General features: G+C 47.8%; 3 protein-coding genes across 3 annotated transcripts; 2 read left to right on the top strand and 1 right to left on the bottom strand.

The window, feature by feature from the left end:
• Nucleotides 1–11,511: 11,511 nt before the first annotated feature.
• Nucleotides 11,512–16,400, top strand: LOC128727721 (rab GDP dissociation inhibitor alpha). The gene is made up of 3 exons (XM_053821659.1): nucleotides 11,512–12,175; nucleotides 13,218–13,693; nucleotides 13,785–16,400. The coding sequence occupies exons 1-3, from the start codon at nucleotides 11,782–11,784 to the stop codon at nucleotides 14,244–14,246; spliced, it is 1,332 nt and encodes a 443-aa protein (XP_053677634.1). The 5' UTR covers nucleotides 11,512–11,781; the 3' UTR covers nucleotides 14,247–16,400.
• A 3,608-nt stretch (nucleotides 16,401–20,008) lies between these two features.
• On the top strand, nucleotides 20,009–23,283 carry LOC128724126 (beta-alanine-activating enzyme). Its single transcript, XM_053817891.1, has 5 exons — nucleotides 20,009–20,223; nucleotides 20,292–20,861; nucleotides 20,927–22,377; nucleotides 22,438–22,721; nucleotides 22,888–23,283. The coding sequence occupies exons 1-5, from the start codon at nucleotides 20,009–20,011 to the stop codon at nucleotides 23,281–23,283; spliced, it is 2,916 nt and encodes a 971-aa protein (XP_053673866.1).
• A 446-nt stretch (nucleotides 23,284–23,729) lies between these two features.
• LOC128723345 (uncharacterized) lies at nucleotides 23,730–119,550 on the bottom strand. The gene is given in 83 exon segments (XM_053817074.1): nucleotides 23,730–25,934; nucleotides 26,023–26,505; nucleotides 26,602–27,114; nucleotides 27,216–27,653; nucleotides 27,740–30,007; nucleotides 30,076–31,044; nucleotides 31,110–31,505; nucleotides 31,798–32,010; nucleotides 32,091–33,233; nucleotides 33,323–33,655; nucleotides 33,784–34,113; nucleotides 34,182–34,793; nucleotides 34,860–35,192; nucleotides 35,294–35,605; nucleotides 35,831–36,481; nucleotides 36,570–37,181; nucleotides 37,248–37,580; nucleotides 37,682–37,993; nucleotides 38,219–38,869; nucleotides 38,958–39,569; nucleotides 39,627–39,968; nucleotides 40,070–40,381; nucleotides 40,607–41,257; nucleotides 41,346–41,957; nucleotides 42,024–42,356; nucleotides 42,458–42,769; nucleotides 42,995–43,645; nucleotides 43,734–44,345; nucleotides 44,412–44,744; nucleotides 44,795–45,157; nucleotides 45,383–46,033; nucleotides 46,122–46,733; nucleotides 46,800–47,132; nucleotides 47,234–47,545; nucleotides 47,771–48,421; nucleotides 48,510–49,520; nucleotides 49,622–49,933; nucleotides 50,159–50,797; nucleotides 50,898–51,509; nucleotides 51,576–51,908; nucleotides 52,010–52,321; nucleotides 52,547–53,197; nucleotides 53,286–53,915; nucleotides 53,964–54,296; nucleotides 54,398–54,727; nucleotides 54,944–55,585; nucleotides 55,674–56,273; nucleotides 56,352–56,684; nucleotides 56,786–57,097; nucleotides 57,323–57,643; nucleotides 58,258–59,223; nucleotides 59,303–60,259; nucleotides 60,392–60,718; nucleotides 60,924–61,235; nucleotides 61,346–61,675; nucleotides 62,068–62,388; nucleotides 62,493–62,807; nucleotides 62,900–63,199; nucleotides 63,285–63,638; nucleotides 63,717–64,023; nucleotides 64,124–64,458; nucleotides 65,165–65,488; nucleotides 65,666–65,983; nucleotides 66,133–66,459; nucleotides 66,669–69,983; nucleotides 70,070–70,552; nucleotides 70,642–70,842; nucleotides 85,189–85,267; nucleotides 85,424–85,560; nucleotides 93,613–93,697; nucleotides 93,760–95,600; nucleotides 95,687–95,818; nucleotides 95,907–96,089; nucleotides 96,773–101,380; nucleotides 101,458–101,751; nucleotides 101,825–104,191; nucleotides 104,408–104,650; nucleotides 104,960–105,331; nucleotides 105,415–105,546; nucleotides 105,625–105,741; nucleotides 105,823–105,924; nucleotides 106,017–106,230; nucleotides 119,500–119,550. Coding segments are annotated over 83 exon segments (46,956 nt in total). The 3' UTR covers nucleotides 23,730–25,692.
• Between the last annotated feature and the right edge of the window lie 16,607 nt (nucleotides 119,551–136,157).

Raw genomic sequence — 136,157 nt, 5'->3', positions numbered from 1 at the left:
CATAGCATAAATATACTTATTTGGTTTTTAATACGAAACCCCTATCACCGGAATTTCCAATACATGATGGCAGATTATAAAATAACATAAAATGAACAGAAAACATACTACCATTAGACAAGCTGAGAAACGTGGAACCTTTAATTAATGAGGTTGAGAAGACGTTTGTGATCAAAGTATAGACTTATTCAACGCGTTTGCTTGCCCCGAAGCTTAAAAGAGTTGGTTTAAAACAAATCCATAACCTATAATCCCCTACGTTGGCCTTAGTAAACCCGCTTCAACATCGCAGCTTTAATCTTTCTTCCACGCTCTTTTCCACTGTTGTTTCACGCTTCTTTTTCGCTTACGAGCTCTTTGGCTGAGCATTGATTTAAACCGTGTTTCTCATTCTTTCCCAGCACCTACAGCGCGTACAGGCTGTCGTCATTCCAGCGTTTCTGTTTTCACCCAGGTCCAGAAAAAGTGGAACACCGACAACCACCGACTTACGACCGCCCAACACTAGTTTGGACAACTTACGGAAGGTGAAGGAAACAAACATTACAGTTTCGAAGCGAAAAAAAAATCCAAACTCCGGCATAAGCCGACCAGCAGTCGAAAATGCGATGGATTTAGTACAACCGATCCCCAGCTGCGCTAGGCTAGCGAACATCCAAAGCGAACACATCTCACCTTCAGACATTTGTCATGGGGTTGATTCGCAACACGATCTACGAGCAATATGTTTAACTCAAAGCGAAAGCTGCCACTGGGAGGAGGGCGTGAAAAAGACTGCCGCCCTTTTTTTTTTTTGTAGAACGTGAAACCAATTTATTCCGATCATCGTATTACTCATCCATCAATGATGATGCAGAGAGGGCCACAAATGCGGTGGGACCATTTTCCAATCCATTGCACTATTGACTCAAGCCAAGGCCACCCCCTTTCGGGCGGCTTTACTCGCGGTTGAGGAATGAAAACCGGTTCCGCTACCAATCGACGGTTCCACGGTTGCAATGCAGAAACACACACACACTCACACGCTGTTGGTGTGCCACAAATACACGACACAAATTCCTTTGGTCCGGCTGGCCAGTAGACGACGAAAAGGGGACAGTTTACAAATCCCTTAAGAAAACAAAAGCCTTCAACCCGGAGATTGTGTTGAGCGAGCTTTCGAGAGGTTTAGAGGGGGGTTTGAAAATCGAAAGATCGTTGAAGTAGATCGATTTTGGTCATTTGTGTTCGCTTCTGTAAATTAAATCCTATTGCAGCTGTTAAACGCCGTGTTTCAAGCAATGAAGCGTAAAGGAAGTGTCCAAATTCTGGAATGTCGTCTACGATATTTTCCAAGGTTTACTAGCCTTCGGTAACTGCATGCATCGACTTATTGTGGACAACCGTGGCAAAACCGCGAAAAAGAGTGAAAAAATGCCTCCTACTAGCCTACCTTCGGCACATAATTGTCATGAGTTAATTTTTAACGCGAAAAACTTCTGCCCTACGTGGCCCACTCGAAATGCCACATACCTCCAACGCACTGATACTAACGCAACAATGCCACACCACCGCGCACGACGACGAGACTATAGTTTACACCCGACGGAAAAATCAACCGCGGTCCATGCAAATTGCTCGTTCACCGTTTGGCTGTTGCGGTTGCGGTGGCGTTTTTATTGTTGTGGCCAACCCGCACTTTCGGGGCTGGGAAAGCGATGACGTTTTTCCTTCCATTTTATTTTTTTTTATTTTTATTTTGCTTCTTCACCCGTCCCATTCCGGCACAGGCCGCCGAAGCTTTCTTCCTGCTTTTTCGGGCTTCTTGTGGTGCGGATTTTTTCGACCAGGGTCACTGTACACTTGGGCCACTCCTCCCCTCCCACACACCTTCCCTCCCTCCCTCAACCGACGGTCGCTGCGGGTGCGACACCGTAAATATGTTTGCGTCATTGTAAACGCGAATTTAACGAACCCGGTGACGGCGTTGGCGGAATGGCATTGAGGAGTGTGCCGAACCAAAAACCCTGGGCCACAACCGGGTGTAAGCATGTTTTGCTTGCTTCCTATGGCCACGAAAGGGCGCTAAGGCAGTACACGAGGTCGGAGGGGATTTAACTAGGATAACAACATGGTTGATTACAATGGGCATTTCAATGAACTGAAAATAAGTCACTTAAACGCCGAGTGCATGGAGTCGATGGATTGAAGTTCGTTGATATTTATGATTTTATTATATTAAAAATTAGTACATGTTTTGCGGATTAACGTAATTAGTAATGGATCATAGGTAATGGATCGTTTTATGCACAGAAAAGTAGCTAAAATATCTCTGAAAACGTGTATTGATAATAATGCTATCTCGGCACATTGTGGTAGTAATATTTTACGCCACATTGTTGGTTTTAAAAAGCACTAAAGTGTTTGAAATGTTCTATGGAAAAATAAGCCTTTTAGCTCGCAAATACCCAGCTGCTTCCTCAGTGTCAATGAGCAACAAAATTCTAAAAGACCAAAAGCAAAAAGGTTGCCAACTCAGTCAGCAAACAGAAAAAAAGCAAGTAAACCGTCCAACTCGCACTACAGAAAGCCCCCTCACAGCCAGTTGGCGTCCATAAAACGCACACCACAAAAACGCAAACGTCACGCCGACTCCCAACGGGGCAACAGTATTGTGTTTTGCCAGTGGCCAACCGCCAACAACACCAAGAGGAGTTCTCCTTCCTTCACAACGTTTGCTCCATTGAAACACCCAACTCCTCCAAAGAGGTCTGCTGCTGTTTTGCTTCCTTCGACCACCGAAAGATAACTTCTGCCGCTCCCTTCTACTCTGATCTCGACGGCCCTCTCGTCGTTCCTGTCGTGTCCATTAGCGGCGGTCGGCCTAGTAGCGCTACAGCCCCAACATAACTCAGGCTCAGTCCCGCTGCAGCAGTGAGTGCGATTTGACCCAGTTTCTAACGGCCGGTGAAGTCAGCCGTCTGGGTCGGGCAGCAGCAGCAGCATACGTCGAGCATCGAATTGGGGCGCCCGTTTTTCTTTTGATTCCCTTCCCTTTTTCGCTTGCTGTGGATTTCCCAGCCTCGAGACCCTCTGTTGTGTCGTTGCTTACGTAGAAGGGATGGTGTGTTGGTGCGACAACATTGCACACATTCGAAACACCGAAGGTGGTCAGTTCTTTAACAACTGATCCATCCATCGACCGTGGTTTCCGAAAACGTGCAGGAAGTAGAAAAATAAAGGATCACTGCGGGGGTGTGGGACATATTTATGGGCAAAAAATCATACATATTGCGTTACGAGACGGTGCATTCCAAGACAAATAAACGTCGCCACAGCAACGCCAGCACGTTCTGGCAGTAAGATTAAAATTAATCTACGTTTTGATTTGTGAAAGTAACTGCTTGATGGCTTCATGGTCTCACCAACAGACACAGCCGTCAAAAAATAACTCCACCTTCACGTGGAAGGGAAAAATGATCCTCCCTAGAAAGAGGAAACATTTCACACGTCATTCGCGGAAGTAGACTGCTCGAAGAGTCGTCGTATCAACGTTCGCTCGGCGACAATCTTTACTGTGGCTTTAAGATACAGGCCTCTGTGCAATCACGAGGGTGTTCACTTTCTTCAGCTTGACGTTCACAATCGCTGCCGCTCGTTTAAGAAGCTCGTGGCCAAGAAAAAACAGCAGCCAGGTTCGATGAATGAAGCAATGAAGCCACCCTCGATGGACGCCACACACAGTGGTGTGTGCCACCGAACCGGACCCCTCTGTGTGTGAGTACAGGTCGACGCGGCGAGCAAACAGCATCATGCCAAAAGAAAAGCGTAGTCATCTTTGGCACAACACTGACGGGAAACGCTTCAAAACCGCCAACCAAAGACTCGCTAGATGTCTTAAAAAAAAAACAGTGAGAGGTTCCGCTTCGCGCTTATCCAAACACGGAGCGTGACGTAGTGTTGGTACGATCGTACGAAGGAGGGCGAAAAACATATGATTTCACCCCAAAACCAGCTTGGGCACTAAACGAAGCGCAGCAAGGGGGAGGCGGGGGGCTAGGGCGCAAAAAAAAATATTACGCTTGAGACATACACACACGCACACCATCCACTACGCCAAATAAATGTCATGTTGTGCGCTTTACGATGGCCTTTTCTGGGGGAGATGGATGTCAGGAAATAAGGACGCCAAACGTCATTTCATTCGCTAACCCCCACCCCCCTCAACCCACTCCCTCCCTCGATCGTCGCCGCCAAAACCCAGATCGGCCAGATGGTAGGGGGGGTGGGGGAGTGAGATGAAAATGAATTAACCAAAGCCACTAACGCGCAAGAAAGCGAATCCACCGATGTTGCTGAGGCGTGTTTTCCCTTCCCAGCTGGCGCACCTTCACCTTTCACAAATTCTACACACAACGACATCAGCACCAACACTACCGATCGCTGGTGATCGTGGATGATCACAGTGTAAGGCTTTGTCATACTGTAGAGGGAAGTACTTTTGCACCTCACCCAGATACAGAGTTAAATGCAAAAGACCGTAAATGTTTGTAATGTAATTCCTGAACAAACTGAAGGTTAAATACGAGGTTCGTTGTTTGTGAATTTTGGTGCTAAAAAACAAAGATGCTCAATCGTAGAGAAGTACACGAAACAAATTTCAATTATGGACACAAATAAGTTGATTTGTTCACGCTTAAAACGTTCCATCATTGGTTTGGTGGTTCTGGCTCGTTGGTTTCGTGTATTCACCGACACAAAGAAACCAAAACCGAAGGCAGCCAAAATGTCAATTGTTGTCTTAAACACCACACAGTGCCCATAAGGCGCCAGCTGATTTTCGATTACAAATGCCAACATCATGGCCTCTCGGTCGTGCCAATAGTCGAAACTTTTCTCGTCAAAAAGCACCCCGCTGGAGAGTGGGGAAAATCATGCGCGGTTTTTTAATTAAATTTCAACACAGCCAATATGTGGGGTTGGATCTTTCGTTTACTTTTAACCGGAATTGTTCGCACGGCAGCCAGCACCGTACGAGGCAATGCGGAAAGGAGCGTACAAATTATCTAAATTTAATCGGATACAGTCGTACCTCGGCGTGCGTCGTCAGCTTGACGACGGACGACAAAACCCAACCCATGTTCGCCCATTAGCTTTCTATTTTTGATTGATCCAAAGTGCGTTAGCCAACAACTTCACGCACTGCCGTAGGAACGGCACGGCAATTCTGTCCTTTTCCTGTCGATTCCGAACCATCGATCGGAGGCAAAGCATCTCTGGAATTTTGTGGGAAAATGCTGTTGTTTCAGAGGTGTTTTTCTGGCCCCTTTTTTTTACTGAGTACTCACTAACGTGTCACGTGTGCGTACAAATGTTTTCTGTGCATTCTAAGCTACTCATCACCGTTTTTATTGGATTTCCTTTCTCCCAGACGCCAAAGCGTTGTGAAAAACAGACGACAATCTCAAAAATTCTTAAGCATTTGTTGGCTCTTGTAGTTAAAACTTATCATGTGTTGTTATCGTGGTTTTAAAAAGCATTATTTGTAACAAAAATGAAAAATTCTATTAGTACTTTTTGACCTCATTTTGATCGCATTGGGGTACATTATCGCATTGGGGTACATTATTATGACCAACTTGTAGCAAAATTAAGTTACCAATAATTATCCCTTAATGTTTGGAGAGCATGACACCGTGCAATGAGAAAAAGGGAACAAAATCGGAACGAAAACACACAACAATCCAAGAAAAAGATAACTAATGAGAATGACTCAGCTTTGCAATCCAATTAAAGTATGCGTTTTGTATGTTTTATCGACTATTGAAAACAATTATTTATCTGCTTTACAATTTGCAGAAGCATGTTCATTAACACATGAAAATGTTCTGCTTTTGAAACTTTCTGCTAAGAAGTGCTTACAATTTACAGAGCTTTCCATCAAGTAGAAGGAATAAAAAAACCTTCAAACCATTAACGCCGGGTGTTGCTTCTTTAACCGTTAATATCCTGCACGATCGGATTGGTTTCCAATTCGTGGCTCATTCTTTCTCGTTTGCCCGTTTCTAGCCGATCTACGAGCAGCCTGGTTACGCTTAACCATCCGATTATATTCCCGATATGCGTACAGCCAGAAGCTCATCAACCAAATCTCCGTACCGGAACATCAGAATAACGGAAGTTTGGTTTTTTTTTCATCATCGCCCATCATACTCTAGCCCACCGAGCCCTGCTTTTAGTCGCTGCAAATCGACATACCCTATAAGATTGCTCATTTTTTACGTCAGTCGTCTCTTTTCTAGTGCTACGAAGGCAATGAAATGGGCAAAAAAAAATCAGCAGAAGCAAGTTTATACCTCAAACCACAGCTTATTAGCGTCTGATTAGCTTGGCTTCTCGGCTTAAAAATCAATTATTACCATCGCCCGTTCGTCAAAGGTAACATAAACATGGGTCGTGCAATTTACAATACAAAAATGTGATTAAAATTACAGCAAATCTGAACGCTCACGTTTAACACCCGTGAAGGTATTGGAAACAAACCTACGGACGATAAGCGTAATTGAAACTCGAATCTGAGAGTGCAAACAAAGATCCGGTAGTCTGGGGCCATACGGAAGTGTGTTGCGACACTGGCCAGAAGCGTTTTGTGATAAGCATCATAAGGCAAACCGAAACTCCAATCAATCATGCGCACATGCACATGCGTGTGCACACGTTGCAAAGAGCTAACATTTGAGTTTGCGCGATGAAACACGCAGCTGGGTTAATTCATGATGAGGTGGCATGCGTCAAATGCAAACGCACAAGACACAATGGGCAAGACAATTGAATAAAGCAAGAAATCGCACAGCAATTTCCAGCACACCGCAAGACAAAACCACCGACAACCACCCAGGAACAATGGCAATATAAGGGCGCGAACCCTAAGCACCACTAAAAGCACACCTTTTCTATATTGTCAGCTCCCGTGCGAGAGCAAACTTGCCGATGAATGGGTGCTGCTGGCTTTGGAACACATATTTTACTTTCCGTTCGCACACGAGGTACGTTTTTCACGCATTTGATTCGCGGGCTCAAACCCCCTTTCCAAGCAAATGAGCACCTCCCACCACCCCCCGCCTCAGTAGCTCCACAGGTGAAACTGAAACTGCATTTGAACTTTCCAACGGCGTTTTTCCACCTTCACGCCAGACGACGGCCAGCTTCTTCCACGCGTACAATCCCGGGCCCAAGTTTTCTTCCATTTTCCTCTGCATACAAGAAGAATGGGCAAAAGAAAGCAAGAGTGGGGCGTTTGGCCACGGCACAAATGAACGCGGTATCGAAATCAATCAAACCGATTCCAATCACCGGGGTGTATCGAATTGCAATCTCTTCGAGCAAGCCTTCCTTCCAGCGGTGGAGCGAGTGAAAAAGCGAAGAGATACACGACGGAACTAATTGAAAAGCGAGTGTTTCTAAAGTATACAACGCATCCGCATCTCGATTGGGCCACTTGATGTCGCCTGATTTCAAACGGACTTTGCTGGACCGTGCTCCGTCCGATAGTGATTTTTGCCTCCATATGGTTCTGATCAACAGGGCCTCCAAGGTTCCGGCGGCATACATTCCTGCAAGTCATTGGTTGATGAATTCCGACCCTTGTGCCGGTTTGAAGATCAATTCGCATCGTAAATGCAGTTCAGCAGCTGGGCAGGATAAAACACGTTGCCTCCAACACGGGTATCGCTCGTGTGAGCCTTGAAAGGGTCCGGTTTGGTGCCTCCTTTGGCCACGAGATCGATCGTGTGTGCCAGTAGTGTCCAGATTTCCAGTTTTGCACTGAATAATAATTACATGCCTGAAAGTTGTCCACCTTGGGAGCTTTGGCATAGCTCCAAACGGCCACATGTTTGACCTCTCGAAGCTGGGCGAGGGTTTCAGAGGGAGTTTAGTACAGCGAGGAGTTGGTGGTAGCATAACTGGAGGTGCATATTTAAAACAAAATTCCCGATAAATCTAGAATTCAATTCGCAGCCTTTTGCCACGATCTACATTTACATACCGGCTAGAAACGACCCAGTTGCCATTTTTTTTCTCTATCTCATGCCGTTTGAAGTCAGGCAACTAAATCAAACCTGGCCAGAATTAGTGGCCGCGAAACCGGACCTGGCGTGCCCAATCTGTGGGCAAACTTGTGTCGTGTCGAACGTTAGTCCTTCAAACCGATAGAGGGTAGATACACTGGGGGTGCGAGGTTTTTGCTGGTAAAATGAAAAAAAACCCGGAAAAACCTTCGACAAATGCATGCGAAATAGGAGCGACCATTTTGCCGCAGGCAATCAACCTAGAACGGAGGGCAGCGGGTGTATACATCGCTCTTGCTTTAAAGGCGATACTCTCAGGAAATTCCTTCGCAGCAACTTCGGACAATGTCTGAGACGATCGACGTCTGAGACATGTTTGGTCGTATGGATCGTGCAAAAAAAAAGATGAAACAAGATACCATGTGCGTTCCTAAACTTAAAACTGGTCTCCATTGCTGGTTTGTTACAATGGAACAGAGAGTACGACAACAACGACACTGTTGCGACGATCATGAGCGTGTGGGTTCGCTTGGTTACTCATGAATCGGAGATGACCTAAAGGTCACGGCAAATTGATGCTTTTCAGTACAGAGGATAAGAATGCAGCAAGATACCTTACACCGAGTAACGCTAGATCACATACAACATTTCTCTGATGTAAGTTATACCGACTAGAATAAGTACTCTAACAAATTCTGACATGAAATGAGGGATATTTTGTGAAGAGTTAGGAAAGGTTTCAAAAACAAGATACAAGGAATCTCACCAACTATGGAATACAGATTACTTACAAAATAAAATTCTTGTCATATTCAATCTCAAATAAAATGGTTTGATACGGTACATGAGTTCGAAAAGTACTGTCCACAAACTATGTAATATCCAGGTCGATATAGCAGGTTATGGTAAGCCGTGTGAGATTAGAAAAGAGGGTTGTAAAAACAATATTTATTACGCCCTGCCATTCCCCTTCCGTTGTCGGCCCTTTTCCGATGCCTCAGCAACAATCGTGAGCCGTATTGCCAAGAAAGATAACGGTTATCTGATAAAACCAGTTCACCTCAACTGGCGATGAAACATAAACCAGCGCTATGGAGGTGTGCTGTGCTGGATTGCAACACTGGAAGAATACATGAAAACCCTTCAATAGCTTGTCAGCGAGATGATAAATAGGTGATCTTCGAGCGTATTCTAAGTGATCGTACGTAGTTGCCTGTAAAGAGCCTGGAAAGGGGGATTTTCCACAACGCAATGGTTGTTTGTTTGCTTGCGTTTAATGTTGCTGAGTACAGTTAGTTGCATTTTTGCTGTCTTTGGGTTGTGCGCTTATTACTCGTGTAGTCGTGGCGGCAACGATTGTTCTACCGTCCTAAGTCTCGCTCGCTTTGACCGGTGGAGTTTGTGGACGGGGCTTTTCTCATTTGTTGTTGGCTCGTTCTCCGTTCTGTTTCGAAACACCGGAGATAGTTTCGGGCGAACCAGCGAATGAGCCAAGCTGTGATGACTCCGGAGATGAGCAACCGGAGAAAATAAACCGTGGGCAGTCAACAGGAAGAAACTGACAGAGACGGCCAACTCAGCACAACTGTGTGGGTGAGCGAGACAAGAGAACCGTTCAGCATCCCAGCCTCACCATGTTCGTGCCGCTGTGAATCACACGTATGGCAAAATTGCGAGCACACATACAGACGCACACACATACAGGTACACTCACAATTTATTTTTTTATGCTCGTTTGCTCTTGTAAACTTTTCAATGGAAAAACCGGGAGCGCTGTGACGGGTTTTTTGTTACTTTTTAAGATATAATTTTTCACCACAATTGATTTAGAACTTTGTGCAGTGGAAGTGACCAGTGGGTGGCCATCGGGGCTTCAAGTATGTTGCACTAGCGTAACGAAGGATCAACAAATGTATGCACTTTACACACAATCATAATAAAATAATTCACTCTCCTCGTGTGCTTACGGTAATTAAAATAACAGAGAGCAACAGGCTGCTATCCGTGGAATTGCTTACTTTCTTCGGCACTATTATATGCTAGCTTTGCTCTGCAGACATAACGGTTAAAATGACCACCACACTCGCGCTCGACGAATCCGAAGCAGTCACAAAGGAATTTACGCTGCGAACTTATAGGAAATGGGAACTTATACACGGGTAAAATGTGTCGTCTAAAAACACGGCAAATTCGCAAAAACTAGCACTGTAACTTAGTCAAATTCACAGAAAACGTGAAAACTCAACTCTTCGGCACGACAAAACTAAACTTCACCCGTGCGTCTCGAAAGTGTAAATACATATGAAGAGTACGCAGCACACCAAGCACGAGCAAGTGGGCAATCTCACTCTAAACACACCGGAAGAAAGAGTAAGGAGAGCACTGACGCTATTGCTGTTTCCTTTTCGCTCGAGCCTGCTCGCCATTCTTGCACTCTTTCAGAGCAATCAACCAAAAAGATCAACGACCAAATAATACTCACAAGAAGCGACTATAGTCTGCCCGCTCGCCGAACGATGCTACTTCTGAATAGCTCGTTTGGAACATTCAAACAAAAGCATTCGCGTATGAAATAGTTAGGATGTTTATTGTTCTGAAACAACACAAAAAGTCAATCATAAAAAGTGCGATTCTTCAATACCTCTTAATATGCAAAAAACGATTATTTGGACAGATATATCTAATTTTATGTCTGTGGTTTGCTAAACCGACGTTGTTGTTCGTCAAAAATTCGAGCTGACGATACGAGCAGTTTTGACAATTGATTATTTCTTCGTTAAGTATACTTCTAATCGATGGGCAATCTACTTTGTTGTAAAAGGTGGAAAAACTGTGTAATTTAAAATTATTTCGAATCTACCTACTGTTTGTGTGATCTAAAAACAAAAAAGCAATTCTATCAAAGATTGTAAGTATCTACTTTTGAGAAGAGCCAGAACGCAATTCGCCAAAACCAGGATGAGAAGTTCTTGTTTCGTTTCGTTCAAAATTGTTCGAATACATGCAATTGATTGATTAACAAAGTTTTACAATAAAGCTATTGTTATATACTTGAACAGTGAAAATCATTGACATTTTTAAGTCCCGATTAGTGGGAATAACGGGCAATTTCGCAAACGTAACGGCATAGGTGCCTTAAACACCAAAACCCTTGCATCTAGCTTTCACTACAATTTAACATGATAAACTGCTACGTTATCAATGCGATATGTTCGATATAGTTTTAATGAACTATTTAAAAATTCATCGAAGGTTACAAACTTGAAACGACACTAAAGATTACTGTGATGCATGTGAGTGTAGTTCTATTTCTTGAAAACGATGCTATGCCAAAACTGTCACAGTCTACTCAACATGGTTGACAGACGTTCGTACTGGAGCAACCTTCCACGAGGTTGGCGATAAGGTTTTTGACTTCCTCTTCATCTTGGTGCTCTTGTCACCGTGTTTTTTTCCACCGTAGCGTAGTGGTCGATTTTTGCAGCCTCTATTTTCTTTGCCCGGAACAGCCGAATTTTTCGCTGCAAGAGCTGTGCATACTGGAAAGATTGTGCATCTGGTGCAGGTGTAACCGCTAAAGTAGTCGCATCATCGCAAGTTTATCGAGAACTTTCCAGTAACGCGACTCGACACTCCCCCATCGCGACGGAATCGGTGTGTGCGCTGCCGCAGCCTCTCGTGAGAAGTTGAATTTTGATATACAGGCAGAACTATCGCATAACGCATCGTCATCATGGATGAGGAATACGACGCGATCGTGCTCGGCACGGGTCTGAAGGAGTGCATCCTGAGTGGAATGTTGTCCGTGTCTGGCAAGAAAGTGCTGCATATCGACCGCAATAAGTATTACGGCGGCGAGTCCGCCTCGATTACGCCCCTCGAGGATCTGTTCTCGCGATTTGCCGTCGAGCTGCCGGAAGGAAAGTATGGCCGCGGTCGAGATTGGAACGTGGATCTGATCCCCAAATTCCTTATGGCCAACGGGTTGCTAGTGAAACTGCTCATACACACGGGTGTGACCCGCTACTTGGAATTCAAGTCGGTCGAAGGTAGCTACGTATACAAGGGTGGAAAAATCTCCAAAGTTCCGGTCGACCAAAAGGAAGCTCTGGCGTCGGATTTGATGGGTAGGTATCATTCATTACAATGCAATGTAATAAGTTCGGAGAATGGTTGCACGGTTCATCACTTGCCCTCGGCCACGGTAAGGTTCATAAAATAGGAGGCTTCAGCGAATTTCGGTACTTTCCAATTGCTTCTCGGTTGTGTCGGTGACGGATGGCTCATTCTTTTTCTTCCACTCCTTCTCACTCTCTCTCGCACTCGCTCTCTCTCTCTCTCTCTCTCTTTCTCGTGCGAGGGATGGCTTTGTTCTCTCTCTCGCTTTTAAACAAATCGCTATTTCTCTCTCGCTTCATCTTTCTCTCTTTCTCTATGACCATATAACTCGATTGCAATGTTTCGCTCCTTTGCTCTTTCGGAATTATATTATCCATTTTCCAATTGCACGGTAATGATGAACAAGAAACACGGGCGAATGAGAAATGTGCGAAAGCAAACGCATGAAAACACGTAATGGAGTGTGGCGTGGAAACGCTGCTGGTAGAAGAGAACCAAAAAGCAAACTAAAAAGATTGGAAGGAAAATGACACGTTGGCCATCGTCGTCGTACATACGGATTTCCTGCTAGAATCGAATTGCAGCAGGCAGTCACTCTCACTCTCTTGTTTTTAGCTACTATGGTGCATGGACGTTGACGAGGTGATGATGAATAGGGCAAAAAGGGGGCATGCCTCCTCGTCAGAGCTAGGCGATATTTTGCGTCTACAAAACATCAATCTATGGTTGCGTTTGTATGGCGTACAACGATTGACGTGCGTTTGGAGAAACCCAACAGAGAGGCACATATAGCGAAATTACTCCCTTCGCCAAAATGTAACGGATATCGATAGAAAGGCTCCAATTGTTCGAACATCCCAATATGGGTCTCTGTTTTTGCAACAGCCCAAATGTTTTTGCAAAAGAGTTGCTTGCATGGCAGGAAAAGTATTCGCACTAAGTGACTAATGTACTTATGCCACTAAATGTTTCCGTGTACCGTCCATTATTGGTAGACTTGTTTCGCATTGCAGTGATTTTGATATGCTGACGTTTGCTCACTTCTTGCAGGACTGTTCGAGAAGCGGCGCTTCCGCAACTTCCTCATCTATGTGCAGGACTTTGTCGCCGACGATCCGAAGACGTGGAAAGATTTCGATCCGGCGAGCAAGGACATGCAGGCACTGTACGAGAAGTTTGGGCTAGAGAAGAGCACCCAAGATTTCACCGGTCACGCTCTCGCGTTGTACCGGGATGATTCGTATCTGACCGAACCAGCCATCAAAACGATCAATCGCATCAAGCTGTACTCGGATTCGTTGGCCCGTTACGGCAAGTCGCCGTATCTCTACCCAATGTATGGACTGGGAGAGCTGCCGCAGGGCTTTGCCCGGCTTTCGGCTATATACGGCGGCACGTACATGCTGGACAAGCCGATCGATGAGATCGTATACGACGCCAACGGTAAGGTCGTCGGGGTTCGTTCCGGCGAGGAGGTCGCCAAATGCAAACAGGTCTACTGTGACCCCACCTATGTACCGAGCAAGGTTGGTATCCGGCTCACGAGCTAATGATGTCGTAGGTCGTCGAAATTGGTTGCAGGATCCTTTGCTAATGTTCCTTTCCTTCCTCCGGTAGGTACGCATCACGGGAAAAGTAATCCGGTGCATTTGCTTGCTGGATCATCCGATCCCGAACACGAAGGATGCGCTTTCGACGCAGATCATCATTCCACAGATGCAGGTCGACCGCAAGTCGGACATTTACGTATCGCTCATCAGCTCGACGCACCAGGTGTCGGCCAAGGGCTGGTTCATCGCCATGGTGTCCACCACGGTCGAGACCGCTAATCCGGAGGCGGAGATCAAGCCCGGTCTCGATCTGCTGGGATCGATCGCACAAAAGTTCACGTCCATCACGGACTACTACGAACCGACCGACGATGGTCTGCAATCGCAGGTGTTCATCTCGCAGTCGTACGACGCTACAACACACTTCGAGACGACCTGCTTGGATGTGTTGGACATCTTCAAGCGTGGCACTGGAGAGGACTTTGACTTTTCCAAAATCAAGCAGGAGCTTGGCGATGAGGAGCAGTAAAGCTGCCTTTGCAAAATGCAGTCTGCAATGCATCAGTGAGAAGCAGTGTGAACAGAAATAGGAAGGGAGAGTAAAGGAAAAGGGCAGATAGAAATTGCGACTACTCTGGAGATAATTCGGTTCCAATCCGAAGTTAAATAATGAAAGAAGGGCGCACGCTGATGGAGCAAACATCGTGTCATCAGTTATCAATCATTATTCCATTAGAGCTTTTTATAATCTTTTTTTTTTGTTAAACTATGCTTCGAACCATCATGAACTATTCGCTGAAGCTGCTTGCAGCAGCGCGGGAGAGCGCAGCGCGACAATTCCGTGTTGGATGTATGCGGAGACGCGGAAAATCATTTACCTTAACTCGTTTGCGTTCCTCAAAATGACTCTAAATGTGTTTCCCTGTATCCCCCCTCTCCCTCCAAAAAATTTCTACGTGAACCGTGTTCGCATATGGCAATTTGTATGGTATATGGGATTCGCAATGAAATGATTTATCCTTGCGAGAGATCGCGTCTGCGTGTCGACATTCGTGGAGATGGCCACATTCTAGTAGACTTGTTCGGAAGCATGAATAATACGCTATTATACAATATCTCTTATAATGAATGAAGAATAATCAATAACAAATCAGCCAAAAAGTATGAAAAACAAACAAATCTTGTCATTCGCGGGTTTCCGCCAACGCACTCGTTTGCTTTTGGGTACAGAAACACAGGCTAGAAAGAAAAGAAATACACGTAACGAGCACATCGAATCCACATGAACAATAGTATGCCAGGGTGCGGAGGAGTAATTGAGAACAAATATTGACTTGCGGATGCGCGCCCGCCTTTCCGTCTAATCTTTATTTCTTAGTTCCATCTCTATCGTGTAAAACAGTAAGATTGTATGGATCGTCTCCACCTTTACGATGGTTTAAGCGTTTGAAGAGATTGTCTATTAGTCATAAATGCTGCTTTGAGCAATCCTTAGGATGTGTGGATGTCTGAAACGAAAAACTCACACGCTTTTGTTTTTCCATCGAAAGCTTCTCGAAAAAAAAAAACGGTATAAAGAAAGGAAACTTGTACTCAGCGCTATATAGTTGATCAAAGTCGTAAGATAGTTGCTTAAGAGTCAATCACGAAGACAAAAATGCATTGCAAATGAATGGAAACCCCAAAATCGTTTTCATTGTGTTGATCAGATTTGAGATTGAGATGAACAAATATTCCAAACTGTTGCTAAACGTATTAAGGTGCGGATGTGTGTAACAACGAGTAGCAAACAATAGATGTTATTAGGACGAAGCTGTATGGCCACATCAATCTTACGCGTCACTCATGCAAACACCTGTGCGCTCAAACCACAATGTGAACAATGAAAGCTTTTATAAGAAGGTGTTATCTAGCGTTTTGCAAACAATATCTAGTTTTGGCGTCTTGGATCGTCCGGGTGGTCGTAACTGTTTAGGCAGCAAGCAGGAGAGCTCGGATATAGTTGTAGCGGACAAACATCGTTGGACTTAACCAGGATCGGTCCACCCGTCGTAACAAAGATCCCGAAAGCTGCACACAACCTTAACGGTGAAGACAAATTTTTGGCTAAATAAACCGACCGGTCATACCTATAGAGTGAATACAGAATTTCCGTAATGCTTATACTGCACGGCAAGGTGAACATTTGGCGGTATAGAAATAAATTACGTATCATTGATGGATTGAATTCTTTCCCTCTTTAACTGCCATTTTATCTCTTTGTTTGTTATATCGTGTGATAGTTCGCGAATATGCTCATTATGAATTGTCCGCTCCTAACTGCTGTGCTGGTGCTGTAAGGAAATTATCTCTATCTCGCTCTTAAATTATCTATACACTCGAAATTCCCAAGGACTTATAGTAGAGTCGGAAGTTCTATAATTCCAATATAGTATTTTTTTCTTGCTATAAGGCCACCATTAATATATCGTTTGCATAGTAACGTGTAAATCGTTTGCTTCGCATGTGTAAAGACTTTCCGCATTGATTTCGTATATTCTCATAATTGAGTTGCGATCACGTGCGGCGTATGTTATTTTGTTTATTGATATCGTTTGCAAAGGTGCTCGATGCCAGTTGTGCTAATGAGGTTTGGTTTTTTGGCAAAATTAAGAAATAAAACTATGGAGAAATAAACAGTGTATCAATATACGGGAATGCAATTTTATTCGGGATTTCTCGTACAGTGGGTTACTTATTTACGCTGCCTGATGTCGTTCATGTAAGATAAGACTAGTATCACATATTGATAGTACAAGCTAGACCGACTGCTTCTCCATCCACATGCATCCACTGTTCGACTTGACGATGCAGATTTTTGGGATGTAATGGTGGTACAACGTGATATGTGCAGCATGAGTGAAATGATTTGCGTGGATTGCGCATACTATATGCGCAACATAACAGATAAGCCATGAGTGGTTTGTGATATCGAAAAGAGTAAATGGATAAAATTGCTTCATAATGGGCGCACAACGATAACAAGATGTGCCGGGCGTGTGACATTTACCCTTTGGACAAAGCCCACTTCTTAGAGGCGTATGTGAGTACGTGAACTAAAAATGTTTTGTTTAGCTCCAGCTTCAGCCATCGCGACAGGTAGAGTAGAGATTTATCACCCCATGTAGATTTGAATTTGTTAACTCTGAAGAGAAGCTTCACGGTGAAAGAAAAATCAAACAATTCTCATGTAAGTAATAAATGCACACAAAAGGGAATAAGATTGGTGACAAAGCTTTATAATAGAAAAAAAGCTCATTCCAGATCATTTCTCGTGAAATGGTGAAAGTTAATCAGTCTCCATTCTACCTCTTTTTTGTAAGTTTCTCGTTTACGTAAGCTTTTCTAATCCTTTTTCTTCTCAGTTTGCACATTTTTCACTTTGTGAGAAATCGTGAGAAGATCGAACTTTCCTTTCGAAAATTTCACAGCACAATGTCACGAAAATATGATTAGTAGACAAGGTTTCTTGCATTTTGAATCTTTCCTAATGCATCGCCTATTCCGCATTCTTTAAATTTTTTGCAACCTCGCGATAAACGGTTAAGTCTTTCACCGCATTGGAGACATTTCCATCTACCATCCTATCACGTGAAGGGCGGGCGCGGTCAAAAAGGCAAAAAATCGACCATCTCCGATTGTTGCGATTTATAAACTATTCGACAGAAAACATGTTCATTAGGAGAATTCCAAAAATGTAGGTTTGTAAAAAATCTGGTTACATTTTTTGCTACCGATAACATCATTAGTTTTTGTCATACAAGTATGTTACATGTCACATTTTAATGGATTTTATGTATTATTTCTTATGATTAGGCTAAAATATGTTTATGATGAATCTAAATATGAGTTTTATAGCAAAATATGTCAAAAAATTGAGAAAAATAGCTTTTTCAACTTTGGTAATGAATTATAAAAAATGTTTAAAAAGTTGTGTTTCCAGATAAAATAGGATAGAATAGTCGTATTTCCAGATAAACTTTAGGTATTAAACTATTCATGTTTGAAGGTTTCCCATCCTGCCAGATCCAGGCGCGCTTTCCACAAGCTTTTTTTCATTACTAGATTTGGGGTGGAGGCGCCTAGTCGGTAGCTAACATGAGATATTCCTAAATACAAATTATGTTATATTAAGGGTCTAGATTAGGTACCATATCTCAATGAGCCTATTGTTATCTTGAAATGTTTCTAAGATTTTCATTGCTACAAATTTACCATGATAATTAAACAAATCTTTGAAAATACGCGGTATCTTGTATTACATATTGTCATGTACTAAAAGGGGCTATTTTTTCACCTTTCCCATCAATAAGGTAAACTTTGTGAATCTTTAAATCACTAAAAAATCACACAAATAATATTGATCAAGTACAGGTAAACATACCTCGGAAAAAATAACTGTAATAAAATACAGATCTGAATGTGTAGAGACTAAAACTGACTGACCATATCTTCGAAGCGCCTTATAGATTTGCACATAATATCATCTATTTTGAAGAAAACCGCCTTAGTTTTGTGGCATAACCAGTTGACACCTTGAATTGCAAAAATGTCTTCTATTGGTATCAAAAAATTTTTCAAAATAAATTGCGAGCAAATCATAGACCTTGAAATAATTAAGTGTTACTGTCCAGGCTCGTACAATCTGTTTTTAGAGCTATACACCTGTTATGAAAGTCCAGTTATAGTACACAAAGTATTAGCAAATGCAGATGCAGGAGATATAATGTTACAATCTTCTGTTCCAATTTTTTATTTGAGAGAATAAGCAATATAGACACGCCAATATTGTTTTAGGGTTGACAGGACTGGCTATTCACGAAAATCATCTAGGAAATTGAATATGTTTAGCACTTTTCTGTGTGCTTTGGGTTTTGAATTCTTTATTCCAACAATAAAGCTCGAATTCGTTTAGAGTCAAATTAGGAAACACAGAATTGTTTTTGTGTGCTAAAGCTAAAACAAATACTTGTTAGTTGATGTGTGTATAAGTACAAATAACAGCTGTTATTGCAGTTCTAGTGAAAGATTAAATTTAGATTCAATTTTTCATATTACTCAGATAAAATTGGTGATTTCGATTAATTTGTTTTTATTTGTATTTGAGTAAAGCCAGTGAATTGTACTGAAAATAATAATTTTTTTATCAATTTTGATGTTGTCGGCTATTTGTTACGTTGTAACAATTTTTTATTGTTGTTGGCTATGTGTTGTTAATTTGGATATCTCTTACATTGTTTTTGGATGAATTGATAGCATTTTTTCATCGAAGTGGACCAACACATTATCAAAGATATAGGCTAACTTGTTAATGAACCTGTGTATTAAGATCAAAAAATAGTTTAGATGATGAGTTTGGAATTTAACTATTTGAGAAGCAATGCCTTTTTCTATTTTTTTGTTTTTTTAACAATTTTGTGTTACAAAATTATAAAAATACTAAATTAAGAAAAAAATAAAAAAAAATATAAAATCGCATTAAATATTACATTTTAAAAATAACTAATAACTAAGAAACGATTTTGAAACTATTTAAGTACTTTATGAGTAGCAAGATTGATATTTTACTCTAAGTTAATCACTTTTAATATGACTTCATATATTGATTACCCAGTAATTCTTGAAAAAAATGATAAAACAACGTGCACAGATAAAACTTAACATAAACAGATAAAACAGATAAAACTTTAAAACATAAATTATGTCTGAACAAACTATATTCAGTATGATTTGAGACTATTTCTTACGTATTTCTATGAAAACATTTATGACCGCGGTTTATTCGGGGCAAAATTTACTTTTATTGTTGTGCCGCTGTAACAAAACATCGTTTCGATCGCATTTCAATTGGTCCGTCATTCAGCTCTAAAATAAGTAACTGATGCTGTACTTTGTATAGATTTTAAGCATTGTGTATAATAAATAAATTTTCTCATTTAGGTAGATTTTGGAATTATAGTAAGTGCTACAGGATATTTAACAAATGGTAAATTTCCAAGTAAAAGTTACAATTGTTTGAATTTAATGAATGTCGTTTTGGTAACGACAAACGTCAGTTCATGTGGATGGAAGGTTTCACATTCAAAACAAACCAGCAGCATCCTAAAACCGGAATTGGTGTTAGAATTTTTAGTAAATTTACCACTAAAGTTTTACTGTATACAATCTAAAACGTTAGACTTCGAAAGGCAAAGATACATTTTTTACACTATTCTTCAAAACAAACAAATTGTGGTAGTAGAACAATAACCAATGCAATTACTAGACCCAACAGTTTTTCAAAAGTGTAACAGAGCAATAGCATTGAAATTTTATAGCTCCGATACAATTTACAGGCAGATTAGCTACAGTCAATTATGGACAGACATCCAAAGTGTAGCGTGCATATTGCGCGAACAGAATATCGAGAGAAAACTTGTAGGTGTGAAATTGTGCCACTGTCCTGCGTTGATCGTCGCGATTGGAGGGTATTAAAACAAGCTATTTGAATGATTAACAACAACGGCTCCTCGCTCTAATACGATCTTTTTCGCAGCATTATCGTGTCAGGAAATAGCTTCTGCTGCATAGATTACCAATCTAGCAAAGAGCTGTTATCGGGCTATGAAATGTGTGCAGCGTTTATTCTGGAAGATCATGGATCGGATCGGATATGCGATGGTGTAAGCCCACAACTTGGATTTCGAATTGATGCAATGCGGCTTATGCTAGCTCTCTCTGAAACCAGCACACAACGTGATCCTGAGCTAGCATTTTGTGTTCGAACGTCCGGCTCGACTGGCACACCGAAAACCGTATACGTCCCCAAATCCTGCATCATGCCTAATATAGTGTCGCTTGGCGAGAAGTTTAAGTTAACGGAGGGTGACGTTATTTTTGTGTGCTCTCCACCAACGTTCGATCCATTCGTTGTCGACCTTCTGCTGGGATTAAATTCCGGTGCTACCCTATTGATGGTGGACAATGCAATACGGCTGTCATCACATCGACTGCTGCCCATAATTTCACCGGGTGTCACTTTCATGCAGATGACACCTTCCTTATTTTGTAGGTGGAGCGCAAAAGACATTTTAGAAAGGATTCTAGGTCCTCAGACAACGCTTAGGTTCGAATTGATAGATAAAATACTTCAAATGTCCATTAGAGTATGATTTTGTTTTTGTATTTCAGAACTCTAGTGTTGGGTGGTGAGAAGTTTCCGTTACTGCCGGTGGTGTTGGATTGCCGTACAGCTGTGTATAACATTTACGGTATTACAGAGCTTTCCTGCTGGAGTTTGCTTCAGGAAGTGTCCCTTTCTGGGCAGACCGCAGATGTGCCGCTTGGAACACCGCTGGATCCATCGATAGTATTGCAGCTGCGAGATATCGATACCGGTTTGGTGAAAACAGAAGAAAATGTACAAGGGGGGACTCTCACAGGGCAACTATTTATTGGAAGCGTTACCAGGAAATGTAATATAATAGGAGAGGCTGAAGACAACAGCGACATCCACCAGCTAGGTGAGCCTCTATTTCGTCCGACCGGCGACCTAGTGGAACTAACGAAGAAGGGTGAATATGTCTTTCGTGGACGATGCAATAAGATGATCAAACGATACGGATGTCGAGTGAATTTGGAGGAACTCGAAGAAGCATTAAAAGATCATGTTGCTGTCGAGCAGTGTGTCGCATGCGTAGTGGGTGAAAACGATCGGTTGGTGATGTTTTTCAAATCGAGTAGAGCAGGTCATTCGCTTCTAGAGGATCTGTGGAAAAGCATACGATCAAAGCTGAAACCAGAACAGCTTCCAGATGAGCTTCACCGCATCGAAAGGTTTCCGTTATCTGCCCACGGGAAAATTAGCTCTCACAGTTTGAGAAAACTGTACGAGCAAATAAAACAAAAATCATATGCCAAACACGAACCGGTTGAATATTTTCGAGCCGAGCTTAGCGCGATGGGAATCGCAACAGAATTCCAAAACATTGAGCGAAACGAATGTAAAAAACTGAAAATGAGTTCTTCATTCATTGATCGTGGTGGAACATCGATTGGCGCGCTTCGATTGCATGCAAGAATGGAGGAGAGACTGAATGTACGATTGTCGGAGCTGCTTACAATGTTGCTGAGCCCAAACGTTCCACTAGAAGAGGCGTTGATTTATGTTGAAAGGAAAGCTCAAGATATCGTTTCCGACCGCGTATCCGGTAATGCTTGGAGGGTTAATATTGAAAACAAATTGAAAATTTCCTCTCAACATGACCTGGAAAAATGTATCGATTCTCGTGCAGCGATAACGTTTTGCCGCGGAACTGGTCATATTGTAAGCGTGGGTAGTCATTCTGGAATGGTGCTCACAATCAATTTCGACACGAACGCAGTCGTGTCCCGTTTCTATCTTTCGGATCGGATTGAGTGTTCGATTACTTTCTTCAGCCACGGCGACCACCCTGTGCTTGGCATTGTCGGATGTTATGACGGGTTTTTGTACTGTTTTAATCCCCTCAACGGAACCACTGTTTGGAAGTACGATGCCGAAGGAATGATTAAATGCACTCCGGTTGTGTTACCGGATACAAATACCATCATAGTGGGTAGTTACGGTTCCACCAACAATTTGCACTGTCTAGTTGGAGTAAGTGTAAGCACGGTACAATTTCGATGCTGCGATCTTATGATTCTTATTATTCTCCAGACAGGACACAGCGTGAAGGTGCTGTGGAAAGTTAAAATCGGCACGAAGGCAATATTATCGCAACCGGTGGTTTTAGATGGCGAAGGTCCAGGATTCATATTTGTTGCCACCTTGGACGGTACAATTGCATCAATCAACGTTGCCACGGGGTGCTGTGTTTGGAGCCACACAATGTGTGTCAATGTTCCGATCTTTAGCACACCGGTGTTCCTGCGGAAGTATAACAAAATTGTAGTGTGTGCAGTGGATGGAACATTGAGGATTTACGATGCATCGGATGGAGGACAAGTAAGTATTAACCATGTCTAAACAACTTATCTCAACAAATTTTTGTAACTGATAAAACGTCGGTTATGCCTCACACGCTTAGTATGTTCCATGGAAATTCACGAGTTTATACAAATGGCAAGTACTAATGCTTATATTAATCGAAAATTTTCTGCTCTGTTTTCAGATGTCAACATATAAGTTTCCTGGCAATGTATTTTCATCGTTTGAAATTATCAAACACTCACATGATAGTGTACATCTTGCGGTAGGATGTTACGATAGGAACGTTCACTGCGTAGAGTATTTGCCAAAAAAGCAGCATGCTGTAAACGAGATGTGGAAAATTGAAGTTCAGTCCCAAATCTACGCAACTCCCCTGCTTATTGGGCATTATTTGATGGTTTGCGCATCGGTTGGATTTATTAATTTAGTCGACTTACGGGAGAAAGGCGATGAGTTGAAAGTTGTAGCCACTGTACAAATGAATGGTGAATTGTTTGCTGCTCCTGTGGCCTGCGACAATGTCGTATTTATCGGATGTAGGGACAATTATTTGTATAAAATACTTGTGAATGCGTAAACGAGGCCATAGCGTGATCATTAGTCAATGTGTGATAAATATTGTTAAACTATTTATTTTTAGTTTATGGAATAAACTAAACATGGAATTTAGTTAGTTTAGTTAGTTTAGTTTATTTAGTTTAACATGGAATAAACAATTCTTCTCCAAAAAATAATTCTGACTTGATTTGATTTTTTCTGGCTTTGATGCATAACTGAAATTTACGGAAGAATCGACGGAAAAAATAATCAGAAAACACAGCGTGAAGCGTAGAATTCAACACATTAGTTCTCAGTGCCGATGTCGAACCGTCCCAAAAGACATGATACATGACTAATTAAAAAAAATAAAAGCTCAGACTACTAACAGTCGAGGATCGATCGGTTTCAGCAATCAAGGTACATGGAAAAAGAATAATTCTGAAATAACATAAATGAAAACACTATTTATTGATTAGTATCATTGTTTATTGTCGTTTTTTATTTTTCCTATTGGTTTAGTTTCGTTTCGTTTTTAACTATTCGTATTCGTAAAAGTGCGTTGAATGTTTCTAAACGGCTGCATAGAGAGAAACTAAAAACATAGTACAAATGTTTGCAAACAGGAAGATGCTGTACACTCTCTGTTATACAGGCAACGTGAGCAACATTACGTTAGTGTTGATTGGTTTTGGTGGCAGTCTTTTGAGAGAACCTGAATATAATTATACATCTACTATAGGCTGAACGAAGCTAATGCAAGCCACGGCAGTTGAAAACGAGCCTTCTTAAAAAGCCTTCAAAATCTGGTCGAAATGTGCTGCGTTATGGTAGCATTACATCATGTATGTGGGTGTGTTTGAGCTTGTTAAGAAACACAACTAACATACCGATTGCTTTTAGAGGAGAATTGTAAAACTACCTTCGGTATAGAGAAACTCGGCAGTAGATTTGGTTTCAGTCGGTATTGCAGCTCAGGAGAAGCAGTAGAATATTCATCTCTTGTACATTCGAGCTTGGAAAGTTACCTCAATTGGCAGGACTGCGTGTGCAACAAGTAAGGTCGCTGCTCCCTACATGTGCTTAACAGTTCCTCCTGACGTTGATACACTAGCCCAAACTATTACAAACGATACAAAAATAAAAAGCTTCTACAGTGAACCGCGATGAATACCGTGTGGCAGTACAAGGAAGTGAGTGCGTGTTTTTTTTTGTGATTCAACCTGCTTGGTGGTATCGGTTGAAAAGTGCAACCGAATGATACATTATTTCACATCGCAGCACTTAGGGTTTGTGTGCGCGTTTTGTTTGAGCGCCCACAGGCCAAAGGAAAAATAAACTATATTACAACATTTAATGTGCTTTTCGAAAGGAGTTCGAATGTAAAAAAACATTGGGAAAAATCAACCGTACTATTTCGTAATATCTAAAGCCCCGCCCTCAAATCCTCCGGCGATCGTCATTCATTCGTTCAGTATATATCAAAGGCATACTTTAAAATATCAATAAATTACAGTTAAAACGTGAGCGTACCTCTCATACAACTCGTTCGGAATAGTGCACCACACTATGCCGGTAAGGATATCGTGCGGGCAGGCAACAACGCCTGCATACACGTTCAAGCACATGCGCTGCCCGTTGCCTGTCTCTGAAGTTTGGTCCAGCTGCAGGGCACGGAAGCGCCGTAAACCGGGAGTGGTTCGTTGGTTGGTTGGTCTTCTCGGTGCCGTTTTAACCATCATATTAACATTAATAAATAAAGGACTAGTAACGACCGACGGAGGAGATGCTATCGTGAGCTGGAATGCGATCGACCATGGCTGAGCGCGTTCGTCCGGGGTCTTGTGACCCGTCAAAAACAATCCGACATCTCCACCAATCCTAACCACCTGCAGCCTGATCTTTCGCATTCCACAGAGGATATAATGCTAGTATGATTTTTCAATTAAGCTAACTAAATGTAACCTAAAAAGACACTGGGTTCGTGTTTCAAACTAGCTCGAGGACCGTGATTTCTCGAGCTGCTCTGGCTGGGATGCGTTTTTCTTTTGCTTTAGAAAGAGAGCATATCAGTGCTCTTTGAGCAGTAAGAACATTTAAATGTTTTCTTTTTTTCAGGGGAGAGTAGGTATTATTTACAGTTCCGTCTCAATCTTCTTCGCCATACGTGGGCTAACGTAGAGAGCGAGCGAGAGGGAGAAACAGACAAAGAAAAACAGAAGGACCTGGAAATAACCTTGGAACCTTGAACGGCAGGATGATTCGGGTTATCGTTTAATGAGTTAGCAACTACATCTAATCTCGGATTAGTGATTGATATGCAGCCGCAGCACTTTTGACAATAGTCCTAGTAGTAGTACACGTGTGTCCGTGTTTTGTCGTTTCGGTTAGTTCGTTTCGTTTTTCGCTTATCGTTTCTCTTCTATTTAGTAGCGATATCTCTATAGTACTATCCCATGAAATCATGATGCGATGGTTCCGATGGTTCGTGATGTGCGAACAGAGGATTTGGAAACTCTGGTGGATGTGGAAGCGGTCCAGTGATTGTTGGCCTTCGTCGATAGGCCATCAACCAACAGGACACGGCGACAGCCACGGCAACCAGTGCCAGCAGGGCGGTGATGACCAGTGCCAATATCAGCCCGATCATCGACACGCAAATATCCTCCACACGTTGTGCCGCAGGAGTTACTGTAGAAGGGAGAAAAAGGAGTAAATTTTGTTAAATGTTGACCAGTAAAGAAGGGCAAGAATCCATCACAATGTTCGTGATACGTACTGTTGTTTGAATCAAACGAACGTTCTTCGCGTTTCTCCAGCGTTAGGATTGCGTTCGATTGGATCGTAATTTCTTCCCGCAACGTGCCTTCCATTCCAAGCGAATCATCGGTTGCCAATGCCGTATCATCCGCAGCACGCTTGGTACGGTTGTACACAACCTCAATCGTGCGTGCCATCTCGATACCAATCGCTTCACGACGACGGCGTCGCTTTCCATAGGCATTTGCTCCGTGACAATTGACGGGTTGGCATTTTCCAAAGCACACCCGGATGTTACACTGGAACCGGATGTTATCACTCGAGGGGAACTTGAATGCGTTGAAGCTTGCTAGCAGACTGTTTGTGTCTGCATTGTACTCCCAATCGCCGAAGATCGACGGATCTGTTGCGCATCCATCTTCGTCCGTAACGATGTATTCGTTTTCCACGCTTTCCTCCATAGTTTTGGCCACGCAGCTTCGTGCGAATCCACCGTAGATAGCTGTAGAGCGGTCGGAAAAGAAGCAACAGGAATATTCAATGTTAGTTTACGTAGCAATGGTTTACATTTTTCGTAGGTAGCGAAAGAAGCACTTACTTGCTGGCTGCACTTCCACCTGCAAACGCAGATTGTCACCGATTTCAGCGGAGTTGATTTCCTCTCCGTTGAAGGCCACTATACGCATGGCGCAGGTAGGCGGTGGACCCGTATTGGCAATCGTACCAGCCGTCGTCAACATCTGCACGTTGAAGCCGAGCGTGACATTCTGCTCTCCGGTTTGGTACACGCACTTGATGTGGTACGCTTGGGCCTTGTACGTCACCAGCTTCGGGTGCTTCTGGATGACTAGTACAAAGCTCGCAATACCGTTGATATGGATCAGTCCGCAGCTACCGAAATGCACCTTGAATATCTGCGTGCGAGCAGACGACGTATCTCCGGCCAGGTTCACGACGCGCCGACATTCTTCGTCCTTGCTGTGGCCCTTCACGTACAGCACACCGTTGAAGTTTGACTCCGCCAGGTCAATGACGACCTGCACACCATCGGCTTGGCATGTCACTACCATTTCTGGCTGAGGGAAGTCTGTACGGAAGTTAGTTGTTTGATCTGCAAAATAGAAGAAACCATTGGATCATTGCACATCACACACTTGAGCCAATCGATATGGTTCCAGCAGTCGTTGGAAGTGTCCTGGGTGAAGTACTTACTGCAATGTTCCTCCGGATTTCCAGTGTAACCGGTTATGCACTGACAAACTGCTTGATGGTTAGTTGCGTTACAGAGAGCATTCGTGCCGCAGGTCTTCCTTTGGCATGGGTCATCGCATGTCTTCGATTCCAGGTTGCAATACCGCCAATCGGCACAGTGTTCGTCTCGTTCGCACTCTGGCTTTTCGCTTCGAACACACTCACCGCGACTGGTCAGCCGGTAACCGTATTCTATTGGACAGATGCATCGGCCACGCTCGTCGATTATGAGACCTCGTTCGAGTGCACACACGCATCGACCGGTTTCGTCTACTTTGAGGCCGTCTTCCTCGCGACAAGGCTGACAATCGTCGTACAACGAAAGCCCATATCCTGGAGGACAAACGCATTCTCCATTCGAATTGCGCACGAATCCTCGATCCGTTGGACACAGCGCCACTGTGAGTGAGAAGAAGTAAAGGAAAGAAATCATGGTCAGAACATCATCACACACATCTGATGGTTGCCTTCGGATGATCACTTACTCTTATCGCACTGTATTGCAGCGTTGCCCTGATATCCTGGAAGGCATTCACAAATCATGGTGCGCACGGGCAGTGTGTCCAGTACCTTGCAGATCGAATTCACACCACACGGTTCCGTCACGTTGCACGGGTTCACGCATTCACCCTGTATGCAGGCCGTCTGCGAAGGACACTCGCCGTCAGTCATGCAGCGATCATCTCGCAACACGCAACCCTGTAGCGGATCGTTTTCGTACGGTGGCGGGCAGGCACACTCGGGCCGATGCTGGTACACCTGGCACTGTTCGTTCTGGGCACAAACCGCCTGCAACTCGCACGGATTATCGCACTTTCCGTTGATGCACGCCTTGTCCAGTGGGCAGTCCGAGTCACGGCGACATCCGATTAGCTTACAGGCCACCCTCGGATTGCCATCGTATCCTGGCAGACATTCGCAGACGGCTCGATGGTTAACACCGATGCATTCGGCTTGTGTGCCGCAGTTTTCCATCGAGCAAGCCGGCACACACTGCCTGTTGTAGCAGGTATGCTGACCCGAGCAGTCACTGTCCGAGCGACATTCGATCTTGATGCACTGCGTCTCTGGATCACCGTCGTATCCTTGCGCGCAAGAACACACGGGCTTGTGGTCCTTGACGCGACATTCCGCATTTGGTCCGCAATTGCACGGATCGCGACAGATACTGTTGATGCAAGCCGTATCACTGGAGCAGTCCGAGTCGGATATGCAGCCGGCCTTTACCACCGGTTTGCACGTGCCACTACCGCTGCTGACGTATCCATCCGGACAGGTGCACAGCATAGTACGCACCGGTGAAGACGGCACGACCTCACATCGGGCAGGTTGATTGCACGGCGTTAGTGCGCTGCATGGTTCAACACACTTGTTGTCGATGCAGGCCAGATGTGAAGGACATTCCGTGTCGTATCGGCACTCGGGCACAATCTCAGGTCTACAGTCCACGTAGGGATTGCCCACCAGCCCAACCGGACAACGGCATACAACCAGATGATTCTGGGCGCGACATTCCGCTCGCGGTGAGCACGAATTTTCGTAGATACACGGGTTGACGCACTGCGAGTTGCGGCATTGCTTGTCATCCGGACAATCGTTGTTGCTACGACATTCGACCACGTTGCACTGTACCAGCGGATTGCCACGATAGCCGCTGAGACAACGGCATTCGGCACGATTCGCTCGGCCGAAGCATTCGGCTCCTACGCCGCATGGGTTTTCATCCAAGCACGGATTTACGCAGTTTCCGTTCACACACGCCTTACTCGATTCACATTCCGAGTCCACGCGACATCCGATAGCCCGGCAAGCTATGTTGGGGTTGCCCTCGTAGCCTTCTTCACATGAACACACTGCCCGGTGGTTCTTGATCGTGCATGTCGCGTGTGTTCCGCAACTGCACGGATCGCGACACTGCCGGTTGATGCAGGCATGCTGCTCAGGACACTCGGAGTCGCTTGTGCACACGTCGATCGGCGTTTGCAGCACGATACGCTTGCACGCACCGGAAATATCGGGCACGTGCAGGGGTGGACATTCGCAAACCATCGTACGTACGGGCACGGTGTCCTGTACGGTGCAAAGGGCCGATTCCGCACATGGTTTTAGTTCATCGCAAGGATTCAGGCATCGATTTCTTATGCAAGCCATCCGGCTGGGACAGTCTCCATCGACACGACACTCTTCGGTTTCCACTGCTCGTGGTCTACAGAACGAATAGGGATTGCCCTCTGGCATATGCTCTGGACACTTGCATTGCGCCTGGTGGTTGACTGTGAAACATTGGGCATTCTGAGCACACGGTGAATTTGCGCACGGATCCACACACTGTTCCTGCTGACAGGCAAGTGTCTTCGGACATTCGCCATCGTAGTGACACTCCACCCTTCGGCAACGCTCGAAGGGATTTCCTTCAAGACCCGGCAAACAGCGGCAAGCAGCTTTATGACGATCACCGAAGCATTCCGCGTTAAGCGCACAAGGATCCTGATACTGACAGGGATCGACACATGCGCCATTCGCACATTGCTTGTCGTTCGTGCAATCGCTATCGCTCTGGCACTCCAGCTTGAAGCATCCGGTTTGTGCGTTACCAGAGTAGCCTGGCTTGCAGCTACACACCGGATAGTGATCCTTAACGAAGCAATCAGCATTTTGGCCGCAGTTGCACGGGTTCGCGCATATTTCATTGACGCACGTTTCACTTCGCGTGCAGTCCGAATTCGATCGACAACGTGGCAGATCACCGGCAGCTAAATTAGAGAAAGGACGTGTTACGCATTGTAAAAAGAGCTTCAGAAGTGGCAAAATTAACACTTACGTGGTACACAGTTTCCGTTGCCATCCATCGTGAATCCACTTGGGCAGTTGCACACCGCTTTGTGGTTGTTGACACGACAAAGAGCTCCCCGTCCACAGGCATCACTTACGCAAGGATTAACGCAGCGATCGTTGAAGCAGGTACGATCGTACGCACAATCATCATCGACCACGCACTCCTTCGGCGACGTAACCCTCGGTTCAGGCAAACATTCGATGTGAGCCTTTCCGACGTATCCCGGAGAACACGTACATTGCGCTCGATGGTTAGCGGAAGTACACTGGGCATTAATACCGCACGGATCAACCTTACAAGCCATCACGCATTGTCCTCGCACGCACCGATCCGTATCAGCACAGTCATTGTCCGAGCGACATTCTTCAATGACGATCGGTTTGCAGCTTCCGGAACGATCCATCAGCATGTCCGTCTGACAGGCGCAGATGATCGTGCGTAATGGCAGAGTGTCGATCACGCTGCACGTCTGCTGGTTCGCACAGGGCGTCAGCTCGGTACAAGGATTAACACACCGGTTCCGGATGCATGCTTGCTGTGAAGCACATTCGCTATCCATACGGCACTCGGGTTCGGGCTCGTCACGCATACATTCGACGTACGGGTTGCCACGCATTCCCGGAGCACATTCGCAGCTTGCCTGGTGGTTCTTGGCTATACACGTCGCAGTACGAGCACACGGTTGATCATCGCAAACTGGTCGACATACGCGGTTCAATCGATCACAAGCTTCATGCTCGGCACAGTCCTCGTTGTACTGACACATTCCGGTGACGCAGGATACGAACGGGTTGCCTTGCGTACCTGGTGGACAGATGCACACGGCTCGGTGGCTTTGTGCGACACAATCTGCACCACGTCCGCATTGCGTGGCACCGTACGTGCATGGACTGATGCATTTTTCGTTGAAGCATGCTTTATCGAAAGGACATTCCGAGTCGATTTTACATTCCGCTGCAAGACAAACGAAAGCCGTTGAGTTTACGCAAAAAACCGTAACGAGCAGTGATGGTACTTACGTTTGTAACATTGCGTTTTAGGATCACCACCCCATCCGATGGGACAGGTGCAGTGTGGACGATGATAGATAGCGCGACATTCCGCGCTACCTCCACACGGGTTGCTACCAGCGCACGGATCCTGGCACCGTTCATTGACGCAAGCCATGCTGGACGAACAATCGGCATCCACAACGCACTCCGGTGATACAACTGGCGGTTTGTAGCAGTTCTGGAATGGATCACCTACCGTGCCGACGGGACACGAGCAGATCGCTTTGTGACTCTGAGCCAAACATTCAGCGGTCGATGCGCACGGATTGTAGCTGCTGCAAACATCCACGCAAACCCTCGCACGGCATGATTCGGTAGGTGCACACTCCACATCGCTGTAACATCCCGGTTCATCTTTGGATACTGCATGCAACGATAAAACACGTTCGTTAGTCGTGGGAACATGAAAATTCATTCTAGCTAACAAAGCACTACGAAGCATTGTCTAAGGATGGTTTTTTTTTCTTTCTAACAAATATTAATAGGAAAAAGGCATAACAAATAGGGCTGAAAATGGTAAGGAATATTGGTGAAGCGTTTGTCTGAAAGCCAGAGAGATACATTAAAAGCTTGAAAAGAATGCTACTGGATATAACTACTTGAGCGATAATTATGATGCATTGGTAGGGCAATTTCAGGAGTAATCTGCTCATACCTGGCAAGCACTGTTTTTCCGCATCACCCGCGTATCCTTCTTCGCACACGCAGTACATTGTACGCAGCGGTAGTGTGTCTTGCACCGTGCAAACAGCATGTTCCGCGCACGGTTTCGTTTCCGTACAAGGATTCTTGCAAACACCTTCGAAACAGGCCAGTTTGCTCGGACAGTCCGCATCCATCGTGCATTGTGCAGGATCTCGCACCGGAACTGTTTGAAGGAGAAGGAGAATAAATATGCATTAAATGGGGAACAACTCTAGTGAACACCATCGTGCCAAGGAAACATACTCTTCTCGCACGAAAATTGTGCATCGCCGGTATATCCTGGTGGACACCGACACGTTGCCAGATGGTTGTCTACCCTGCATTGCGCGTTCGGGGCGCAGTTACACGGATCTCGGCATTGCTCGTTCTGACACGATTGATGATATGGACATTCATCGTTGCTGGTACACTCTGGCCGGGTGCAGCCCACTAATGGATTGCCTCGATACCCGTCCAGACAGTGACAACGTGCGTTGTGGTTGTAGTCCGACTTGCACAATGCATTTCGACCGCACTGCGTGTGACGACACGGATCGATGCAGTTCCTGTTCACGCACGCTTCCGTAGCTGGGCAGTCACTATCGCTTCGGCATCCGATTTCGTAGCAAGCCAGCTGCGCATTTCCGGTGTACCCTTCGCGACAGGCACAAATGGCACGGTGGAACTGTACGCGACATTCGGCATTTTGCGTGCACAGACCCGTACCGACAGTGCACGGATTCTGGCACTGCTCGTTAATGCACGCCTTATCGTTAGTGCACTGGCTATCGCTGGCACATTCCGGTTGGGGCCGTATAGGTTCGTCACGTTGCGGCATACACTGCACGAATGGCGAGCCTGCATGACGAGCCGGGCAGGAGCAAACCGGTGCATGATTGATAACATTGCACAACGCATTGATGCCGCACGCACCAATGCACGGATCCTGACACTTCTGGTTGTAACAGGCTCGGTTTGTCGAACAGTCCGAATTGATAATACACTCCGGATATTGGCATTCAGCACGATCTCCAACGACGCGACAGATACCGTTCGTTCGACAGGGTGATGGACTGCACGGATCCTTGGGTGGTGCCGTTTTACATTCGACAAACGGATCGCCGATCATGTTGCTCGGACACGAACACACCGGACTGTTGTTGATAGCGTGACATTCCGCTCGATAGCCGCAAACACCGGGACATGGATCAACGCACTTCTTGTTGACGCACGTCTTATCCCGTGGACAATCGCTGTTGATCACACATTCCGGGTAACAACCCCTTCCGAACGGACTTCCCTTGAACTCGGGCAAGCACTCACATATTGCATTACCGTTGGACACACGACATACGGTGTTCTGGCCACAAGGGGACGGGTAGCAAGGGTCCGATGGTGGCGGTGGAGCTATATAAACAAGTGAAGTGAAACAGGTTTTATTAGGTGGCGTTCCATACCCATAACATGATGATCGTCCCGAATGTCACCCAGCGTACCTTCTTCGCGCAAACATTGTTCAAACGCGTTGCCCTTCATTCCATCCGGACAGGAACAGACTGGTGTGTGGTTCACAACGGAGCACTCTGCATTTCTTCCACACACTCCCGGACACGGATCCTTACAGCGATTGTTGATGCAAGCCAACGACTTCTGGCAGTCTCCATTGCTGACACACTCCGGACGACATGTTTCATATGGATTTCCGAAGTAGTTTTCAATGCATTCACAAACTATCGCTCCACCATTATTGGGATGACAACGGGCATTGACACCACATGGCGAAGGGTAGCAGGGATCTCTCGGTTCGGCCAATGGTGGCGGAGTGGAGGCTGTGGAAAGAACAAATGGTAACAATATGGTAATGCACTATTTCATTCATTCATGTAATGCTACATGGCAAATGCTACTTGTAGTAATTGATTCGAACGCAAAACGCAAAAACCAGCAAAGGTTTAACACTCACTTAGTACGGTGCAAGCTCGGAAAGGATCTCCTTCATAGCCATCCGGGCAGAAACAGTTTGCGACATGTAGTGACACGTGGCATTTGGCGTCAATACCACATGCGTTTATGCAGGGATCGACGCACTTTTGTCTTAAGCAAGTTTGAACACGCGAGCAGTCAGAATTGCTCGTGCACTCTGGCCGGCAATTCGGAGGAGATCCTAACATTTCCGGTAGACAGCTGCATGATGGTACACCATTCGCGTTAGCACATTGTGCATTTAAGCCGCAGGGCGACGGTTGACAAGGATCAGCGGGAATATTCAAAGGTGGAGACTTTTCAGCTACAACATAAAAGTATTCAGTGAAGTGAGAATGTTACCACCTTCAGCAGACATTTGAGGCAATTTACCGATTTCGTAGCATCTGGTGAATGGATCGCCAGTCATTTTCGTAGGGCAACTACATATCGGGTTATGATTAACCACGGTGCAACGGGCCGAGAATCCGCAGCTACCAGGACACGGATCTGCACATTTGAAATTGATGCAGGCTTGGGTCAACGCACATTCCGAGTTTCCTGTGCATTCCGGACGACACATAGGTGGAGAACCGAAATAGCCAGACAAACAAGAGCACACGGCTTGTCCGTTGATTTCGCGACACTGGCTGTTAGGCCCGCAAGGCGATGGACTACATGGGTTAGTCACGGCCGGGGCTTGCTGCGGTCGACACTGTACGAATGCATTTCCAGCCATTCCATCCGGACATCGGCACATCGGAATATGATTGATCACTTCGCACAGTGCATCTTGACCACACGTACCCGGGCACGGATCTACACATTTGCTACGAATACAGGCCCTGTCCCGAGCGCAGTCCGAGTTCAAAACGCACTCGGGCCTGCAGCCTCGGTACGGATCGCCTTGGTATTCTGGCAAGCATGTGCAAATACCATTCTGACATTGTGCGTTTGCTCCACAGGGCGATGGATTGCAAGGATCGTCGTTGACTGGTTCGGGCGCTGTTGGACGAAGGGGTTCTATTATGAACTGATCGGAAAGGCATGGGATCTCGAGGCAATTCTTACGTGGCGGTGGCATTGGCCTACAGCTGGTGAAGGGATCTCCTGTGTATCCCACCTCACACGTACAAATAGGAGTGTGATTTATAACGATACACCTCGCGTTGATGCCACATGATCCGGGACACGGGTCTCGACACTTCTCGTTCATGCAAGCCTGATTACTTGGACATTCCGCGTTGATTGAGCACTCAGGCCGGCAATTCGGAGGTGATCCAATGTAGTTACTTAAGCATGAACAAGAAGGAGAACCGTTCGCATCGCGACATTGTGAGTTTGGACCGCACGGAGAAGGAACGCATGGATTTCTCACAACGATTGGCGTGTCTTGAACCGGAGCTATTGTGAAAAATAAACCGACGGAATGGTAGGGTTGAAGATATGCAAACATGGAGCTACAGTGAAGAGCAATATAGAGATGGATAAAGGGGTCTTCTTACGTGGAATTGGATAGCATCGAGTGAACGGATCACCAGTAAATCCTGACTGACATGAGCAAATGGGACTGTGGTTATTGACGTTGCACCTTGCGTTGGTTCCACATGTTCCAGGACATGGATCAACGCATTTCTGGTTGACGCAAGCCTTGTCTAAGGCACATTCCGAGCTCACCACACATTCTGGGCGACATCCCGGAGGAGAACCAACGTAGGTAGGCAAACACGAGCAAACTGCCTGCCCATTGATCTCCCGACATTGGCTGTTTGGCCCGCAGGGACTCGGTTGGCAAGGGTTGACGTATTCTTTTACCGCTGCAGTGCAAATAGGAGAGACAACACATGATTCAGGAACATACATCAGGGGTACAGCGAAAAGCAACTGCAAGGGGATTGGGGATTGCGAAGTCAACGAGTCGTGATGTGTTTTGTCAGAGTAGTCTGAGTGAAGGCGAGTCAACAATCGTAGTCTAACTAAGCATGGTCGAATAAAGCAAGATCAAAAGCAAGCATCAGACATAATGAGCTCGGATTTCTTACGTTCTCTTTGTTCGATGTTACAATATCTGAACGGATCTCCCTCGTATCCAGGGAAGCAAGTACACGACGGTAGGTGATTCACAACCTGACAGTCAGCGTTCTGCCCGCAGGTGCCAGGACACGGGTCTTGGCACTTGTTCCTGACGCAAGCCCTGTTCGATGGGCAGTCCGAATTGAGTACACATTCTGGACGACATCCTTCGTAGGGGTTTCCGAAATGATCCTCAATACACGTACACGCTCCAGCACCGTTTTGCTCCCTGCACTGAGCATTGGCTCCGCAAGGGTTGGGCAGACAAGGTGTCGTTTGGTCTTTGGGTGCATCTTGTTGGAATGGAACGCATTGCGTGAAGGGGTCGCCAGTGTATCCAACAGCACAAATGCACATCGGAGTATGGCTCACAACCCTACATTCCGCATTTGCGCCACACGCTCCTGGACATGGATCTTGGCACTTTTGTCGTATGCATGCCAAGTTGTTTGAGCAATCGGAGTTGCTAATACATTCCGGACGGCAATTCGGCGGGGCGCCTATCATGCCCTCTATACATGTACAAGATGGGGAGTCACCTACTGCACGGCACTGTGCATTTGGTCCGCAAGGAGATGGTTGACATGGATTGGTTGGGGTCATTTGTACTGGAGGTTCGACTGAAAGTGATCGAGAATGACGGGAAAGAGTGATCGTAAGCGATCGAGATCGAAGGCGAGTGGGAAAGCATAAGGCTGAGAAACGTACTCATCGGCTGGCAACGCACGAACGGATCACCAGTGTATCTTTCGGGGCAGCTGCAGATCGGATTATGATTCACAACCGAGCATCTGGCACCCACTCCACAGGTTCCAGGACAAGGATCCCTACATTTCTGGTTGGTACAAGCTTGGTTCTGTGGGCATTCTGCACTTACAACGCACTCCGGACGACACGTCGGAGGGCTACCAATGTACCCTGGAACACAGGAGCACACGGCTTGTCCGTTGATTTCGCGACACTGGCTGTTAGGCCCGCAAGGCGATGGACTACATGGGTTAGTCACGGCCGGGGCTTGCTGCGGTCGACACTGTACGAATGCATTTCCAGCCATTCCATCCGGACATCGGCACATCGGAATATGATTGATCACTTCGCACAGTGCATCTTGACCACACGTACCCGGGCACGGATCTACACATTTGCTACGAATACAGGCCCTGTCCCGAGCGCAGTCCGAGTTCAAAACGCACTCGGGCCTGCAGCCTCGGTACGGATCGCCTTGGTATTCTGGCAAGCATGTGCAAATACCATTCTGACATTGTGCGTTTGCTCCACAGGGCGATGGATTGCAAGGATCGTCGTTGACTGGTTCGGGCGCTGTTGGACGAAGGGGTTCTATTATGAACTGATCGGAAAGGCATGGGATCTCGAGGCAATTCTTACGTGGCGGTGGCATTGGCCTACAGCTGGTGAAGGGATCTCCTGTGTATCCCACCTCACACGTACAAATAGGAGTGTGATTTATAACGTTACACCTCGCGTTGATGCCACATGATCCGGGACACGGGTCTCGACATTTCTCGTTCATGCAAGCCTGATTACTTGGACATTCCGCGTTGATTGAGCACTCAGGCCGGCAATTCGGAGGTGATCCAATGTAGTTACTTAAGCATGAACAAGAAGGAGAACCGTTCACATCGCGACATTGCGAGTTTGGACCGCACGGAGAAGGAACGCATGGATTTCTCACAACGATTGGCGTGTCTTGAACCGGAGCTATTGTGAAAAATAAACCGACGGAATGGTAGGGTTGAAGATATGCAAACATGGAGCTACAGTGAAGAGCAATATAGAGATGGATAAAGGGGTCTTCTTACGTGGAATTGGATAGCATCGAGTGAACGGATCACCAGTAAATCCTGACTGACATGAGCAAATGGGACTGTGGTTATTGACGTTGCACCTTGCGTTGGTTCCACATGTTCCAGGACATGGATCAACGCATTTCTGGTTGACGCAAGCCTTGTCTAAGGCACATTCCGAGCTCACCACACATTCTGGGCGACATCCCGGAGGAGAACCAACGTAGGTAGGCAAACACGAGCAAACTGCCTGCCCATTGATCTCCCGACATTGGCTGTTTGGCCCGCAGGGACTCGGTTGGCAAGGGTTGACGTATTCTTTTACCGCTGCAGTGCAAATAGGAGAGACAACACATGATTCAGGAACATACATCAGGGGTACAGCGAAAAGCAACTGCAAGGGGATTGGGGATTGCGAAGTCAACGAGTCGTGATGTGTTTTGTCAGAGTAGTCTGAGTGAAGGCGAGTCAACAATCGTAGTCTAACTAAGCATGGTCGAATAAAGCAAGATCAAAAGCAAGCATCAGACATAATGAGCTCGGATTTCTTACGTTCTCTTTGTTCGATGTTACAATATCTGAACGGATCTCCCTCGTATCCAGGGAAGCAAGTACACGACGGTAGGTGATTCACAACCTGACAGTCAGCGTTCTGGCCGCAGGTGCCAGGACACGGGTCTTGGCACTTGTTCCTGACGCAAGCCCTGTTCGATGGGCAGTCCGAATTGAGTACACATTCTGGACGACATCCTTCGTAGGGGTTTCCGAAATGATCCTCAATACACGTACACGCTCCAGCACCGTTTTGCTCCCTGCACTGAGCATTGGCTCCGCAAGGGTTGGGCAGACAAGGTGTCGTTTGGTCTTTGGGTGCATCTTGTTGGAATGGAACGCATTGCGTGAAGGGGTCGCCAGTGTATCCAACAGCACAAATGCACATCGGAGTATGGCTCACAACCCTACATTCCGCATTTGCGCCACACGCTCCTGGACATGGATCTTGGCACTTTTGTCGTATGCATGCCAAGTTGTTTGAGCAATCGGAGTTGCTAATACATTCCGGACGGCAATTCGGCGGGGCGCCTATCATGCCCTCTATACATGTACAAGATGGGGAGTCACCTACTGCACGGCACTGTGCATTTGGTCCGCAAGGAGATGGTTGACATGGATTGGTTGGGGTCATTTGTACTGGAGGTTCGACTGAAAGTGATCGAGAATGACGGGAAAGAGTGATCGTAAGCGATCGAGATCGAAGGCGAGTGGGAAAGCATAAGGCTGAGAAACGTACTCATCGGCTGGCAACGCACGAACGGATCACCAGTGTATCTTTCGGGGCAGCTGCAGATCGGATTATGATTCACAACCGAGCATCTGGCACCCACTCCACAGGTTCCAGGACAAGGATCCCTACATTTCTGGTTGGTACAAGCTTGGTTCTGTGGGCATTCTGCACTTACAACGCACTCCGGACGACACGTCGGAGGGCTACCAATGTACCCTGGAACACAGGAGCACACGGCTTGTCCGTTGATTTCGCGACACTGGCTGTTAGGCCCGCAAGGCGATGGACTACATGGGTTAGTCACGGCCGGGGCTTGCTGCGGTCGACACTGTACGAATGCATTTCCAGCCATTCCATCCGGACATCGGCACATCGGAATATGATTGATCACTTCGCACAGTGCATCTTGACCACACGTACCCGGGCACGGATCTACACATTTGCTACGAATACAGGCCCTGTCCCGAGCGCAGTCCGAGTTCAAAACGCACTCGGGCCTGCAGCCTCGGTACGGATCGCCTTGGTATTCTGGCAAGCATGTGCAAATACCATTCTGACATTGTGCGTTTGCTCCACAGGGCGATGGATTGCAAGGATCGTCGTTGACTGGTTCGGGCGCTGTTGGACGAAGGGGTTCTATTATGAACTGATCGGAAAGGCATGGGATCTCGAGGCAATTCTTACGTGGCGGTGGCATTGGCCTACAGCTGGTGAAGGGATCTCCTGTGTATCCCACCTCACACGTACAAATAGGAGTGTGATTTATAACGATACACCTCGCGTTGATGCCACATGATCCGGGACACGGGTCTCGACACTTCTCGTTCATGCAAGCCTGATTACTTGGACATTCCGCGTTGATTGAGCACTCAGGCCGGCAATTCGGAGGTGATCCAATGTAGTTACTTAAGCATGAACAAGAAGGAGAACCGTTCGCATCGCGACATTGTGAGTTTGGACCGCACGGAGAAGGAACGCATGGATTTCTCACAACGATTGGCGTGTCTTGAACCGGAGCTATTGTGAAAAATAAACCGACGGAATGGTAGGGTTGAAGATATGCAAACATGGAGCTACAGTGAAGAGCAATATAGAGATGGATAAAGGGGTCTTCTTACGTGGAATTGGATAGCATCGAGTGAACGGATCACCAGTAAATCCTGACTGACATGAGCAAATGGGACTGTGGTTATTGACGTTGCACCTTGCGTTGGTTCCACATGTTCCAGGACATGGATCAACGCATTTCTGGTTGACGCAAGCCTTGTCTAAGGCACATTCCGAGCTCACCACACATTCTGGGCGACATCCCGGAGGAGAACCAACGTAGGTAGGCAAACACGAGCAAACTGCCTGCCCATTGATCTCCCGACATTGGCTGTTTGGCCCGCAGGGACTCGGTTGGCAAGGGTTGACGTATTCTTTTACCGCTGCAGTGCAAATAGGAGAGACAACACATGATTCAGGAACATACATCAGGGGTACAGCGAAAAGCAACTGCAAGGGGATTGGGGATTGCGAAGTCAACGAGTCGTGATGTGTTTTGTCAGAGTAGTCTGAGTGAAGGCGAGTCAACAATCGTAGTCTAACTAAGCATGGTCGAATAAAGCAAGATCAAAAGCAAGCATCAGGCATAATGAGCTCGGATTTCTTACGTTCTCTTTGTTCGATGTTACAATATCTGAACGGATCTCCCTCGTATCCAGGGAAGCAAGTACACGACGGTAGGTGATTCACAACCTGACAGTCAGCGTTCTGGCCGCAGGTGCCAGGACACGGGTCTTGGCACTTGTTCCTGACGCAAGCCCTGTTCGATGGGCAGTCCGAATTGAGTACACATTCTGGACGACATCCTTCGTAGGGGTTTCCGAAATGATCCTCAATACACGTACACGCTCCAGCACCGTTTTGCTCCCTGCACTGAGCATTGGCTCCGCAAGGGTTGGGCAGACAAGGTGTCGTTTGGTCTTTGGGTGCATCTTGTTGGAATGGAACGCATTGCGTGAAGGGGTCGCCAGTGTATCCAACAGCACAAATGCACATCGGAGTATGGCTCACAACCCTACATTCCGCATTTGCGCCACACGCTCCTGGACATGGATCTTGGCACTTTTGTCGTATGCATGCCAAGTTGTTTGAGCAATCGGAGTTGCTAATACATTCCGGACGGCAATTCGGCGGGGCGCCTATCATGCCCTCTATACATGTACAAGATGGGGAGTCACCTACTGCACGGCACTGTGCATTTGGTCCGCAAGGAGATGGTTGACATGGATTGGTTGGGGTCATTTGTACTGGAGGTTCGACTGAAAGTGATCGAGAATGACGGGAAAGAGTGATCGTAAGCGATCGAGATCGAAGGCGAGTGGGAAAGCATAAGGCTGAGAAACGTACTCATCGGCTGGCAACGCACGAACGGATCACCAGTGTATCTTTCGGGGCAGCTGCAGATCGGATTATGATTCACAACCGAGCATCTGGCACCCACTCCACAGGTTCCAGGACAAGGATCCCTACATTTCTGGTTGGTACAAGCTTGGTTCTGTGGGCATTCTGCACTTACAACGCACTCCGGACGACACGTCGGAGGGCTACCAATGTACCCTGGAACACAGGAGCACACGGCTTGTCCGTTGATTTCGCGACACTGGCTGTTAGGCCCGCAAGGCGATGGACTACATGGGTTAGTCACGGCCGGGGCTTGCTGCGGTCGACACTGTACGAATGCATTTCCAGCCATTCCATCCGGACATCGGCACATCGGAATATGATTGATCACTTCGCACAGTGCATCTTGACCACACGTACCCGGGCACGGATCTACACATTTGCTACGAATACAGGCCCTGTCCCGAGCGCAGTCCGAGTTCAAAACGCACTCGGGCCTGCAGCCTCGGTACGGATCGCCTTGGTATTCTGGCAAGCATGTGCAAATACCATTCTGACATTGTGCGTTTGCTCCACAGGGCGATGGATTGCAAGGATCGTCGTTGACTGGTTCGGGCGCTGTTGGACGAAGGGGTTCTATTATGAACTGATCGGAAAGGCATGGGATCTCGAGGCAATTCTTACGTGGCGGTGGCATTGGCCTACAGCTGGTGAAGGGATCTCCTGTGTATCCCACCTCACACGTACAAATAGGAGTGTGATTTATAACGATACACCTCGCGTTGATGCCACATGATCCGGGACACGGGTCTCGACACTTCTCGTTCATGCAAGCCTGATTACTTGGACATTCCGCGTTGATTGAGCACTCAGGCCGGCAATTCGGAGGTGATCCAATGTAGTTACTTAAGCATGAACAAGAAGGAGAACCGTTCGCATCGCGACATTGTGAGTTTGGACCGCACGGAGAAGGAACGCATGGATTTCTCACAACGATTGGCGTGTCTTGAACCGGAGCTATTGTGAAAAATAAACCGACGGAATGGTAGGGTTGAAGATATGCAAACATGGAGCTACAGTGAAGAGCAATATAGAGATGGATAAAGGGGTCTTCTTACGTGGAATTGGATAGCATCGAGTGAACGGATCACCAGTAAATCCTGACTGACATGAGCAAATGGGACTGTGGTTATTGACGTTGCACCTTGCGTTGGTTCCACATGTTCCAGGACATGGATCAACGCATTTCTGGTTGACGCAAGCCTTGTCTAAGGCACATTCCGAGCTCACCACACATTCTGGGCGACATCCCGGAGGAGAACCAACGTAGGTAGGCAAACACGAGCAAACTGCCTGCCCATTGATCTCCCGACATTGGCTGTTTGGCCCGCAGGGACTCGGTTGGCAAGGGTTGACGTATTCTTTTACCGCTGCAGTGCAAATAGGAGAGACAACACATGATTCAGGAACATACATCAGGGGTACAGCGAAAAGCAACTGCAAGGGGATTGGGGATTGCGAAGTCAACGAGTCGTGATGTGTTTTGTCAGAGTAGTCTGAGTGAAGGCGAGTCAACAATCGTAGTCTAACTAAGCATGGTCGAATAAAGCAAGATCAAAAGCAAGCATCAGACATAATGAGCTCGGATTTCTTACGTTCTCTTTGTTCGATGTTACAATATCTGAACGGATCTCCCTCGTATCCAGGGAAGCAAGTACACGACGGTAGGTGATTCACAACCTGACAGTCAGCGTTCTGGCCGCAGGTGCCAGGACACGGGTCTTGGCACTTGTTCCTGACGCAAGCCCTGTTCGATGGGCAGTCCGAATTGAGTACACATTCTGGACGACATCCTTCGTAGGGGTTTCCGAAATGATCCTCAATACACGTACACGCTCCAGCACCGTTTTGCTCCCTGCACTGAGCATTGGCTCCGCAAGGGTTGGGCAGACAAGGTGTCGTTTGGTCTTTGGGTGCATCTTGTTGGAATGGAACGCATTGCGTGAAGGGGTCGCCAGTGTATCCAACAGCACAAATGCACATCGGAGTATGGCTCACAACCCTACATTCCGCATTTGCGCCACACGCTCCTGGACATGGATCTTGGCACTTTTGTCGTATGCATGCCAAGTTGTTTGAGCAATCGGAGTTGCTAATACATTCCGGACGGCAATTCGGCGGGGCGCCTATCATGCCCTCTATACATGTACAAGATGGGGAGTCACCTACTGCACGGCACTGTGCATTTGGTCCGCAAGGAGATGGTTGACATGGATTGGTTGGGGTCATTTGTACTGGAGGTTCGACTGAAAGTGATCGAGAATGACGGGAAAGAGTGATCGTAAGCGATCGAGATCGAAGGCGAGTGGGAAAGCATAAGGCTGAGAAACGTACTCATCGGCTGGCAACGCACGAACGGATCACCAGTGTATCTTTCGGGGCAGCTGCAGATCGGATTATGATTCACAACCGAGCATCTGGCACCCACTCCACAGGTTCCAGGACAAGGATCCCTACATTTCTGGTTGGTACAAGCTTGGTTCTGTGGGCATTCTGCACTTACAACGCACTCCGGACGACACGTCGGAGGGCTACCAATGTACCCTGGAACACAGGAGCACACGGCTTGTCCGTTGATTTCGCGACACTGGCTGTTAGGCCCGCAAGGCGATGGACTACATGGGTTAGTCACGGCCGGGGCTTGCTGCGGTCGACACTGTACGAATGCATTTCCAGCCATTCCATCCGGACATCGGCACATCGGAATATGATTGATCACTTCGCACAGTGCATCTTGACCACACGTACCCGGGCACGGATCTACACATTTGCTACGAATACAGGCCCTATCCCGAGCGCAGTCCGAGTTCAAAACGCACTCGGGCCTGCAGCCTCGGTACGGATCGCCTTGGTATTCTGGCAAGCATGTGCAAATACCATTCTGACATTGTGCGTTTGCTCCACAGGGCGATGGATTGCAAGGATCGTCGTTGACTGGTTCGGGCGCTGTTGGACGAAGGGGTTCTATTATGAACTGATCGGAAAGGCATGGGATCTCGAGGCAATTCTTACGTGGCGGTGGCATTGGCCTACAGCTGGTGAAGGGATCTCCTGTGTATCCTACTTCACAAGAGCATATGGGCGTGTGATTTATAACGTTACACCTCGCGTTGATGCCACATGATCCGGGACACGGGTCTCGACACTTCTCGTTCATGCAAGCCTGATTACTTGGACATTCCGCGTTGATTGAGCACTCAGGCCGGCAATTCGGAGGTGATCCAATGTAGTTACTTAAGCATGAACAAGAAGGAGAACCGTTCGCATCGCGACATTGTGAGTTTGGACCGCACGGAGAAGGAACGCATGGATTTCTCACAACGATTGGCGTGTCTTGAACCGGAGCTATTGTGAAAAATAAACCGACGGAATGGTAGGGTTGAAGATATGCAAACATGGAGCTACAGTGAAGAGCAATATAGAGATGGATAAAGGGGTCTTCTTACGTGGAATTGGATAGCATCGAGTGAACGGATCACCAGTAAATCCTGACTGACATGAGCAAATGGGACTGTGGTTATTGACGTTGCACCTTGCGTTGGTTCCACATGTTCCAGGACATGGATCAACGCATTTCTGGTTGACGCAAGCCTTGTCTAAGGCACATTCCGAGCTCACCACACATTCTGGGCGACATCCCGGAGGAGAACCAACGTAGGTAGGCAAACACGAGCAAACTGCCTGCCCATTGATCTCCCGACATTGGCTGTTTGGCCCGCAGGGACTCGGTTGGCAAGGGTTGACGTATTCTTTTACCGCTGCAGTGCAAATAGGAGAGACAACACATGATTCAGGAACATACATCAGGGGTACAGCGAAAAGCAACTGCAAGGGGATTGGGGATTGCGAAGTCAACGAGTCGTGATGTGTTTTGTCAGAGTAGTCTGAGTGAAGGCGAGTCAACAATCGTAGTCTAACTAAGCATGGTCGAATAAAGCAAGATCAAAAGCAAGCATCAGGCATAATGAGCTCGGATTTCTTACGTTCTCTTTGTTCGATGTTACAATATCTGAACGGATCTCCCTCGTATCCAGGGAAGCAAGTACACGACGGTAGGTGATTCACAACCTGACAGTCAGCGTTCTGGCCGCAGGTGCCAGGACACGGGTCTTGGCACTTGTTCCTGACGCAAGCCCTGTTCGATGGGCAGTCCGAATTGAGTACACATTCTGGACGACATCCTTCGTAGGGGTTTCCGAAATGATCCTCAATACACGTACACGCTCCAGCACCGTTTTGCTCCCTGCACTGAGCATTGGCTCCGCAAGGGTTGGGCAGACAAGGTGTCGTTTGGTCTTTGGGTGCATCTTGTTGGAATGGAACGCATTGCGTGAAGGGGTCGCCAGTGTATCCAACAGCACAAATGCACATCGGAGTATGGCTCACAACCCTACATTCCGCATTTGCGCCACACGCTCCTGGACATGGATCTTGGCACTTTTGTCGTATGCATGCCAAGTTGTTTGAGCAATCGGAGTTGCTAATACATTCCGGACGGCAATTCGGCGGGGCGCCTATCATGCCCTCTATACATGTACAAGATGGGGAGTCACCTACTGCACGGCACTGTGCATTTGGTCCGCAAGGAGATGGTTGACATGGATTGGTTGGGGTCATTTGTACTGGAGGTTCGACTGAAAGTGATCGAGAATGACGGGAAAGAGTGATCGTAAGCGATCGAGATCGAAGGCGAGTGGGAAAGCATAAGGCTGAGAAACGTACTCATCGGCTGGCAACGCACGAACGGATCACCAGTGTATCTTTCGGGGCAGCTGCAGATCGGATTATGATTCACAACCGAGCATCTGGCACCCACTCCACAGGTTCCAGGACAAGGATCCCTACATTTCTGGTTGGTACAAGCTTGGTTCTGTGGGCATTCTGCACTTACAACGCACTCCGGACGACACGTCGGAGGGCTACCAATGTACCCTGGAACACAGGAGCACACGGCTTGTCCGTTGATTTCGCGACACTGGCTGTTAGGCCCGCAAGGCGATGGACTACATGGGTTAGTCACGGCCGGGGCTTGCTGCGGTCGACACTGTACGAATGCATTTCCAGCCATTCCATCCGGACATCGGCACATCGGAATATGATTGATCACTTCGCACAGTGCATCTTGACCACACGTACCCGGGCACGGATCTACACATTTGCTACGAATACAGGCCCTGTCCCGAGCGCAGTCCGAGTTCAAAACGCACTCGGGCCTGCAGCCTCGGTACGGATCGCCTTGGTATTCTGGCAAGCATGTGCAAATACCATTCTGACATTGTGCGTTTGCTCCACAGGGCGATGGATTGCAAGGATCGTCGTTGACTGGTTCGGGCGCTGTTGGACGAAGGGGTTCTATTATGAACTGATCGGAAAGGCATGGGATCTCGAGGCAATTCTTACGTGGCGGTGGCATTGGCCTACAGCTGGTGAAGGGATCTCCTGTGTATCCCACCTCACACGTACAAATAGGAGTGTGATTTATAACGATACACCTCGCGTTGATGCCACATGATCCGGGACACGGGTCTCGACACTTCTCGTTCATGCAAGCCTGATTACTTGGACATTCCGCGTTGATTGAGCACTCAGGCCGGCAATTCGGAGGTGATCCAATGTAGTTACTTAAGCATGAACAAGAAGGAGAACCGTTCGCATCGCGACATTGTGAGTTTGGACCGCACGGAGAAGGAACGCATGGATTTCTCACAACGATTGGCGTGTCTTGAACCGGAGCTATTGTGAAAAATAAACCGACGGAATGGTAGGGTTGAAGATATGCAAACATGGAGCTACAGTGAAGAGCAATATAGAGATGGATAAAGGGGTCTTCTTACGTGGAATTGGATAGCATCGAGTGAACGGATCACCAGTAAATCCTGACTGACATGAGCAAATGGGACTGTGGTTATTGACGTTGCACCTTGCGTTGGTTCCACATGTTCCAGGACATGGATCAACGCATTTCTGGTTGACGCAAGCCTTGTCTAAGGCACATTCCGAGCTCACCACACATTCTGGGCGACATCCCGGAGGAGAACCAACGTAGGTAGGCAAACACGAGCAAACTGCCTGCCCATTGATCTCCCGACATTGGCTGTTTGGCCCGCAGGGACTCGGTTGGCAAGGGTTGACGTATTCTTTTACCGCTGCAGTGCAAATAGGAGAGACAACACATGATTCAGGAACATACATCAGGGGTACAGCGAAAAGCAACTGCAAGGGGATTGGGGATTGCGAAGTCAACGAGTCGTGATGTGTTTTGTCAGAGTAGTCTGAGTGAAGGCGAGTCAACAATCGTAGTCTAACTAAGCATGGTCGAATAAAGCAAGATCAAAAGCAAGCATCAGGCATAATGAGCTCGGATTTCTTACGTTCTCTTTGTTCGATGTTACAATATCTGAACGGATCTCCCTCGTATCCAGGGAAGCAAGTACACGACGGTAGGTGATTCACAACCTGACAGTCAGCGTTCTGGCCGCAGGTGCCAGGACACGGGTCTTGGCACTTGTTCCTGACGCAAGCCCTGTTCGATGGGCAGTCCGAATTGAGTACACATTCTGGACGACATCCTTCGTAGGGGTTTCCGAAATGATCCTCAATACACGTACACGCTCCAGCACCGTTTTGCTCCCTGCACTGAGCATTGGCTCCGCAAGGGTTGGGCAGACAAGGTGTCGTTTGGTCTTTGGGTGCATCTTGTTGGAATGGAACGCATTGCGTGAAGGGGTCGCCAGTGTATCCAACAGCACAAATGCACATCGGAGTATGGCTCACAACCCTACATTCCGCATTTGCGCCACACGCTCCTGGACATGGATCTTGGCACTTTTGTCGTATGCATGCCAAGTTGTTTGAGCAATCGGAGTTGCTAATACATTCCGGACGGCAATTCGGCGGGGCGCCTATCATGCCCTCTATACATGTACAAGATGGGGAGTCACCTACTGCACGGCACTGTGCATTTGGTCCGCAAGGAGATGGTTGACATGGATTGGTTGGGGTCATTTGTACTGGAGGTTCGACTGAAAGTGATCGAGAATGACGGGAAAGAGTGATCGTAAGCGATCGAGATCGAAGGCGAGTGGGAAAGCATAAGGCTGAGAAACGTACTCATCGGCTGGCAACGCACGAACGGATCACCAGTGTATCTTTCGGGGCAGCTGCAGATCGGATTATGATTCACAACCGAGCATCTGGCACCCACTCCACAGGTTCCAGGACAAGGATCCCTACATTTCTGGTTGGTACAAGCTTGGTTCTGTGAGCATTCTGCACTTACAACGCACTCCGGACGACACGTCGGAGGGCTACCAATGTACCCTGGAACACAGGAGCACACGGCTTGTCCGTTGATTTCGCGACACTGGCTGTTAGGCCCGCAAGGCGATGGACTACATGGGTTAGTCACGGCCGGGGCTTGCTGCGGTCGACACTGTACGAATGCATTTCCAGCCATTCCATCCGGACATCGGCACATCGGAATATGATTGATCACTTCGCACAGTGCATCTTGACCACACGTACCCGGGCACGGATCTACACATTTGCTACGAATACAGGCCCTATCCCGAGCGCAGTCCGAGTTCAAAACGCACTCGGGCCTGCAGCCTCGGTACGGATCGCCTTGGTATTCTGGCAAGCATGTGCAAATACCATTCTGACATTGTGCGTTTGCTCCACAGGGCGATGGATTGCAAGGATCGTCGTTGACTGGTTCGGGCGCTGTTGGACGAAGGGGTTCTATTATGAACTGATCGGAAAGGCATGGGATCTCGAGGCAATTCTTACGTGGCGGTGGCATTGGCCTACAGCTGGTGAAGGGATCTCCTGTGTATCCTACTTCACAAGAGCATATGGGCGTGTGATTTATAACGTTACACCTCGCGTTGATGCCACATGATCCGGGACACGGGTCTCGACACTTCTCGTTCATGCAAGCCTGATTACTTGGACATTCCGCGTTGATTGAGCACTCAGGCCGGCAATTCGGAGGTGATCCAATGTAGTTACTTAAGCATGAACAAGAAGGAGAACCGTTCGCATCGCGACATTGTGAGTTTGGACCGCACGGAGAAGGAACGCATGGATTTCTCACAACGATTGGCGTGTCTTGAACCGGAGCTATTGTGAAAAATAAACCGACGGAATGGTAGGGTTGAAGATATGCAAACATGGAGCTACAGTGAAGAGCAATATAGAGATGGATAAAGGGGTCTTCTTACGTGGAATTGGATAGCATCGAGTGAACGGATCACCAGTAAATCCTGACTGACATGAGCAAATGGGACTGTGGTTATTGACGTTGCACCTTGCGTTGGTTCCACATGTTCCAGGACATGGATCAACGCATTTCTGGTTGACGCAAGCCTTGTCTAAGGCACATTCCGAGCTCACCACACATTCTGGGCGACATCCCGGAGGAGAACCAACGTAGGTAGGCAAACACGAGCAAACTGCCTGCCCATTGATCTCCCGACATTGGCTGTTTGGCCCGCAGGGACTCGGTTGGCAAGGGTTGACGTATTCTTTTACCGCTGCAGTGCAAATAGGAGAGACAACACATGATTCAGGAACATACATCAGGGGTACAGCGAAAAGCAACTGCAAGGGGATTGGGGATTGCGAAGTCAACGAGTCGTGATGTGTTTTGTCAGAGTAGTCTGAGTGAAGGCGAGTCAACAATCGTAGTCTAACTAAGCATGGTCGAATAAAGCAAGATCAAAAGCAAGCATCAGGCATAATGAGCTCGGATTTCTTACGTTCTCTTTGTTCGATGTTACAATATCTGAACGGATCTCCCTCGTATCCAGGGAAGCAAGTACACGACGGTAGGTGATTCACAACCTGACAGTCAGCGTTCTGGCCGCAGGTGCCAGGACACGGGTCTTGGCACTTGTTCCTGACGCAAGCCCTGTTCGATGGGCAGTCCGAATTGAGTACACATTCTGGACGACATCCTTCGTAGGGGTTTCCGAAATGATCCTCAATACACGTACACGCTCCAGCACCGTTTTGCTCCCTGCACTGAGCATTGGCTCCGCAAGGGTTGGGCAGACAAGGTGTCGTTTGGTCTTTGGGTGCATCTTGTTGGAATGGAACGCATTGCGTGAAGGGGTCGCCAGTGTATCCAACAGCACAAATGCACATCGGAGTATGGCTCACAACCCTACATTCCGCATTTGCGCCACACGCTCCTGGACATGGATCTTGGCACTTTTGTCGTATGCATGCCAAGTTGTTTGAGCAATCGGAGTTGCTAATACATTCCGGACGGCAATTCGGCGGGGCGCCTATCATGCCCTCTATACATGTACAAGATGGGGAGTCACCTACTGCACGGCACTGTGCATTTGGTCCGCAAGGAGATGGTTGACATGGATTGGTTGGGGTCATTTGTACTGGAGGTTCGACTGAAAGTGATCGAGAATGACGGGAAAGAGTGATCGTAAGCGATCGAGATCGAAGGCGAGTGGGAAAGCATAAGGCTGAGAAACGTACTCATCGGCTGGCAACGCACGAACGGATCACCAGTGTATCTTTCGGGGCAGCTGCAGATCGGATTATGATTCACAACCGAGCATCTGGCACCCACTCCACAGGTTCCAGGACAAGGATCCCTACATTTCTGGTTGGTACAAGCTTGGTTCTGTGGGCATTCTGCACTTACAACGCACTCCGGACGACACGTCGGAGGGCTACCAATGTACCCTGGAACACAGGAGCACACGGCTTGTCCGTTGATTTCGCGACACTGGCTGTTAGGCCCGCAAGGCGATGGACTACATGGGTTAGTCACGGCCGGGGCTTGCTGCGGTCGACACTGTACGAATGCATTTCCAGCCATTCCATCCGGACATCGGCACATCGGAATATGATTGATCACTTCGCACAGTGCATCTTGACCACACGTACCCGGGCACGGATCTACACATTTGCTACGAATACAGGCCCTGTCCCGAGCGCAGTCCGAGTTCAAAACGCACTCGGGCCTGCAGCCTCGGTACGGATCGCCTTGGTATTCTGGCAAGCATGTGCAAATACCATTCTGACATTGTGCGTTTGCTCCACAGGGCGATGGATTGCAAGGATCGTCGTTGACTGGTTCGGGCGCTGTTGGACGAAGGGGTTCTATTATGAACTGATCGGAAAGGCATGGGATCTCGAGGCAATTCTTACGTGGCGGTGGCATTGGCCTACAGCTGGTGAAGGGATCTCCTGTGTATCCTACTTCACAAGAGCATATGGGCGTGTGATTTATAACGTTACACCTCGCGTTGATGCCACATGATCCGGGACACGGGTCTCGACACTTCTCGTTCATGCAAGCCTGATTACTTGGACATTCCGCGTTGATTGAGCACTCAGGCCGGCAATTCGGAGGTGATCCAATGTAGTTACTTAAGCATGAACAAGAAGGAGAACCGTTCGCATCGCGACATTGTGAGTTTGGACCGCACGGAGAAGGAACGCATGGATTTCTCACAACGATTGGCGTGTCTTGAACCGGAGCTATTGTGAAAAATAAACCGACGGAATGGTAGGGTTGAAGATATGCAAACATGGAGCTACAGTGAAGAGCAATATAGAGATGGATAAAGGGGTCTTCTTACGTGGAATTGGATAGCATCGAGTGAACGGATCACCAGTAAATCCTGACTGACATGAGCAAATGGGACTGTGGTTATTGACGTTGCACCTTGCGTTGGTTCCACATGTTCCAGGACATGGATCAACGCATTTCTGGTTGACGCAAGCCTTGTCTAAGGCACATTCCGAGCTCACCACACATTCTGGGCGACATCCCGGAGGAGAACCAACGTAGGTAGGCAAACACGAGCAAACTGCCTGCCCATTGATCTCCCGACATTGGCTGTTTGGCCCGCAGGGACTCGGTTGGCAAGGGTTGACGTATTCTTTTACCGCTGCAGTGCAAATAGGAGAGACAACACATGATTCAGGAACATACATCAGGGGTACAGCGAAAAGCAACTGCAAGGGGATTGGGGATTGCGAAGTCAACGAGTCGTGATGTGTTTTGTCAGAGTAGTCTGAGTGAAGGCGAGTCAACAATCGTAGTCTAACTAAGCATGGTCGAATAAAGCAAGATCAAAAGCAAGCATCAGGCATAATGAGCTCGGATTTCTTACGTTCTCTTTGTTCGATGTTACAATATCTGAACGGATCTCCCTCGTATCCAGGGAAGCAAGTACACGACGGTAGGTGATTCACAACCTGACAGTCAGCGTTCTGGCCGCAGGTGCCAGGACACGGGTCTTGGCACTTGTTCCTGACGCAAGCCCTGTTCGATGGGCAGTCCGAATTGAGTACACATTCTGGACGACATCCTTCGTAGGGGTTTCCGAAATGATCCTCAATACACGTACACGCTCCAGCACCGTTTTGCTCCCTGCACTGAGCATTGGCTCCGCAAGGGTTGGGCAGACAAGGTGTCGTTTGGTCTTTGGGTGCATCTTGTTGGAATGGAACGCATTGCGTGAAGGGGTCGCCAGTGTATCCAACAGCACAAATGCACATCGGAGTATGGCTCACAACCCTACATTCCGCATTTGCGCCACACGCTCCTGGACATGGATCTTGGCACTTTTGTCGTATGCATGCCAAGTTGTTTGAGCAATCGGAGTTGCTAATACATTCCGGACGGCAATTCGGCGGGGCGCCTATCATGCCCTCTATACATGTACAAGATGGGGAGTCACCTACTGCACGGCACTGTGCATTTGGTCCGCAAGGAGATGGTTGACATGGATTGGTTGGGGTCATTTGTACTGGAGGTTCGACTGAAAGTGATCGAGAATGACGGGAAAGAGTGATCGTAAGCGATCGAGATCGAAGGCGAGTGGGAAAGCATAAGGCTGAGAAACGTACTCATCGGCTGGCAACGCACGAACGGATCACCAGTGTATCTTTCGGGGCAGCTGCAGATCGGATTATGATTCACAACCGAGCATCTGGCACCCACTCCACAGGTTCCAGGACAAGGATCCCTACATTTCTGGTTGGTACAAGCTTGGTTCTGTGGGCATTCTGCACTTACAACGCACTCCGGACGACACGTCGGAGGGCTACCAATGTACCCTGGAACACAGGAGCACACGGCTTGTCCGTTGATTTCGCGACACTGGCTGTTAGGCCCGCAAGGCGATGGACTACATGGGTTAGTCACGGCCGGGGCTTGCTGCGGTCGACACTGTACGAATGCATTTCCAGCCATTCCATCCGGACATCGGCACATCGGAATATGATTGATCACTTCGCACAGTGCATCTTGACCACACGTACCCGGGCACGGATCTACACATTTGCTACGAATACAGGCCCTGTCCCGAGCGCAGTCCGAGTTCAAAACGCACTCGGGCCTGCAGCCTCGGTACGGATCGCCTTGGTATTCTGGCAAGCATGTGCAAATACCATTCTGACATTGTGCGTTTGCTCCACAGGGCGATGGATTGCAAGGATCGTCGTTGACTGGTTCGGGCGCTGTTGGACGAAGGGGTTCTATTATGAACTGATCGGAAAGGCATGGGATCTCGAGGCAATTCTTACGTGGCGGTGGCATTGGCCTACAGCTGGTGAAGGGATCTCCTGTGTATCCTACTTCACAAGAGCATATGGGCGTGTGATTTATAACGTTACACCTCGCGTTGATGCCACATGATCCGGGACACGGGTCTCGACACTTCTCGTTCATGCAAGCCTGATTACTTGGACATTCCGCGTTGATTGAGCACTCAGGCCGGCAATTCGGAGGTGATCCAATGTAGTTACTTAAGCATGAACAAGAAGGAGAACCGTTCGCATCGCGACATTGTGAGTTTGGACCGCACGGAGAAGGAACGCATGGATTTCTCACAACGATTGGCGTGTCTTGAACCGGAGCTATTGTGAAAAATAAACCGACGGAATGGTAGGGTTGAAGATATGCAAACATGGAGCTACAGTGAAGAGCAATATAGAGATGGATAAAGGGGTCTTCTTACGTGGAATTGGATAGCATCGAGTGAACGGATCACCAGTAAATCCTGACTGACATGAGCAAATGGGACTGTGGTTATTGACGTTGCACCTTGCGTTGGTTCCACATGTTCCAGGACATGGATCAACGCATTTCTGGTTGACGCAAGCCTTGTCTAAGGCACATTCCGAGCTCACCACACATTCTGGGCGACATCCCGGAGGAGAACCAACGTAGGTAGGCAAACACGAGCAAACTGCCTGCCCATTGATCTCCCGACATTGGCTGTTTGGCCCGCAGGGACTCGGTTGGCAAGGGTTGACGTATTCTTTTACCGCTGCAGTGCAAATAGGAGAGACAACACATGATTCAGGAACATACATCAGGGGTACAGCGAAAAGCAACTGCAAGGGGATTGGGGATTGCGAAGTCAACGAGTCGTGATGTGTTTTGTCAGAGTAGTCTGAGTGAAGGCGAGTCAACAATCGTAGTCTAACTAAGCATGGTCGAATAAAGCAAGATCAAAAGCAAGCATCAGGCATAATGAGCTCGGATTTCTTACGTTCTCTTTGTTCGATGTTACAATATCTGAACGGATCTCCCTCGTATCCAGGGAAGCAAGTACACGACGGTAGGTGATTCACAACCTGACAGTCAGCGTTCTGGCCGCAGGTGCCAGGACACGGGTCTTGGCACTTGTTCCTGACGCAAGCCCTGTTCGATGGGCAGTCCGAATTGAGTACACATTCTGGACGACATCCTTCGTAGGGGTTTCCGAAATGATCCTCAATACACGTACACGCTCCAGCACCGTTTTGCTCCCTGCACTGAGCATTGGCTCCGCAAGGGTTGGGCAGACAAGGTGTCGTTTGGTCTTTGGGTGCATCTTGTTGGAATGGAACGCATTGCGTGAAGGGGTCGCCAGTGTATCCAACAGCACAAATGCACATCGGAGTATGGCTCACAACCCTACATTCCGCATTTGCGCCACACGCTCCTGGACATGGATCTTGGCACTTTTGTCGTATGCATGCCAAGTTGTTTGAGCAATCGGAGTTGCTAATACATTCCGGACGGCAATTCGGCGGGGCGCCTATCATGCCCTCTATACATGTACAAGATGGGGAGTCACCTACTGCACGGCACTGTGCATTTGGTCCGCAAGGAGATGGTTGACATGGATTGGTTGGGGTCATTTGTACTGGAGGTTCGACTGAAAGTGATCGAGAATGACGGGAAAGAGTGATCGTAAGCGATCGAGATCGAAGGCGAGTGGGAAAGCATAAGGCTGAGAAACGTACTCATCGGCTGGCAACGCACGAACGGATCACCAGTGTATCTTTCGGGGCAGCTGCAGATCGGATTATGATTCACAACCGAGCATCTGGCACCCACTCCACAGGTTCCAGGACAAGGATCCCTACATTTCTGGTTGGTACAAGCTTGGTTCTGTGGGCATTCTGCACTTACAACGCACTCCGGACGACACGTCGGAGGGCTACCAATGTACCCTGGAACACAGGAGCACACGGCTTGTCCGTTGATTTCGCGACACTGGCTGTTAGGCCCGCAAGGCGATGGACTACATGGGTTAGTCACGGCCGGGGCTTGCTGCGGTCGACACTGTACGAATGCATTTCCAGCCATTCCATCCGGACATCGGCACATCGGAATATGATTGATCACTTCGCACAGTGCATCTTGACCACACGTACCCGGGCACGGATCTACACATTTGCTACGAATACAGGCCCTATCCCGAGCGCAGTCCGAGTTCAAAACGCACTCGGGCCTGCAGCCTCGGTACGGATCGCCTTGGTATTCTGGCAAGCATGTGCAAATACCATTCTGACATTGTGCGTTTGCTCCACAGGGCGATGGATTGCAAGGATCGTCGTTGACTGGTTCGGGCGCTGTTGGACGAAGGGGTTCTATTATGAACTGATCGGAAAGGCATGGGATCTCGAGGCAATTCTTACGTGGCGGTGGCATTGGCCTACAGCTGGTGAAGGGATCTCCTGTGTATCCTACTTCACAAGAGCATATGGGCGTGTGATTTATAACGTTACACCTCGCGTTGATGCCACATGATCCGGGACACGGGTCTCGACACTTCTCGTTCATGCAAGCCTGATTACTTGGACATTCCGCGTTGATTGAGCACTCAGGCCGGCAATTCGGAGGTGATCCAATGTAGTTACTTAAGCATGAACAAGAAGGAGAACCGTTCGCATCGCGACATTGTGAGTTTGGACCGCACGGAGAAGGAACGCATGGATTTCTCACAACGATTGGCGTGTCTTGAACCGGAGCTATTGTGAAAAATAAACCGACGGAATGGTAGGGTTGAAGATATGCAAACATGGAGCTACAGTGAAGAGCAATATAGAGATGGATAAAGGGGTCTTCTTACGTGGAATTGGATAGCATCGAGTGAACGGATCACCAGTAAATCCTGACTGACATGAGCAAATGGGACTGTGGTTATTGACGTTGCACCTTGCGTTGGTTCCACATGTTCCAGGACATGGATCAACGCATTTCTGGTTGACGCAAGCCTTGTCTAAGGCACATTCCGAGCTCACCACACATTCTGGGCGACATCCCGGAGGAGAACCAACGTAGGTAGGCAAACACGAGCAAACTGCCTGCCCATTGATCTCCCGACATTGGCTGTTTGGCCCGCAGGGACTCGGTTGGCAAGGGTTGACGTATTCTTTTACCGCTGCAGTGCAAATAGGAGAGACAACACATGATTCAGGAACATACATCAGGGGTACAGCGAAAAGCAACTGCAAGGGGATTGGGGATTGCGAAGTCAACGAGTCGTGATGTGTTTTGTCAGAGTAGTCTGAGTGAAGGCGAGTCAACAATCGTAGTCTAACTAAGCATGGTCGAATAAAGCAAGATCAAAAGCAAGCATCAGGCATAATGAGCTCGGATTTCTTACGTTCTCTTTGTTCGATGTTACAATATCTGAACGGATCTCCCTCGTATCCAGGGAAGCAAGTACACGACGGTAGGTGATTCACAACCTGACAGTCAGCGTTCTGGCCGCAGGTGCCAGGACACGGGTCTTGGCACTTGTTCCTGACGCAAGCCCTGTTCGATGGGCAGTCCGAATTGAGTACACATTCCGGACGACATCCTTCGTAGGGGTTTCCGAAATGATCCTCAATGCAAGTACATGCCCCTGCACCGTTTTGCTCCCTGCACTGAGCATTGGCTCCGCATGGACTGGGATTGCATGGATTTAGTATTGGTTCATCTTCTGTAATATCGAAAATCATACGATTGTGCGTTCTTAACAGTTTGTTCATTTTTTCAAAATGTTTAAGCAAGCTTTAAGCAAGCATACCCTTCCCGTTCCATTTTGCAAGCATCCCATAGTCTACCGGATCGTGTTTAAGCGTACAAAGCGCGTGTTCATACCTTTGCATGGCTGTTTTGCGTTTGTTTTAATTCTATATGTTTCTTTGCTAATGCATTTGTTTTCTACTGCGTGCTGTGGTATAGCTGGAGAATTCTATGACTTACCTTAATGAATTCTCTTTGTATTGCATATATTTATATAAATAATCAAGCAAAAAGCTGATATGGAAAGATAGCTTGTATGACAATGCTTTGTGTAATATTTTAAATATGTGAATTATTGATGTCAATATAAAGATTAATATACGTTTTCTTGCTTTGTTGTGATAAAATTTAGAAATTTATCAAGTTTCCATTGAAAACTATGGAAAATTAAAAAATCTTTGTAGCCATCGTCTGTATAACGAGCATTTATACTGTAGTTGTGCCTAATACATCAATAATTCATCGAAAATCATGCTATTCTAGTTGCGTTTATGCGAATATAAGGTAAGTAAATTTTTGAGTACTCACCGATAACTGCTTGACATCCGGTAAATGGATCACCAGTATATCCCGCTTCACAGCTGCAGCTCGGTGTATGCCGTGACACAGAGCATTTGGCGTTCAATCCGCAAGATCCTGGGCAAGGATCAGTACACTTTTGTCTAATGCATGCTTGATGATCTGGACATTCTGTACTTAAAATGCATTCTGGTCTGCAGTTCGGCGGCGCGCCTATATATCCGGATAAGCACGAACATGCCTCTCGATTGCCAACAACTTTACATTCGGCGTTTGGTCCACAGGGTGATGGTAAGCACAATGTGCGAGGCGTTTCGGTTGTTGAGGTGGGCACGACTTCTTTGTAGCAACGAGTGAAAGGATCACCAGTGAAACCAGGCGCACAGCTGCAGATTGGATTATGGTTGATAATGTTGCAGTTGGCATTCTGGCCGCACGAACCAGGGCAAGGATCGATACACTTGAAGTTAACACACGCGCGATTTGCTTCGCAGTCACTATTTTGTTGACATTCAGGTCGACAATTTGGCGGGCTGCCAGTCATATCTGGCTGACATTTGCAGACGGCTACTCCATTTTGAATGCGACAGATACTGTTTGGCCCACACGTGAACTTGTCACATACGGGTGGTGCCGGTGTTACCGGGTCTGCCAAACGATGGTTGCATTGAACAAACGGATCGCCTTCCATACCCTCAGGACAGATACAAGTTGGAACGTGATTTTGAATTTCACACAATGCCAATGACCCACACACTCCGGGACACGGGTCAACACACTTGTATTGCACACACGCCAATTTATCTGGACAATCCGCATTTACATCGCACTCACGACGGCAGCCAGAAAATACATCATAGGGATTTCCTTCGTAACCCGACATACAGTAACATGCTCCTGCATTGTTACGTTCACGGCATTCCGCATTTGGTCCGCAAGGTGAAGGTGTACAAGGCGTGAGTCTTTCAGTTGTAGCTACAATCGATAAGAATGAATGATATGATATTGGTGTGATTAACGAACCAAAAAATAGTTTTTTATTGTTCCAACTTACGTGGTAGTATACGACTACATTGTTCAAGTGGATTTCCCTCGAAACCATCATCGCATGTACAGACTGGTTTGTGATTGATCACCCGACATATAGCGTTTGATCCACAACCAATCGAGCAGGGATCGAGACATCGCTCGCTTTGGCAGGCTAAATTGCTAGGACATTCTGCGTCTCTCGTACACTCCGGGCGACAGTTTGGAGGCCTACCAATATAGTTCGGCGCACATGAACATGCTGGCTGACCTCCAACGGCACGGCAGTTAGCATTTGGCCCACATGGCGATGGTACGCACGGATTCACTGGGGGAATATCTTTTGGTTCCTCTTTCTTCACGCATTGTATGAACGGATCCCCGGTAAAACCTGGAGGACAACTACATATTGGGTTGTGATTGACAACCTGGCAGCGGGCATCTGTTCCACATGTTCCTGGACATGGATCGACGCATTTTTTGTTAACGCACGCGCGATCCTGACTGCATTCCGAGCTCACAACGCATTCCGGACGACACATTGGTGGTGTGCCAATGTATCCAGCCAAGCAAGAACACACCGGGTGTCCATTAATTTCTCGACATTGACTATTTGGTCCGCACGGTGACGGTTGGCAACCAGGCGTTTTGGGTCGTTCGGTCACAATTTCAGCCAATGTGCAACTATTAGACGGATCTCCAGTGTAACCCTCCAAACAGTAGCACACGGGACTGTGGTTATGTACGACACATTCTGCATTCAGCCCACACACTCCAGGGCAAGGATCACGACATTTGTTGTTTACACAAGCCTTAGACTTTTCACAATCCGTGTTGTGAACGCATTCTGGGCGACATCCTGTGTAAGGATCTCCGAAATATTCTGGCATGCACGTACATGATCCAGCGCCATTTCTCTCCTTGCATACCGCATTTGCTCCACACGGTGATGGATTGCATGGATTGATTGGCTCAACATCGCGTACTGGTGAGGAGTGATTGAAAATGAAATGGGAAATAATAATTAAAAGGTGATATTTGTTTCAACAAACAATACTGCTCTGAAATATTTGAAACGTTTGAAACGAAACAGCATCTAATCGTAAGGTATGCTTACTGGGCAACATTTCTGTACAGACGGAGAATGGATCTCCGGTGAATCCACCCTCGCACTCGCAGATCGGATTGTGCTTAACTACTGTACAACGTGTGTTAACACCACAAGAGCCTACACATGGGTTAGAACATCTTTCATTTACACATGCCAATGTAGCTGGGCATTCGGCATTTAGCATGCACTCCGGACGGCAGTTTGGAGCTCGGCCGATGTAATTCGGTAAACAAGAACAAGCAGGTGTCGACCCAATGGCTCGGCAGACTGAATTGGGTCCACAAGGTGACGGAACGCATGGATCAACTGGATCTTGCACCACCGGTGCCTCTACTCGGTGTTTTAAGGAAACGGCGAGACAGATCGTAATGAAAAGACAGCAATAAAGCAAGAGAGCAATCGAAAAAAGCAGAGAGCAAGAAAGCGTAAATGAAAGTAATATTGCGGATGAAAGGAAGAGAGGAAATTTAAAAATTATCCAAATTAAGCCATCGTAATTTCGAATGGCTTTCGCGATTTGATAAAAACAAATGCTTACTTTCGACAGGCACGCAGCGTACGAATGGATCGCCGGTGAAACCAAGAGAGCAGCTGCAAATTGGGTTATGATTCACAACTTGACAACGTGCATTTTGACCACAAGTACCCGGGCATGGATCACTGCATTTTTGTCCTATGCACGCTTTATCAAGGGCGCATTCAGAACTCACAATGCACTCCGGTCGACAATTTGGTGGTGTGCCGATAAAATTCGCCTGGCATGTGCAGACGGCATGACCGTTCAATTCTCGACAGATGCTATTCGGCCCACAAGGGGACGGAGAGCACGGATTGATAGGATCATTTTGTTCTGAAAAAGTGCAGATATAGTAGACAAAAATTCAGATTGTTGCCACTGATTGCATGACGGTATTGTACGGTGTGATTGAGAATCTTGGACAAATTGGAACAAAATCTTACTGGGTTGCTCATCCGGGCGACACTGCGAAAATGGATCACCAGTAAAGCCTGGTCGGCATGCGCAACTAGGCGAATGATTTACTACGTAACATTCGGCATCAATACCGCAAACACCAGGACAAGGGTCGGCGCACTTATTATTCACGCAAGCCATCACGCGAGGACAATCACTATTGGTGACGCATTCCGGTCGACAGCCGCTGTACGGATCACCAAAGTAATCCGACAAGCAGGTGCATGATCCAGCACCATTTCGTTCCTTGCATACCGCGTTCGATCCACAGGGCGATGGGTTACACGGATTTCGAGGCTCTTCAGGTACAGGTGTTACTACAAGAAAAGAGTTTGTTTACATAGTTGCTAACCCCACACCACATGCATAGAAATTGTACACATAACTTAAACAAACTATTTTTTACATACTAAAACACACAATAAAAACTTGAAAGCATCACATTTTGCGCGACAGATCGATTTTGCAACAACTGATTCAAGCCTGTCTTAGTGGTAAAGCAACGTTGCAAAAATCGTTCCGTTCGTGTATCATACATGCCTGTGTGCTTACAAATTTTAAATACTTATAAACACTACAAACGAGTATCGTGGAAGTGTAATCCAATTACTCTGTCATTTTGGAAAATGAATTACATACATTTCCGCGCTGCTCGTTCTATGGTGCGTAAAGAAGAAATTGATAGTAGGAAAGTGAAAAGAAATCTTACAAGGAATAACTGTACAGCCAGAGAAAGGATCCCCTGTATATCCGGTTTGGCAGGAGCAGGTAGGAGAGTGATCAATTACACGACAGACGGCGTTTGGACCGCATGATCCCGGACATGGATCAGCGCATTTTTCATTGATGCAGGCAAGATTCCCAGAGCATTCCGCATTTATTGTACATTCCGGGCGACAGTTCGGCGCCCGACCAACATAGTTAGGCAGACAGGAACATGCCGGAACGTTTCCAACCGCTCGGCATTGCGAATTCGGTCCACACGGAGAAGGAAGGCATGGATTTGTAGGTTCAGCCGAAACTACTTGCTCTAGATAGAAGGACGACGAAAGGACAATAGACGAAGTACAGTTACTGAGAGTGAATTTGGGGGCACGCGCTCAAAACAAACGGTGGATCGAAGGTGGTGCTTACTTTCTTCAGGTACGCAACGCTCGAATGGATCGCCCGTGAAGCTGGATGGGCAGCTACAGATGGGATTGTGATTCACCACCGTGCAGCGCGCATTAAAACCGCACGTTCCGGGGCAAGGGTCCAAGCATGATTGCTTAATACAAGCCTTATCCAAAACGCACTCAGAGCTAACTGTACATTCTGGTCGGCAAGCTGGTGGTGTACCGATATAGTTACTCTGGCACGAGCATACAGCATGATCGTTTACATTGCGACATTGGCTGTACGGCCCACAAGGCGAAGGTCGGCAGGGATCAACAGGAGTGTGTTCAATTTCTAAATTACAGCAGAATCAATAAAAAACGAAAGCTCAATTATGCATCGCATTGTCGGCAATTCTGGCGATCGATGGGTTACGGAAAACCTACGTTTTGGTATTTCACGACATGCTAGAGATGGATTTCCAGTGTATCCCGGAAGGCAAGAGCAAGATGGCGAGTGGTTCAAAACGAAGCACTCCGCATTTATTCCACACATTCCCGGGCATGGGTCGACACATTTGTTGTTTAAACATGCTCTGGTTTTCGGACAATCCGAGCTAAGCATACACTCGGGACGACACTCATGGTATGGATCGCCAAAGTAATCCTGCACACATGTGCACGATCCGGCATTGTTGCGAACATTACATTCAGCGTTCACACCACATGGAGAAGGATTGCAAGGATCTACGATTTCAGGTTCTTGTTGTACTGTTGATACGCGATATTAAAGATGCAAAAAAGGCGAATTAGAGTTAAACGACACACACACACGTGACTTTCATTGTTCAGTTGAGCTTACTTATGACTGGAGAACAGGAGGTGTATGGATCACCTTCATATCCGGCAACACAACGACAGTTTGGCTGATGATTTTGCACTGCGCAGAGTGCGTTAGAGCCACAGGATCCTGGGCAGGGATCGCTACACCGTTCATTGATACAAGCCTTCATTGGTATGCACTGTGAGTTAGACGTGCACTCGGGGCGACAATTAGGGGCACGTCCGATGTAATTAGGCAAACAACTACAGGCAGCAGTACGACCAACTGATTTGCATTGTGAATTTGGTCCACACGGGGACGGCATGCATGGATCAGCGGGCGTTTCTTCCAAAACTGGACGACCTACGTGTCGATCATATAAGCAAAGATTTTTTTAAAATTTCTGCACGAATATTTGAAATCCAGACAAGCATATCTTACGTTCTTCTGGTATACATCGCACAAATGGATCCCCGGTGAAGCCAGCCTTGCAACTGCAAATCGGATTGTGGTTCACTACCTGACATCGCGCGTTAAAACCGCAAGTACCAGGACATGGGTCCGTGCACTTAGTCTTAACACAAGACTTGTCTAGCGGACACTCCGAACTGACCATACATTCTGGACGACAGTTTGGCGGTGAACCAATGTAGTCTTGAATGCAAGTACAAACGGCGTGATTATTTAGCACGCGGCAAATACTATTCGGACCACATGGCGATGGCTGACACGGTTGAACGAGAGGCTCGTCCCGAACTATGTGTACAATTCGTGAAAAGATAGCAGGGATAGAATGATCGCGTCAATATTTGCGATACGTTAGTACACAATTTTTATGTTTGAAGCATTCGTAATTTCTTACTTTCTGGTTGTGGTCTACATTCGGTAAACGGATTTCCTATATAACCAGCGACACATACGCAGCTCGGAGAGTGATTCACAACATGGCATTCGGAGTTAGCACCACATGTTCCTGGGCATGGATCTTGGCATTTGTTATTAATACAAGAACGCGTTCTTGGACAGTCGCTGTTCATAACACACTCCGGACGACATCCAACATAAGGATCGCCAAAGTACTCCGGTGCACAAGTGCATGATCCTGCACCATTACGTTCTTTGCATATAGCATTTGCTCCACATGGGCTTGGGTTACACGGCATAGGTGTTTCTTGTGGAATAACTAGAATATTTATGCAACAAACAAGAGCAATTGTTAGAGCATGATCGACCAAAAATGTTAGTCGGAGCGCAGCAAACAACTGGCGTAATGAAAACATTTTGCAACTGATTGAACCAAATACAGTAATTTTTTCTAAAAAAAGCAATACATTAAGCTAGTTGCCTTAACACATAAGTCAGCCTTGCAGATGAGTAGATGTTGTATTATTATTGCTTTCTTGAATTTAAATATAATGAAATCATTCTAATAAAATACCAGCACAAGTGCAACGATGTACGCACTTCCCTTAATCATAACAAATAAATGTTATTTTTCAGCGTAAGCTCAGCCATATTTTTTACGTAAGTAAAATCCAACTGTTTCTTGTTCTACATGTTGCCATGTTGTGGTAAACAAGGTGCTCCGTGTAAAAGGATTATTCAGCTTAGCTAGAAGTAGGCGAAATACTTCTCATAGTATAACAAAACCACTAGGCTTTGCTAGCACAGTTCAGAAGCGGTTATTTCGTCGTAACATTGGATTATGAAGAAATTTCAATATTGTTTGCGACTAAGCAGGATTTTTATCCAATTGAATTACAATTTAAAACAGTTTTTATCCAATTTTAGAAGCCAAAGCAGTGGTTATTTAGAACGCACTAGTCGCAATCGGCAGTAGCTTTAATAATTTAAAGCAATTATTTTTCACCCAACTTTTGTTCGCTTACTCTGAATTATCGTGCACCCAGCAAAAGGATCGCCGGTATAGCTTGGTACGCAGCTACACAAGGGTTTATGTGCCACTACGGCGCATTCAGTATTCACTCCACAAGATCCGAGGCATGGATTACGACATTTTTCATTGATGCACGCCAAATTCATAGGACATTCGGAATCTATAGTACATTCGGGTCGACAATTTGGCGGCCGGCCAACGTAGTTTGGTAAGCATGAACAAACGGCTCTATTGTCGTGCACCTTGCACAATGAGTTCACTCCACATGGGGATGGCTGGCAAGGGTTCCTGTATTCTTCTTCTAAGACCGGTTGTTCTTCACAATGAAACGAATCAGCAACAACATATGCAGCGTTGGTGGAAAGGAGGATAAAACATGAATCAACAACACAAATTTCTCAAAGGAACAGAATAAGCGGCGAATGCACTAAGCGAAAAGCAAAATGGTTTATGCTTGGCAAGTAGTTTGCGTTGAGCATGGCAAATGTCTTACTTGGCTCTGGTGAGCATTGTACAAATGGATCACCAATGAATCCAGCATTGCAGCTGCAGATAGGATTGTGGTTCACTACACGGCATCGCGCATTTATACCACAAGTGCCTGGACAAGGATCAATGCATCGTTGGTTGATACACGTTCTATCACGAGGACATTCTGCATTGATTAGACATTCGGGGCGGCAGTTTGGAGGAACACCGGAACAACTTATCTGACACGAACATACTGGATGACCGTCTAGCACCCTGCAGATGCTATATGGACCGCACGGGGAGGGAGAACAAGGATCGATAGGATGTCGGGACGGAAGGTCTAAAGTAAGATGTGATAGTGCGAAAAGTTGCCAAAACGTGCGATGATTGGAAGAGAAGAATTGAAGACGGATTGTGTATGATACACGTTAGTTTCAGTTATACCTTTTACCAACAAAGATAGGAACGATTACCATTAGAGGGTCTTACTTTCTACTACGAGAGGACGGCAAGCCTGTGATGGATTGCCAGTATAGCCAGGACTACAGCTACAGAACGGCGAGTGGTTATGTACACGACATTCGCTATTTATACCGCACGTGCCAAGGCATGGATCAACACAGCGCATGTTTACACATGCCTTGGAGGACGGACACTCTGTACTTTGCACACATTCCGGTCGGCAGTTGACGTATGGATCACCGAAATAATTGGGCATGCATGAGCATGAGCCGGCACTGTTGCGCTCTTGGCAGATTGCGTTAGATCCGCAGGGTGACGGATTGCACGGATCAATTATTTCGTCTCGTTTAATTGCTACAAAATGTATGGTCATATGTCATCATTGATGTAAAAACATTGAAATTTCCCGCACAAGCTTGTTAAAAGCCGAATGATCTGACGATCATTAAAATGTAAAATAGGCAAAAGGTTACACAAATCGACAAAATTGTCGGTAAACAATTCTGTCAAAAGCATCACATTGGAACTAGAAGCGTTCAGGTACTCACCGACTGGATTACAACCGCTGTATGGATCCCCTTCGAAACCATCGACACAATAGCATTCAGGTCGGTGATTACGAGAAATGCACTGCGCATTATATCCACAAGATCCAACGCACGGATCACGACACTTTTGATTGAAACATGCGCGGTTTGACGGACAATCTTGATCGGTTTCGCACTCCGGCCTGCAATTAGGAGGAGCTCCGAGCATACCGGCTGCACATGTGCACACAGCACGATTATCAATTTCGCGACACTCCGAATACGCTCCACATGGGCTTGGCTGACAAGGATGCACTGGTTCCGCCGCCTTGGGGTAACACTGCTCGAATGGATTACCAATCATATCTCGCTGACAACTGCAGAACGGTTTGTGATTGATGACCTGACATTGCGCATTAATGCCACACAGTCCGGGACATGGATCTTTGCATTTCAAATTTATGCAGCTCTTATCATGCGCACATTCTTCACTACTAGAGCATTCCGGTCTGCACGCCGGTGGCGTACCACGGTAACCCTCGGCGCAGGAACAAGTCGGTCTTCCTCCGACCACACGACAAACGCTGTTCGATGGACAAGAAGCGCATGGATCTTTTGGAGCTATCGTTGGTATATCCTTTCGGCAGCCACGGAATGGATCACCCACATATCCACGAGTACATTCACACACCGGTATATGGTTTGCTACTGTGCAGTCGGCGTTTGTACCGCACACACCTGGGCAAGGGTCACGACAGTGTTGGTTCACGCATGCCATGTTGCTGGGACAATCAGAGTTCAGTACACACTCGGGACGACATCCGGTATTGTAAGGATCGCCAAGGTATGGAGTAATGCACACACATTTGGCTGCACCATTGTACTCACTGCATACTGCATTTTCTGCACATGGGTTAGGGTAGCAAACATCTTTCGGTGTATCTTTTGGTACAGCCGAGCATCCAATGAAAGCATCTCCCTCAAATCCTGCGCGACAGCTACAGAACGCCGAATGCGCGACAACGTGACAGTCCGCGTTAGGTCCACATGCATTAGCACACGGGTTTTGGCACTTGTCATTGATACAAGCCTTATCTTGTGGGCATTCTGAACTTAGCACACACTCTGGTCTACAGCTTGGAGGCGAACCAACAAAGTTCGGTTGACAAGAACATACCGGTCGCCGGCTGCGTACTTGACAAATCGAATTCGGTCCGCAGGGAGACGGGTCACAGGGATTCTTCGGCTCGACCGGCGGCTCATTTTGCCTCGATTCACAAATTACAAACGGATCTCCTTGCTGATTTGGTCCGCAACTGCATATCGGATTATGGTTAAGCACTTCACACCGCGCTCCTACGCCACATGTTCCAGGACAGGGATCGGCGCATTTTAGATTGATGCATGCCTTGTTCTGAGCACACTCTGCGTTGATCATACATTCAGCTTGGCAGGCAGGAGGCACTCCCCGGTACCCTGGTAAACATGAGCAAATTGCATAACCATCAGGCGTGGTACGGCATTTGCTGTTCGGCCCACATGGATTCGGGTCACAAGGCGTGTTGTCGGGAGGCAGATAAGTACGCTCAGTACATGCGATAAGTGCATCACCAGTGTGGGTTGGCGGACAGAAACAAATTGGCAAATGATTTACGACTTTGCACTGTGCATTCACACCACACGCATCAACGCATGGGTCAACGCAGCGAGAATTCACACACGCTTTACTTATCGAACAATCCGTGTTCACGACGCATTCTGGTCGGCAGCCAACTAGAGGATCTCCGTAGTAATTTTTCTTACATACGCATGCTAGCACGCCATTCTGCTGCTTGCATTGAGTGTTTGCTCCGCATCGTATGCTATCACAAGTTTCGCGAGGGCTCTCTTGGGGCGCACAACTTTCATACGGGTTTCCGTGCATGTTCGAAGGACAGTAACAGATCGGTCGATGACGTTCCACTGTACAGTGCGCGTTGTAGCCGCATGATCCAGGACAGGGATCCTGACATTGCGATTGCAGACAGGCCATATTGAACGGACAGTCCGTGTTCAGCACGCATTGTGGACGGCATCTTGGATTATGTACAGCATCCGGTGCAACGCACGGATCACATAAGGCCACATCGTTACCATAAATAGAGCAAATTTCTCCAGGTCCACAAGGATCAGATGAGCACGGTTGCCTCGTCATGTTTCTATCCTCCGGTATTGGAACGCACTGCACAAACGCATCTCCAGTGTAGCCTGATGGACATTTGCACATTGGCGTATGATAGTTTACGCTACACTCGGCATTAACACCGCACACTGTACCTAACGCGCATGGTGAAACACATTTATGATTGACGCAAGACTTGTCCGGTGTGCAGTCGGAATTAATGTCACATTCTGGCGTACATCCTTTGCGGGGATCGCCGTGATAATTTGGTAAGCATTTACAAATCGGACGCTTGTTCCTCACTGTGCATCGGGAATTCGCGCCACATGGGCTAGGATTACAAGCATCTCGAGGTCTTTCGTCCAAACTGTAACATTGTATGGCAGGATTTCCTGTCAGACCAGCATCGCAGAAGCACACTGGATGATGTTTATCCACTCGACAATGCGCTCCAGCTCCACAAGATCCCGGACACGGATCGGAACAGCGCAATCCAATGCAAGCCTTGTCCTCCGCACATTGATCATCGCTCAAGCATTCAAAGGCATGGCAGCCGGTTGTTGTTGGATCTCCGCTCAGCCCTGGTGGGCATCGACATCCCGGGGACCCATCTACTAGCAGGACACATTCGGCACCCGGCGCGCATGGGTTCGGTTCGCAAACTGATTGCGGTTGTTCTACGCATCCTCCATACGGATCTCCAATAAAGTTCGGCTTACAGTAGCATTGTTCTCTGCCCTCTGCAACGTAGCAATCGGCATTCGGACCGCACGGGCCAGGTTGACACAATTCCGGCGTCATAACGGGCTCAAGGCAGCTACGATAAGGATTGCCAATCATCGAATCCGGGCAGTAGCACACCGGATTGCGCGTTGCGTCACAGACTGCACCAAATCCACAAGGATTCGGATCGCAAGGACTTGAAGGTTCTACGCATCCACGAATCGTGTTTGGGCTTTCAATATAACCAGGTACGCACGTACATTTGGCATATCCATTACTAAGTATCGTACATTGCGTATTCGGACCACATGGAGATGGTATGCACGGATTTTGCGGCAGGGTACACGGAGTCTGTGGCGGGTTTCCTTCAAATTCTGGCAAACAGAAACATGTGGCTTTGCCGTTTATCTTTCGACATCCTGAGTTTGGTCCGCATGGGTTTGGAGTACACTCATCACCTTCTGGAACTGTTGAGAGTAAAATGAGCGTTATTAATATCGTGAGCCATTGGTACTCTCAAAAAATAGTAGTAAAGCACATTAGTTAAACTTACTGCAATTCTTGAATGGATTTCCTGTAAGGCCACGTGGACAGAAACATACTGGACTGCCATTATCCACTTCACACATAGCATTCACGCCACATGGATTCGGAACACACGGATTAGTTGGCGGATTGCATCCTGTACGAGCATTACCTCCATATCCCGGTGGGCAGCGACAAACGGCCTTGTGTCTCTTTACGTCGCACATTGCATTTGGTCCACATTGGCAAGGTGACGAGCAGCGTCCGCTGATGCACGCTTCGTCGTCATTACACTGACGATCTGATAAGCAGCCTTGATGTTTCGAACATTGTATGTAAGCGTTTCCAGTGTATCCTGCCCAACAGCGACAGTCAATACCATGATTAACTGCGTAGCAATCGGCATTTTCTCCACAAGAGTCGCTCTGACATGGATTGACACACACGCGGTTCAATCGATCGCAAAGCTTATCTGGTGGACAATCTTCGTTGTACTGACATACAGAGCCAGCTGAGACAACTGTAAAGTTAACTTTTGTTAAGTATCATATAGTCCTAAAGCAACAACTGTAACGACACAGTTGATACAATTCAGCCAACTATCGGAATGTATCCTACCTGGTACGCATTGCACAAAACCATTGCCGTGGTAGCCGTCAATGCAACTACAATCAGTACCATGATTGGTATTGATGCAGACAGCATTAGTTGTACATGGATTTTTTACATCGCACGGCCGATGGCATACGTTTCCAACACAAGCTTCCGTCAGTGCACATTCGTCGTTTGTGGTGCATTGGACTGAATAGTGCAGAATATGAAAAGAAAGTGATTTCGTTTTGTGATGAATGTGCATGTATGTACATGAAAATAACTACATAAACATCCCGCATAATATTTATTTTTAACAGCTTAAACTTTTTACACGTAATTGTGATTTCCTGATGTGATTTTTGGCGCAATTAGTTGCAGTGTTGGTATAAGAACGAAAAGAGTGGTGTAGAAATAATGGTTTGCGTGATTATGATTTGGTTTTTACAAAATATTTCTAGCAAAAGGAGGCAAAAAAGCAGTAATTAATGGTTTGCTTACTTGGCTCTAGCACGGTGCATTTTAATGTTGGGTTACCCTCATGTCCAGGTGGGCACGAACAGATAGGTCGATGCATTCTAGCATGACATGTAGCTGTTTCTGCGCAAACGCCATCGAATAAACACGGATTTTCGCACAAACCCATGTAGCACACTTCCGCATCCAGACAGTCGCTATCAGATTGGCAAGGCCCAGGAATTTTCGGTGATCCTGGAGGTGCTGCGTTAGTATGCAATGATTAATAAACGCATCGATTAGTATGAATATTAATGGTTAGTAGTAAATATTTGAATAGAGTTCAATAGTTGATAGAAAAAGATCTTGAAATTTGTTTAAAAAGAAATTCAGGAAAAGAACACAAAAGATGTTTGTTTTGCAAAATTCATAAAATATATCACAGGAAATTATAATATATTGTACAGGGATTGATAAAGAATATTTACAGAGTCAAAAGAAAAGGTTGGAAAAATTGTTGGATCGTGTAGGTAGCTGATAATACCTCTTGCACAGGGAGTGTTAGGGGGAAGGTTGGTTGTGTTACAAATTACGAAACATTGTGACTGTACACAAATTTCATTCGTAGTGCACTCTTTGGCGGTTTGGCAGCTTGTAGTGGCAGGTAGCATTGTTGCATTATTTGGCAATTCTCGAGGATATGTGACAGTTGTTATTGATCCTTCTGTTGTATTGTTATATTTCTCGCTAGCCGAAGCAATTGTTGTGCTCATTAATTCATACGAAAAGTTGCTTGTTAAAGGGTTTGACGTTACAGTCGTCGGAGTCGTGAAAGATAACAAATCGTGACCATTAGCTACCGTTCGTTCGTCATACGAAGTTGTAAAATTGTACATCGAAGCAAGAGTTGGTGCATAAATTTGAAACATTGTACTAAAGTCGTTATCACGAAGGTAAACATTTTCTTCGGAAATGGTCTGTAACGTCGGGGTTAGAGGATCGATTTTATCAGTGAAAGCGTATCGTGTAGTTTCTGTGATTTGCTGAGTTGTGCCAGCGTCAGGATACGGTGTTGTGATGTCTCGTGTTGTTTCCGAGGCGTATCGAGTTGTTCCAACATCAGGAATAAATGTGGTGGTTTGTGAATCAGAAACCCGGATTGTATGATCGCCATCAATAAATGACCGATCGGTTGTGTCCGTGGTAGTGTATCGTGTAGTTTCTGTGATTTGCTGAGTTGTTCCAGCGTCAGGATACGGTGTTGTGATGTCTCGTGTTGTTTCCGAGGCGTATCGAGTTGTTCCAACATCAGGAATAAATGTGGTGGTTTGTGAATCAGAAACACGGGTTGTTTGATCGCCATCAACGGATGATCGATCGGTTGTGTCCGTGGTAGTGTATCGTGTAGTTTCTGTGATTTGCTGAGTTGTTCCATCGTCAGGATACGGTGTTGAGATGTCTCGTGTTATTTCCAAGGCGAATCGAGTTGTTCCAACATCAGGAATAGATGTTGTGGTTTGTGAATCAGAAACCCGGGTTGTATGATCGCCATCAATCGATGACCGATCGGTTGTGTCCGTGGTAGTGTATCGTGTAATTTCTGTGATTTGCTGAGTTGTTCCAGCGTCTGGATACGGTGTGGTGATGTCTCGTGTTGTTTCCGAGGCATATCTAGTCGTTCCAACATCAGGAACAGATGTTGTGATTTGTGAATCAGAAACACGGGTTGTTTGATCGCCATCAACGAATGATCGATCGGTTGTGTCTGTGGTAATGTATCGTGTAGTTTCTGTGATTTGCTGAGTTGTTCCACCGTCAGGATACGGTGTTGTGATGTCTCGTGTTGTTTCCGAGGCGTATCGAGTTGTTCCAACATCAGGAATAAATGTGGTGGTTTGTGAATCAGAAACACGTGTTGATTGATCGCCATCAACGGATGATCGATCGGTTGTGTCCGTGGTAGTGTATCGTGTAGTTTCTGTGATTTGCTGAGTTGTTCCAGCGTCAGGATACGGTGTTGTGATGTCGCGTGTTGTTTCCGAGGCGTATCGAGTCGTTCCAACATCAGGAACAGATGTTGTGATTTGTGAATCAGAAACCCGGGTTGTTTGATCGCCATCAATCGATGACCGATCGGTTGTGTCCGTGGTAGTGTATCGTGTAGTTTCTGTGATTTGCTGAGTTGTTACATCGTCAGGATAAGGTGTTGTGATGTCTCGTGTTGTTTCCGAGGCGTATCGAGTCGTTCCAACATCAGGAACAGATGTTGTGATTTGTGAATCAGAAACCCGGGTTGTATGATCGCCATCAATAGATGACCGATCGGTTGTGTCCGTGGTAGTGTATCGTGTAGTTTCTGTGATTTGCTGAGTTGTGCCAGCGTCAGGATACGGTGTTGTGATGTCTCGTGTTGTTTCCGAGGCGTATCGAGTTGTTCCAACATCAGGAATAAATGTGGTGGTTTGTGAATCAGAAACCCGGATTGTATGATCGCCATCAATAAATGACCGATCGGTTGTGTCCGTGGTAGTGTATCGTGTAGTTTCTGTGATTTGCTGAGTTGTTCCAGCGTCAGGATACGGTGTTGTGATGTCTCGTGTTGTTTCCGAGGCGTATCGAGTTGTTCCAACATCAGGAATAAATGTGGTGGTTTGTGAATCAGAAACACGTGTTGATTGATCGCCATCAAAGGATGATCGATCGGTTGTGTCCGTGGTAGTGTATCGTGTAGTTTCTGTGATTTGCTGAGTTGTTCCAGCGTCAGGATACGGTGTTGTGATGTCGCGTGTTGTTTCCGAGGCGTATCGAGTCGTTCCAACATCAGGAACAGATGTTGTGATTTGTGAATCAGAAACCCGGGTTGTTTGATCGCCATCAATCGATGACCGATCGGTTGTGTCCGTGGTAGTGTATCGTGTAGTTTCTGTGATTTGCTGAGTTGTTACATCGTCAGGATAAGGTGTTGTGATGTCTCGTGTTGTTTCCGAGGCGTATCGAGTCGTTCCAACATCAGGAACAGATGTTGTGATTTGTGAATCAGAAACCCGGGTTGTATGATCGCCATCAATAGATGACCGATCGGTTGTGTCCGTGGTAGTGTATCGTGTAGTTTCTGTGATTTGCTGAGTTGTTCCAGCGTCAGGATACGGTGTTGTGATGTCGCGTGTTGTTTCCGAGGCGTATCGAGTCGTTCCAACATCAGGAACAGATGTTGTGATTTGTGAATCAGAAACACGGGTTGTTTGATCGCCATCAATAAATGACCGATCGGTTGTGTCCGTGGTAGTGTATCGTGTAGTTTCTGTGATTTGCTGAGTTGTTCCAGCGTCAGGATACGGTGTTGTGATGTCTCGTGTTGTTTCCGAGGCGTATCGAGTTGTTCCAACATCAGGAATAGATGTTGTGATTTGTGAATCAGAAACACGGGTTGTTTGATCGCCATCAATAGATGAACGATCGGCTGTGTCCGTGGTAGTGTATCGTGTAGTTTCTGTGATTTGCTGAGTTGTGCCAGCGTCAGGATACGGTGTTGTGATGTCTCGTGTTGTTTCCGAGGCGTATCGAGTTGTTCCAACATCAGGAATAGATGTTGTGATTTGTGAATCAGAAACCCGGGTTGTATGATCGCCATCAATAGATGACCGACCGGTTGTGTCCGTGGTAGTGTATCGTGTAGTATCTGTGATTTGCTGAGTTGTTCCAGCGTCAGGATACGTTGTGGTGATGTCTCGTGTTGTTTCCGAGGCGTATCGAGTTGTTCCAACATCAGGAATAAATGTGGTGGTTTGTGAATCAGAAACCCGGATTGTATGATCGCCATCAGTAGATGACCGATCGCTTATGTCCGTGGTAGTGTATCGTGTAGTTTCTGTGATTTGCTGAGTTGTTCCACCGTCAGGATACGGTGTGGTGATGTGTCGTGTTGTTTCCGAGGCGTATCGAGTTGTTCCAACATCAGGAATAAATGTGGTGGTTTGTGAATCAGAAACCCGGATTGTATGATCGCCATCAATAGATGACCGATCGGCTGTGTCCGTGGTAGTGTATCGTGTAGTTTCTGTGATTTGCTGAGTTGTTCCAGCGTCAGGATACGGTGTGGTGATGTCTCGTGTTGTTTCCGAGGCGTATCTAGTCGTTCCAACATCAGGAACAGATGTTGTGATTTGTGAATCAGAAACACGGGTTGTTTGATCGCCATCAATAGATGAACGATCGGTTGTGTCCGTGGATGTGTATCGTGTAGTTTCTGTGATTTGCTGAGTTGTTCCAGCGTCAGGATACGGTGTTGTGATGTCGCGTGTTGTTTCCGAGGCGTGTCGAGTCGTTCCAAAGTCAGGTATAGATGTTGTGCTTTGTGAATCAGAAACACGGGTTGTTTGATCGCCATCAACGGATGATCGATCGGTTGTGTCCGTGGTAGTGTATCGTGTAGTTTCTGTGATTTGCTGAGTTGTTCCAGCGTCAGGATACGCTGTTGTGATGTCGCGTGTTGTTTCCGAGGCGTATCGAGTTGTTCCAACATCAGGAATAGATGTTGTGGTTTGTGAATCAGAAACCCGGGTTGTATGATCGCCATCAATAAATGACCGATCGGCTGTCTCGATAGTAGTGTATCGTGTAGTTTCTGTGATTTGCTGAGTTGTTCCAGCGTCAGGATACGGTGTTGTGATGTCTCGTGTTGTTTCCGAGGCGTATCGAGTTGTTCCAACATCAGGAATAGATGTTGTGATTTGTGAATCAGAAACCCGGGTTGTATGATCGCCATCAATCGATGACCGATCGGTTGTGTCCGTGGTAGTGTATCGTGTAGTTTCTGTGATTTGCTGAGTTGTTCCAGCGTCTGGATACGGTGTGGTGATGTCTCGTGTTGTTTCCGAGGCGTATCGAGTTGTTCCAACATCAGGAATAGATGTTGTGGTTTGTGAATCAGAAACACGGGTTGTTTGATCGCCATCAATCGATGACCGATCGGTTGTGTCCGTGGTAGTGTATCGTGTAGTTTCTGTGATTTGCTGAGTTGTTCCAGCGTCTGGATACGGTGTGGTGATGTCTCGTGTTGTTTCCGAGGCGTATCGAGTTGTTCCAACATCAGGAATAGATGTTGTGATTTGTGAATCAGAAACCCGGGTTGTTTGATCGCCATCAATAGAAGATCGATCGGTTGTGTCCGTGGTAGTGTATCGTGTAGTATCTGTGATTTGCTGAGTTGTTCCAGCGTCAGGATACGTTGTGGTGATGTCGCGTGTTGTTTCCGAGGCGTGTCGAGTCGTTCCAAAGTCAGGTATAGATGTTGTGCTTTGTGAATCAGAAACACGGGTTGTTTGATCGCCATCAACGGATGATCGATCGGTTGTGTCCGTGGTAGTGTATCGTGTAGTTTCTGTGATTTGCTGAGTTGTTCCAGCGTCAGGATACGGTGTGGTGATGTCTCGTGTTGTTTCCGAGGCGTATCGAGTTGTTCCAACATCAGGAATAGATGTTGTGGTTTGTGAATCAGAAACACGGGTTGTTTGATCGCCATCAATAGAAGATCGATCGGTTGTGTCCGTGGTAGTGTATCGTGTAGTTTCTGTGATTTGCTGAGTTGTTCCAGCGTCAGGATACGGTGTTGTGATGTCTCGTGTTGTTTCCGAGGCGTATCGAGTTGTTCCAACATCAGGAATAGATGTTGTGATTTGTGAATCAGAAACCCGGGTTGTATGATCGCCATCAATCGATGACCGATCGGTTGTGTCCGTGGTAGTGTATCGTGTAGTTTCTGTGATTTGCTGAGTTGTTCCAGCGTCTGGATACGGTGTGGTGATGTCTCGTGTTGTTTCCGAGGCGTATCGAGTTGTTCCAACATCAGGAATAGATGTTGTGGTTTGTGAATCAGAAACCCGGGTTGTATGATCGCCATCAATAAATGACCGATCGGTTGTGTCCGTGGTAGTGTATCGTGTAGTTTCTGTGATTTGCTGAGTTGTTCCACCGTCAGGATATTGTGTTGTGATGTCTCGTGTTGTTTCCGAGGCGTATCGAGTTGTTCCAACATCAGGAATAGATGTTGTGGTTTGTGAATCAGAAACACGGGTTGTTTGATCGCCATCAATAGAAGATCGATCGGTTGTGTCCGTGGTAGTGTATCGTGTAGTTTCTGTGATTTGCTGAGTTGTTCCAGCGTCAGGATACGGTGTGGTGATGTCTCGTGTTATTTCCGAGGCGAATCGAGTTGTTCCAACATCAGGAATAGATGTGGTGATTTGTGAATCAGAAACCCGGGTTGTATGATCGCCATCAATCGATGACCGATCGGTTGTGTCCGTGGTAGTGTATCGTGTAGTTTCTGTGATTTGCTGAGTTGTTCCAGCGTCAGGATACGGTGTGGTGATGTCGCGTGTTGTTTCCGAGGCGTATCGAGTTGTTCCGACATCAGGAATAGATGTTGTGATTTGTAAATCAGAAACCCGGATTGTATGATCGCCATCAATAGAAGATCGATCGGTTGTGTCCGTGGTAGAGTGTCGTGTAGTTTCTGTGATTTGCTGAGTTGTTCCAGCGTCAGAATATGGTGTGGTGATGTCTCGTGTTGTTTCCGAGGCGTATCGAGTTGTTCCAACATCAGGAATAGATGTTGTGGTTTGTGAATCAGAAACCCGGGTTGTTTGATCGCCATCAATAGAAGATCGATCGGTTGTGTCCGTGGTAGTGTATCGTGTAGTATCTGTGATTTGCTGAGTTGTTCCAGCGTCAGGATACGTTGTGGTGATGTCTCGTGTTGTTTCCGAGGCGTATCGAGTTGTTCCAACATCAGGAATAGATGTTGTGATTTGTGAATCAGAAACCCGGGTTGTTTGATCGCCATCAATAGAAGATCGATCGGTTGTGTCCGTGGTAGTGTATCGTGTAGTATCTGTGATTTGCTGAGTTGTTCCAGCGTCAGGATACGTTGTGGTGATGTCGCGTGTTGTTTCCGAGGCGTGTCGAGTCGTTCCAAAGTCAGGTATAGATGTTGTGCTTTGTGAATCAGAAACACGGGTTGTTTGATCGCCATCAACGGATGATCGATCGGTTGTGTCCGTGGTAGTGTATCGTGTAGTTTCTGTGATTTGCTGAGTTGTTCCAGCGTCAGGATACGGTGTTGTGATGTCGCGTGTTGTTTCCGAGGCGTATCGAGTCGTTCCAACATCAGGAACAGATGTTGTGATTTGTGAATCAGAAACCCGGGTTGTATGATCGCCATCAATCGATGACCGATCGGTTGTGTCCGTGGTAGTGTATCGTGTAGTTTCTGTGATTTGCTGAGTTGTTCCAGCGTCAGGATACGCTGTTGTGATGTCGCGTGTTGTTTCCGAGGCGTATCGAGTTGTTCCAACATCAGGAATAGATGTTGTGGTTTGTGAATCAGAAACCCGGGTTGTATGATCGCCATCAATAAATGACCGATCGGTTGTGTCCGTGGTAGTGTATCGTGTAGTTTCTGTGATTTGCTGAGTTGTTCCACCGTCAGGATATTGTGTTGTGATGTCTCGTGTTGTTTCCGAGGCGTATCGAGTTGTTCCAACATCAGGAATAGATGTTGTGGTTTGTGAATCAGAAACACGGGTTGTTTGATCGCCATCAATAGAAGATCGATCGGTTGTGTCCGTGGTAGTGTATCGTGTAGTTTCTGTGATTTGCTGAGTTGTTCCAGCGTCAGGATACGGTGTGGTGATGTCTCGTGTTATTTCCGGGGCGAATCGAGTTGTTCCAACATCAGGAATAGATGTGGTGATTTGTGAATCAGAAACCCGGGTTGTATGATCGCCATCAATCGATGACCGATCGGTTGTGTCCGTGGTAGTGTATCGTGTAGTTTCTGTGATTTGCTGAGTTGTTCCAGCGTCAGGATACGGTGTTGTGATGTCGCGTGTTGTTTCCGAGGCGTATCGAGTCGTTCCAACATCAGGAACAGATGTTGTGATTTGTGAATCAGAAACCCGGGTTGTATGATCGCCATCAATCGATGACCGATCGGTTGTGTCCGTGGTAGTGTATCGTGTAGTTTCTGTGATTTGCTGAGTTGTTCCAGCGTCAGGATACGCTGTTGTGATGTCGCGTGTTGTTTCCGAGGCGTATCGAGTTGTTCCAACATCAGGAATAGATGTTGTGGTTTGTGAATCAGAAACCCGGGTTGTATGATCGCCATCAATAAATGACCGATCGGTTGTGTCCGTGGTAGTGTATCGTGTAGTTTCTGTGATTTGCTGAGTTGTTCCACCGTCAGGATATTGTGTTGTGATGTCTCGTGTTGTTTCCGAGGCGTATCGAGTTGTTCCAACATCAGGAATAGATGTTGTGGTTTGTGAATCAGAAACACGGGTTGTTTGATCGCCATCAATCGATGACCGATCGGTTGTGTCCGTGGTAGTGTATCGTGTAGTTTCTGTGATTTGCTGAGTTGTTCCACCGTCAGGATACGGTGTTGTGATGTCTCGTGTTGTTTCCGAGGCGTATCGAGTTGTTCCAACATCAGGAATAGATGTTGTGGTTTGTGAATCAGAAACCCGGGTTGTATGATCGCCATCAATCGATGACCGATCGGTTGTGTCCGTGGTAGTGTATCGTGTAGTTTCTGTGATTTGCTGAGTTGTTCCACCGTCAGGATACGGTGTGGTGATGTCTCGTGTTGTTTCCGAGGCGTATCGAGTTGTTCCAACATCAGGAATAGATGTGGTGATTTGTGAATCAGAAACCCGGGTTGTATGATCGCCATCAATCGATGACCGATCGGTTGTGTCCGTGGTAGTGTATCGTGTAGTTTCTGTGATTTGCTGAGTTGTTCCAGCGTCAGGATACGGTGTTGTGATGTCGCGTGTTGTTTCCGAGGCGTATCGAGTCGTTCCAACATCAGGAACAGATGTTGTGATTTGTGAATCAGAAACCCGGGTTGTATGATCGCCATCAATCGATGACCGATCGGTTGTGTCCGTGGTAGTGTATCGTGTAGTTTCTGTGATTTGCTGAGTTGTTCCAGCGTCAGGATACGCTGTTGTGATGTCGCGTGTTGTTTCCGAGGCGTATCGAGTTGTTCCAACATCAGGAATAGATGTTGTGATTTGTGAATCAGAAACCCGGGTTGTATGATCGCCATCAATAAATGACCGATCGGTTGTGTCCGTGGTAGTGTATCGTGTAGTATCTGTGATTTGCTGAGTTGTTCCAGCGTCAGGATACGGTGTTGTGATGTCTCGTGTTGTTTCCGAGGCGTATCGAGTTGTTCCAACATCAGGAATAGATGTTGTGATTTGTGAATCAGAAACCCGGGTTGTTTGATCGCCATCAATAGAAGATCGATCGGTTGTGTCCGTGGTAGTGTATCGTGTAGTATCTGTGATTTGCTGAGTTGTTCCAGCGTCAGGATACGTTGTGGTGATGTCTCGTGTTGTTTCCGAGGCGTATCGAGTTGTTCCAACATCAGGAATAAATGTGGTGGTTTGTGAATCAGAAACACGGGTTGTTTGATCGCCATCAATCGATGACCGATCGGTCGTGTCCGTGGTAGTGTATCGTGTAGTTTCTGTGATTTGCTGAGTTGTTCCAGCGTCAGGATACGGTGTGGTGATGTCGCGTGTTGTTTCCGAGGCGTGTCGAGTTGTTCCAAAGTCAGGTATAGATGTTGTGCTTTGTGAATCAGAAACACGGGTTGTTTGATCGCCATCAATCGATGACCGATCGGTCGTGTCCGTGGTAGTGTATCGTGTAGTTTCTGTGATTTGCTGAGTTGTTCCAGCGTCTGGATACGTTGTGGTGATGTCGCGTGTTGTTTCCGAGGCGTATCGAGTTGTTCCAACATCAGGAATAGATGTTGTGGTTTGTGAATCAGAAACACGGGTTGTTTGATCGCCATCAATAGATGAACGATCGGCTGTGTCGATGGTAGTGTATCGTGTAGTTTCTGTGATTTGCTGAGTTGTGCCAGCGTCAGGATACGGTGTTGTGATGTCTCGTGTTGTTTCCGAGGCGTATCGAGTTGTTCCAACATCAGGAATAGATGTTGTGATTTGTGAATCAGAAACCCGGGTTGTATGATCGCCATCAATAGATGACCGACCGGTTGTGTCCGTGGTAGTGTATCGTGTAGTTTCTGTGAGTTGCTGAGTTGTTCCAGCGTCAGGATACGGTGTTGTGATGTCTCGTGTTGTTTCCGAGGCGTATCGAGTTGTTCCAACATCAGGAATAAATGTGGTGGTTTGTGAATCAGAAACACGTGTTGTTTGATCGCCATCAATAGAAGATCGATCGGTTGTGTCCGTGGTAGTGTATCGTGTAATTTCTGTGATTTGCTGAGTTGTTCCAGCGTCTGGATACGGTGTGGTGATGTCTCGTGTTATTTCCGAGGCGTATCGAGTTGTTCCAACATCAGGAATAGATGTTGTGGTTTGTGAATCAGAAACCCGGGTTGTATGATCGCCATCAATCGATGAACGATCGGCTGTCTCGATAGTAGTGTATCGTGTAGTTTCTGTGATTTGCTGAGTTGTGCCAGCGTCAGGATACGGTGTGGTGATGTCTCGTGTTGTTTCCGAGGCGTATCGAGTTGTTCCAACATCAGGAATAGATGTTGTGATTTGTGAATCAGAAACCCGGGTTGTATGATCGCCATCAATAGATGACCGACCGGTTGTGTCCGTGGTAGTGTATCGTGTAGTTTCTGTGATTTGCTGAGTTGTTCCACCGTCAGGATACGGTGTGGTGATGTCTCGTGTTGTTTCCGAGGCGTATCGAGTTGTTCCAACATCAGGAATAGATGTTGTGATTTGTGAATCAGAAACCCGGGTTGTATGATCGCCATCAATCGATGACCGATCGGTTGTGTCCGTGGTAGTGTATCGTGTAGTTTCTGTGATTTGCTGAGTTGTTCCAGCGTCTGGATACGGTGTGGTGATGTCTCGTGTTGTTTCCGAGGCGTATCGAGTTGTTCCAACATCAGGAATAGATGTTGTGGTTTGTGAATCAGAAACCCGGGTTGTATGATCGCCATCAATCGATGATCGATCGGTTGTGTCCGTGGTAGTGTATCGTGTAGATTCTGTGATTTGCTGAGTTGTTCCAGCGTCTGGATACGGTGTGGTGATGTCTCGTGTTATTTCCGAGGCGTATCGAGTTGTTCCAACATCAGGAATAGATGTTGTGGTTTGTGAATCAGAAACCCGGGTTGTATGATCGCCATCAATCGATGAACGATCGGCTGTGTCGATAGTAGTGTATCGTGTAGTTTCTGTGATTTGCTGAGTTGTGCCAGCGTCAGGATACGGTGTGGTGATGTCTCGTGTTGTTTCCGAGGCGTATCGAGTTGTTCCAACATCAGGAATAGATGTTGTGATTTGTGAATCAGAAACCCGGGTTGTATGATCGCCATCAATAGATGACCGACCGGTTGTGTCCGTGGTAGTGTATCGTGTAGTTTCTGTGATTTGCTGAGTTGTTCCACCGTCAGGATACGGTGTGGTGATGTCTCGTGTTGTTTCCGAGGCGTATCGAGTTGTTCCAACATCAGGAATAGATGTTGTGATTTGTGAATCAGAAACCCGGGTTGTATGATCGCCATCAATAGATGACCGATCGGTTGTGTCCGTGGTAGTGTATCGTGTAGTTTCTGTGATTTGCTGAGTTGTTCCAGCGTCAGGATACGGTGTTGTGATGTCTCGTGTTGTTTCCGAGGCGTATCGAGTTGTTCCAACATCAGGAATAAATGTGGTGGTTTGTGAATCAGAAACACGTGTTGTTTGATCGCCATCAATAGAAGATCGATCGGTTGTGTCCGTGGTAGTGTATCGAGTAGTTTCTGTGATTTGCTGAGTTGTTCCAGCGTCTGGATACGGTGTGGTGATGTCTCGTGTTATTTCCGAGGCGTATCGAGTTGTTCCAACATCAGGAATAGATGTTGTGGTTTGTGAATCAGAAACCCGGGTTGTATGATCGCCATCAATCGATGAACGATCGGCTGTGTCGATAGTAGTGTATCGTGTAGTTTCTGTGATTTGCTGAGTTGTGCCAGCGTCAGGATACGGTGTGGTGATGTCTCGTGTTGTTTCCGAGGCGTATCGAGTTGTTCCAACATCAGGAATAGATGTTGTGATTTGTGAATCAGAAACCCGGGTTGTATGATCGCCATCAATAGATGACCGACCGGTTGTGTCCGTGGTAGTGTATCGTGTAGTTTCTGTGAGTTGCTGAGTTGCTCCAGCGTCAGGATACGGTGTTGTGATGTCTCGTGTTGTTTCCGAGGCGTATCGAGTTGTTCCAACATCAGGAATAAATGTGGTGGTTTGTGAATCAGAAACACGTGTTGTTTGATCGCCATCAATAGAAGATCGATCGGTTGTGTCCGTGGTAGTGTATCGTGTAGTTTCTGTGAGTTGCTGAGTTGTTCCAGCGTCAGGATACGGTGTGGTGATGTCTCGTGTTGTTTCCGAGGCGTATCGAGTTGTTCCAACATCAGGAATAAATGTGGTGGTTTGTGAATCAGAAACACGTGTTGTTTGATCGCCATCAATAGAAGATCGATCGGTTGTGTCCGTGGTAGTGTATCGTGTAGTTTCTGTGATTTGCTGAGTTGTTCCAGCGTCAGGATACAGTGTTGTGATGTCTCGTGTTGTTTCCGAGGCGTATCGAGTTGTTCCAACATCAGGAATAGATGTTGTGGTTTGTGAATCAGAAACCCGGGTTGTATGATCGCCATCAATCGATGACCGATCGGTTGTGTCCGTGGTAGTGTATCGTGTAGTTTCTGTGATTTGCTGAGTTGTTCCACCGTCAGGATACGGTGTGGTGATGTCTCGTGTTGTTTCCGAGGCGTATCGAGTTGTTCCAACATCAGGAATAGATGTTGTGATTTGTGAATCAGAAACCCGGGTTGTATGATCGCCATCAATAGATGACCGATCGGTTGTGTCCGTGGTAGTGTATCGTGTAGTTTCTGTGATTTGCTGAGTTGTTCCAGCGTCAGGATACGGTGTGGTGATGTCTCGTGTTGTTTCCGAGGCGTATCGAGTTGTTCCAACATCAGGTATAGATGTTGTGATTTGTGAATCCGCGTCACGGGTTGTTTGAACGCTACCGATTAAAGGCTGAACCGTTGTGTCTGTGGTGTATCGTGTTGATTCAGTAGCGTCATGGGTCGTGATAGTCGAGTCTGTTAATATTTGAATTTTTATGTCAAACTTTTTGTCATGGTTAGTATATTCATGGTTGGTTTCTCCATTGAACGTAGATTGAGCAATAGCTTCGGTTGTGCTTCCTATTGTTTCATCAAGATTACTCTCTTCCATAGTAGGTGTAACAATTTTTAAAGTTGTAGCTGTGTTCCGTGCTGTAGTCAATTTGCTTGGGTAAGTTGTTAGATGTTCCGTATCATTCGCAGGCAGAGGCGTTGTTATTGCTGTGTTTGTTACGTTGTTAACATTTTGCATTTGGGCTTCTTCGACAAATATGTTTGAATCTGTGCTATTTACATCAGAGTAAGTGTCGGTGGTTGTGTGTAGGTCTGTGTTATTTATTTTTTCAAATATAAAACGAAATAAAATTTGCTTTTATTTATTTGTATTCATTTACAATTGTGATACAAATTAATGATCGTATGTAAATTGCACAATGAATAGATGTATGTTTTTTTTTGTTTTGTACTGTTTTAAAATCAGTGTTTGTTTAGCATGAATAATGTGTGAAATGACAACGTTAGTCGTATTTGTATGGATCAAAGTTAAATTTTGAAGTCCACTATCAATTTTGAGAGCGTGAAAAACAGTATAGTGATAGCAACAAACCGATGTTAAGGAATACGTTTTTATACCGAAAACTTACGATCATGATGAACTCGTACCAATTCCACTACACAAGCATAGCGACAGAGTAGAAGCAAGCCATAGGAAAATGGATTTCGAACTAGCTAACTAAAAAAACTAAAATGGAATCCAACGTAATGTAAAAAACACTTGGACGTTGCTAATAAAAAAACCATCCTTGATACAGTGGGGATGTTTGACAATATACGCTTCGTAGTGGGGGATGGAGACATGAAATTTTCGCGAATATCGATGCGAACAGTTGATGCGATTTAAAGTCGTTTGCAATACTTACCCTTAACACAGCCTCCCGTTATTGGGTCACATGGAATTCCTGGAGGGCAATGTTCGCAACCAGTAGTACGATCAGTATCCTTTTGAACACAGTTGCATCCGTCACAAAGCAATCCAGAAGTACAGTCCGAAGATTTTTCGCATTGGCACACTGATGTGAAAATAAAAGTAAAATTCAATGTAAAGTTTGACTTCATTCTATCTAAATCAGTTCATGTCGTTTACATACATTTCACGCAAACCGTTTCGTGATTTTGAACTTCACATTCTTCTCCAGTATCGCACGGATTGCCTGATCGACATGGATCAACACAAACTCCATTTACGCATGATCGATCCAAAGGACACTCGTGACTATGTCGACATCCGAGTTCTAGAAGTCATAAAGGTAATGCGTTAATCGAACTGACAATACCAAAGGAATCAAAAACACATTGTACAAGATGATTACATAATCTTGACTGATTGAGAGCTATCGAGAATATAATAAATGTCGAATATTTCATATTGTCTAAATGCTAAGTAATGTTACTTTTGTAGTTACTATAACCCGTCTTTTGTCAATGAAACATATGTTATTGATTATGCGTAGCAGTATAGCCATTGTTAATGCAAAGTGTAACTGTTCCCTTCACCATATGTTTAGCATGGTATGCTTTACCAGAATATATGAAACTACCATTGTACAAGATGTAGCACATGCAAAACAGATACTTTGACAAAAACTTAATTCAACGTTTGCTGTTTAGACAAACACTACCCACATTATTTTTCCCGACAATACACTATACACTACAAATCTTCGATACGTCTTTGGTTTCCGATAGAAGGAAAAGGAAAGTTGATGGATCTCTGATCTCAGGAGAGTTTATCATGCGGCTGCAGTGGTCCATGCTGCAGTGAGGTGAAGTCTCGCTGGGGGAGCCATTTTGTGAAACATACTCCATATACTCCATACAAACAAGGGTCATGGTGGTAGAGAAGAATGAATCAAAATACGATAATGAGAGCATTGCCAATGCCATTCCAGATCGATTGTATGTGGCTTTTTCAACTCTAATCAGACAAACACCTGTTCTTGTCGGTACGTGGATCAACGCAATGCAGCACCAGCAAAGCTATATCGTTCACGGTAATTTTTTGAGAAATGAAAACATGAAAGTTCTAAAAGTAGTGAAACACAGGAACAATAAACACAAAAGTGCTTATCGTAAAATAAGCACGAAAGTGCTCAATGAAACTAGAATAGTACGAGGAAAATGTGTCTAAATGTTTCTAAGTATGTTTACTACTGCATAATATAATTGCAGGAAATAGTCACCAGTGTGATGTATCTAGATTCAGTAAGAAATATAGATGACATTAAAGCGCTACATCGCATCACCAATACACAGGCTGACCAAAATTCGCCGACCGATCAATGTTGGCGCTATGGGCAATTATGTATCTTAGGCATGCATGTGATGGCGAATGCAGCATCCAATTCAATTTAGCGTGCAAGACATGCGGATACGATAGTACGTAAACGAGCAGAAGGGAAAAGGAAAGAGCGAGTGTAGAATCGAAACATTCGAATGATTACCGCTTACAATCCACGCACCGATTTGAACGGCTGCCTACTAAACAGGAAAGATAGTTGGTTGCGTTGGATGATTTTTGTGTTTTTTTTTTGAATATATTACCTGTTTTTTTCATACAATCAACGCTGTAACCAGTGTCGGTTTCGCTATTGCACAAGCACATAGGGGCATGGTTTAAGGTTTGACAAGGAATATCCTGAGGGCAAGGATCAAATTTAATACATGGATTGATGCAGACGTTACCAACGCATGTTTCATTTGCATGGCAATCGAGCTCCGAACGGCATTGAATAGTTTCGAACAACGGTTTTGCTGTTGTTTCCATTGATTCCGGATCGTGCGGTTTGTTAGAATCTGCTTCAACTGTTGTTCTGAAGGTGCTCATAGTTTCTAATGTCGTTGGAGCAGACGATTTATCTTCATCCAGATAATCGTCGTCATCATACCCGGATGTTGACAGTGGTAAGCTACGATCGTCTAACGTATATTGTTCGGTTGTTGTAGTAGTAACATCTTCAGCAGTAGACATGTTCTCTGTTGTGCTCTTCTTTGGCAATGGAGTAACCGTTGCTTCACTGTTTTGCATAAATTCATAATGCTTAGGTGTAGAGGATAGCTCTACGAAGTACTCGTCTGCCAGAGTGGTATCAGTTGGTTCTCGATCAGAATCTTCCAGATCAGTAGATTTTCTATCTTGTTTTGTAAGCGTGTCCGTATGGCTGTTGTTTGGTTTCAGTGTCGTATAATTCATTTCCGGAAGATCCTTCGTGGTTCGTGTCGTTTGTTTAACTGTAGTTTCTACTGTGGGTGAATAATCATTTCTTTCAGTAGTTACTATGGAATGTGAAGGAGCAGCAATTGTTGTTTCAGAACCTCCTGTTTCTATGTCTGAATTTGTCATTAGAAAATCATCTAATGATGCAGTCGTTATGTCGACGCCATTATCATCATGCTTATTGTTGTCATCTGATGTGCTAACGCGACGATCGGGCGATGTTGTATCATTCGGTTTTGGTATCGCTGATATTATTGTCGTACTTTCTTCAGATACCTCGTATGCCGTTGTGCTTGGAACATTTGGCTCGTTAGTAGTTACAGTGGTAACATCGATTGTTTCAGTCGTGGTAAACTCGTCTGATCGATCAATTTTTTGTCCATCATACAATTCCTCAGGATAATCAGTCGTACCTTCTGGGATCAGCGAAACAGAAGTGCTATCCATTAAACCCTTCAAGGGGAAACACCGTTTGTACGGATTTCCGGTAAAATCGGAAGGACAGGAGCAAATAGGAAGATGTGCTTTCACTGTGCAAAGCGCCCGCTCACCACAACCTGACCTACAAGGATCAACACAAAGGTCGACTAAACAGTGCAAATTTTCGCCGCAGTCGGAGTTCTCCGAACAGTTGACTCTCTTCATTTCATGAGTTTTTTCTCCTTCCTTTTCTTTTTCATCAACGGCTGTGAAAGTAAGGTTTAATTGTCGGTGTGAGGTTACAAATAGATACATATAATAGCAGACACTTAATAGATACACGAATATTGTACATCTTTTTACATTTTAACACAGTGAGAGAAGTTCAGATAGACAGAGAGAATACAGCAACAGCAAAGACGATATTTTGGAGGAATAGTGGAGTAAGGAATGAACTAGTGAAGGTGTAGAAAAAGGCAGAACGCAAAGATAAAACATTTCGCTACAGTACATAAAACGATAAAAAATGCCAGACATAAAACAATCAAAACATGGCTTTGTAGTTTATCGTTGCGGAAGAATGTAAAGTAAATGAAAAAAAAAGATTATTTACACATACATGCACCATAGGCAATAATGTTGTAATTGGTGCTAGTGACATTATAGCATCGAGCATTAGAACACAAATAGGTAATACGTACTGCAAGAAATAAGCAGAAGGATATAAAAATAAAAAAATAGGCAAAAAACTATCCAATTAAAAATAGACGGATAGAAACAGAGGCAACCGGGTGTTGTACGATAGACAAAGATTGAAAGACAGATTGACAGACTGATACAGACAAGAAAAGATGAGGATAATTTAAAACAGTTCAAACAGCGTTTTGTGACAGATGGATGGAATGTGTCGCTTCAAACTGCTATCAGCGCCTATGAAAAACATAAACTATCTGTTCGTTAAATCACATTAATGGTTGTTGCATAGTTTGATGCATGCAATTTGTTTCTTCATGAAAGTTTCACGCAGTGGTCGTGCATGGTAAAATTTGTGATTGCATGAGATTTTGGACAATTTTCTAATACAATGATTGATACATCAGCATTCTGGAAAATGTGTAGTTTTACGGAGCAAAAGGATAGGAAAGATTCAGGAACAGCGAGGGGTTAACAGTGACAGATTTGAATGGCATGAGCTTGTGTGAATGTTTGCGCATTTACTTTGAACAGCGACCGTGGCTACTTCGAACGAGTAATAATATATAATAGGAGCTAAATACGGCCTGGCCGTTCCTATATACAAATAAAACAAATCAAAGATTCGTACACTAAAAGATCGTGTTACGATACAACAGTATTGTTGCCTTTAGCGACAGGTTTGGTTGGGAGAAGGCTGATAGCGTGGGATAGATCATACAGAGAGTAAGAAAAAATAATGAAAATAAGAATAGAATACACACGTCGGAATCTCTAGAAAATTATTCGTCCATCGATTATAGTTGGAAAAGAGTAACAGTGTGAAAGAAATGCAATATAGTACACCTTGAGGAACAACTCGATGCGAAATAATACAACGAATGAAAAAGGTTGCAAATAATCAAATTAATTAAAATAGAGTTATAAAAAAGGTATACAAAGTAACCGAAAGTGGTTTTTGTGCAGCGAATGAAACAAATGATTAAAAAAATGGTTTCTGATTTCTTAAATAGAATGGACACACAAAGTAAACTCAATGAAATTAAAATAGAAAAACCTAGATGAGGTGGATACAATGCTTTTGAAAAGATACAATGATGAAATCGGGATAGAGCGAAATATAAATGTATGCGTGTGAGAGTGTATGTGAATATGGTTGCTTTTGGGGGAATTGGGAGGGAATTCTGAGAGGATCGTGAAAATGGATAAGATTTGGTTTTCCATTCCATTTTTTGTTTACCCAGTTGTAGTCGCAGAGAAACAGACGAAAAGTGAAAATATGTAGCGGAAATGTTTCGGAAGGAGAAGAAGTCGACTATTGATCAATGCGCTAATCGCCACTAAACGAACAGAAACAGAGGAGATTGGTTTGGGGTTGTGTTCATGTTACCTTTCAAACATCCGTGTCGTACATCTTTTACGAATCCGGGTGGGCAGAATTTACAGATTGGTTTGTGATCTTCGACATAGCATGGCGTATCGTCGGCACAAGTGGTGGCCTCGCACGGATTGACGCACTGATAGTTGCGGCACGCCAGCCCATCCGGACAACCGCTGTCGCGCAAGCAAATCGATAGTGACGGGCTGCAGTCCTTCATGCACACGCATGTCGGCCTGTGGTCCATCACGACGCAAGCCTTGTCGTCCGGGCAGGGGGCGCCGCGCTTACCGTGGGCAAAGCATGGGTTCACGCAACGGCCCTCGAGACACGCCATGTTTGACGCGCAACCGTCATCGCCGAAGCACTCGCGCTTTTCCGGCGCGCACACCAGCTCGCCACTGTCATTCACGATGAAGCCGTGCGTGCAAACGCAGCTGGGCCGGTGCCGGCGCGAGACACATTTCTTGTTGGAGTCGCAAACGAACGGTGCCGGAACCGTGCACGGATCGCTGCACTGCCCACTCGCATCGCACCGCAGACTTTCGTGACAGTCGCCGTCGGTCTCGCATGCCACAGACACTATCTTCGGATCGTTTGGTCTTGGAGTGGTCACTTCTTCGCACTTGGGGTCCGGTTTGCATTCGACGTTCGGTCGTCCGATGTAGCAGTTCGGGCACGAGCATCTCGGTCTGTGCAGTACCGTCTGACAGAGAGCATTATCGCCGCATGCACCGCGCAGCGAACACGGATCGGAGCATTTGCCTCCTATGCAAGCCTTATCATTGGCGCATTGTAAATCGTTCGCGCAGGATTCGTCTAAAGGTTTTGTTGTGATGATAAGTGGATTGGTGATGATAAGTGGTATGCTCTTGGCAGGAATACATGCTGTACACTAAAATTCGGTTTTCGACAATGATCTGGGGTCCGCCTAATTGACTAAGTCATTGGTCATAGGTCATTGGTTTAGAATAGTATTGATTCCTTCAAGCGAGACGCTGGGCGCCGGATAAACACGAAGATTCTTACGATCCTAGCAGACTGCCAATATCTCTTTTGCACGCAGCTGTTGCATTGACTGATTCGTTGATGCGCTCCTGTTACATAGTCTCACAACGCGCAAGGAGTATGGGTAGGGAGAGGACTTTTACTATACTGTCGCCACTCGCCGCTGCCATGCGAGAATGGAATTTGCAGAGAAATTATTTCAAAATTGCCAATTACCAAGGCTGTGGCCCTGTTGCGCAAGCTATAACGCACCAACAAGGCGCGTCGGACTATCACGCAAGGAACTGTGGTATCGAGGTTCCGAAACCGATTGACATTATGGTAAATCCCATCGGTCGCTGTTCTTTACTCTCACAATAGAAATACATTCAACACATGCGCTCTGCCCGGGGTGAAATAGCTTTTTGGTATAGGTATACGGGAAGAGAGAACAAGTGGGAAAAGATGGAAAAATGGTCCTTCAGTTTGCCAGAGCACGGAAAAGCCATCTCAGCAACGGAAGGGCTGGAGAAGAGTAGTACATATTTATCGGCACTGTCCTAGTAGTCGACCGAAAGTGGTAGAAAGAAACATAAAGGTACGTATAAAATAGGACATTACATATTCGTATGTACAGGTGAAGTACGAAATCCTTTCTAAGTACACAAACTATAGTTACAGTGAGATAAAACACACCAGCTTAAAGAAACAAAGAGTAAGGGAAATGGTGAACGAGATCAAATAAATAAACGCGATAAAAATTGCATCAATCATGTTACAAAAGAAAAGATAAACAAAGAATGTTGCAAAAACTTAAAAAAAGGACAGTAAACAGTAGAAAAGGAGACAACAAAGGAAACGAAGAAAGAAGGCCACGAAGGGAATAGATATGGAAGTCTGAAACAAATTTGAACACTAGGAAACGAGTGCAAATCAAACCAATGTTTTTGTGTGATTTTTAATCAAAAATAAAAGATAATAAAAGAAGAAAACAAAATATGGAAAACAAATATGACAAACCCTTGATCAACCCAAATTTGAATACACATTTAAAACCCATTGTCTAACACGTGCAAGTAGTGAACTATACGTGAGAAGTGTCCCGTCCACAGTTCCCAATCTGGCGAGAAGCAATCAAAAGACAACAACGGCAACAACAAAAAATAACGAAAGTGATCAGAATATCGAAAGTGCGTGAGACCTTGACACAAAGAGCTACAGCGTTCGTAACACATTTGAAATAATTTCTTTTCCATTCGTTAAACGGGGAGTGCGATATATACTACATACAAATAATTAATCGTAACAGGTTCAACATGAATCGAAACTAGAGCAATGCACACAATGCTGCATACACATGTTTACATAATACATTCATTCTCGTAAGATGATTCAAAATCAACATAACAAAAGATAACAAGTTGAAGAAACCCAAAATAAAATATCGCCAACATTTTCTCTTACGAGCTTATAGACTAGTGCAGGTGCACTTATTGAAACGAAAAGAAAGAGAAAATGATCAAGACTTGGAATAATGTAAACTGTGAATGTAGCGCAGATTGGGTAACCGCGATGTTGACAGCGACAATTCTGAGCAATAAATCAATTGTGTTTGTTTTGATCAGTTAGAATAAATTTGTTGCACACAATTACAAAAGTCCCATGATACAAAACAATTAAACAAATTAAAATTATACCTTAAAAGGGGCAGATAAGGTGTACAAGTATATGCAAGAATCAAGTAGATTAAGTCGTGCGGCAATATGTAAAATACGATAGAAAGTAAACGGGGTTTTAATTTATACATAAAAATGCAATTATAACCTAAAGTGAGGATAATAATATCATTTTGATGGTTTACGGTGGTTGGTGTATGTTCAGACTCAGTGTTTGTGATACTCTCGTATCAAATATTCGATAACACATTTTGATGAAATTATTTTAAGCATCATTGAAGAAATGTTACAATTGTAACAAGCGATCCTTTGTCAAAATTAACCTTTATCTGACAATCACAATTTCGAAAAAGTAATCATCATGATGTTGGAATTGTGCAGCTAACGTTTTTTTACCCGTATTATTCATATCTTATTATTGTTAACTTTAAAGAAGTACAGTACATCTTTTGTTCCTGGCCCCAAGAGTGCTTAAAACACACGGTGTATGAAACATAAGATTGTAAAGTTTACTTTGGTTCTTCGTCTATTCGACCAACCAGAATTAATGATGCGTTGGAAAGTGTGACAGGTTCTTAGTAATGGATGAATGATGCCATCGATTATTTAAAAAAAATGATTTTAGATTTCCAGCAATTAAGAGATTGCAGCTATCGTCCGACGCTGAACAAAACAAAATGTATGCAATTGAAAAAAATCAATTGCTACGTTATCGTCACGATCGATAGTGAAATGTTTGAATTAGCGATGGTGTTTGCATTTTAATTTGTGAACATCGGCTGATGAGACACACCGACTGTCCAAAGCATGGCAAACTGTGCAACAGGATGCAGTCGGTGTATCGTTTCGATTGTAAGTACTCCGGTTCGCCAATCAGGGTAGAGAAAAAGTGATGATGAAGAACAAACAATCTTACCTTTCCGACAGATAAATTTAGTCCCGTCACGAACACACTCGCCCTCGACACAACCCGCCGTTCGACAGTCGACATCGACATCGTGCTGAGTACCTGTGATGAAAAACAAAACCAAAGAAAACATATTTTAGAAACACACATTAAAACGTGTGAAGGAGTAGTGCAAAACTCACATGTCATGTACGGATCCCCATGTGGATGTGTCGGCAAACAAACGCAAGACGGTGCTCCCCATTCCGTCATACGACAGACAGCATTTGTGCCACACGCATACTGTTCGCAATCGTCCTTTTTGAGTTTACCCTCACACAGACAACCCTTGCGAGGATCGCCTACGCAACCCGGCTGACAAGAGCACTCGTAACCTTGCTCATCCTCCCGGCAGACGGTGTTATCGCCGCAGGGATTCTGAGCGCAGCTGTTCTTCTGCACCGGTTGGCATTCCTGGCGCGCATTGCCAAAGAAGCCCGGCGTGCAGCTACACTGCGCCTGCCGGTTCACGACGCGGCATTGCGCATTCAGACCGCAAGCTCCCGGTGTCAGACACGGGTTGATACACTTTCCGTTAGCACACTTCTTGTCCAGCTCGCAGTCGTCGTTGGTTTGGCACTCGTACTGCACGCAACCCACGGCCGGATCTCCTTGGAACCCATCCGGGCACAGGCACAACGAGCGATGATCGGACACCTGACAGAGGGCGTCCCGACCACACGATTTACCTCCCGCGCACGGATCGACACACCTACCGTTGGTGCATGACCGATCGCTGGGACAGTCGGCGTTCGTGCGGCATCCCGTCGTACAAGCTCCGTTTTGACACAGCAATCCCGCCGGACAGTTGCCCGGATTGCATTTGGTCAGGCACTTGCCTCGTTGGCAGGTCTGTCCGCAACCACAGTCCTTATGCTGGCGACAGCTCTTCACGCAGTACATACCGTCATCGTCGCATTTACACTGTGCATTGCACTTCTCCGCAGGTGGACTGCAGGATAACAGCGGATTGCCAAGGTACCCGTGAGGGCAGCTGCACTGCACCCCGTGATCGATGACCGTGCACTCGGAGCAGGATCCACACTGGCCGAGCGTTGCACAAGGATCCGTGCACTTTTTGTTGATGCACGCCTGATTGTTATCGCACTGGTTGTCGGATCGGCAGCCCGCCTGGCAGATGCGCCCTTCGCAGATGAGCCCGTTTCCGCAGGATGCGTCACTATTGCACACCGTACGGCAGGTGCCACGAACACATCGCTCGTCCGCTAGACAGTTCTGGTCGTTGCGGCACGTCTGCAAACACGTGCCTCCGTAGCATGCCTGGCCCTTGGGACAATCTGTGCGTGTCTGGCACAGGTGTGTCTCCTGACGACAACCCAGCCCAAACGGATCACCCACTAGCCCCTGCGAACAGGCGCACTGTTTCTTATGGGCAACCATTCTGCACTCTGCGTTCGTGCCGCAAGCCGTAGGTTCTTGACAAGGATCCGAGCACTGTTGACCAACGCACGCTAAGTGATCTGCACAGCCTCCGTCCGATCGACATCCAATCATGCACGTTTGTCCTTGACATATCTCGCCCGTACGGCAGTCATCGTCCTTGCGACAGATTGGCTTGCATGAACCACCATCGCAGCGTTCGTTGTTGAGGCATCCTTGATCGTTGCCACAGACCGGTCGGCAGAGTCGATCGATGCAAGAGGTTCCATCGGCACAGTCCCGGTTCTCGGTACATTGCAGGGCCGGTGCTCGCACGCAGCCCACCTTTGCGGTTGGGCTTGGTACCATGCCGGTGAAGCATGAGCAGCTTGCTCGATGGTTCACAACGGTACAGGCGGCATTCGGTCCGCACGGGTTGTCCGAGCACGGATTGATACACCGATTATCGCGGCAAGTTTCACTGGCACTGCAGTCACTGTCTGCATGACATCCGTAAATGCATCGTCCGCTCAAGCAAATGTGTCCCAGGAAGCAGTCATTATCCAGCCGGCATGTTACTGTAGGAAGTGAAAAAGAACCAAGTCTCTTAGTTAGTTTCCTTTGTTACATGTTCGGTTCTCGGGGCTTATGGCCCAATACTTACGCATACAGCTGCCCTGCAGGCACTTTTCGTTCTGTGCACATTCCTGATCGCTTCTACATCGAGGCAGACACATTGACTCCTTGCAGACGCTACCATCCACGCAATCAGCGGTCGCGGCACACGATATCGGAACTTTGGAAAAAGAACAAAAATCAGATGCGTTAGTACGTGGTACTGCAGGAACCTCCAGAAAATCGCCTTTCCGGTTTTGTGTTCTTACCTCGCACACATTCAACTGCCGAATCTCCCGTGAATCCTGCCGGACAGGAGCACTGTTTCTCGTGTGCACCCATCAGACATTCGGCGTTCATTCCACATGCATTAGGTTCGTAGCACGGATTGATACATTGCCCGTTCGAGCACACCTCATCCTGGTTACATTCGTCGGTTTCGGAGCAGGCCGCTGCAGGAAGACGCAATAAAACCATTGATAAACGTTCGCTTCTCTATATCTATGTTCCCATTTCAGGTCCATTAGGTCTGCCCACCCAGTGCTATGGCGATTTACGTTAAACGAGTTAAACTAGCTGTTCCCAGCTGTAGGAAAAACTGATGACATGTACTAACACTACGTTTTCATGATCTTTAATTGATGATGATTGTGCCGCGGATAGTTCGGTGTTGGTTGAATGGTTTTCAAAACTGTTATTCAAGTTACTGAAGTAAGTAAAGTATTACGTGCTAACTAACGATTAAATGAAATGATTTTTTGAGGTATCGCGAACATCTGTGAATTTGTTTGACTATGGTTTTGAATTAAAATTGTGCAAGTGTACGACTGTTTGCCTTAGTACTATATCTCCACGCGTATTGCGCTGTATATTGCGATGACGAGCCTTAATAGGGCTCGCTTTTACCTTGCGTTGTGTATCTGCTCTAGAAAAAATTAAATTTTTTAAAAAATTTAAATAGGAAGAATTAACTACGCGACACTGTTACTCCGATTGCAACTGCCTGAGCAGTTCGTTGTTCTGTTGCCTATTTTGAAAAACTGATAACCGGCCGGTTTCGATCACCTTCACATGACCTTCGTCCGGCCACAATAAACCCGCTTCCCATTCAACCCCATAGCCGGCGAAGACTTACGTTTGCAGATCTGTCCGTGGCAGTACGAGTTCTCCGGACAGTCATTGTTGCGCTTGCACGAGAGTGGCTTCGATTTGCAGCCATTATTGAGATCCTTTGGATCGCCCTCGAACTGCGACCGGCACCGGCACTCCCCAGTATGTTTACGGGCGGTGCACTCGGCATTCGGACCGCACAACACACCAGCACAAACATCCCGACACTTCGATTCACCGTTCACCTGCACGCACTCGGCCGCATCCGGGCAATCGCTGTTCCGTTCACATTCGGCCGCTCTCTTGCAGCCTCCCTGGTAGGGATCACCCACGAGCCCAGCCGGACAGGAACACCTGTACGAACCGCGGCTGTTGCGGCACTTCGCGTTTGCGGCACACGGTCGCTCCTTGCAGAAATCAATCAGCGAGCAGCCACGCTGCGGATCGCCCGTAAAACCCGGCTGACAGTAGCACACCTGACGGTGGTTTTCAGCCGAACACAGTGCATTCGCGCCACAAGGTGCTTCACTTGCCAGGCATGCGATCTTGCACGCGTGATTGTCACACATCTTGTCCGAAGAACAGTCCTCATCTCGGGCACATTCAACCTTGCGACAAACGCCAGCAGCATCTCGGAAGAATCCTTGCTTGCATTCGCACTCGGCCACGTGGTTGCGTGCGTTACAATCGGCGTTACGTCCGCACAACACGCGACCCGAGTTGCAGGCATTTCGGCACTCGGACCGTCCGTTAGAGTCGGTTATGCACATCTCCTCTAGACCGCATTCGTCATCCGAGCGACACTTGAATTCCTGCGTGCAGATGCCGTTGTGGCAGTACTGGAAGTCAGGACAGGTCGTATTAGAGCGGCAGGTCGGTTGGCAAACGCCCTGTATGCACAGCTGATCGTCCAAACAGTCACGGTTGGTTCCACACAGTGAGCAGCACACACCACTGCTGCACTTCGTTCCAGTCGGACACTGCAGGTCACTGTTGCAGTACTGTAGCGGTACACAACCCAACAGCGGATTACCCGTCGTACCCGGTTGGCACGAACACACGGCAAGGTGGTTCTTGGTCACACAGCTCGCGCTGCTTCCGCAAGCGCTCTTCAGCGAGCAAGGATCAATGCACCGGTGTCCTATGCACGTCCTGTCGGCAGTGCATTCGTCCGCACTTGAGCACTCAACCTTGCGACAGGCCACCTTCGGGTCGCCTCGTGTCGTCGAAGGACATTCGCAGCGTGCCTGGCCACCGACCAGCGTGCAGAGTGCATTTTCACCACACACATTCTTCTCCGCGCACGGGTTCTTGCAGTGTGCGTCCACGCACACAGCTCCACTGGGGCAGTCCTCGTGTGAAATGCACTCGTCGGCACGCTTGCATCCCGTCTCCACCGGATCGCCAACGAGCCCGACCGGGCAGGAACACAGATAGTTACCGGGCAGGTTCTCGCAAAGTGCGCTCTCATGGCAAGGACTCGATCCTTCGGTACATTCGTCGATATCCTCGCACTTGCCGTTCACGAACGCGTACCCTTGGAAACAGGCACACGTCGCCTCGTGGTTTTCAATCTGACACATGCCCCGGCCACAGCTGACCAGCTCACACGGGTTGACACACCGGTTGGAGTCTTCGCTGCAGGCACGATCCACGGCGCAGTCCTCGTTGTGTACACACTCCACCTTAAAGCATCCGACGCCGGTTTCACGATCCGCCGCGTCACCGAGGTATCCAGCCGGACAGAAACACTCCGCTCGGTGGCCAACTACCTGGCATTCTGCATTTCGCGCACATTCCTTGGTACTGCACGGGCTGCGACATTTGCCCCCGATACAACTCAGCTCATCAGTGCAGTCGGTGTCTCGCCGGCACTGGTTCGGTTTCCGACATCCCGGATCGGCGTACGCATCCCCAACAGCTCCATCTGGACACTGGCAGCGGTAGGATCCGGGAATGTTCTCACACACGGCACTTGCATGGCACGGTTCATCGGAACACTCATCGATATCGGTGCAACCAAAAGGCGTTCCAATAAAACCCTTCATACATCGGCATTTTCCGGCCTGACAAACGCGCTGCGATGGACAATCCGCATCGGTTCCGCAACCCGGCACACACACGCCAGCCTCACTGCACACCTCGCCCGGCAGACAATTATTGTTCGTGTAGCAAACCTTCGCACACACGCTGTTGTGGCAACGCTCGCCAATGGCGCATGGTGTCGTCTCGCTGCAGGGCAGACTGCACTGGTTCGCGATGCACATGTGTCCTGCGGCGCACTGTGCCGAGGAGTCGCAGTTCGTCGGCATCCGCACGCAGCCTTGCTCGGGTGAAGGATTGCCCTCGAAACCGGCAGGACACGTGCATTGTGGCACGTGGTCGGCACTTGCACAAAGCGCATTCGGTCCACACGCGTTGCGATCGGCTTTGCAAGGGTCCACACACTTGTACTCGATGCAGGCCGTAGATCCGCTACAATCACGGCTACTGCGACATCCGACGGTACAAACACCAGCCGCACACGCCTGTCCTTCTGAGCACTGGCTATGCGCGGAACAGGGCACAGCGCACACGTTGCTGAGGCAGCGTTCTCCGTTGGCGCAATCGTTCGAATTGCGACACGCCACCATACACTGGCCACCGTGACAAACGTCCCCATTGCAGTCGGAATCGCTCGAGCAGCCGCTGCTCAGTCGTACGCAGCCATCACGCGCAGATCCGGTCACACCCGGCGTGTATTTGGTCTTGCAACTGCACACTGGCTTCCGGTCCACGACGGTACATTGTGAGTTAATGCCACATGCGTTGACACACGGATCGATGCACTTCCCGTGCACACAAGCGGCACCTTCCGGACATTCGTTGTCACCACCTGGACATGCTCCTTCGTGACGACATCCTGTGAGAGGGTTCCCAATCTGTCCTATCGGACACTTGCACACATACCCATCTGGTCCAGGATCACAAGTGGCTGTCGGATGGCAGGGATTAGGTTCGCAGGATCGCACCTGCGCGCATTCGACTTCGGCAATGGGGTTTGCGCGGTATCCTGGCGGACACTGGCACACCGAGCGGTGGTTCTCAGCAATACAGACGGCGTTCTCGCCACACGTGTCCTCCTGGCAAACATCCACGCAGCTGTGCGTCATACGATTGCATAGCTGATTCGACGGGCAGTCGCGGTTGTACACACACGGCACCGACTGACAGCCCTTGGTGAGGTCATATGGATCACCGGCGTACGATCCAGGTGGACACTGGCACTGCGCGTTGTGGTTATTGGTGATACACAGTGCAAAAGGTCCGCACTGCACGCCTTCGCAGGCTGGCCGACAAGCCAAGGCACCCGAGTGCATAATGCAAGCATCCGATTCCGCACATTCGGCACTCGTCAGACAAGTGTTGTGTTGTTCCGGTCGACATCCATTACGATCGTTCGGGTTTCCGGTGTATCCTGGCAGACACTGACAGCTGCCACGGTGGTTCGAAGACACACACACCGAGTTTGGTGGACAAGTGAACTCCGTACAAACAGCGATGCACTTCAACACACCAACCGCATCCGGACGGCAAGCAGCAACCTGATGACAGTCGGTGTCTGTCGTGCAGTCCGGAATAGAAGGCTTCACGCAGCTCGATGACACCGGATTCCAGCGATAGCCACTCTGGCAGTGGCACACAGGCTGTTTGCCATCGTTAACCGTGCAAACCTCGTTCACACCACACTCGACGGCATTGCACGGGTTGAGACATGCGTGCAGTCCACTCTCCGTGATGGTACACACGTGTCCTGGCTTGCAGTCTCCATCCGCTTGACATTCGGCGACCAACTTTGCCTCTTGCTGACAGCCAACGGTCAAATCGCCCGGGTTCCCGACGTAGCTTGGCGCGCAGATACACGTGCTCCGGTGATCGTTGGAGACGCACAATGCGTTCGGACCACACTGCACTTTGCTGCAGGCGTCCAAACAGCGGCGTACGCTTTTACCCAACTGGAAGCAGATCTCGGAACTCGCACAGTCCGCGTCACTGTCGCACTGGCCTTCCGTCACACAGCCCGTCGTGCGGTCTTGCGCATTGCCCGTGTATCCAGGAGGGCAAACGCATCGTCCCGAGTCACATGCGGCTCGCGGACCACACGTCGTCTTAGCGCACAAGTCCTTGCAGGTGCCACGTTCGCAGCTGTACCCAGGAGGACATCGTAGGTCCTTGCCACATTGACACCGACGCGGGTTGTCACACACGCTCTTCTCGATGGCGGAACACGCCACAAACGGGTTGCCACCGAAACCCGGCTTACAGCGGCAATCAAAGCTTCCAGCGGTATTGATGCAAAGCGCGCCTTCACCGCACACACCAGCCGCCGAACATTCGTCCACATCTCGGCAGGCCACGTACGGGTTACCGCTAAATCCTCCCGGACAAACGCATTCAGCAGAAGAGAGCGTTTCGCGGCACTCGGCGTTCGCACCACAGCGCATCCGGCTGCACATGTTCCGTTGCTGAGCTTCACACAACCCGTACGGATTGCCAGTCGTGCCCGGATTGCATACGCACTGGTTCTGCACCACTCCGTATTCGCAGTGTGCGTTCTGACCACATGACGGTTCACAGGCGGGCGAAGAAACGGCTGCAAAGGACACGTAAAAAATGCACATTAACCTCTGGTCAAAATTATGTGTTGGTCAAAAAGAGTCGATTACTTACGTGGCATGCAGATGTACTCGGGATTTCCGACGAAGTACGGCTCACAGATGCACTTGCCACTGGTGGCGTCACACGTTGCACCGACACCACACACCATGCCATCGCACTTGTGCTTGCAGCGTCCATTAATGCACACCTGCGGATCAGCACATGGCCGACTGGTTGAACATTGATCGGTGGTACACGATCCACCCGGGAAAGGATTGCCCATTTCTCCCGGTGGACACTTGCAGGTTGGTCCAGCCGTCGACACGATGCACATTGCACCCTGCCCGCACATGTATCCTTCGCATTCTGCAACGAGAAAGAAACAAACGATGAGTCCCAGATCCGGATCGATGCAGTAGAGCGTGACTGCAGTACTTACGTGACACACAATCTCCACTAGGTCCTTCGGCGAATCCCGCTCGACAACGACACCAAGCGGCGTGTTTTTCCGGCTCGCAGAATGCATTTGCGCCACACAGCAAACTTGCGCAAGGACTCACGCAAGTGCCACGCTCGCAAGCAAGCGTATCAGCACAGTCCTCATTGCGCCGGCACTGGCTCTTGATGGATCCTTGTTCCAGGATGCATCCACCTTTGTACGCATCACCCACCATACCAGGCGGGCAGACACACTTGTAGCCACCGCGTTGGTTCACACACTGTGCACCATACGCACACGGACTGTTGGCGCATTCGTCCTCGTCAACACATCCGGTCAGTGGATCGCCCTTAAAGCCAACCTCGCACATGCACTGCGGCGGATCGGAAGGTGTACAACGCGCGTTCATACCACACGGGAACCGCTCGCAAGGACTCTTGCATCGGTTGCCATCGTACGCGTCCATGTAGTAGGGTGGTGGACAAACGCACTCGCCAGGTTGGACACAGCGTTCGTTTGCGCCACACTCGCGATCCGCGGCACACCGACGTTGGGCCAATGTGCATAATCCGTGGTACGGATCACCGGAGTATCCTAGCGGACATTTGCACTCATGGCCACCGATCGTGTTCAGACAGATCGCATCGTAACCACACGCCTGCTGACCTTCACCACACTCGTCGATGTCCTCACAGTGACCGTTTGGTTGCGTCCGGAAACCCTTCGGACATGCGCAATAACTAACGCCACCCGTGATGGAGATACACTCGGCACCACCCGGACATCGGCCATCCGGTGAACAGCTGTCCAGCACGCAATTGCCCTCCACCAGCTTGTACGGGGCCGCACAACGGCATTCCGCGCTGTGACACTCGTCGCAGGATTGGTACGGGTTTCCATTGAATCCAGAAGGACACTGACACTCGTAGCTTCCGGGCAGGTTCTTGCAGATCGCATTCACTCCACACGCCGTCCGTGTAGCGTCCGCACATTCATCCACGTCACGACAGGTTCCCTTGGCGTCGCGTTTATAACCCTGGCCACAGATGCAAACGCTGTTACCGCTGAACGCGTCCTGGATGCATTTTTCACCCGCAGGACATGGGTTGCGTTCACTGCAAGCATTTAGCGCCGATTTCGAGCAACCACCTGAGTATGGATCTCCCGAGCTCCCGCCGGGACATTGGCAGGTGTAACCACCGGGTAGGTTCGTGCAGACGGCTCCACTAGGACACGGATTGCCGCCGCATTCGTTGATGTCCACGCACTGACCCGGTTGGCCAGTGTAGCCCTCACTACACAGGCACTGAGCACCTCCTCCAGGAACTAGCATGCAATGGGCGTTGGGACCACACGTCACCTTCTCGCACGGATGTCTGCAATCGTTGCCTACGTTAGGTTCCGGACATAAGCAGCGCTGGTGTTGGTCACACACTGCGTTTCCAGGACAATCAGCATCCTTGGTACAAGCAACGACACTGATGCAACGCACACTTGGATCAGGATCCGGGATCGAACCCGTCGGACAGGTGCATTGATGTGATCCTTCGAGGTTCTTGCAGATGGCGTTAACTCCACACGCCCCGGGTCTGGCGCACTCATCCACATCCAGACACTGGCGTGTGGCGTCTCCCGTGAATCCGGCCGGACAGGAGCAACTATAGCTGCCCGGATGGTTGGTACAAACGGCATTCAACCCACAGCGACCACTCGGACCCTGCGCTGAGTCACACTCGTCGATGTCGACACACCCGGCCGCGATGTCAGCCGGATTGAAGGTCCACCCTTCGTCACAGATACAGAACGCTTCGGGACCTTCAGCCTTACAGTACGCGTTCTTGCCACACTTGACATCCGCACACGGTGGCTTACACGGCACACGTGGCGGTGTCCCGATGAAACCGGCTTCACACTCGCACCGGAACGAACCGGGCACGTTCACACACACTGCAGCAGGGCCACAAACCGACCCGGCACCCTGCCGGCACTCGTCGATGTCGGCACACACCGAACCCTGCGGTTCGAACCCATCCTGACAGAAGCACTGGCCCTCGATGCACTCCGCGTTGTTGGTGCAATCGAATGCGCTCGTGCAAAGTACGTTTACGTCGGCCTGCTCACAGGCCACCTTCGCATTTGGTCGACCCACGTATCCTTGCGGGCAGAGACAGTTAAATCCCGGTGAGGTGTTCTCGCATACCGCGTGCTCACCGCACGGCTTGTCGAATGTGCTGCATTCGTCGATATCGACGCAACCCCGGAACGGATCACCCGTGTACTCTGGTTTGCATGAACAAATAAAGCTTCCCACCGTGTCCGTGCATAGCGCATTTTCCCCGCATGGGTTATCAAGGCATTCGTTTACATCTAGAATGTGGAAACAGAATCATGTGTGTGGGTGTGTGGGTGTGTGTGTGTGGGTGTGTAATGAGTGGTGTGATTAGTACGTGAAGCAGAAGCCAAACCTGTACCGAGCCGCGCGTTGTCGGGATGGCCAAAAGTCGGAAAAGCCATTAGCATCCGACGGTCGGACCATTCCGCACCGGCGACCCGGTGGATGGAATGAAAGCGAATAAGACTAACTTTTGCAAAACAGTTCACCGCGTCCTTCGAAGCCCTGAGGACACAAGCATTTGTACGAGCCCGGGAAGTTGATGCATTTGGCGTTCTCTCCGCAAGCGTTCGCCTTCGCACATTCGTTGATGTCCGTGCACTGGCCATCGTCCGTTTCCGTGAGTCCCGGTGAACAACTGCACCGGTATCCGCCCGGCGTGTTGGTGCATCGTGCACCGTCTCCGCACGGATTACCGGAACACTCGTCGACGTCTTTGATGTTGTCCCCCGATGCGAGTGTGGGTGGGTGGGTGTGTATGTGGTGTTCGCGTGTGGTTGTTAATAGCAGGCGTTTGGCGCACCATTGCCCGGTTTGGCCGGTCGTGTTTCAATGTGGAGGTGAAGGTAAGATGATTCCGTGACGAGTTGATGATTCGTTTTGATGCGAATTGAGAGTTAGAGTTTGAGATGCGTTAGCTGTTAGATGCCGTGGTTTATCGATGGTGTGAAGTATTTCTGGAACCGCTTCCAGACACGTCCGCGCCGTCGGCAACTCTCGTCCGCCGGCACCAACACACTTACCTTGACAGTCCGTCATCGGATCGCCTGAGAATCCTTGCTGACATTCGCACCGGAAGCTACCCACGTCGTTACGGCAAAGCGCGTTCCGGCCGCATGGCGATCTTGCGCACTCGTCGTAGTCGACACATCCTTGAGCCGAGCGTGCATCTCCGTCGAATCCTTGTGGGCAGTCGCAGCGATAACCACCCTCAAGGTTCGTACATATGGCACCTGGTCCGCAAACGCCGGGCTGAACGCACTCGTCCACATCGATGCATCCGTTGTACGGATCTCCGTAGAACCCTTCCTGACACTGACAGGTGTAGTTGCCGGGCAGGTTCACGCATTCCGCGTTCGGGCCACACGCTCGCGGATCCAGGCACTCGTTGATATCTGCCGGTTAAAGTGCGCAGACGGTTAGAGTGCATCATACGAAATTAAGCTGAACTCTACTCAAGGGTAGCTTTTCTACGTACCTGCACACCGTTCTTCACCGTCGCCTTCAAAGCCGGGCTTGCATTTGCACACAAAGTGCGCTGGTAAGTTGCAGCACTCAGCATTTTCCACACACCGCTGCGCGATGTTTGGATCCTGACATTCGTCGATATCTGCGTGATAATCGATGAATCCACATTTTTAGCACATGTCGGACCGACAACTCGGACATTTCTTTTTCAATTGCTTACCTTCGCACTGAAGACCGTCGCCATGATAGCCAGGAAAGCATGTACAGGTGAAGCTACCAAGGGTGTTTGTACAGTGGGCGAAAACGTCACAAGGTCGATATTTACATTCGTTTTCATCTGCAAGGGAACACAGGAGGATGCGTTTAGCAGCAGTAATTTTGCAACAGTAGTTTCTAGCTCAACCAATCGAATACTTACCCGGTACTTGGCAGTTACAACCACCAAAGCCATCATTACAATGGCATTGGCCGTCCAAGCATACTCCGTTAGAGCAAGCTGTGCCGTCTTTATCACAATCATCTGAAAGAACCGATGAAAATGAATATAACCACGAAATGACACTTCATGGCTTGCTTGGTGCGCATCACAATTGACAAGCGAACTCTACTTACTTGTACATTTTAACTTATTTCTAAGCTCATCGGAGCCCATGTAGCAATCCGATGTACCATCACAAAGTTTGGACAGCTCGTACAGCTGCAGGTAGTCTGTGGATTCGTTGACTTGGCATCCGAAATAGCCATCTTCAAGGTTGAGGAAAAACACTTCGTGTTTCAAGCCAAATATTCCCACGTGCTTGCGCGACGCGGAAAGCTGTGCGTTTGTCTGTAAAGCGGGATGAGAATGGAAGAAACGATAGAATAGGGAACACCAAACACGTGCGTGTGTTGAAACAAACATCTAAATTAATTTCATTAAATTTTGATCATGCGAAGCGCAACTTCCGTCATCCTAACGGCGCTGCTGCCGATCGAATGGTGGTTTCAATGGACTTTTTTTTATACATTTAGTTCGCTCGGACTTTTCGTTCCGGCGATTTTACGTTTTGTCGCTACTGAACCGCATCACCTGCTCTAATGGAAACTGTATTGTCAAATCAAATATTCGTTTGCACTAAGGGCAGCCCAGTGCATAAAATGAGTTTCTAGAATAATACCATTACAAAGTATCGGACATGACCGTTTGGCTTACTTGTTCCTTACGCGTGGCAAGAATTGAGACGCGTCTCAAACAAAATTTCAATTTACACTCGTTCCACTGTGCTGCAACGTTATTCAAAGGAAAAAAAACTACAAACTAATATCCGGCGGCTGTGGCGCAGTGCAGGGAAAGTATGTGGATAAAAATGCCTACTAGATTGCTTGGAACGGACAAACAAATTGTAATGGTAGCAACCTTGGCTGCGTTACGTTCCTCTGTCACGCACTGGGTGGCTCCGGCGTACTGACCAGCATAGGGCGAAGAGTGCGCAAAGAACATTCCAACAATTACCCAGTTTATGCCCAACCGTTGAAAAAGGACTGACAACGATGACGCGTAGAAAATCTGAGACCACACTTTTTCAACAGCAGCAGCAGCAACAGCAGCTCTTTGTCCGTCAATGTAAAGCGAACGATCGCAATGCTCCAGTCTGTGCTACTCCAAAGTTGCCCAAATCGTTTGTCCAACGCACGAGATAAGTTGCGTCCATAACGGTTCCCCAGGGGTTTGGATTGTAATTTGGGTTCCCGACCATATTAGGAAAGCTCAACTGCTACCCTTCCACAGAAGCTTCTTCATCGTGGCTTCTAGTAAGGCTTTCTCTAGTTGACATCTAAATAGGCCTATCATTCCGATTCATCCCTTGTGCTACTGGCAAGGAAGTAGATTGTGGCTGTTATTCTTCACAGACCATGCTAGGACTTTAGGAAATGGACCCAATTGTTCGCGATATAACCTTTCATGTCAAGGTACATTGATCTGTGCGTCACTTCATCATCAAGGGAAGCGAAGGTTTGCTAGGAATCAGGAAGCCATCATGCCAATATTGGTAGTTAGGTTCCAACAAACTCACGTACGTTCGCTGCATTGATCGCGTTGAGGAATATCGTGCTAAAATCGTGGATCATGCCAAACGATGAAGGACGATAATTGTGTTTGAAGAGTCATAAAACGCATAATCGATTTTATGTGCGAAAAAAAAAAACATGACACCATGCCTAGAAAATACTCTGCTATTATAGCAACACTGAGGATAGGAACCCGGGCTAACGTTCCAGAATCGACCTGTTAGCAATGTACATATTCATCGCTGCCTTTACTGGTTCGAGATGTTGTACCGGTTCCTTCATTCGTCGGCTTCATTACAGTGAACGATGAAACGACGCAAGGCTAATGGTGGAAGAATAATAATTGGAATTCGATGCTACTGATGATAGGGTACTATTTTCTTAAATGTAAAGTTAAACACTAGTACAGAAGCATTCAATAAGAGTCATCAGCACCAAAGGTGTCAATATTGGCAGCGTGTGATTATAGTGCGTTAGCTAATGATACAGCATGTTTAATAAAAGTTTGGCGTGATTTTAGTACCAGGATGTGGCAGCTAAAAAACGAGCCATAACGCAAACGTTTTAAATTTTTCCTTCCGCTTTGTGATAGATGAAAACATATATCGTTTGAACCGTTCAAGGATGTTATTAGAGTAACACAAACGAATATGGAAAAAGTTTGCCCTTTTCAAGCTATTCCAATAAACCCATAAATCTTTAGATGCGTATTTAATGTCTAGCTTTTCAGCGAACGGCTTTACAACTTTACAATACTGATCGAACTGAGATGGTCGATCGAAGATGAAACAATTTTTTTTCATCTTTCTGCTTTTAGGATCGATTTACGATTGTAGCCACAACATCGTACAGCATTGATTTATTGTATCATCGCCGGGATCAGTGGAAGGTGAATTATAAATTCAACGTAAGTGAATCTCTCTGTTCCAGCGGTACAGCTGCCATCAGTTGTTCCTGAACTTAACGTTCGTTCAATATTGGTTTTACCGAGAAACTATTTTTATCGCTAAAAGACTAATGAATTCCGTATCTAAATGGCTACATGTGCCGTAATGAGTCGAGTATAGAAAACATGTTCAAATATTACATATAAATGGATAGTTATCTAACTAAAATGCTATTACTGGAAGTGCATCCACAACTTACGTGGTTAAGCTCTCTGTATCTATTACCCAGCACCTCTCAGACCAGTACATCACGCAAGCTAATATTGGAAACCCAAAGCAATAATGCTAAACCTGTAATGCCCCTCTTACGGTAAACTTTTCACATTTACGATCACCTACAGCCAAATGATGCAGGTCGGTCGGTTGATTTGATGGTTTCTCGGTCGATGAGAACATGTTTTACCTCGCGAGCAGATAACGAGTTGATTTAAAGATGCACGTATCTTCTCTATTCCTCGCGCATTGGCAAATAAACGTTAACTACATTTGGTTATTGAACCAGACCAGCTTGCTCATAAACTCAACAACAGAAAGAAAATTAAAGTCTGATGTTTATTGCCAACAACACACCGTTAACTAATGGAATGTTTAATGTAAATTAAAGTTAAAGAAGTTTAAAATAAAAAAAAATGAAGAGACGAAGGTTAAACTGAATTTGTATAACTATATTTTTACAGTAAATAGACACAAATTTAATCACATTAACGTGAGTAAATTATAATGAGCAAAGAATAGTAGATAAATATGGTATATCAAATTAAGCAAGACGCGCGGTTAGAAGTGTTTTTTTACTTTTATCGAACAAGGACGAGTGAATGATGGATCAATTTATTCATCATCGGCTATTGGAAATAGTAAAAGTATTTACGAAACAGGCAATCTAAAATTTAGCTCGGATTTGATTAATTGTTTCAATATGCGATAAACACTGATTTTCATCAGACATACATGATTTGTAGCATGGCAATAAAAACTCATAGTAAACTCCTGGATCATGCCTGTGCGGGTGTAAGATAATATCAACTCAGGGTTGCTGGGTTTTTAGACAAACTGCTGGACCCTTGGACCCTCCAACGTACAAAAATGTAGGGAGATCTTCCAGTAAAACTAATCACTCATATCTATGACGATCACGATGCCTAGTCAGCAATTCTGGGAGGAGCAAAATCATTGGTTTTAAAATTGTTCGATCCTTGTCGGAAATCTACATTCTAACATCCATCACGGTTGGTTTCCGTTAACCTATTAGTTAACCTTTCACCATGGGCAATGGTCACGGTCGGTTGGCTGGTCGAACGAACCCCCTGCTCTCGGCAGAAGAACACGTCGAAAAGTTCTACCAAGCTTGGCTATCAAAAGCACGGTCTATCCAACGTTTTTTTTTCTTTTAAAAATCATTAAGTTAACTCCCACCAACCGCAACTTTGCTCGTAACCGACCCAATATGCTGCTATCGGAGTCACGAAGACATTCGATGCGCTCGAAACGAATTAATATCGTACCGGACCGGCATACCTTTCCCCGAAAGGGATGATTATTGATAATTAATAACGTTTCCTGTCCATACACCGTGCAATTAAGACGACCAAAGTGTGCGCACTGTGCTTTGGTAACGGAAAATTCTTCCCTTTCGGTTGACTGATTCAGAAAACGGCAAGGGTGCTCCTGCGTAGTTCTGTACCGTAACCCGAAAGGTAATGGGTCGCGAAGAAAACATTCTAACGGGTTCCAGCATTCGATATAAATGGTTCACTTGACAAATGCCTACGTAAATGCGCGTGCGTCAAATAGCTGTGCACTTTTGTTTGTCTCATAGCGAGGGGGAACGAATTTACTTGCCGCCGAGTTGACAAAACAAATGGTTCTAGGGTCGTAGCAATAACAGGATTTCTGCAGACACGATTTTTTAAAACAACTAAAACAATAAAACTACTAAACCGGTGTGTTTACTCACCGAAAGTAACTATTTAAAAGGACATCTGCAAAGCATAAACATCCCAACGCAAAGTAAGATTTGACTCCCGATTTTCTACACACAATTACGCCTGCTAATTGTCGATCACTTGCCAGATCGATCGCGCCCACATCCGCACTCAGGCGAATGGTTCGCTTCCTTCACGATTTGCCTTTTGTAACGCTTGCCTACGAGCCTTAAACGTTTTCCCATCCGATAAGACCATCTTTATCGCGCTTTAAATGATGCTTCCGATGCTGCCCGAAGCGCAATCCTGAAAAATAACCTCCCGTGCCACCATTATTGCTGCTTATAGACCCTTCACTCGATGGCTATTCGATTGACAAATGACATTCCGTTAAAGTGTATGATACAGGCGCAATTTATTGCTTCATTACAATGACCGCAAGCAACGTGGGCAGAACGCGAGCCAAGCGCGAGAGAGTTGGCGCCAGTTGGTAGGCCGGTGGTGGACCCACAATGGGAATAAATAACAGGGACGAGAGCCCTATCGGACGGAGGAAAATTAATCCCAGAACTTTTCCACCACCTAAAGGCCCGCTGATGATGATGAGCCCCGTCGGATGATAATAGTCATAACGCGACGGCGGTGTCGCTTCGGCAACTTTGTAGTTTATCGACTGCCGTGCGTACTATCGAGGACGATCCAGAGGACGATCGTCTGGGCGCCTCTCACGCTAGCCTGTTCGCATCGTGTGTCCAATATTAATCGATAAATTACACGCAGAGTCAATTCGCGTTGCCGCACGCTCGCGAGAACCCGGCGATGTATTACGGGCGGTAAATTGGATTACGATACTGCCACCACGTGGCACCTTTAAAGGGGTTGTTGTTTTTTTTCCTCTTTTTCGTGCGCCAGTTTCAATTGCGCAAGGACAATGCGATCCCGCGCAAAAGGTGGGCTGGCATGGAGAGAATATGTAGGATGAATTGTGCGCTCGCGAAAGCGTCGAAGAAAAGAACCAGCATCACACGCGCGCCATCGGATCGTGATCGCATCCTCCTAACGGTAGAACGAAGTGCTATCGGACGTTCGATCCGCGAGCCAATCATCCCGGTGCGGTGTAAAACTGATTGTCACGCGACTTGATTGATCTCTCCACCCTGCGCACGGGGGCCCAGGCTATTGATTGCATTTAATTACGATTCGCTTTCGACATGGTAATTAGCTGATTTCTATCGACACCGTTCCGGGGTCGCCCGAGCCACAGTGATACTGTAAATAATGGTGGCTCACGAAAGTACGCCCGCCGGGAACCGTTATTCGCGGGGATGCTCCAAAGGAAACAGCTCCAATCTTGCCATCGGTCGCTAACAGAACCAAACCGGGGGGTTCGCCGATGGAACACGCCACCATAAAATGATCATACGGCGCGGGGCAAAGCAGCCGTAGGTGCCCAAGAATGGGTGCTTCGAGCTTATTAATTTGAAGTTGCTTCGATTTTATGGTGCTGCCAAGATTTATTGCGCTCAAATTGGTGTTTATTAAAAGAAGAAAAAAAAGAGAAAAAGTGGGAGGAATATAATCCCTAACAGTTACATTTTGCTCCAGCGTCCGCGAGAGTGGCTAGAACCTTAGATTCCCTTTTTTACTTGTTGCCTTTCCTCCGAGATTCCTCGGAACGTCCATTCTTGTCGGATCGCGCTTCATTTACGGACCCGCGAGGGAATGGTTCTGCCCAACCAGTAGCACTTTTCGTTGCCCGTGGACCGCGGAATCAGCCTGCAATGGAATGCTTTTCATAAATGTGAAACCGTCTTCCATGTGTATGAACAAAAAAAAATGAACCATCAACCCTGCAATTTCTCGTCGCCTCGAGGCCGCAAGCAGGGGAGAAAACGCACGAAAACCGATGATAAACGAGCATCCGAGCACAAGTAAGCCTAAAGTAAGCCATTTATTTTCGTTTCCGAGCGCAAAATTCGTCAGAATTGTGTGCATCGTTAAGAAACAGGTTTTTTTGGGGGGTTCCATTTTCACCACCAGGAATGTGCCACACATGAGCCCTTGCTGCTGAGAACAAGAGCCCTAGGTTGGCTGGATGGGTTTTTTACACAAAATTGCACGAAACCAAGCACGAGAAAAGACTGGCTCGAGTTGGACGTCGTGTGTCTGGGACGCGATACACTCGGAGTTTCAGCGTACCAGCGACGAGTTCAAAGACATCCGGTAAATAAGGGTTGTTGTTATCAAACACGGGTTAACCGCATACCCATTGCCATTACTGCGGCAAGTTGGTGTGAACACCTCGCGGTAGCACATTAGCGACGACAAACGACAACCATTACCCCGTCGGTGTGCCCTTGGCCAATGAGTCCGCAGGGAGGAAAGGAACGAGAAACCGGACTGGAGGTGTCAAGTGCTCGCGCTTTTCCGGCCACCCTAGCTTGTCCAGCTAGCCCCATTAACGCGCCCCCTGTAGGGGTGAAGATGCCCGAAAACAATGACCATTGAGAAGAGGGGGAACATTAATTTAATTAGGGCTGAAAATGGCGGCTATCTAGCCCTTCTTTTGCGGGGATCAAGAACCGCAACAAGGGAGAAACCACCCGGGTATGTGTGAGCCAGTACATTAGTGCGAATTAAAGCCTGCCCGTCCGCTAGCTGGTGACGGGGGTGCTTGGGTTGAAATTATGAAGTTACGATCTGGATTACGGGCGGAAAAAATATCCCTCCCAGTGGACATGGGTGTGTAGAAAAAACTGGGGCCACTTTTCACCTTCGGCACGTGTGTCGGAGCCGTCATTGTTCGAGCGGATGTTAGACGGGGAATAGAAGCAGCGAATTCGTCGGAATCGAAGATGCCGACAGGAGGTGTATCCCCGTCATTAACTCGCTCAGGCACGGTAGGAATTCATCTCCTGGGATGGGTTGGGCCACTCTTCTCTTGCCGTGGACGTGCAGCCTTGATTTAGATCCGTGTACCATCAACCGAAGGAACCGAAGGAACCGAAGAAACCGCCTGCCCAAGCCGGAGTGCAATAATCTTGCAGCAAACAAAACAGCAAAAAGGCGAATCCCACGTCTCAAGGTTAGGCCGCTAGGTGCGCTTCATTACGGCAAATATTTGCGTAAGTCGTGTCGGCAGGCAAATAAAGGAATTCTCCATTATCCGACCCGCCGCCGGCCGGCAACTTGCGAATCCGCGCGCGCACCAGCTTATAAGGAACCCCGTGATTGCGAGGGATTCGTGAAGGATTGTTCGAATGGGGCAGCATCAGGGCGGGTGGCTTCGGTGCTGCTTTCGGTAAAGCGTAAAGCGCACCCCAGAATGAGCACACAGGCACGATAATAAAATTGGCATCCAATCGAAGCACTGCGGCTATGTCAATTATTCAATTAACTCACTGAGCGGCCGACAGATTCGTTAATTATTTGCAATTGCAGCTATGCATCGAATCCGACGAGTTCATTATGATACGCTATCTTTAGGCAAACGGCTTCAAAATGGCGACTTGCATCCGCCTACAGAATGGGGGCCACCCGTAGGAAATGAAAAGCTGCAAAAAAGGGTTTCATACGATCCGGTCTGTCGGTCGCATACGAGCGCCTCCGTGCAGGAGCCTTTTCCTGTTGAATAATCCGAGCCCTGGACAGGAGAGAAGTGAAAGTGAGCTAAAACGATGAACGACAAAAAAGGAAAGTGAAGTCACAGCAATGCTGTAACGTATGCAGTTTGTATGCAAATCGGTCTGGAAAATCGATACTGCAGCAAAGTATCAATTCATACGCCTAAAGAAAGAGAACAAGAGTGTGGCAAGCAAATGACGTTGCGGGTATTTCATTTTTGCAAGCTGTTTTGCTTTAAACCCTCCTTTTGTGTGTGCTACACAAAATATATCTACATCCGATTGATATTTGAATGGGCACTACTTTCTGAAACGTTTACTTTTGGGTAGCATAATTTGATTTTCTTTAGCTCCAATTCACGTGTTTGGAATGGCAAAAAATTTGACCATTTAGGCAACCCATCTGTTAGCGAGTTATATTGGGCGGTACTTCGGGCACATACGCTACATAATGATGGCTTTCAATCCGACGCAAAGGCGACGTGAATTCGCTCCGTCAGCGCATGCTGTTATCGCTGATGGTTAATTATACCCGGGCACCTGATGGAAAACATGGCCCCGACAGAGCGATCATAATGATTAGTGAGTGCCAATGGTGCCAAAGAGAAACAAATATCGCTTAAAAGCGTTTGCGAATCGATAACATCGACCGAATCTCGGTCTCCGTCTGCAGCATCCTTCTGGCACGGTGTTCGGAGTGCGATTCCGAGAGGGGTTTGCGATCGAGGTACCGAAAAAAAACCAATCAACCAAACTTGTTCGGTGTGCTACTCCACCCCTCACAAATATCAATTAACACCTGAAATTATTCAATTTTCCGCGTGGCGTTGTACGATCGCAAATGTTCGGCAGGGTGGTGCTCGATCCCAACATCGGTCCGTCCACTGTGCGGGAGTGATGTGCGTAGGAAATTGAAAATTACTAAAACTTCACCACACGGCTAGGTGCGGCGTTCATAGAGAGACACAGAAGCGAATAGAGAGAACCGAGCAAAACGAAACGGTGTGTTTGCAAGTTTTGATCAGAATTCCGCCCGTTCGGCGCCTTGGCCACGGCCGACGTACAACTAAGGTTCAACGCCCCAAACGAAGCCACCGCCGTAGCCTAGGTTGGCCGTCGTGATTCCGACTTTCCGCTTCTTTGCCACGGTGCCAACGCTTTAGCGCGCCCCTACTCGACGGTGCTATCGTGCCACGGTTTTGTTTATTCTAGGTGCGGACATTAACCGAGAGAAATAGTTATTAACTAATGATTAGAAGACGGCGCCCGTGGTGGAGTGTAAAGCAACAACAAGCAAAAAGAAAAGCAGGCACACACAAAAGGCCAATGTGCGATTGAAACAAAAGCAAAGGAACCGCCGCGCGAATAGATGCAGAGTCGGTAAGATTGGAACGTTCCGAAAACCGGTGGCGTCCTGTCATGGACACTGTCTCCATTACGCGCTAAATTGGCATCCAGAAAGCCTCATCGGAACGGGCCAACCTTTCGCCTCGATCGACGCTCTCCAAACGGCCGTCCAAATTTAATGGGTTTCGTAAAGGTGTAATTGGCTAACGTTTCTGGAGCGACGCGAGCCACTTGTGGTCACGCCGGGATTCAGCCGCGAGTTCTCGCCCGGTCCAGTCACCGCTTTAAATTGCCTACGATAATATTCTGATTAGGGAATTACCCAGATAAGCACGTTTTATTCCGCACCGTGCCGATGCGTCCCGACCCGACCGGCGGATCTTGCCTCAGAACTTTGAAGGCGTCGAGAGCTTGCAGGATTTAATTTAATAAGCACCCCATGCATACTTATCACCGGTGCCGGTCACGGAGTGCCTTCAACGGCGGAACGTTCTTGCGTAACACACACGCACCCGTGGGATGAGGTTCTTCACCTTCTGTTTTGGGACAGGCCCTCGCTCGCAAATGAGCCACAGGAAGCTGTTAAAAAATCACACATTAGTGCTTCGCCATAGGGTTACGTTCGTCCGGACAAACCTGTTTGCTAAGTGAGTCGGATGAGCTTCCGCAGCATCCGAGAGCCCGCTAGGCACCTATCAAAACAAAGCGCCGTCAATCGGGTCAGCGATGACAGTTTGAGAGCGCTCACTTCCGTCGCGGTTTGGCCGTTAATTGCGTCCATCTGCAGCCATTGTTTCGGTTCCATCGCGTTGCATCGTGGTGGCCTTTTAGCGTTGCCCACCCGAGTCGTCGCATCCGCCCGAGTTTCCGACTGTTCCTGACCCAATTTGCTGGCTCCGGCGGGAACGCCAACACCAACTCCACTAGGCGGTTGCATTCGAATGCACCCTCGCTGCAACCAAAAGACCCCATCGTTACCGGTTGCACTCCGGTGGTGCCGTACCAGCCGTTTTGCAGACGAGGGAATGTTGCGGATTAGCTGATCGTTTGCCCGGCTTGAACCGGTTTTGCAGCTTTCTTCGAAATATGTGTGTTTGTTGACCGGTTTTCGACTACAGCTTGCGAGAGTACATGAGGATGGCAAAATACACAACACCGAACCGACCCCATCTCCGGGTGCTTGGGGGTAGGAAAACGGAAATCCCACCACAACCAAACCCCACACGACACGCACAGACTCCGGAGACTCGCCAAACTGGGCCTCACAGTGTGGCACGGTTTGGTAAACCGGCAGTAGCTGCAGCCTCAACACTGGCAACACTGCCGGCAACGCTATGACATTTGGCTTTTACTGTAGCAACCCGACCTGGCGCGCGCGCGCACGCGGCCTACATAATTCCTGCCCTCTTCTGGATGAGAATTCCGTTTGAACTCAGGAACGCTGCCTGACACGCTTGGCCGTGCATCTTCGGGAATTAAGGGCTCCCGGTTAGGTTGGCACCGTTTCCGTGGCGTTAGAAGAAAACACCGCCGTGAGCTAGAAGGCAAGCGCAGTAAGGTAGGGCTAAGAGATCTTACATGGTGCGACGGAACGGCAAAGAACAGTTATTCTTTCTCCCGTCACTTGTCCCGGGTGTCGAGGAGGCTTGGCATGGCGTGCCGGGAGCTAGGTGTGTGTGTGTGTGTGTTTACACTACGCGCCCGGTACTAGTTCTACGACGTAATCCCGAGCAACATGGCTACCGGGTTGTACGGGCCGGGATACCGCGATCAATCGCCAATGGAATCGCCCGACGTCCCGGGTCTCCCACGGTAGCACGGAACCTTTGCTCAGAACCGGAACGTATTGGCTAATGGCTTTGCCATTGGTCGCAGGAAGTCGGAGGATCGCCCGATCGTTAAGCTAATGACACAGTTTCAGAAGACGAATGGGCCAGCATGTGTGCCTGTGCAAAGTGCTGCAACGAGTTCGATCTGGCGGGACAGATTTCTTCGCTGAATGATGGAACATTCTTGCGCTCTAACCATAGGCATGTGTAGCATGTTTTTATTACCATTATTACGACCATTTTGCTGCCAATCGACAGCCTCACGATAATAAGCGGCTAAATTAACCATTTCGCGGGAGTATCCGACCCCGTTTATTACGCATCTCGTGCAGAAGTTTATCGGGAGATTTTTAAATCTGTTGCCGCAGACTTAGTTATTGCTTGCTAAAAGAAGATCGTTTGCTATTAGCATTAGAGGCTGCAAAAAATCGACTTCTGCCATCAAGAAACGAAACGGAAGTGCTACAAATCGCTTTTAAAGATAATAGACATTGATAGCGCCCAGCCCGCCTCTTGAGATCTTCACTATTTTCGCTCGCAGAGTATAAAGTATTCGTTTTAAACGCGTTTATGACGCTTTTTCAATCAGAAAAATGGCTCATAAACAACTGTGCTCATAATTGCGGGCGCCTCCTACTCGACGGTGCGATTCTGGCGTCGTTAAAAATTAAAAAAAAAATGCCGACGTAAATAAAACACGAGAAGTTTAAATATTTTGCACTCTAAGGTTAGCTGCGAGCCGCAGCCCCTTTCCAACTACATCAACCGTAACGACCGGCCTTGAATTGAACTCTTCCGTCGGCAATCGACTGCTGGCTCGCAGGCTTCCTCTGTGCCCGGCAATATTGGAGTTGCACGGTGCAGGGCGATTCGCGCTCCGTATAGATTGGCCGGTGGAGCGAAAATAAAAACGTAAGATTCCGCAACAACATTCCGCCTTTCCCATTGATCTTGATCTGCAACAGTACGGCTCGCTAAACGCAGAAGTGTGAACGAGGCGATAGTCATCGGTTTCAGTTACTGGTTTCGTGAAATGCGCGCACTCCTGCGCTGCGTTGGTCACGGATATGGAGAAGCATAGCGATCCTCCTGCCAGATGGGGTCAGCTCAGAAGGAAGCGTCTTGCGGAACGACTAACACGTTCGAATTGCTAGCAAAAGCATCGGCATCTGCACGTAACCGTCACCGTGGGATGGCATGTAGAGATCGTGGATTTAAGATCACGCACTTTGCAGGATGTATAAGGTGGTATATTGCTCTCCCTCTGTAGATGATGTATCGATCTACCTTTACCTGAAGCAGCGTGAGGGAAGACGTTCTTCCGAATTAAAAAAAGAATATTGATATGGGGAATTATAAACAAGAGGAATAATAAATTGTTTTAACTCCCAGCCCTCGTTGAGCTCAAACACGAGGACGACAAAAGAATGCCGGCCGTGCAATGTCCTTTCGTCAGTAAGCCCTAGAATTTCCAACAATTATCCACAAATGGCGAATGTGATCGGTGATTTGTTTCGACCAGGACAATCGGCACAATCGTTACAGGAACGAGAGCAAAAGAGCACACACGCACACACACGGCGGGCTGGCTCGTAAATGAAATGCTCCTTTCCACACATTCGTCGTACAATAAAATTCCAATTTAGCATATGCGCCCTGGATGCACACACGCCATATCTTGCTTGGCGGCCGATGAGCTGCTGCAACCCTTGTTAGGGCATCCGCGTCTGGGCATCCCATTCCCAGATCCGTCGCCGGGATCAGGCGCTAATTACGGAAACGTGTGGCCGCCTCAGCGTTCCCGCACGCAACGGTGGCCCTAACGAGTGAAAAAAGGAGGTTGCATATAGTTATATAAAATAAAACCCGTGCAACAAGAAACTCGAACTCGAAAGACAGTACACGCGTTCGGTAAGTGATACGCCCGCGTGGAGACGGTTGCATGCGCAAAATAAATGGTCCATCGTTTGGGGTTGGCGCTGGTGCGTGCATTGCATTGCCAAGTCCAAGGTTGCGTTCGGCCCTTCACGTTGCGCGGTTGGGGAAAAATGCATTGGCACTGCCGCGCCAGCTGCCAGCATATTCATATGGCGCCGATCGGCGAGGAACATTCCTGCGATCGCAGCGAACGTAGGGAATAAATTGCGTGATTTGCTGCTTGAGTTATGTTCACTTTCATCGCGCAATCCAATTGAAGAAATAGAAATCCAATAAAGGCGTCTCATAATGGCAAACTGCGAGGTAGCGTCCATAAAGCTTCACTTATCAGCAAATGAGCAAAGGAAATTAAATAGTTCCCATGAATCGTACGCTTACACTCGCTTTCTTATTGCCGGAAGGAACAAATGAATGGTTATTGCTTCAACTACTGTACTTACCGTTCGAAACAGAAGAATTATCCACACCACTAGTGGCAAAAATATTTTCATTATTGCTGAAAAGATAGATAAAAAAATAAAACATTAATACATCTCGCTATGGAATTCGTATGGAATATTGATCTTGTTGAGCTCGTAAAACCTGAGTTTGAATTAATGGACCAGAATAAAGTCTGGCCCCATGAGAAAGCGCTTGACGTTCTTCCGGATTCCTATCGCTTAGGTGTAAAATGGCATGCGTGACCATCCCATTACGGGACTTTTCCAGAACTAGCGTCCTCATCAGGCGGGGCTCCAGCTAACCAACAAGTCCACAAGCACCTCGATAGCAATTGGCCTCATTGGCCGTTTCCTTTGCCATTGCCAGCGAGCGATGTAACACGTGCATTGCAATATGTCTGCGTTCTGACCTCCACCGATGGTGGTCTGCTCATCTTGAGGCTTGCCTTTGTAAGATGCGTCAGTCGACACTATCGCTCGGTGAAAATCGGTACAATTTTGCATAATAATAGCCCCCGCCGCATGGTGCCAAACGTGCAACGGTGAGTGAGCCACTTACGCAACTTGACGCCACTTGACAGATCCGTGCCAAAGCCATGCGAGCATGGGATGCGCGAGAAAACTCGCTTGCTTCTGCTGCATCGTCGGAACAGTGCGCCAACGAACCACCGTTACCCAAATGGTGCAACTGGCTTTTGCAGAAGAGAAAAAAAAAAACCGCACACACCACTCCCGATATGGCACCTCTCTCGCATGCAGTTCGCTGCAACATTGCCAAATGTTCGACCACCTCGCGGACACACCAACGATTTTGCAACGGATAATTGCAAAACAATCAACGAACCGACGGAGCCGATCTCCAACGGACGTTCTGGTACGTCGCACGGTAGGCGGATGCTCTGAGCTCTGTTGAGCACTATTCCAGCGTGTTGTTAGAATGCAACCACCCTCGAAAAGGGCGTCAAGCACCCGGGAACACAGCTCTGCTGGTGCGTGGTTCGACTCGGTTTCTCACCCGGGAAATGTACCGCCCGAAGGAACGCGCGATCCTCGGCCGTTCACCTCACGGCACGGCTTTCGAACAACCCTTGCCGGACATCTCGAGAAAATGCCCATCCAACGTGTTACAGGGCGAATTGTACGAGCGATAAAAAAGGCCCGCTCCCTGCCCGATGACGAGATTGTAATAGTACGATCGTAATGATGTATGTAAAATACAAATTTGCCTCATGTGAAGCCGATGAAGCCGCATACCATGCTGGGAGCAGGGTGCATCGTCCGAACACCAGGTCTATTCCTGCAACTAGCAGCACATCCGAGCCAGCAGGCACACGAGCCAGCATCTCCGTTGACCGGGGGGACTATCAATATTTATGATTGCAGAAACAATGAATTCCCCTCGCTTGTTAGCACAGAAATCGATCACTGATTTATGACTGTGACTGGCACCCGCTGGCGCTGCAAGCACACGATCGCAACCTCACCGAGACCGATCACGTCCCAGGTTGTGGAACCAAACCCATCTCTAACGTCCCGCCAGCGCACGATAAGATAATGGTGCACGGGGATGCAGGATAAACTCCTATTAGCATACAATCCAAACATGCCGCACGCACGCTTTCCATCCGAGCGAGAAAACGGGACGGAGAAAGGGGCATGATTTATTAGCGCTTCCCTTAATTACGGGGACGGTCAGGCGTGGGGCTAGGTCCTGGTTCGTAAGGATGCCGCCGCATGCCAATAATCGGAGCGTTACATTCAATTACCGTGCCAGGATCGATCGTCGGGACAGCGCATCATCTGGGGTAGCTGGACGATGGTGGGCAACATTTGGTGCGAGATTTACGGCGATCGTTTCGCGCACGGTATGGGAAAATGGCCGCCACGTACGATCGCCAGGTGTCAGATGGGAGCACAGTGCAATGCGAGTTTGCCGACCCGGTGTGGTCCCGGTGATGGAATTAAATTAAGCGTGTAAAATTCACTCTCAACCAAAACCGATCGGATCGTGTAAATTTGCGGCACAATTTATTGCTGCCTACACGCGTGGGTCGAGTACCGTCACCACGGGAAAGACACGGTAAAGAGAAGCGATCGTATTCAACTACTGCGGGTCTTAAGGTGCGATCGAGGGCGTGAAACGGCGTTTGGATGCTGCGCGGTGGTTCATTAAAAGAGCGGTGTCATTTTCCGCGCTTTCGCACAGACCCCATAAATTGTGCGACCCACACCAATGCACACGCGGTGGGAGCATTTCGTCGAGAAAAACTCCGGCAGGAAAATGCCCCATCGCAACAACCGCGTGGCTACACAATTAACGTTCACCCATTTCACCGTGGTGGGGCGCGACTCGCGAGGCGTTGATAAAAAAGGGCCATAATTCATTAGCCGCCGATTTCGTTGCAGCTAGCTTCCTTTGCGGTGCCGTGCGGCCAGCGCGCCTGGTTCAATTACGCGAGATCGCGAGTGTTGCTGCGGTGTGATAGCAGAAGTTACGATGCCCTGGAGCGGTACAACCCCGTTTGGTCGTTGGCAAACGCCATCTTCTGAGGTCTCATGAGCACTTACGCCTACAGAGGAGGCTGGTTTTGCTCACGATTTCGATAGAAAATGAGGAACATCCTGGCGCAATTTTTGCTTCCCAATGCAAGGAAGCCATTTTCGGTCGGCACTGGAAACAACGCACAAATACACTCATCGATCCTCGCGACCAAGGAAACGATCGACAAATGGTTGGCTTGCTTTTACGCTGAACCGCGCAACGCGAACGAATGTTTTCCGCACAGCGATATTAATCCCTTATGGAGGAATTTTAATTGTCGAAGAATGCGAACGAACCCGTGTTGATTGATTGAATTATTTCGATGCATTTGATACACGTAAATAACGCGCGAACGGCCGCTCGGAAGAGCCATTATGGTTGCCACTACATAAAAATACCGCATTGGCAGCGCATTCAGCGTTATCAGTCGCAGGTATGCTTACAATTTTCTGCCATGTTAATCACACCCGACCGTCGGTGGATGGGACCAGTTTCTGGCATGACGAGTTTGGTTCGCCAGTCGCAGGACACGCCGGGCTTTTTTGCCTCTTCTTCTTCTGCTTCTTCTGCTTCTACTAGCCACCGGTTGAGTGTGTTTCCTTGTGACAAGACGGCGCGAATCTTCAACACACCATTGTCATCGGACCCGGACCAGAAATGGTGTGTCCATCGCCTGTCGATGTCCGATCCCGCAGCCCTATTTGCAGCACACGGAGCAGGTTAGCTGGCTCAGGTTATGGTATCGTTATGACCCCACGAGGAACGTGTTTCGCCTTATGCGGCTCATCACGCCAACATCGCGGATGGATGTCCGACAGCAGCCGGGCGGGCGGTTTCACGCGATTGAACTCTGGCGTACGCGACCGCGACGCACGTTATCAATTAGCGAAATGAATAATTCTCGCTCGCGAAACGAATGCACCCGCGATGGCTTCATTTCGAGCCCATTAGCCGGTGGTCGTAAATCGGCAGCTAACAACCCGGTGAGCCTTCGATAAACGTGGTTCCCTAGACGGTTGTTTAGAAGTCAACCAGATCACTGACCCCACGTGATGCTCGCGGGAGTCGAAGCGTGTCGACGTGAAGCATCCATCTACGCGATCAAGAATTCTAATGAAATCTCCCTGGTTCGTTTTATGGTAATCTACCTGCCAAACACACACACACACACACACACCCGAGGGGTGCTTCGAAGGGAAAAGCAAAAAAACGAGCTGACGGATCGGAGTAGGCAGCATAACACACAAAAAAAAGACCCGGCCACAACCCTCGAAGCAGCGAGTTTGATTGTCCTCCCGGTCCTGGGTGGTTTGCCCGGGGAGGTCTCGTTTACTGACGACGCCGGCGCAATGGCAATGTTCGCTGTCGTACACACTCGTGACAGAAATAAAATTGCAATAAAAACTTGAACTTTTCCCATCCCTCCAGGCTACCTCCATGGGCCGTGATCGAGGCGTGCACGGGATCGCGTGCTTTTGCAAGCCCAGAATGCACATCGTTTCAGCATTGTAATGGTGCATGATCGAACCATCGATTCGGGCGATCTACATACGGATCGCGAGATCACCCGGGTTGCGGGTGATCCAATCGGTGGCAATTAATGCGCCTCAATTCATATCGTGTGTTGTATATTTTTTTTATTAAAAATTTATGCCCTCGCGATGAGCCTATCTCTAGCAGGAGTCTATAGCTGCAAAATACGACCCGACGAGGTGCTCAATCTAGCCGATCTGGTGTCCGTCACGCCAGATTACGACTGGTTTGTCAGCGGCCACCGGTTATTCTTGCGTGCCGTCGTTCGTAATCCCGAAACAACGGTCGTAATTTGTTACGATCACATAATGAGCTACTTTCCGAGGCTTATCCTGCACCCGGGAGGTACTTAAGCGATCGCTGCGCTTTGCTAGAACCCTGTTGGCTGAAGAACCGTGGCGACAAGGTGCTTACGACTCCAAGGAAGAACGATCCTCTTTGAGAGAAGAAGTCCCGAGCTGGCTCACGGTGCTGCAGGTGGGTCGTCTCTGATTCCACTTTGCATAAAGTGATTTATGTTCGGTGACCAATAAACGATCGCGATAAGCCATTCACGCGGTAGTCATAAAAAACACAACCCAAGTCCCTCACCAACCCAGTCGCGGATGGCGTGACGTTGAAGGTGGCGATCGTAAAATTACCCAACTCACGTGAACTGATTCGAAAATGGTGGCTCTTCGAGGTGGTGCCCGGTTTTCCACCAAACGGATGAGTTCGGACTTTCGAAAGGGACGTCACATTAATCATGAAGATCATGACCGGCTGGAAGAGAACGCTGTCGAATTGCGATTCACCTCAGCAGCTCAACCCGACCCGGTTGGGCCGTTTGGGTGATAAATAATCGCCCATTTGACACGTTGCCCTTCTAGTCGGGAAGCATCCCTGATTTGAAACCCGTAGTCTTTTCGCCGTCTGTTTGCTTATCCTTTCAAGTCTAACAGCACGCTCTGTCCCAGGTTTGCCATGGAATCGTGGCGTTGAAGCAAACGCCGCTTAACGAGCCATCCTGGCGCGAGGATCACATTTCTCGTCGCCCGGACGCCCGTCCTGGTGTGAAGGTAAAGTACCTGCTGCTAGAATTACCGAGCTACTGTCCCCGAACGGATAAGGGAGGAAATGGTGGAAATAAATCACGTCCCATTTCACGGATCCTAAAACTGGATCATATTTCCTGCCCCATTCCCGTAGGTGGTTGCACGCTCATCGGCAGCTGGCGCGTGAGGTGTGAAAAGGCATCCCTTTCGGTGTCCATTTGTTTGGCCGACCTGCTGCTCCGAGCCTAGCCAGACGTCCTGGGGTTCCTGAGAAGCCCCGGAGAAGGCGAGTGCTAATGATCCTGCGGCTGAGTGGGTGATAAGTGCCGCAATGATTCACGGTCGATTGACTTCGACTTCGTGCGACCTTCACTGTTCCGTACTCGCGATCGTAGGCGTCCGTAGGGTGCTCTAGGCCGCTTGGATCAGGAAGTCTGAGCCCGAGTCTGTGAGTCGATCGGTGGGTTTGCGTCTAGTCGATCGGTTCAGCGACGGCTTAGCGAAGGCGACGGGTTTGAAGCCAGATTTTCGCAACCAGAACGGACAGAAATAAAGCACAAACAGACAGTGAAACCAACACAAAAGCCACACCGACGGTTTCTCGCGATCAAGCCGATTATTGATCGCTCGCGGGCCAACATCGAGCGGCTTACGTACCGGATAATTGATAGCCAAGGACGTCGATGAAGTCCGCCAGTCTGAGCGGGAGTTTTGTCTTTAGCGCTTCATTAATTCCACTCCGGTTCGCGATTTCTTGGGCCTCGACTTATCGGCTCCTGGGTCCATTATCATTAGTCGCAATGTGTGGACAGCTCTATCGAGTGTACGTTCGCGTCACTCGTCTAGCGACTCCCATTGGAATGCCATTGTGACGCGGTTGGGTCGCGTTAATCGGGATTGATGTCATGTTTCTGGCCAGCCAGATCGTAGGGCTGCATTTAAAAGCACACAAACGACAACGAGCAGCACAGACGACGACATAAAAATTCTATTGCACCCCCTGGGATGCTGGGAAGAATGGTCCGGTGCTTAGATGAAGAGATCTCGACCCGCTCGTTCGGAGAATTAGTGTCTCCACGAACAGTAGTCGAGCTCGGGTGGGGGATAAAAAAAAGATGACAGATTAATTTACCCGACCCACCGACCCCAGCCGAAGCCGAACTGGCAGGAGCCGAACGGATCAATCCCCGAAGCCGTAACGAACGGTGACGTTGGATTTCACTGACCTCCCCGCGGGGAAGCCTTGCGATGCTTATCGATCCTTTATCCGACAACCCGAGAGACGCGATCTCGCTTGCTCGACCATCGTTCGTAAGCCGCACCGAACTGTCAAATATGAACGGCCTTCAAAACGGTGTGCGTCGCTCTTTATGGGCGGCCATTTGTCTTGACTCCGCAGCCCGGACACTGGACTAAGTTCACGAGTTCTGTGAAACGGGAGTTTCGGGGTCGAGCAACGAAACGTCATCTTGCGCGATCCCGTTACAGATTGTTCCTGTGTCGTTCCCTGTGGGCCCTTCGCCATTGTTTCGTTATTTATTGCCATCGTTTTCGGGTCTGGAGAGCTCGGGATCTGTTTATGTCGCTTGTGTCGCTGTTAAACCTCTTTTTTTTTGGTATCTGATTCTCGAGCCTCGGTCGGTGGGTTTCTCTGGTTCTCGAGATCCTCACTCACCAGCCAACAATGGCGTCGCTGTACGCATCATTACCGCACTATCGTGATCATCATCATCATCAGCATCATCATCGAGCTGATTTTCACGGTGATCAGCCGCATCTCGAGCACGAGAATTAGTGTGGAGGAACGCCAGAATTAAGGCATCATATGTCATTGAAACCCGTTCGAGTAGAATGCGCGCCCTTGCACATGATGCCAGCTGTTTTACATGGGCCTTTCGAGTTTTTCGAACGGTTCTTTCGATTCCTTCAACAAGCGTGCCCTCGAACACGCTGTTCGAGGGAAAAAAAAAGCACCAAAAATTCACTGCTAGTTCAACGAACCCGAGAGATCTGTTCCCGGAACTCGTCGAATTTTGAAACCAACAAGCGGACAGGTTTCGATCCACTTCAAATAGGACAGCCAAAGCTTCTGTGATTGCCAGCGCTCAGGGTGCTGAAGTTGTTAACGGCCCCTTCCGCAGCAGGTACTTCAGGTTCAGTGTCCCTCTGTCGGCTGCCAATTTCCCAACCCCGGGTCCGTTCCATCGCAAAGGGCCCGAGCCGATAAAAAGCGACCTGCCATCGTGCGATCTTGCTTCGCCGCTCGAGGTCCATTACGAGCTTTTATCTCCGTGCGATCCGTCCCGGTGGCGGCAGAGAACGAGCGGTTATGATTGCACTTATTGCATCATATCTTTGCGAGGCGTATCTTCCACGATCGCGCCCGGCAGCCGGCTTCGTTCTAGGATGGCTTGCGTCTGCAACAATGCCGTTTCGTCCCGGTACTGCAGCAGCGTTCTCGAGCCCTTCCGGTTCGGAACACCAACCAGCAGTATCAGCGAAACGTAATCGATGTAACCGTGGCGTGGCCCGTGGATGGCCTGCGGCCAAGAGGTCACTGTCCCGCGGGTTGGTCGTTTTGCTTTCGCTCGTCCCGCGATGCAACGTCGTGATGCACCAAACGTGGTGCAGCGCTGCATCGAACCCGTTAATCCAACGGCCCCGTACGATCGCGCTCTGGGGCAGCATGACGTATGGGAACGGTCGATGGGTTGCGCCTTCCAAGCTCGGGAAGCTCATCATTTTCAGATTAGATCGCCTGCAGGACCTGCCGGGCCAAACTCCAACCGATGATTGTCATTGCGAGGATGAGTCGGAAGAAAACCACCTTTCTCAGCTCACGAGGCTCACGATCGAATCAATTTGTTACGACCGCGACTACGGGACCGGGAATCGTCTCGTAACGGGAATGGGCACGCGAAAACTGGACCATACCCGGGACCCTATTTGCGGGAGTGGTTCGAAAATGGCGGAAAAGGTTGCACAACAAAACAATGGCCCCGAACGCGACCGAACGGAAATGACTAGCGATTTCCCGGCCACGACGAGGACGCGGCTCGTGAGACTTGCGATCTGCGGGAACCAGGAAGTATGCCCAAAAGGCGCGATCCATCTTCGCATAACGTCCATCCGCGTGGAGGGGATTTGCTCAGAACCACGCGAGAAGTGATCATTCTCGTGCTCCCGGTAGCTCGATACTTCTGTCATTCGCGAACACCGGGTGGGTCTCGTATCGTGATGTGTCGATCGACACAGCGGCCACAAATCGGCTCATCTGCCAAAGGAGCGAGCAGATGCTCAAGAGACGAAAAAGAAAAACCCTTCATAGTCGGAGCCACTCCGGTACAACGAGATCGTCTCTGCCCGTGAACGCGGAAAAGCGATGACCCGCGAGCAACATAATGATTACAATAAAACAACCATGACGATCGGACCCGGGTGCCACCGAGCGCGCGGACTCTTCTCGGCGTGATCGTGATCGCGTTTTTTCCGACCCGCGAAGGACGATCGTCGAGGGTTGATGCCGCGGCCCACCTAGCGCATTGGGGGTGAGCTAATTTATATAATTTCGCTTCGATTTGTCGGGCGGTTTTTTAGTGTTGCTCTTGCACAGCTCCGTACATCCCGCTTTCGAACCGCCAGCTAACCAACAGCGAACATTTTGCACCAAGCTGTACGCGATCGCTCCCATCTGATATTCCTCTCGGGGAATGGAAAAATGGGAATGAAAGGGCCGTGTAAGGGCGCTCCAGAACGCCACCCGTGCGCTGATGCGGTTGCGTCAGGGAACGCCGGCCACGGATTTGTGCTAGATTTGTCGGTTTGTTTTCTCGTCTCAACCCACGGTTCGCTCTAGATGGACTTTCCTCTATGTTTTTTTTTTCTCTCTCTCCTAACGGGACTCGCGCGAGGAGTCCCGCCTGGAACGTCCCACCGGCTTCTGGCCGGTTCCATTGTTTTTAAGCACCCTTTCGGTGGGTGCTTTCAGCTCCAGATGCACTCTTTTCGCCCTCGGCGTTTGTGTGCGTGTTTGCTTGTGAGGTTTCTCATTCCAGAAGGAGACCTTGTTTTCACAATTAGCCCCCGACGAAGCGCAAGCCGTCTTCATTACGAAGCACATCATCATCATCGCGAGCCGCAGCAAACGGTACGTGGAATGAATTAAACAAAATGTGTGTATTATGCAAGCGCTTGCTCGCGTCTAAGCTTCACTCTTACTAGGTTAGGTGCAGGAATGCTAACACTGTGACGTGGATGTTACGAATGTAAGCTAATTTTATGGTTTTTATGGAACAGCGAGCAGGTTCTGAGCGCGTCGTGTTCAGGTATTCTATTTCCGAGGATCTGTTACACCCACACACCATGTACAGGAAACTCCCGGGAAACTAAATGATTGAACGATCGCACCCGAAAGAAAAGGACACACGGGAGTGGAGCCCTAATAACATGCGGACAGTTTATGTAGCAATTATTTTGCACTGTCACGATGGCATGTTCCGTTCCGGGACGGTCGAACACTGGATCGCTCTTACGTTACAAGCATGTTACACGTGCCGAGGGCCAGTCGTATTAACAGACCCGGCGACAATGAAAGGTTAATGCAAATTTATTAAAACACACTGCGCGCCCGGGGCAGACTCAAATTGATATGACCGTTGTCGTTGCGATGTTGCGAGGAGTTTTTCCTTTTTTTTTTTCTTGCTGTTAATACTCGTTTTTCCATGCTCGGCTGCGATTCCCGCCTGTCTCGACGACAGGCATCGCAAGTGCAACGGGCGCAGGAACAAGCGAGTGCAGAACAAAACAAAACATGGAGCGAGCACAAAAAAAAAAAGCTGCACCACACACATGGCAATGAAACACAAAATCAACACTAATTGTCTCGGGCGCGATTGCTGCGACAAGGGAAGCTGCCCAAGAACGGATGCAAAGAGCGAAGGGACAAAAGCGCGAGATCCTTGGCGTGCGAAAAAGGGCACGCATCGGGAGGACACCCAACGTGGACATGGGCACTGACAGGCTACAATGGCGGTCGCGTCCTAGCGATCGCCTGAACGAACTGATCGAAGTCGAATTATGTCCGTTTTTTTTTGTATGAGATCGTTTTAATTGCGCACGTAAATCAGTTGCAAGTGGGTGGGAATTTGTGGCCCTTTTTTCTGGCGTAGCTCCCTTGAACGTTTGAGCATGCAAAAAACATGCAAAACAATACCGCGTATGTTTGCTTAAAAGAACGACCCACGTCAGCGGTCCATCATGGGTCGACATTCCGATCGGGATGCACCGGATGCACCGGAGGGTTTGCGACCTCGATAGGATGGAACGGGTTTTCGGGCCGGTTGGTGCAGAAATATGAAAAACTAACTGCAAATTCTAGCGGACCGGCGCGAGACGGGAATCTAACATGGCGGAACTAGATTCACGTCGATCGGGGGCAGGGCCATCAAGTTGCCTTGCGGACGCAAGAACAGTTAGACGGGGCCGCGTAGGAAAATATGAATGCTAATTTTCTCCCAACACCGCTCCAGGCGTACGCTTTGGAACGTGCCCAGCCAGGACGGTGGAAAACCGAGCGAGCCCTTCACTCGATTACGCCACGGATGCCAGGGAAGAGATAGACGCGAACCGGACGATACGGAGAGCTTAAAGGATACGAGAAGGTCGTTCATTTACCTTCCGTTCCACTGCACGATCGTCCACGCGGGAGAGCGACGTGTTGTTGCACGCGCGCGCGATCGCGATCTTCTTTCGCGAGCAATTTTGCGATAACGCGAGCTCGCGCTCCTACACGAGATGATTGGGCGAGCGTCGAGGTCGCAGTGATCGCTCATCCATCGCGGAACCATCCGGCTGGCTTCTCATGTTTAATGTATGGACCAAAACATATGTTTATTCATAGTGGATCAGAGCGCGATCTTTCGAGTCCGCTCGGTTGATCCTGCGCGGCAAAGGATCACATCCTGCGCCGAGTTGGGCCATCCTGCGCGCGGTCTATTAAAATTATATGTGTTTATAAATGTTTGCTTCCTTCGCAAGCAAGCCGCGGGTTGGGTTCGATGAGCGCGAATCGATCGAACGAACGATGCGAATTCCGCACGGAGCAGCAAGGGCATGTTTTTTTTTTCGCTCGTCTCTTCCACCACCGCTCGTGGCCACCACGGGTTGCACAAATTCTTAACGCTCTTTTACCCCTTTTGCAAACCCCTTGGAACCCTTTACGAAGGGCTGCGAGTTCGCTTGCCGCGGACGAAAGGAAATCCGCGCGCGGGTTTCGCTATCGCGCCGATGGATCTCTTATAAATAAATGATTTAAACGAAGCGAGAATTTCATTTTCCTTATCAGTTAACAGAATCGCGCACTAGCCGGTCAGTGCCGGTTGGTTCCACAATTACGTTGGCTCCGTGGCGTTGGTCCCAAGGGAAGGGAAGAAAACGCCAAAAACACGCAGCTCCGAACCGGGAACCGGTCCTCGACGGGGAAAAGCCCCTTGCTCGATGATTTAGTGTGACGGTGCGCTGGAATGCCGTGGTCGTGCGGCATGTTATGAGGTTGTTTGCATAGAGCGTTTAAGTGGATGCGATCGTGTGCAGCCATTAATTAAAGCAACTTAACACCTTCCCGTCCGTCGATTGGAGCCCTTTAACCCCGGTCTGTGTTCCGGAATGCTTCTGGGCTTTGGCCCGCGGGTGTCGGAAGGGCTTTTTGGAAGCTGGAATCTGAATCTGATCAGCCACCGATCAGTTCCGTTCATTGGCCCAGACCAGGTCGTTGTCGTCGTGGTCGTGTTACGTGAAATAATGCACCATTTCTCGTGGTTCAGAGTGCGATTCCGCAAGTCATCATTCTGGCATTTGAAGAAAAGGTTTTGAAAGTGCAGCTCAGACCGTCGAGGCCCGGTGATGGGTTAGCTCCGGGAAATTATCGATCTTGTTGGCACTTAACGGCCATTTCTTGTGGAACCTCACGTCGACACCCTTTCCTGGCCGGATATTCTCCCAAAGCGTGGATGAAATAATCATCACAATTGTTGGTAATTTCTGTCCTCACAGCGAGCACCCAAAACGAGCCGCACATAATGGTTTGCCAGATTTCTTGCCACAGGGTGTTTCGCAAAACCGTATGTGGTTTTTTTTTTGTTAATTTAAAAATTTAAACCATTATGCATGTTAATCAGTTTTCACCCATTCGTCTTCGATTCTCGTTCCAATGGTTTCTCTTCTCCGCAGTCTTTTTGAAAGGGGAGAAAAATAAACAATCGACGTAACCTCTTCGCACCCTTTTCCACCTTTCGTTCTCGAACCCGCATGCTGCCAATGATGCCATAAACGATCGACTGCCGTCTGGGATTGCCTCCGGCAGGGGCCCCATTGGGGTCGCGATTAAAAACAGGAAATTACTCTGTAGCGATTTCCGATTTGATGTGCCGCACGGTGGGTTTTGTGTTTCCTCCTTGCGGCGTCTTGATTGCACCCGAAGAGGGGGTAGTTTTCATTCTGTTAGCTTTACGACAACCTGGCTGGGGAGGAAAACAGGAAACGGCCTCACCGCATCGCTTTTCCCATCTCTCCATCTTGCGCGCCGATGAGGTGCCGATGAGACAAAATCGAATTTCCGCACCCGCGTGGCCACACACACACACGTACACACATGTGCATGCATATGCGCTTGTGGTCGATCGATCGGTGACAATCCGTAGGGGTGGTTTTGAAGAGGTGACGGAGACGATCACCACAACGCATGCAAAAATGGGGCCAAAAGTCGTTAAACCCTCCGCTGGTTTTCCCATCACCGCCCCCCCCCCCCCCCCCGGGTGAAGCGATCGATCGCGGATCGTGTGGATTGACATTCTTACCGCTTTCCAGGCACGTCCCGGACTTGACACCACCACCCGAGGATCATTTCGCCGGCGGCTTATCGGGTGGATTACGGAACCCATTTCGAATTCCCGGAATATCCCGTTATTTTGCCACATTTTCCACCATATGTGCCATGGTGCTGGCCTTGTCCGAAAATACCCGGCGACAAGCGACGTGACGCCAGCCGTGCCAAGCCTGCACCGTTCGTCACCACTTTGCGCTCGTCGATTACGTAAACCGAGCGGTCGAGGGCTAGCAAAGTGGCAGGGCTGAAACGAAACCGCGATCGTGTCACTTCCGTGGCTGTGTTGGTGCTGTTTTTCGCCAAGACGGGCTCTCGGTTTTTTTTTCGCTCGTTCCGCACGCACACCAAACGCACTGCGCAGACGATCTCAACGGATCTCGACGTTTGAATGTTTAATTAATGCTTCGCCAGCATGCGCCAGGAAAGCGCGCGACGAAAGAGAGACTTAAACGCCGCATCAAGCAAGGAACCGCGTGAATCGTGAACCGTACAGAAGGTTGGCCGGACGTGGGTGCTGCTCAAAGTCACACAAACATTGTTCGGGCAGAGGCCACGACGCCAAGACGCTCCCACAGCACGGCGCGTAATTTATGCGTATGGAAATAATGGTGATTGTTTTTCGCGCTCACAAACCGGTCAGGGGGGAGAGTTTAAAACCGAAAATCGGAAGGTAAACAGCGCGGACGTTGATGCTGTGCACGGTGCCAAAAATGGACGCAAGCCACATGTGCAAGCCTGGCAGCAGGCAACCGTGAACGCACCAAATAAAACATGAAACCGAAAATTCAAACCCCCCAGTGATGCAACTGAGTAGGCGAGCTAAAAACGGGGCAAACAAATCTAGCTCTCATCGCATCGGCGCAACATCGTCCGGCCCGGAGGTTGAACCGGTCGTTGCGATCCTCGATCGTCGGTTTGTGATGAGGAATGCCTTTACTCGAAGCGACCGGAATCGGTCGACCGGGTTTGGCCTCTCCGACGCGAAAGCACCGTTCGTTGGTTCTGTTTCTCGCTGCTTCCCGGGGAGATAATCTTTCCGGGGCACGAAAAAAAAAATCACGCACACACACACACACACACAGTCCGACGGCCAGAAAAAAAAGCACCAACTAAGCCGCTCACCTCGAGCGTACGATTGCGATTGGGTTTGTCCAGTGAGATCATTGGTATGGCGCTGCGATAATCACGTTCGCGGTAACTAGGTTTTTTTTTTCGTTGTTTATTTTTGCTGCCCCTATTCTGCTGCTAGCCAGCAGAGGCAGCAGCAGTGCGTGGCTTTGGGTAAAAACATTCAAATAGCGTGTAGTAGCCGCCCGAGTAAACTGCCGTTCTATTTCGCGTCGATCGCGTCTACCGTTTAGCTGATATTGTACCGTTCCAACCGCCTTTCCAAACACTGACCACTTACGATTTGGCAAAATCGTGCCAAACAATCGGCTAATCTGGCCAAGACATCTCGCAGGCGGTCACGGTGGGTTTGGTGTTATGAAACAGCGCAGAACTACTCGCCGTACTCGCCTTCGACGATGATATGGGGCCTGGCTTAATGCGATCATCGTAAAATAATGTCAATTACACGGTGTGATTCAATTTTGATGTGCATATGCCAAGCAAAAGCAGCTCAAGGTGGTGATGGCCACGCAATTAGGTAACATTTGCAAACTCACCGTCGATTCGCGCCAACGCGATCGTCACATGATCGAGCCGCCCACCCCGTACAGAGAGCGAGGTGAGAGGTTTCCATGCGATGATAAAGCTCGTAGGTGTTGGCAACGGCAGCGTAGATGAACCATGAGAAATTAGCAGCGGTGGATGCTGCACGTACACGCGTACGATCGTGTGTGCGCGCACACAGACATATCAGCTGGAGCTGAAAACGGGTCAGCCCTTTCAACGAGGGCCATGTCCCACGAGCAGTCTTATTGAGCGAATTGGAAAGCAACGACGGTAGTGGTAGAGACCCACACGCCTCGGTGCTGGCAGGCTCAAAAGGTGCACTTTAAATATCAACCGTTTTAGCGTCGGGAGCCGTCATTGAGCCGAGCCGAGAGAAGGTGGGCTTTGAGTCGATCGGACCCAAATTGTCCTAGCGAGATCGCAAGCACGGCATCATAAAACAGGCACATTCGCTGGCGTCAACCTTGGGCTACACCTACCACCGCGTACGCCACAGCATTCGACCGGTAAACTGATCGAGCGGTTGGTGGAGAAACCGATTGGCAACCGGTTTATGATGCCCGGGCGTATGTTTTTCTCTCCAGATTAAGCGAACACACAAACAACCGGTGTGGCCCCGGCAACGTGAGAAGGCTTTTTGTAGTTGTTGTTGTTGGAGGTAAATTTTGGGGCCAAACCAAAGCCCATTTGTTTGACGAAGAGCCACACGAAGCGTTGAATTTCATCCTCTGAAACAGGATCGTGAGTTCGTGTTCCTCCACGGTATCCCTTTCGGGTTCTCTGGCACCACAAAACCACACCCGTGCAGTCTAATTTGTATTATGTAAATAATACCTATTTTGCACCCACAAAACAAAAAAACAAACAAATCCATAGACACCCGACAACGACGCGCATGAGAAAACAAACGACTTCAACGCCCGGACATTCGCCCGCAAAAACGTCCCAAAATCCAAGCGACGAACCCTCCCAGTGGAATTCGCTTTCGCAATTGTTTCACGCTGCAATTCGCGTTTGTTTCGTTTCGGGTTTCGCTGGGTTCTCTCTCTCTCTGCTATTTCTTTTTGGTTTTTGCTTCCCCAGCGAAACAGTAAAAGTATTTTTTCGTTTGTCGGCCTCTGCTGAAAGTTGAACCTCACGAACCGCATGCTGCACGATCGCACAGCCAAGGATTGAGCGTACTGGGATCGGGCGTGGAGGTTAGCAACACGCCAGCAGCGGTACTAGCCAGCACCAATTGCACCGAAAACAGGGAAAGAAATCCAACACGCCGTCACGATTTTTCCTTGCGCACAGGTCGCGCGATCCCGCTGCGGGTGCCCAAGTCCCAACACAACCAGGGCACCCCTGTGTCCGAGGTTGAACCAAACGGCAAGAGCAGCACAACAGGAGGGATGGAGCAACAACAACGAAAACAAAACAAAAAATAACCCCACAACCTCACAAAACACGCCTGGCCCGTCACCAGGGTCGAGGAATTAATCAGGTTTCGTATTATTTTTTATTATTTGCTTCATTTTCCACTCCCGGCGGCCACGGCGGCGTGTATTCCATTCCTGCCTGCCTGTTTGCTCTTGCGCTTCGGGAACAACGTAGCGAATAGGAAGATAAAGAACAGCCCTTATCCGGACTATTACTCAACACACACGGGCTCGGCCAGCGGGCGAGGTCGTACGACACGTTTTTAACCCTTTTGCGGCTCGGGTACTTTTACTTCTGCCTTCGCTTTTGGTGCCCGCTCTTTGGTCCAAAAAATGGTGCAATGTCCGTCGTCATACCACACCCAGGCAAAAGTTTCACTTTTATTATGCACCACGACGGCACTGGTTCGTTCGCGTATATTCAAATGTACTCGCAAGATCGCACGACCATCGCACGCTCGAGATCTCACTCGAAAGGCAAAGGCTTCACTTTGCTCGCCAACAAACACACGTCCTGACGGCAAAAGCGAGGCACCACGGCATGCACGAGGCGCCCTTTTTTTTGCTGT

This window comes from Anopheles nili, chromosome 3 (genome assembly GCF_943737925.1).
Source record: "Anopheles nili chromosome 3, idAnoNiliSN_F5_01, whole genome shotgun sequence".
NCBI classification, from domain to species: Eukaryota; Metazoa; Arthropoda; class Insecta; order Diptera; family Culicidae; genus Anopheles; species Anopheles nili.
Note: the sequence above shows the minus strand (reverse complement) of the source record. Positions and strands in the feature narration are given on the sequence as shown.

Bases quoted from the DNA above. Each gene is read 5' to 3' on its own strand.
- LOC128727721 (XM_053821659.1), top strand. From the start codon at position 11,782: ATGGATGAGGAATACGACGCGATCGTGCTCGGCACGGGTCTGAAGGAG. The intron at 12,176-13,217 runs GTAGGTATCATT...CACTTCTTGCAG, and splicing joins TCTGGCGTCGGATTTGATGG to GACTGTTCGAGAAGCGGCGC. The intron at 13,694-13,784 runs GTTGGTATCCGG...TTCCTCCGGTAG, and splicing joins CCACCTATGTACCGAGCAAG to GTACGCATCACGGGAAAAGT.
- LOC128724126 (XM_053817891.1), top strand. From the start codon at position 20,009: ATGCAATTACTAGACCCAACAGTTTTTCAAAAGTGTAACAGAGCAATA. The intron at 22,378-22,437 runs GTGTAAGCACGG...TTCTCCAGACAG, and splicing joins GCACTGTCTAGTTGGAGTAA to GACACAGCGTGAAGGTGCTG. The intron at 22,722-22,887 runs GTAAGTATTAAC...CTCTGTTTTCAG, and splicing joins ATGCATCGGATGGAGGACAA to ATGTCAACATATAAGTTTCC.